The sequence below is a fragment of the Ambystoma mexicanum genome, chromosome 3q (genome assembly GCF_040938575.1).
Source record: "Ambystoma mexicanum isolate Mex_15411 chromosome 3q, UKY_AmexF1_1, whole genome shotgun sequence".
In the NCBI taxonomy this organism is placed as follows: domain Eukaryota; kingdom Metazoa; phylum Chordata; class Amphibia; order Caudata; family Ambystomatidae; genus Ambystoma; species Ambystoma mexicanum.
The window spans coordinates 1,020,670,106-1,020,814,284 of NC_090926.1; positions in this window are offsets into that span (position 1 = coordinate 1,020,670,106).

Here is a 144,179-nt window from a genome sequence, read left to right on the forward strand (position 1 = left end):
AGACAGGCCCGTGCAGCAAGCAGCAGGGGCGCTCCCAACGCCCTCACCCTAAGCTACAATCCGTCTACTTCCTCCAACCCAAACAGGATCAAGAAGGGCGTGTTGTCTCGGCGAACCCCCTCCAGTTCCTTTATCCAGCCCAGCACTTCGTCCCAGAACACGTTTACTCAAGGGCATCCCCACCACATATGCCAGTAGTCGGCACAGTGCCTCTCAAGGCCTGCCTCGAACCATGCCTGAAATCTTTCAGGGTTCGATATCGCGTCTCGTACTACAGATGCCCAAAAATGACACAGGTGGGAGGGGCATGTCATTACCCCCTGCATGTCTGCATCTGTCGAGATTTGGGGTAGACCCTTAGGGTGCCCTACAACAACCTCAGCCTCCTGGCAATAGGACACTACCTTTGGTATAAGTCTGAACTACACAGGTTGGTAGTGTGGTAGAGCAGCTAGGCTTATCTCAAGAGGGGTCAATGTGAGCTGTAGAGTGGTTACACAAAGATTCACAGTGCCAAGTATTCAAACAAACACTTAAACTCAAGGTTTCTTGATAAATATTTACCGGTCATTGGAATAAGCCTTTTTTAGAGGGGGGCAATATAATAGCAACACAAATACCTTCAAAATGCACGCTCTTAGGTTCTAAATCAGCAAACACCCATTGGGGATGACACACAGATACTTCCTACACCCTCAGGTGACTTCAATAGTTTAGGACACTGTGGAAATTGATATATTACTGTTAGCATTTAGAATAGCACTGAGACGTGTTAAAGAAAAGGTTGCTAAAACAAACAAGAGATCACAAATATTTGTAAGCAGGCAAATACTTTTCAACCCTCCCCAAAGCCAGATGAGAGAAGAGTCTTTCAGTGAAAAAAGGCCAGGCCAAAGTCAATGGGCAAAAGTCTATGTAGCTGAAGAACTTCTTGCAGGTAAGTAAGAAAAGTCTTTGCACAATGTTTTAGAAGTCTTTGGTGAAAAAGATGAATCAATGTAGGGCCACAAGCTGTTAAGCTTGTGATTAGTAGAAGCAAATCTACAACAAGAGGTAAGTTCTCTGAGACTTTACAGTACCTTTAGTTAGAAGAAAATGCAGCAGATGATTTCTGTTCCTGTGCAGCTCTGCAGAACCTGGTGTTCCTGGGCCTCAGTCGTGGGGACAAGAGGGAAGACTTCTGGGAACTCATGCACTGCAATGGGACGGTCAACAACAGTAACCGGCAATCTTTAAAGAAGGGGCAATTCAGTGTTTCAGCTCCTCGCGTCTACCACAAATAGCACCACTGTTGTTCTTAGCTGTCGAGATGGGCTTTCCTTGCATCTGGGTCCAGCACTCTGTTGAGGTGGCTCAGGCTCGGTCAGTCCTGCTTCCTGGGAGGCCGGAGGATCTTCTTGGAGCTCTTGGCCAGCTTAAAAGCAACACACACAAACTGGTGTCCCTCTCCCTGGATCTTCGGTTTTAGCAGCAACTGCAGCGGAAGTGCAACCAGCTTCGAGAGAGTGTCCAGGAGGCTTACTTTGGAGTTGATTGGTCCCACCAACTCAAAGGGAGAAGTCCTTGCAGGGGCTTCTCTGTCTATACGAATTTGGAGTTTCAGCACAGTAGCAGGGCTTCACCGGGCAAACCAACGGTCCAGGAGTTGCAGCAGGCGTCCTATTCAAGTTCTTCTTTGGATTCCTTTGCCCAGTGGTCGATTCTACCTTCCAAGCCAAAAAGCCTTGCCTTTTGTGCAGTTTTCTCCCATTCATTCCAGCCTGGCTGTCAATCACTCAGCAGGGTGGCTGTCCTTGACGGACAGCCAGCTGGCCAATCACCTAGGAGTGCATTCTTGTCTCCTAGGAGACTAAGCACAGGGAGCTTCGGGCACCTCCCTCACTTCCTGCCCCCACCAGACACCCTGGAGCCAGAGGCGGGCTTCACTCGTGAATCCCGCCAAAGACAAAATTAACAAAGGGACCAAACCTGGTTTGGCGTGCAGAGTAAATCTCAAGAAGGACCTTTCCACTGAGTAATGGTGAAAAAAGAAGACCGGGGCCATTTTGACAAAAATGGCACCCAAGGGTGCTTTACTGCAGCTGCGGTAAAGACACACCACGGTAGTAAAAAGTAAACCACTGCCACCAGCCATTCCTCGAGTAAAGGGTAACATAACATTTTACATGAGAAGCTAGACAAAGAGGATACTTTGTAAGCCCTCCAGCACCCTATTGTAAGATAGTGTGGTCTGGGTCTAGAAATGTACAATGGTAAGTAAAGTCAATTTCACTTTACTGCTCTTGGAAACAGTAGCTTATCCAAGAGAAAAGTCTTCCCTGTGCCACATGGGGCGATAATATAAGCACAAGCGAGGGTCCCTGCCCTCCTTGGGTATCACAGTTATCAGCGTGCAGGAGAAGGATTCCGGGGCTTCCCCTGTCTCCAAGATATCATTAAACAGTTCTACCATGAATGGGATGAGTGGGGTAATAAAAGCTTTGATAAAACCTGCCGAGAAACCGTCCTCCCCTGGAGCCTTCCCCGCAGGTACTCTCGCCACCGCCCTCTTGATTTCTTCGGCCGTTATTGGAGCCTCTATTGCCTCTGCCTCCTCTGGGGAGAGCCTGCACATCCGAATTCCCTCCAAGTACATTGTTATTTCCTCAGCTTCTGAACTGGCATCAGTTTTATAGAGCTTTTCATAAAAAGATGCAAACGCTTCTTGGATCCCTTTCTCCCCTTGGTCCTTTGTCATGTCAGCCCCTACTATGGCCTTTACCCACCGATGGGCTCGCTGTCCCCTCAGTCTGGCTGCCAGCAGTGCATCTGCCTTATCCCGTTTTTCGTAAAACCTTTGTTTCAAGAACTGTAATTTCCTAATTATTTGACCTTCCTCTAGGAGTCTTAGCTCTTCCTTTTTCCCCTTCGCTTCCATGACCCTTTCCTCCAACCCCTCTGTGTCCTCCCTGGCCCTCCTGTCTAGCTGAGAAATCTCAGCCCACTGCCTGTTTTCAATTAGTGTCCGCTCTCGTTTCTTCCGAGCCCCTTCACGGATCAGGATGCCACTCTGTGTTGCCTTCCTAGCTTCCCAAACCGCTCCCTCTCCTCTGGCTCTCTCACGTGTTATTTTTTTTTTTTTAAATCCACAATCTCTTTGGTCAATTCCACGAGGAACACCGGGTCTTACCACAGGGATTCGTTGCATCTCCATTTGGACCCCCTGGGTACCATCCCATGCCAACTCAGGTCCACTGATACAAGATCATGGTCTCACCATGTGATCGGGGAAATCTCAGTGCCCATTGCTTTGTCCCACAGACCACTTGAGATATATATCTAGTCAATTCTAGTGAACGTGCCGTGTGGAGCCCAGTAAAGGGTAAGCCCTCTTTCCTCTGGGTGCATGTGCTGCCATATGTCCCGTAGCCCATAGACCGCCAACATTTTCAGGACCTCACCGTAAGCCAGTCTCAGCGCAGCGTTTGTCCCTCCCTGGCCTGTCTGTCATGCTTCAAATCAGCCCACACATTAAAATCCCCTCCCCCAGTATTATATGACCTGAGGCTTCTAACATTATCTTAGGGAGAGTCTTCATCAGAAACTTCAGTTGACCTTGGTTCAGGCAGTAGATTGTGGCAAATGTGAATCCCACCTTTTTAATAAATAATCCCGGAGACCAGAAGGGCCCTACCCTCCTCGTCGCTCAAACCTTCGTGCCCTCCATTCTAAACCCTTTGCCAATGAGAATTCCCACCCCCGCTTTCCTTGGGGGCCCTGAACACCAGTATTCCTGGCCCAGCGTCCTGCCAGGGATCCTACGTTCCTCCCCTCTAGCGTATTTAGTCTCCTGGATGAACATAATGTCTATGCCAGCCTTAAAAAACTCCCTTGCCACCAAGGACCTTTTCGTGGGCGAGTTAATTACCTTTATATTCAGTGTCCCCACCCTTAGGAGGCTTCCCCTCGTGTCCTCTGAAACTACAGCCATCCTGCTATTCCCCTGCACCTGGCTTCACGTACTAATCCGGGGGGCCTTGGCACATAAATCCGTCTCAGGCCACCGAAAGCCTCAATTTTGGAAAGATCCGTATCATGCCCTCTGCCCTGATACACCCCCACCCCTTGTTACCCTTAAGGGTGCCCGACTCCTCCCGGTTGACATGACCAGTTTAAGGTCGGACCACCAGTTGGAACCAGATCCCCTCCGGTCCCGTGCTCAAAGAACCTCATTACCTTCAAGCCCCCTTCCCCTCATTTTGCGCCACCTCAACCTAACAGCTACTTTCAGGACAAAGCCTACCTCCACCAAAGACCAGTGCCCCTATCACGTAAACAGCATTAACAAGCCGCAGCAGTGGCCCGCTTAATCATACATCACCCCCGTACACTGTGATGAAAATCTCCCAGATCCTTTGTCCACACCTTTATCTGCTTCTCACTCTGAATCAAGTGTCCGCCATAGGCGAGGTATTCAACTTTCTATATTTCCTGGATCCCGGCATCCTTCTTCTCCTGTGTCCCTTGATCAGTCACTGCCCGCCGCCTTGAGCCATATCTCCACGATTCTTCGAAATGTCGGCTTCTCCAAGCATCTCTCCCGTAACCTTGCCTCATTACACCTCTTCCTGCTATTCCCAACGGGTCTCCTTTTGGGTGCCCCCCTCCGTAGTCAGTGGGAGCCGGTGGTCGGGGCTCTCTTCGCGTCTTTCCCCTTCAAAATGCCTTCAAGTCAGAGGATGTCACCTTTGTCCAGGAGGCGGGCACAAGCCCCGGAATCGGGGGCCCTCACCTCCCAGGACCGGCCTAGTACTTCTTCTCCCCCTTCAGAAGGGCGGGGGGGGGGGTCCCTCGACTCCAGCAAATGGGACACTGCTACTGCCGGGGGAAGTCTTCTTCTAGAGTTCTCCTCTGTCTACAGAATGTCCTCACACCGCAGGTGGGGTACAGATGCGGGTATGGGGGCCCTGGTATGTTCAGGGGTCACCCTTTCTCCTTTTTCTCTCTGGTTCCTTCTGTCCACCAACTCAGGGTCCGCCCTGTTGCTCAAGGCTGCATCCCTACTTCACAGTTGAGCCCCCAGCTCCAATCTGCCCAGGCTGTAGCCTGCCTCCAAATAATACCTCAGTGTAGGGAGCTCCTTTCTTGTGGGCCCCTGTGTGGGCTTTATGCCCCTTGGGCAATAATGGTTTGAGGTCACCCACCACTATCCGGGTGGATTTGGGCTCTGTGCTCTCACTGTCTTCCTCCTGGAGGGTGTCACCCACAAGTCTTGTTTGCGCTCCAGCCCAGCTCCTCCTCTCCTTATGGCTGCTTGCTCCTGACAGCGCAGGGGCCCGCAGTCTCCATCTGGTCGCCCCGTGGGTGTGGGATGTTGTCCTAACTTTCTGCCGCAGTTGCAGGTGGGGACGTCGCCTACCCCAGGCGGACCGGCTTCAACGTGTGCGTGGGCTCCCTAGCTGATGAGTGGGGGGCGGGGGACCTCCCTGCTTCACCAGAGATAGCGCTGGATGTACCGAGGGGACCGGGTGGGGGCAACAGACTTACCTACCCACCCACCGTCGGTCTGCCTCCTTTGTTTTCTAGGACGCCGATGTCCCGCCTGCGGTCTGCGTCCCTCTTCAGTGCGCCCAGCCAAGCGGGATCCTACACTTCGGTTTCGACGCGGAGCTCAGCGTCCGTTTCTTAGTCAATAAAGGGACGATTCTGCCCGTCTTTGCAGCTGCAGGTGCAGAAGGGATTACCACAACGATCTGTTCAGTCCGTGGGACGTGGCGAAAAAGTGGGGGCTCAAGCCACTTTGTGGGCCTACGACAAGGCTGTCGATATCAGCACACCCCTGGTGGCCTCCTACCTTCACTACTTTAAGTTCTTCTAAAGTGGATCACTTGAAACAGTTGTTTAGTGACAGAGGCCTGACAGTCTCTGGCACTAAAGCTGAACAAATTGTAAACATTCTTGATTTTGAGAAGAGTAAGGTTGTACCTCCCCTAACTAATGGTACTGGTGGTGAAGATGTTGAAGATGAGGAGGAAGAGGGTGAGTCCTCTGGACTTTTGTCTGTCACAACCTCAGAGGCTAAGGCAATTTCTGACCTGAAAAAGGAGCAGCTCAGTCTCAAGGAAAAAGAGCTTGAGTTCGACTTGGCTAGGTTAGACAAGAATTGAGAGGCAGAAGGACAGAGATCACCAGGTGGAGCTAGCCAAGCTTCAGGCTTCACAGTGTTCTTCCAGAGGATCTAGAGATGGTTATGTGTCCTCTTCACATCCAAAATTCTCAGAATAAGTGCTCAATGTGTATGAGGAAAAGAATGATATATTCGATTGGCTTGTCACTTTTGAGTTTGCATGTGAAGTACAAGGAGTGAGTGATGCTGATAGAAGTGCATAGTTGCTCAGTTGACTGCCCCATGCTGGTGGCAGTGCCATTATGGAAATGTCAAAGGCTGAGAGGGAACATTTTGCAAAACTTAAGCAAACTCTCATAGGTTTGGGAAGACTCCTGCCCAATACCCGAGGAGATTTAGAGTACAAGAAAAAAGAATGTATGACTTAAGTTACTTTTGTTACAGAATCTTTGAAAAACGTGTGTAGCTGGGTAGAGGGTTATCAGGTACCACCTTGAAGGACATGATTCAAGGAATTGGTCTCAGAATCAGGCTGCCTTAGCCAAGCCTAAGGGAAAGCCTAGGCCTAAGAGGAAACCCATGGCCAGAGGCTTCAGAAAAAGAGGCAGAGGGAAGGAGGATATTCACCCTGTTTTACCTACAAAATTTGTTGAGGTAGTCAGTAGTGCCCCTAACCGAAGCTTGGAAGAGGGACCCCCAAAAAAATCTTGGATCCTATAGGACTCCTGAACTACTTAGCATGCAGATATAGGAGATCCCTAGGGGAGAGAGAAGTATGGGCCAACAGTAAAGAAAACCATCATGGATAGGCCAATGGAGAAGGGCCTGCTTCCAATGGGAGGGTTTCCCTCCAGTGAAGCGAAGAATACAACAGGTAGGTGGGTTACTGGAAGGTAAGCCCACAGAGGCCGTCAAAGCAAATCTTGAGAGGTTGGTGGTTTATCAGGATGTGAGGCCCTTTCTTCTACAGTTGGTGTGTGACATTTCCCTGGTGGTACATCCTAATGTCAGGATACCACCAGATGGTCAAAAACACATTCTTGCTGGCCCATGATGGGGTCCCATAAGAAAATCAATGTAGAAGTCTCACTATCTATCACCAGGTTGACAGGTGTGAGACAGGTAGTCAGTTACTCCAGAATTCACTTTTAGGTGTGAACTCATTTTTTACCAGACGCAAGGCCTAATTTGATGAGCTCTTCGACTCTGGAGACTTCAGGCAATAGGTTACAATTGGTGACTGTTGATTACAATCGCATATGTCCTTGTACCATCCCACAGAGACTAACTGCCAAGTCAGTCATAGACAACTTATTGAATGACAGTCTCAGAGGGAGCTCCACTGCTGTGCTCAATAATGGTCAGACCCAATGGAAGGAGGGTGAAGTGTCACTTAGCTGTCATCCACAGGAAGATGGTCTGAGAGACAGAACTGTCAGTTCTCTCCTAAGTTTGATTGTAACCTTCAGTGAGCCCCAGAGAAGGAGTGGGCCCTTATCCTGTCAAACTTATTTCCTAAATCCCTGAACACATGTGAGTGGTCTGGGCCTTGCCATGTTTCACAGCTTGGCAAGGTAAACTATTCTGAAGGCTTTACTGGACCTGAAAGGTTACCATAGAGTTTCCTATGAACAGTGTGGAGGATTCTATCTTGAGAGATAGAATTAGAGCCCTGCTAATGGCTACAGGTAGGGGGCTGGACAATTCGGAGTGTCCTCCTGTCATGTGGCAGAGCAGCCCTTCTAATGGATTCAGTAAGGATGATCTAGAGTCTCTTCACCTGACCCCACATCAGCAAGGTGAGCTGGGGATTTTACTGAAGCAATCCCCCTCCCTGTTGTCACTGAAGCCCCTTATAGCAGGTTTGTGTAAACCAGGCTGTAAGTGGATTAGTTCCCCCTGTCCCTAGTCTTGGAGGGGAGAGTGTTAGGAAAGATTTCTCTTTACCACACCTTTCCTTCCATTTATATGGAGACCCAAACCTTTTGCTTTTACTTTTGTATCTGACCTGTTCTTTTATCAGTGCAGTGAAGCTTTAAGCTTCACTACATTGACTTTTTGCTCATCTATTATGGGGAAACTGACATGTCCTTCAGGCTGTCAGTACTAGGAAACATTGTTTACCTTAGTCGTGTTACTTTGCTACTACCTTTAGGAACTTGTTATCACTTTGGTAACTTTTTATCATTGTACAATGCATCTTACACAATGCAGTACAATGGGGTACACTTTTTGGTTTGCCCTAGTCTAACACTCAGATGATTTTTGGTTACTCTAGGTGTGCTAAATGGAATACCTGGTGGCAGCAGTTACTTTTTCCTACATTTTGTTTTAGCCTTACTGCGTTTGGCTACTAACTGTGGCTAGTGGTCAAACATGGCCATGCCACAAGGTTTTTCGCTTGTCCTTTGGCCATCTTGTCTTTTAGCCTTCTTCCCGACCTGTGAGGCCCGGAAAATCCTTACACGACTTCCAGTGCCCAGGAAGGCAGAGGCTTTTGGTGGGCTACTGGAGGGCTATGGGTGTCTGTTGCCAGGAAGTGGGTTGGGACTGTGTGATCCCAATCCACAAACTGGTGCCAGTGTGTCTAGTGGTATGTAGGAGTTTTGCGCCACCAGTGGTCCCGATTGGACCACTGCTGGGATGTGTGTGGGGCAGATCTCATTGGCTAGTGGGAGTTCAGCTCTTACCTGGCTTTTAGGATACAAAGAGGACCCAGGCTCCCACTCTAGAGAGATCCTGGAAGAAACCAAAAGGAGCCAAGACTCCTGTCCAGCTACAAAACTTGCCAGGAGACCGGAGACCAGTTGGAAGAAGGCCTGGCAACCAACTTCTGCAGCTGCCCTTGTTGGGTCCTGTCCTGTGGAAGATCTCCATCAGTCCTGCGAAGGAACAGCGACCCTTGGAGTGGAGGGAATATCCATTCTCGACATCAGCTCGGAGTCCTGCAAAGAAGAGCTTTCACGACCGCCCTGTGGCTGAACAGCTGTGCGTTTGGGCTACCGCACTGCAGATATTGCAGTTCCAAGTTGAGGCCTGGAACATATGGGATCTCCAGATTGCGCAACAAGACTTCTATGAAATTCCATGGTCCTAGCGTCATGGGGACCCAAGATAGGAGGCAAAGTCTGACCGCGGCAAGTGAATTCCTTTGCCTTGCCGTGCATCAGTGGCCTACGTCCGAAATTGCTTACCTGCGTCCAGACCTGTCCTGAGATGGGCCCTGCATCGAATCCTGCTGCATTTTTCAACGGGAAGCCCTTGCACCAGCATTAGACACCGACCGGAGAAATGCTTGAATCTGCAACCCCTAGGGATCAAGGGCCGAGGCTGACAGCGGGAAAAGCGAACTTTGTACATTCTTCAATCGACCTGACAAGTCCTGTGAAGAATGGGAGTACAGGGGGTGAGTTGTAGTGATACTTACCTGAACCCCTAACTCCCTTTTAACATTTTTTGGTAATGTTTATAAACTTTTGCATTACTTTAGCTTTGTCATTGCTTGTTCTCACAAGCATTCCGGAAATTGGGAACACGTTTGTCAGTTAAACTTGTCCCCTAACACTTGGACTCCAGAGACCCTACCTTCATTTTTTCCAGCTTCACAAAGTGTATGAAACTTTGCTGAACTTTTGGGGCCCATACATCATAGGGATGGACTTCTGAAGTTATGATTTAATCTCTGTGGACCAGTAGTGCCTCTACTAATCTGTACCTTTCTTTTCAGGGGTTTGATATGTATTTTGCCCTACTCCAGTGATTGTGTATATGTATCTATTATTAGTGTTGTGTGATAGTATCACCTGTTTGTAGTTATTTTTCACTGTAATATTTGGCCATAAGTAAAGAAGTATGTTTATGCATGTTTGTCTAAGTTTGCTCCTTGACTGTTTCACTGTGTGCTCATTCTGGACCCCTCACAAGCTCACCAGCGCTTGATACTTAGCCGAGACCACTCGCCTTGGTACCATGAACTGGTTTGGCTACAGCTCCCAGAGTTGTCCCTTTGAAGCCTGAATCGCGAAGCCATGAATGGTGTTTGAGCAAGGTGCCATCAGCTATGACCCTGCCAGAAGTCTCTGCAGAACCTAAAGTATTCTTTAAAATATTATGGGCTCCCTGTTTGCCTACGTTCGAAACTTTAAGTAATTGGGATCTAACTGGTTCAGGAATTGAATCGAGTTGTTTTTGTATTTGATCCCATTGTGTATTATAACTCGCAAGAAAAGTGGTATTGTTGGTGAGTTAAATAGGCCCCAGAAGTGTTAAGTTTTGCCTAGGGCATATAACTATTTTCACTCTTTGTTGGGTGGTGCCTCTGCATTACAGTGGCACACCCACACCCGTTCTTGTGGTAGTGACTACCAGCAAATCCGGATTCACATGATATGATATGATCATTTATTTATATAGCGCCTATACACAATGTGTTTCAAAGCGCTTCAAGGCAAGGGAGGGAACAAGGGAACAAAGGAAAATACAACCACATTCTTGTAGGCCATGAACAGTAAGGATGTGAAATTAACTATCGTACTCGGCTTGATGACATTTCAGATAGTGTAAGAGCTAAGACATAGATAAGGAAGGGAGGGGGAGAGTGGGAAGGAAATGGAAACAGACAGGCGACTACCGTACTAGGCCTGACGACATTTCTGGTAGAGCCGGAGAAAAACAAAAGGTGAGGAAGAGGAGTGCAGAAAGGGAGGGGAGGAACAAAACAAGCGACTATCATACAAGGCCTGACGACATTTCAGATAATGCCGGAGGGGTGGTGGGGAAAAAAAACAGTAATGGGAGGGTGGAGGAAACAGACGAGGTTGCTATCATATTAGGTCCAGGGATAATTCTGATAGAGTAAGTGCTTAGAAGAAAGTAAGGGGAGGAGATAGGACAAGGGAGAAAAGAGAGTAAGCAGTCAAAAAGACTGGAGAAGCAAGAGTGGAGAGCGAATACAATTGCAGAAGGCAGTAGTAACACATAATGTTGCAAGCCAGGATACAAGATAAAGATGGGAACAGCATGATTCAGGGTCACCATGAGTACAAGATGAAAAGGAAGTCCAGCATGAGAGTTGAGAAAGAGTGACGCACCGTGAATGAATGAAGTCCATAAAAGTCAAATCCAGCATTGGCCACAAGACGGTGATGGAAGGCACCAGGTGGGTGGGGCTTGCTAAGTGGTGAAAAAGAGAGGCAGGCAGGAAGGCACCAGGTGTGCGGGGCTTAGGCCAGGTGACCTAGATCCACTTGCACCTGCTCCCCATCTGCAAAGGAAAAGAAGCTGGAGGGCTCCTTAAGTAGGGAAACAGAGCGGCAAGCAGGAAGGCACCAGGTGGGCGTGGCTTGCTAAGTGGTGAAAAAGAGCGGGAAGCAGGAAGGCACCAGGTGGGCGTGGCTTGCTAAGTGGTGAAAAGGAGCGGGAAGCACGAAGGCATCAGGTGGGCGGGGCTTGCTAAGTGGTGAAAACGAGTGGCAAGCAGGAAGGTACCACGTGGGCAGGGCTTGCTAAGTGGTGAAAAAGAGTGGCAGGCAGGAAGGCACCAGGTGGGCGGGGCTTGCTAAGTGATGAAAAAGAGCGGGAAGCAGGAAGGCACCAGGTGGGCGGGGCTTGCTAAGTGGTGAAAGAGAGCGTCAGGCAGGAAGGCACCAGGTGGGTGGGGCTTAGGCAAGGTGACCTAGATCCACTTGCACCTGCTCCCCATCTGCAAAAGAAAAGAGGCTGGAGGGCCCCTTAGGTAGGGAAACAGAGCGGCAAGCAGGACGCCACCAGGTGGGCGGGGCTTGCTAAGTGGTGAAAAAGAGCGGCAAGCAGGAAGGCACCAGGTGGCGGGGCTTGCTAAGTGGTGGAAAAGAGCGGCAAGCAGGAAGGCACCAGGTGGGCAGGGCTTGCAAAGTGGTGAAAAAGAGTGGAAGGCAGGAAGGCACCAGGTGGGAGGGGCTAAGGCCAGGTGACCTAGATCCACTTGCACCTGCTCCCCATCTGCAAAGGAAAAGAAGCTGGAGGGCTCCTTAAGTAGGGAAACAGAGCGGCAAGCAAGAAGGCACCAGGTGGGCGTGGCTTGCTAAGCCCTTCATTCTCAATGCGAACATAATTCCTAGGTGACACTACATCTCCCATAATGCTCCTTTTCCATCTAACTACCCTAGGTTTCGCCTGCAGCACATTGTCCTACACAGGGAACCTACAATGCAAAGGACTGTCCCTTTAAGACTAAGCGCCTTTCAGAGGAAAGATCAGGCATGTCACAAAGATAAGTTAATTGAAGGTCAGGCAACCTTCCCTCTGATTCCACACCTGCAGCCTGTTAACCTGATGCAGGTGTATAATGAGGAGGTGGTAAGCAAGACACAGTACAGGTACAGGAAGGCTGCGTGGCTGAGACCAGCAGGGGATCCCCAAGTGCTGACACTCTGACAGGGAGGAAAAAGCGAGACAGAGGGGAGCCGTGGTGCTCAGAGCAGGACCAAGAACCCAGCGAAGCCCATGACTGACTGGTGGAGATGCAGGCGTGGTGTGGAGCAGGAGCTCCCTTCTAAGTCTGTAAGGCAGGGAAAGGATGGGGTAAAGTTTGGAGGCCTCTGCCCTCCCACCTCCAAGTTGCAAAGAGTGTTTGTTCTCCTGTAACGAGTCAGCAGTCTGGAAGTCTCTCAGGGGCAGGAGGAGCCCTTACCCGGCTGAGAAGCGGCACCGAGATCCGCAGAGCAGAACGGACATCTCCCGATACTGGCCGGTAAGCTGGAAAGCCGCCTGGAGTGTAACTGCAAGGGAGAGAAGCATTTTTGAATGAGACTTTGTATCTATATCAAGTAGTACGGCTCAATGGAGCACAGTGTTGAACTGAGAATCCAAGATATATATGAACAACGAAAGATTAAGAGCAATAGTTGAAGTGGTCACGTGCCAAGGGAGATATTGGCGTGGGTTAAAAAGTCTTCAAGTGTCTCTTTGGATTGTGTAAATGTAACCGCATGTGGCACCAAGAAATACCGAATTAATGCGGTCGAACGCAAATGAAGAAACTAACTAAATATATATTTGCTGAGCACATTGAAAATTGACTGAAAGTGAAAGCGGATGAAGTACCGTGAACCCCATGAAAAGCGTCATGGAACTTGCAGTCCAGTAAACCTCCCAAAGAGAAAAGAAGTGTGGGACTTGCAGTGCAACACTTGTGTAAGGTTGAAGAAAAGAAGCCTTGAGTGAACTGTAATATTTGAATCAGTGAAGGGCTAGGAGAAAATAAAAGTCTAATAAGAAAAATAACCTAACAAGGAATGGCAGTCAGAAGCCCTAGGCCCCGGGTGGTGTGACCTATCATGGGTGGGCCAGGCGGACCAGCAACAACACCCAGACCCAGGGGGAGCTTAAAGCTTGGGGAAGGGAGCCCCCCCAGCAAGTTTGTGTTTAACTGTGATGTGAGAGGTCTGAGCCCGGCAGAGGGGGACCTTTGTGAACTTTACATTGGAATACAATTTTGAAACTCAAGAAAGAGACTTTAACGTGGTGGGCCAGGCGGGCCTCAATCTACAGTTTAGAACTGCTAGGAGTGTCAGAAACCGAGCAAGAGTGTGTCATCCCTCCAACAAGGAAAGCCTTACTCTGTGAGGCTTTACGTGAAGAGGAGAGCTGGTCCAACTACCTTTATTCCTTTTTACACTGATTTTTAATTTGCATACATTTCTCCTTTTTACAATTTTTGTACAAGAGATAGGGCATGCATTAGGTTTTTTGTTAGCATAGGACATTTTGATTTAACGGACTCCACAAGGACTGTTTTGTTTATTATTTGATGGTCAAGAATACTCCCATCTTTGCATCTTTGTTATAGAGCAAAGTAGGATTTTCTCCAGCCCCAACAATTTCAATAAAGATGTTACAACTATATCTTTTGTGTCTGTGTCTGACTACTAGTACCATGTTTTTCTCACACTATTCCCCCTTTTCCCATTTCACCTCAAAACCCTCAACCCCCCTGGTTTTCATGGGCTATTTCCAAACCCATTCCATCTCCCCCTCCCCATTTCCAACTAATACTGGGATGAGTAAGAGCAACTGGGAGCAGTGAAAATGACACATAGAAACAACATGGGTAAAGTAAGGGAAACCTACTGAAGAAACTCCTCAAGTTGTCCCACTAATAGATTCAGGCAGGGTCAGACATTTAATGATGACCACTCACACCTGACTCCACATGACTATACGTTCAACTATAAAAGGTGTGGTTTTACAAAGAAGGAACGAGATGGGGGTGTTATCCGGACCAGAGAGGCCAAGGAGCAGAGAGCAGAAAGACCTGAAGCATGGATGAGAACGGCGTGGCGAGACGCTGGATCAGTGTTTGTGAGGGGCTGCAGTGTGGCTAGGGAGCTGTGTCTCCAGGGAGCCAGAGCGAGGCAGCCTGCATCCTGCTGGTGGCAGTCCGCGAAGAGCTTGTTCCCTTGGGAGGCCAATCCTGTCTCAAGGGTATCTGAGGGGCAGGTGGTGAGACCCTGACCACAACCCTGTGTATCCACAGGGACCGCTCGTCAATGCAATGCTAACCAGTGAGTTTCATGGCAGAGAGAGAGAGAAACTTGGGAGCAAGCGGTTGACTGGTGTGGAACGGGAGAAAGGCACAGTTTGAAAAGCAGCACGGAATGGAAAGCGAGAGAAAGTATAAGATGCTTAGAAAGGGCAAGATATATATGCAAGAAATAAAGAAAGCAGAAAGAAGGAAAAGGCACTAACGGCGCGGAAGGAAAGCAAAGTAAAGTGTGCGGAGGCACGATATAGAAATTGACAGAGTGCAAGTGTGCATGTTAAAGAGAGCAATAATTACGATAGACTTATTTATATTGCCCCCGCAGTGTGAAACAGGAAAATGTTACAAACAGCGCACAAGGTTATCCAAGGTTGCAGTGCGGAATAAGGAAGCCCGTTAAAAAGGAAGACAAACATCAACACATAGAGGATTGTTTTTCTAATGCTAATGGTCATTCAATAGACCAAGTACAGACAATGATTTAGGCTAAGAAGGCAATTACATAAGAATGTAAGGCTCTTAGCAGCATAGCCTTAAAACACATTAAGCGTGATAAGTATCACAGATTGTATGTGAGGTACAGAAGGAGCAGTAGCCCCTGAAGAAGTTTAATGGACACACGCCAACAGGAAAGGAATTAAACATGTTGTGCTGAATATAGGGGTAAATAGCCATACCCTTACAAGATAACACTTAGGTTATTAGATCAACTGAAGGTTCTTTCTAACAAACTATCTCGAAGCACTGTTTAACACAGTTTTTTTAGTATAATGTTGATATATGATGGATGAATGAATTGTGGATTCTGTTTTTTTATACGGTTTCTTGATATACCCGCACATAGTATTAATTTGTATACAATTTGATTGTAATAAGGAATGCATTAAAATATCCATATACGTTCCTTAGAAAAAGGCTATGGTATTTTTTGTCTGTAGCAGTCCACTCACATTTGAAGTGTTGGATAAAGAGTGAGGGCAAGCATAGGTTTAGACACAGACCTAATTTGTTTTGGACTTTCAAACATCGATGGCCCTTAGAAACATCAGTTAAGGGAACCATCCATTTAGAGTTAGGCATTACACCAACCCAAGAACCTTAGTAAATAAAGGTTTTGAAACTGTCATATTTGAGTCTGTGTCTCTCTTGATATGGTTTCATGTGATAAAGTCGCCATAATAAATCCTGCGGTAAAAAATGCTGAATTGTTGTCATTTTTTTTTACTTTTATCACGTATATATGCAGGGTGAGACCCCCGCAGCCCTCTCAACACTCCCCATAACATAAATATTAACCATTACCCACCCCCCACATACATATGTGAAAAAAGTGTGTTAAAAAAAAAAAGAAATCAGCATTTTATTACCCCAGGATAATCTCTGCGACTTTATTACTGGATACCCTTGATACCATGCCTGTCTCACAGCAGGTAGCTCCAGTATATTCTAGTACCTTCTGTGGGACAGATGGTGTGTCTGTGATGTTTCCCTGAGACTTTTCCGTGTGTTTATACTTACTAGAATGTGGCTTGTGAGATATCGACTTGTGTTTTTGTGGTCGCGAAATACCCATCGAAGGACTTGGTTGTCCATCAAGTGGCGCCTGTTTTGTTTTTTCGCCTTGCGCAAAACGTGGGTGCAGAAACACAGCGGGCTTGTGGCACGCAAGGTGTCTTCCACCCGCGTGCAGCCCTTTTGACGCGCCCGTCGAAGTATGACTCGGTGTTCAGTGCGCATGTTTATCTTTGTTGCCAAGAGTCTTCCCCATACCAGCGCAATGTGACTGCCTTTCAGGACTGGGAACTTACACGCAGGAGCCGGTAGGTTCCTTTGAAATGTCTTCAGCATCCGAAATGGAGCTGTCACTGCCTTGGCCTTCTTGATCTGATTAGAAGGCGCTGGTATCGTTTTCTGATTCGCCCATCATAGCATGAGCCGCCCAATATTTGGTGCGTCGTTTTTTATTGTTTTGGTCGTAACAACTTAACAACGCTCCTCTGGATGGTCTCTGGGAAGGAATACACTCTATGAGTTTCTTTCCACGGGTACTTTCTGTTGCAAGATGGACAGAATTTAAAAGGAGTTCTCTCCGTTTTGAAATGTAAAGAGAAAGGCAGCAAGACAAAAGCAGTGTATGAAGGATGTGAAAGGATGCATTCTCTTATAGATAATCAGTCCCCCCACCTTCCTTACTACAAGGCCGTATTGGAAGATTTGTTGAAATCAGCAGTCGAAAGATCCTCAAAAGGTGCTTCGACTGCGACCATTGAAAAGACGTTAAAAGTTATTAACTATCAAAGTAGCAGCGCTATGGACTCCGTGTATACACGACCTACCACAATGGCAGAAAAAAATAATCTGAGGGACCTCAACGCGTGAGGGATCACGGGTACAGTAGACGTCACACTAGGGATAATATTACAAACACGCTGAGTCGTCCCTTTCAAACTCCGGAAACATGTGCAAACCCCACACCTACCACGAGATGTTCGCCTATTCAAAGTGATTCTAAGCAGATCCACAAGCCTCAAATCTTGTTTACAGTGTTGGTGAGATAATATTTGACTAGAAGTTTTACTTGCTTAGTGTGTACTTTAAAGGCCTAAAACAATTGTTTACTGTTATACTTCCCTATCTAACTGGATTTATTGGTGTTGCTCCATGGGGACTCATTGAAGCCCTAGACCACTACACACCCTTCCCGAGACTGAACCTTGCCACCTTCATTGGGTTTGGCAAAACTCTCAGAGTCTCATCTGTTCACCATAATAGGGTGGCCTCCTAAAATCCTCCCCCAGGACCGATTTTGGAAATCCATCTTAACAATCACAGCCATCTATTTTACTGCAATCCAAATATACATCACATCAGTGCATTTTGCAAAATTAGCATACAGAGCCAATCCACTCCCTGTGGCTGAGCCTCCCAAATATTGCTTTGAGCTGATGAGTATGAACCTTTTGTTTCTGGACTATCTTTGGGCCTTCTGTTATTTACATTAAGAACCCCTCATAGGACCAGTGTTGGACCCTGGGCCCTGCACTGTTTTCCTTAGACATACTATGGGCCTCATTACAAGGTAGGTGGTAAGGGATTACCGGCACCGGTAAGGACACCGGTGCGGGTAATCCTTTACCACCCTATTCCGAGGTCACTTAGCGGGTCCCTTCCTTAACGCCTGGTTTTACCAGTTGTTAAGGACGGGACCCGTTAAGGGACTTCAGAGCTAATAACGGTACCGCAAATTGCGGTACAATTATTAGCTCCATCCCCATTCCCATTGAGCCCTATGGGGGCTCGAATGGGAATGGGGAACGGTTCCCGGAATGGGGACTGACTGGGTCCTCCAAGGTTGGAATGACCCGATAAGTCCCTATTTCGGGAACCCGGACCCGGACCCGGAATGCGGTAAGGGGGTAGCCATGGTGCTAAAAGCACCATGGCTACCTCCTACCTCGTAATGAGGCCCTATGTCTTCAGTTGCCCACACACTATGGGATGTCTCCTAACCCATCCTTGTTGAGAAAACCATCTGACCGTCATTTATGTGTTGTGTACATCTGCAATCGCCACCATTCACATAGTCTTAGAACCGAGAGCCATATTGTGTAACTGCATTAAGGAAATATTTTAACAGACCAGATGGCAGTAACTGCGAGGACGCATGGACTATTATTATGCTTGTACTAATATAATTATTTGCATTCATTGAAATAATTTTGATTTTGAAAGTACCCAATTATGTATTACTGTTAAAGTAATAAAAATCATTGATGCATATTTTGAAAAAGGAAATCACACCACAAAGTCAAGTGTCACATACTTTGCTGAGGCAATGAGATGAGCGCTCTGAGAACCATTTTCACAGTCTGTCTGAATAATGAGGACTTTGCTGCCAGCAGACTCTCCAATGAAGGTCCTACAAACAAAAAGAAAAAGACGTATGAATATTTTTGCCAGTGACAAGTATCAAACCCCTATGACAGTATCTTCCTTCTGCCTCTAAGAAACAGGAACTGATCAGTCTTTACATTTTCTCCACAAGGTTCTGGATGATTCAAAAAGTCATATGCGGGATGCAGTATCTGAAGCTCCCTCCTTTTCTACTCACCGTAATCCCATTGTTTTTCTCACAGACTGGGGGACTGGTGTAGAGTGTGGAGCATGCTGGGCTGCGCATGCACAGTTCTATTCCCAACTGTTCTGTTTTCTTAGATGTTACTTAATATGGTTATGGTCCTAACACTAGGGAATGGCCTTTTCACATAGCTGAGAGTGGCAGAGGGATAGATGCTTGACTTCTTCAGTACATAGGTAATATTCTACCCCCGCCAACTACACATAATAAAATACAGTAAGAGACAACTAAAAGGTCAATGTAAAGACCTATATTCCATACATGCAGCGCATTCCTGAAAAATAAGGGAGGGTAGCGAAGAGGCCATCAAAGGGTGAGAGAGAGACTGACCGTATTTCTTTAAGGAAGGAGTACTCCGTATCAAACTGCTGTAGAGAGAGAACAGCAATGCTTTGAACTCTGTCCTGCACTTCACTCTGCAAATTCTTAAAGTCCGCAGATGTCAGGAGACGAGAGAAAGTCGTTATCTTATAAAGAGGAAAAGTACATCTTTACTTCAGTGAACGATGGCATTTCATAAACAAATAGTTATTTTGTTGGTATAATACAAATCAAATACATTTTAATGTAAAATATAAATGCACTAGTTACCTCAGTGAATGTGACACAGCAATGCGATGACGTACCAATGTGCGAGTCAAGAAACTCTCCAAGGGAATTGTGCTTCTGCTTTTTAAAATATTCCTGGGCCAGTTGCTTGGCCACAAAGGAACCCAATTTTGAGCTACTCAGTCGAATTACAGAATCTGGCGTGGCACAATTCAGCAAGACCATCTTGGCTTCCTCCACTACTTTTGTCAGATCATCATTATACTGCAACCACGGTTTCATCTTTTCAGTCACCTGCAACACGACTGAAGCACAAGTATCTGAGTGATAACCTATGAAAACATCAGATGTACTGTACGTCTGCTGGCCCAAAAGCATTTGCTCTGTCTTAATATCTATGAAGTCTTTCACCCACTTCTTTAGATCCTCAGCAATCGCTCTTTGTTCCATGGTCAGGACTGTGTGGATATCAAGGTAGTGCTTCTCAAGTCTGTTGATAAGTGGAATTGGAAACTGTTTATACACAACATCTTTTTCTTCAATGACTATCAATCGAAAATAGGAATGTACTCTGCATTTCACACGATGGGTGCCCAAGCCCAAGTCAACGTATTTCTGACCAGCCAAGTAAACATAGTACTGGTTGAGGGCATCATAGAGGCTTTCATAGAGGTTTTGCAAGTTCAGCAAGATCACCATCTGTCCAGTTTCCATACAGATTTTCACACGATTGATGTTCCGACATATCTGGGTGTATTCTTGGTCTTTTGGAAAGCTAGACCCAAAGATTATCTCGGGTTGCTGTCTATCCTTAAAAAATGTTTGCTGGAGGATCTGGAGAGCTGCATAGTTCTTGGTCAAAACAAGTAAGTATCTGCACTCTCCATCATCACTGTATATGTTCTGCCTGACGAGATCAATAGTATTGACGTGATCAGGATAAGGTTCCCCCTTCAGGATATTTTTAAAAATTGACAAGGCATCAATGTCATCTTTTCCACTAAAATTGCGAAGAATAGCCTGTACTATCTCACATGTTGTGGGCTCTTTTTGAGAGGAATTAGTCGAAGCAAAAACCATTTTTATGAGGCTATAGTAATCCCGCAGCCCAAAGAACTCTTTTTTTTGTCTTTTTTGTGTTTTGCTGATCTGTTTGTATGCATCTGCAAACAACGAGAAGTAATTTTTTATCCGCTGGTGGACAAAATCATTTTTACAGCATATTCCTTTGGCACTTTCAATTAGTTCTCTTCTATCAGGGTCACCACGGCATACACAAATACCACGGTTCATCTTTGCAGGGTCCAAGGCCCAATTAGAGATTCCGATAAACCCAACTTTTTTATGTGGATGAGGGTCATCATCAATACACCCATCTTCCAAAAGTGGGTGCAGTGTTTTCAACGGCATTTTAGGGGAGTCTTCTGCCAGTCCAATTTCATCCAAGACAACTACCGAAACATACTCTTCCAGGTTCTTCCCTTTCTGGAAGCGGGCGCAATGATTGAAAGTGCCGATGATCCCTTCAGGAGTCGAGTGAGGGCTGCACTGAAAGGACACTAAATGAATCTGCTTGAGCTCCCGGTAGAGATCATCATGCGCTGCTTGGCCTTGCATGGCATCTGCCACTATGGTCTTGGCAAGGGATTTGGAGCTACCAGGCTTCCCTACCAGAAAGAGAGGGATTTTAAGCTCAATGCAGATGACCATCATAAATACATTCTCCTTCAAGGCGAGATTCCTTGCAATAGTCTCCCTTAATCGTGCACCACTGAGGAAGAGGTCCTGTACTAAAGTTATTTCTTGCAGGATGTTTTTTTCTTCTGCATAGGGCCCTGGAAGCAGTTTGCAGAGGACTTTTCGGTACTCATTCTTTCTTTCCAAAGATGCATGATAACAAACACCAACAGCAAGTACAAGAGACCATGATACCTTATCTGTATTGATGGCATGTTTAGGAATGTTATTGTTCTCAAGGTACCTTTGTAAGTTACTTATCAACAGCTCGTTGTGGTTGAAAAACCATTTGAAGACCTCCACACATCGCTCAACATCTCGCAGGCTGACAAAGCTGCATTCATCATTCTTTTGCCTCATGTAAGACTGGGACACAGAAAAGACATTGGTCAACAGAGTTACCTCACTTGCAGACAGTTTAAAGGAGGCAGCCAGCCTTTGCACAATCTGATGGACGTACATCCTTTCTGTATCATTGTTCAGTTGTCCGAAATCCCAAACTAGGGGAACCATGCTAGGAGGCAAACAGTGAACACGGTAAACCAATTGTCTCAAAGGAATGGATCCAAGCTTCTCTCTGGTCTCATCTGCTTTGACTCTGTATCCCAAGCCAGCAGACTCTAGACGTTTTATCATCTCTGGCGTGTGCTTCCTGTATGGGTTGCATGCTGCAATAATATGCAAACCAGTGTTGTCAGCCAAGGGCTTACCTTTGACTGTTCGGTCACAAAGAACTTCTTTAATGCAACTTACAGCTTCCGTTGTGTTGGCCTCATCAAAGAAGAGCACAGTGTCTAAACAATAGTCTATTTTATTTCTAACAGCAATTACTTCAGCCTCTTGTATTTTGGTATAAATCATATCAGCTGTCGTTCCTCCATGGACTTTCACAAGCTTCATGTTTTCTGTGGCAACACCACTTCTGTGCAACTCACACATGTATTTAATAAGTCTGGTTTTTCCACAACCAGTTTCTCCCATGATGATGACTGGAATTCCACACCGGAATCTCATCTGAATGGCAAGAATCTTGAGAACATTGTCAGTTGTCAACTCATAAGTGTCATCAGGATCCAGAGGCCAATGGATTCCAAGAACCATGCAAAGCTTCTCAATTTTCTCATGCCTTTTCAGAGAATCAAAGTCAACATTGAAGGGAACTCTCTGAAGCTGCAAGCCTTGATAGAGCTGAATGGTCATGACGTTGCTCTTGATAACCTTATTATTGACTGGGTTGATGGCATCAACACCTCCATTACTGTTGGGTTGCAGATGAAAGCCGATGAAAGTCATGGACTCGTGGTCAGCATTGAAGAAAATATATGGATGAGGCTCAGACTCCCACTTTTTACGCATCAGGAATGGAGCCAGGTCTTCTTCTGTAACTTCATCTAAATTAAAAGTTTGTCTGCTAGTGCTCTGATCCGAAATGCTTAAAGATGGTGTAGCAAAATCCTTGGCCATCAAGATCATGAAGTTGACTACAAAATTTTTGAATCCTCGCAATGTGTCTCCGACAAAATCGGGGTTGCAGAACAGTGAAGATTCACAGTCTTTCAACTGGAGATTCAAGAACCAGGCAAAGTTTCTCAGCTCCGACCAGGTAGGATCCAGTATCCCACAATACAGTAACATCAGCTGCAGACACTGAACAGTGGTTCCTCGCACTGAGCCAGCCATGTATTGATATTTATCCAGATTCTGTCCCCGATTAAACTGAATGAGGTACTGATACGGTCTCTGGAAGGCTTCACTACAAAATTCCTCATGGTCCATGCCAGGATCAGAGTCAATGTGGAGTTGGAGGTGCTCGGTCTCCATTTCCAGTACTTCCTTGGGGGCGCGACAAGTTACTTTTGTGATAATATCCAAGAACCTGTACTGCAGTCCATGGGAATCCTATAGGGAACAGCAAAATAAAGCAATGAGTACAGGTTTAAGACAAACAACAATGTTTTTCTCTGCATTTGTACACGTCATTGTATACTTTCATTAGCCACTCATTCCGATTATATCACTTAATTGTTTTTTTTTTTTAAACCTTTATTCGGCATAAGCCTCTTCAGTACAAAATTACAACATTATCTGATTTAAAACCACAATACAAGATATTAAAAGGAAATGAAACACTTCAATTGATAAGAATTAATATACTCTGGGATTAATTAAAAGGGTTCCATGATAAAAATGACAATTGATCAATACCAGTTCAAAAATAGAGCACTCAAAATATTAAGCTGGCTCAAATCCTCCTTGGCTTAATATATACATATTCTGTAAATTGTGTATTGGAGACTGGTCAAAACCATAGGTCATTACACGAGAGAACATAATATTTCTGTTTCATCTCTGTTAGGGGATTTTTGCATAACCCTCTGGCGAGGGCAATAGAATTATCTAACCTAATGTTAGCAGTGTCACCCAGAAGAAAATACCAGACTCTCAATGGCAGCTGTAGCTTAGCAGACCGGATTAACTTTAGGAGGGAAAAGGCCGGCAGGGAGGTACAATTAATCCTAATAGACACCACTACACAATACACCAGGCTGGTGTACTAAAAACAAATGTACTGTTTTTCGGCTTTATAATTTTCAATCAATAGCTCATACAATACAATATCTCATGATCTATGTCCCAGAGATCAAGGATAAGAAATGTGCTAGAAGGGGCACTATTCGAAATCTACAAAAGGCTAATTTGAGGAAACTCAAATTTCAAGACAGGAAAGGACAGAGGATACAACAATATCAAAACTGGGTTAAGAAGCATAAACATAACATCTCATATGACTCGTGTATATAGCTAAATTATTCTAAAGAGCATTTGCTCGAAAAAATGCACTTTCTATTGGAGATTAACAATCTGGGCAATCGTCCATGGTAAACCCAATTGCAGAGGATACTTGGGTTATATTTAGTTGGGAACAAACTTCAGATGACCATGAAATGGAAGGTAAACCAGAATGAAAAAGACAACCTCCTGCGGAACACATTTTCAAATTTTGGATATTGAAATAATGATAAGAACTCTAGAGCAGTAGGACCTGATGGCCTATCAAATTTCACCTTGAGAGTAAATCCCCATTGTGAGCCGAAATACTGTACTTTCTCCTAGAGAACCTAATAAATTCAAATATTATCCCCCTTTCCTGCCACACATCAACAGATTTATGAGAAAGTGGACAGGTACGATCCACAGAAGTATCGCACCATAGCACTAACAGATGTGCCTAGCAATCTATTGTCTGCCGGGTTTTAAAGGGCATGAACAAATGGGCCATTGAAGTAGGTAGATTGAAAAAGGAGAAAACTGGTTTCTGAAGAGGTATGGGATCAACCCTAAATGGGCTTGCCGTACTTGTTCGCAAAAAGCACAAGAAAATGCAACCTGCCAGGCTGTTAGGGAGAATTCTCAAAAATGTGCTAATTCCCTTCACCTTAGAGACCCCAGAAACTTTGCTGGATTTTGAGGACTTGATTTATTTACCTGGAGAGAGGTTGACCCTTTTTCCCACTCCCTCATGCATTTCGATATGTGTTTTACCATTGTGTTTGCTTTGGTTTGGTTATGGAGTCTAACCAACTCCATAGGCATCATCTTGTTCATTTGTGTCACACAGCACCTTCAGTGCAGTGACACAGGGAAGCCTTTCAGGCTTTCCCAAGGTTTAAATACCTTCTCTAGGATAAACTACTGTTTCCCAGAGTAAGTAATGTGAAATTGACTTTACTAGTCTTTTTAAATTCCTAGACCCAGCACACCCTTTCTTACAATAGAGTGCTGGAGGGGTTACCTAGTGTCCCCTGTATCTAGATACTCATGTAGCACCCAAATGCTACCCTTTCCTCTCAGAATGGCTGGTGGCAGTGGTTTTACAACGAACTACCATGATTTTTCACGACCGCAAACTATTTGTAGCTCCGATAACGTTAAATCGCGGGAGCCATGTTTTTCAAGATGGTGTCTGAGCCCCCTTTTTTAAAACAGGTCCCGGTCTTCTTTTTCCCCCATTTCCTTTTGGAAAGGTCCTTTTCGAGTTTTTCTCTGCGCGCCAAGCCAGGTTTGGTCTCTTTGTTCAATCGCCTTTGGCGGGCTTCAGGACTGAAACCAGCCTGTGGCGCCCGAGTGTCTGGGGTGGCCAGGTAGTGAGGGGGGTGCCCGAAACTCCCTGTGCTTAGTCTCCTAGGAGACCCAAATGCACTCTGTGGTGATAGGTTGGCTGACTGTCCGGCAAGGACAGCCACCCTGCTGGGTGAGTGACAGCTAGGCTGGAATGAATGGGAGAGAACTGAATAAAAGGCGAGTCTCTTGGCTTGGAAGGCAGAGTCGACCACTGGACGAAGGAACCGAAGAAGAGCTTGAAGAGGAAACCTGCTGCAACTCCTGGGCCGTTGGTTTGCCCGGTGAAGCCCTGCTGCAGTGTCTACTCGAAGAAGTTCTAATTGACAGAGAAGCCCCTGCAAGGAAGACTTCTCCCTTTAAGTTGGAGGGACAAATGAACTCGACAGTAAGCCACCTGGACACCTTATCTCTGAGCTGGTTAAATTTCCTCAGAGTTGCTGCAGGAAACCGTAGAACCAGGGAGAGGGACATCAGCTTGTGTGCGTTACTTACAGCCACCGGAATTGAAGTTTGCCAGTTGCATGCTTTTGACTGTTCAAGTGCAGTGCAGGAGTCCCCCGACGTCCTCTCTCTTGTCCCCACGACTGAGGCCCAGGAACAGCGAGATCTGCAGGAACTGCTAGGAACAGAAGTCATCAGCTGCCTCTTTTTCTTCATTGTAAGGTACTGTGAATTTAGACAGAGAACTTACCTCTCGCAGTGAAAGTGTGTGAAACTTTTGCAACTCGCAGGCCTAATCAGCTTGTGACCCAACATATGATTCTTCTTTTTACAAACTACTTATTATTATTATTATTATTATTATTATTACTTCTGAGAACTTGTGCAGAGACTTTACCGTTTACTTACCAGAACTGCTTTATCCTATCCAAGATTTTAGCCCATTGACTTTGGCCTAGCCTATGGAATTGAATTGACTTTTCTGGTGAACTCAAAATATTTGCACTGCCTAAGAGTAATTGTAATCTTCTTTTATTTTTTTTGTAAACTCTTTTTATTGATTTCACAAAATAACACGCAAACAATCCCCACCCCCTTTCCCCCCCCCCCCCTCGGCAACAAGCTAAATCCTTGGACCCTCCAACCCTCTTAGATGAGAAGAGAACCAAAACAACAGAACACAGTTATCGCAGATCCAGAAGCCTCAGTCGCTGCGGACACCACATCACCTTAAAATCGTCATTAAGAACTTGCAGTAGTTCCCCCCAGTCTGCTGCGAAGCTTTGGGCCTTATTGTCCATGGCATAGGTTGCCCATTCCAAAGCCACTATCTCCCACAGTTTTCGGAACCAGTCTTGTATTCTAGGAACTTCTGAGCCTTTCCATCTCTGGGCTATTAACTGCATAGCTGCCAGAGTCGTGATGACAATCGCTTTTTCTCTTCCTCTAGGTTCACCTGCCTCAGAAACCACCCGCTCCCCCAAGAGAATGTGCGCTGGGGTCCTCCCGGCCTTCAGCCCAAAGGCCAGCCTCTGTGCCTCCCTCACCTCCCCCCAGAACGGTTCTAGCCTGGGGCAGTCCCACCAAATGTGTTCCGCAGAGCCCACCATCCCGCATCCCCTCCAGCAGAATCTCGTCACAGTAGGAAAAAATCTGTTCAGCAGGATCGGGGTATAATGCCACCTAAACATAATCTTATACCACGTCTCCTGTAGTTGGGACGCTCTAGCCAGTTTGGGGATTTTCCTCCACAGTTTCCCCCAGTCCGTCCGGCTGATCCGGCGTCCTAGGGCCTCCTCCCACTCTCGCATGTATGCCCATTGGGCCCCCTCCTTCGAGCCTGCCAGAGTCTTATAGATGTTAGAGATAAGGCCTCTAACCCCGTCACTTGTAAGCAAGAGTTTTTCAAAGGGAGTCGGATCCCTTGTCGCAGCTTTCCTATTCCCTGGATGAAGAACCCAATGGCGGATCTGAGCATATCTCAACCTCTCCCTCTCTTGTACCGCAAAATGCTTCTTACAGTCGCTAAATGATAACACCTCTCCTCCAGAAAACATATCGCACAGTTTCCGACAGCCCCCTTCCTGCCAGCTCACAAAAGCGCCTTTCTCCACCCCGGGGGAAAAGTCCCCGTTACCGAATATGGGGGTGAAGGGAGACGGGAATGTGGTAATCCCCTCCGATTTTGCTAGCCTATCCCATGTGTCTGCCATAAGTTTGGTGATGGTGCTCTCGTAAAGATCGTCCGGCCTGTGCCGTTTCGGGAGCCACAATACTTCCGCCAAGTTTCGATGTGCTACAGCCCTATCCATTCTCACCCACAATTTGTCTTGCGTACCTTCCTCTCCCTTCAACCATTCCCTGATTATTCGCAGCTGAGCTGCCTCGTAATAACGTCTAAAATTCGGCACAGCCAGGCCTCCCTCGCTCTTCGGTGCCATCATAATTTGAACTCCCACCCTAGGTCTCTTGCCTTCCCAAATGAATTCCCTGGTTAGAGTTTCCAGCTCCTTGAAATAACTTGCCGGTACCGGCAACGGAACGGCTTGGAATAAGTACAGGAGCCTGGGGAGTGTAACCATTTTAACTGCAGCTATCCGCCCCAGCCACGAGACCCTCAATGCTCTCCACTTTAGAAAATCCCTCTTAACGGCCTTAAGAAGCGGAGGGAAATTAGCCCGAAACCATCCAGACAGGTTGGCAGTAATTCTCACCCCTAGGTAGCGTATCCCTCCCGGGCTCCACAGAAAGTCAGAAGCCGCCCGTAGATTCTCTCGTTCCGCTGGATCGAGCGTTAAGTTCAGGATCTCGGATTTGTTAGCATTAATCTTCAGACCCGAGGCTGACCCAAAAGCCTCCAAAAGGGCCACACAGGCCTGCAGTGAAGTTCGCGGGGCGGTAAGCATGAGCAACATGTCGTCAAAATAGGCTGCTACTCTGTGCTGTTCCCCTCCAAATGGAATCCCCTGGATTTCCCTTGCCTCCCGGATGGCTTGGAGGAGTGGCTCCAGATAGAGAGCAAATAATATTGGGGAGAGGGGACAGCCTTGTTTTGTCCCTCTCTGTAGAGAAATTTCCCTGGAGGCACTCCCGTTCACCATTACCCTAATGGAGGGTGTCTGATAATTAGCCTTGACCATCCTCAAAAAGTCCCCCCCCAAACCCCATTTTTCCCATTGTTCGAAAGAGGAAGGGCCACTCGACGCGGTCAAAAGCCTTCTCCGCGTCCAGAGCCACCAGGATCGCGGGGGTGCGTGTTTTATGAACTTTCTCGATTACATGAGCCACCCGACGAATGTTGTCCGCGGTTTGTCTGTCTTTGACATACCCGGCTTGATCTGGATGTAACAGGTCCGGGAGGATGGCGTCCAGCCTGTTGGCTAGGATCTTAGTAAAAATCTTAGCATCCAGATTGATCAGCGCTATAGGGCGATATGATGCTAGGTCTTCCGGATTTTTATTAGGCTTCAAGAGTAGGGTGACTTTGGCCTCCTCCATGGAAGGCGTAATTCGGCCCGTGAGGCGAAATGAGTTAAACAGCGAGGTGAGGATTGGGGTTAGTTGCACACTGAACAGTTTATAAAAAGCGGCCGTATAACCATCTGGGCCAGGGGCCTTACCCGGCGGAAGGGCTCCTATCACCCCCCGTACTTCATCCTCTTAAATTTTCCGATCGAGGGCTTCGCGTACCACACTACTTATTTTCCTCAGGTGGACCTTCCGGAGGAAGTCCTCCTGTTTCTCACCTGGAGGATACTGGGTGGCGTAGAGCGACTCATAGAACTTGGCAAAAGCTTCCTGGACCTCTCCTTGATCCGAGACCCGCTCTCCCGCTGGCAGCCTCAATGCCGTAATCGTATTCCTCGCCCTTTTGCCTCTCAGTAATCGTGCCAGCAGAGTGCCCGATTTATTGGCCTTTGCATAATATTGTTGGCGCACCGGCAGCATTGCCCCTTCTGCCTTCTTGGTGCGCAACAGTTCCAACTGCCCAACCACCTTCCTATATACCCGCATTGCTCTGCGAGAGGGAGTGTCCCCAGCCGCCTTCCTAGCCACTTCCACTTCAGCTTCTAACTGCGATTCCAACTTCTGCAGTTGTTTCACCCGATAGGCCGATATGGCTATTAGTTCCACCCTAAGGGTGGCCTTAAAGGCATCCCACCGCACATCTTCCCCAGTATCCTCCTTCTTGTTAGTGTCAAAAAAAAGCCTAATCTTCTCTTCAATATCCTCCCTGAGTACCGGGTCCCTTAAGATGTATGCAGGGAGTTTCCAGCCCCAAATCCCTTTCCTTTTCTGACCCACCTCCATCACTAAGGAAACTATTTTATGGTCCGCAATCCCTAACGGTCCCGTGCTGACTTCCCGAATTGCTCCAACTAATGCGGCAGAGACCCAAATGTAATCAATTCTGGATTGCGACCCATGGACACCCGACAAAAAAGTGTGGCCCTCCTCATCACCTCTAACCTCCCTCCAAGTGTCACGCAGCCCCAGCCTACCGACCCTTTCCTTCAAATCATTAGACATTACCGCTCCTCCGCCCTCCCTGCTACCACCTGTTCTATCCTTCCCCTTGTCCCAGGCGATGTTAAGATCCCCAAGAAGAACAAAATGGCCCCAAGAGAACTCCTCCAGCAGCTCCACTAGCCGCCGTAAGAAGGGATCCTGGCCCGAGTTGGGGGCGTACACCACCGCTATTGTCAGAGGGACCCCTTGACACTTCCCTTTAACCATAATATACCTCCCATCCTTATCTCTTAGAATTCCCTCGGGTTTAAAGTCTACTGTATTCCTAATTGCCAGGGCTACCCCCCTGGCTTTGCAGTGACTCGAGGCATGCAAAATCTGATCAAAACCCCGCAGTTTCACCCTGCCCTGATCTCTATGAAGTAGATGTGTCTCCTGGAGCCCCATAATATCCGGTTGCTCTTTTTGTGCGAAGTGCTCCAACTTTTTCCTTTTGAGGGGGGTGTTCAACCCCCGAACATTATGCGTTACCCACTTGAGTGAGCCCTTAGCTGAGAGAGTTCGCTTGCAACAGGGGAGGTCGTGTCCCCCTCATCGAGTATCATTTGCTTGTTGCCGCCCCCCCAACTCCCTCGAAAAACTACCCCACCCACCCCCCCTCCCCCTGAAGGATAAAACCTTCCCGCCCTCTCCTCCCCCCAAGCTCGGGCATCTCCGCCCTTCCGCTTCCAACATGGATGCGCCCCATGTGACCCATACGCTAAGACACCTTACTAAAGCCCACCACCCCTCTTATCACATATCAGATCAAGGTTGCATAGCAGAAGCACCGCCTGAATCACCAGGAGTCCCCTCCGTCGACCACGCTCCCCCCCTAGGGCCTCTCCTCCTCCTTCCCCGGACCGTCGTCCAGTTCCAGGGTCGCGTTCCAGTGCGACCGCTCGCGCCCGGAGATCCCACACCCGGAGGAAGATCATCCAACTCGATGCGAAGCAAAGCAGCCCCCTCCTGGGGGGATGTAATTCGTCTCTGGGACCCCTCCCAATCAAAAAGCAGGCCAAAGGGGAATGTCCACCTGTAGCGAATCGATCTCTCATTAAGGACCTTTATCACAGGGCCCATCAGACGCCTCTTTGCGAGGGTGCTGCTTGCCAAGTCCTGGAAGAGAGCAATCTTCTGACCCTCGAACATTATTGGCTCTCGTAACCTTGCCTCCCTGAGAACCGCTTCCTTCTGGGCATATCGGGCAAAAGCAGCTAAGACATCCCTTGGTTTCGCCGTCTGGCCAGTGATTAGTCGCCCGGTTCTATGCACTCGATCCAGTTCCACCGTTTCCGGGCCACCCTCGCCCAATATATCGGCGAAAATTCCCTGAATCACCACCTTCAAAGATTTATCTGACACCGATTCAGGCAGCATTTTGACCCGAATGTTGACCCTGCGAGACCTGTTTTCCAGGTCCTCTACTTGAAGTTCAAGATTCCTGGTGGGGACATCCAACCTTTCTATGGCTTCGCTGTTTGCCGCGTTCTCTCTGTCCGCCTCTTGGAGGCCTTTCTCCAAGATGTCAGTCCTCTCCCCTAATTGACGCATCTCCTGCTTTAACTCTCCCACAGCTTCGCTCAGGTCTGTGCGTAGCAGTTGAAATTGCTCCTGAAAAGTTTTTGACAGGTTTGCCTGTAGGGAGTATAGTTCTCCGAGAAACTCCTTCTTGGGCATATTTGCCAAGTCCTCTGTCTGCCCCTGAGCGATGTCTTCGCTTGCCGCTCCTCCCGGGAGTCCCGACCCCTCCTTCAAGTTTTGTGCCGACCACATGGTGCGTAAAGTAGTGGTGCTTTCTCCTGAGGGCTGTGCTTGCCTTCCCCTTCTGCCCTTGGGCCTTGTGGTCATGCCTAGAAGCCTCCTGGTGGGCAGCTCAGATCTTCGCCCGGCCCTCTCCCAGGCCCTCAACCAAGGTCCCACGCCGGCTCCGGGGCCCCTCACGCACCCACACTTCAGCCCCCAGTTGCAGGGGGTCCGCTTTCCCAATCTTCACTGAGGCGCCACTCCACCTCTACTGTTGGAGGGGTGAGTCATTCCCTCCCGCGCCGGCCAATGGTGGTTTACAGGCCCTTCTCCCAGGGCGGACGCCCCCAGGTCCTTCCTCCACCCCCAGAGTTACCGGAGGGTAGTTCCCCCGTACTTCCGTGGATCTAGCTGGGCCCTCTCTTCCTCTCGCCCGGCACTGCAGGGCTCGCCACTACTGGACACCTCCCCGGATTTCACCCGGCGGCCCGTTGCGGCCTCTGCGCTGCGGGCACTCCCCTCAGCCGGCGCCGGCTCGGAGTGCCCCCCCTCTCCGCCTCCGCCCCTGGGCTCACCTTCTTCGGGGCTCCGCCGGCTGCCGGGAGCGATCTCCCTCGGGTGTCCTCCCGCTCCGCGTTCTTCTTCACACTGGGGGCGCCGGGGCGGGGGCCTGGGGGAAGCAGTGCCGCGGGGTGCGGATCCGTCAGTGGCCCCCACCAGAGGGGGGTGCGCCCGAGGGCTGGCCCGCGGAGACGCGCTGTGGCCTGCTGGGGGGCTCTTTTCGCTCCCCACCCCGGCGCCCCCAGTGTGAAGAAGAACGCGGAGCGGGAGGACACCCGAGGGAGATCGCTCCCGGCAGCCGGCGGAGCCCCGAAGAAGGTGAGCCCAGGGGCGGAGGCGGAGAGGGGGGGCACTCCGAGCCGGCGCCGGCTGAGGGGAGTGCCCGCAGCGCAGAGGCCGCAACGGGCCGCCGGGTGAAATCCGGGGAGGTGTCCAGTAGTGGCGAGCCCTGCAGTGCCGGGCGAGAGGAAGAGAGGGCCCAGCTAGATCCACGGAAGTACGGGGGAACTACCCTCGGGTAACTCTGGGGGTGGAGGAAGGACCTGGGGGCGTCCGCCCTGGGAGAAGGGCCTGTAAACCACCATTGGCCGGCGCGGGAGGGAATGACTCACCCCTCCAACAGTAGAGGTGGAGTGGCGCCTCAGTGAAGATTGGGAAAGCGGACCCCCTGCAACTGGGGGCTGAAGTGTGGGTGCGTGAGGGGCCCCGGAGCCGGCGTGGGACCTTGGTTGAGGGCCTGGGAGAGGGCCGGGCGAAGATCTGAGCTGCCCACCAGGAGGCTTCTAGGCATGACCACAAGGCCCAAGGGCAGAAGGGGAAGGCAATTGCTACTACGCTAGGCCTTTGCAAAGGACATGTGTTCGCTCCGATACAATTTAACCGTTACTTATCAGACCTGGGTGAAGCAATGGAAGGCACTAACTTGTTGCTGATTACATTTGACACCTCAAGAATCTCATGGTTATCATATGCTCATGATATTATCATCCTGTATCCTATACCAATAGGCCTGCAACGGAAGCTTGTTACTTTCCAAACATATGCAAAAGATAATAATTTGATAATGAATGCGACAAAAATTAAAAACCCTAATTTTCACGAATAATAACCAACCCTTACATTATCATGGTCACTAGAGGGAATTAGATTGGAGCATGCCCCAACTCTTCTATATTTGGGGATCCACATATAGGGAAACCGATAATGTGAAGTGGTTTTGGGGAGACACCTTATGCACAAGGATAAAGTCTAAATTATGATCAAGAATACTGTTAGGGAGACGTATCATTTTTATGCTTTTTCCTTAATCCTGAAGGAGTGATGCCTATTTCCACTCATTCATTCTTATGGGCTCTGTCTTTTGGAATTCTGTTCTTTGCATCTTACCTGTACCATGAAGTATATTTTCTCCATAACTATTTAAGGCATCTGTATTTTTCTATTTGCAGTGTTAGGCAGAATTCTCAAAAATGTGCTAAATTCCCTCCACCTTAGAGACCCCCAGCAACTTTGCTGGATTTTGAAGACTTGATTTTTTTAACCCGGAGAAAGTGTGACCCTTTTTCCCACTCTCTCTCATGTATTTTACTGTGAAATGTTACCTCTGTGTTTCTTTTGGTTATGGAGTCTGACAAAATCCATTGGGTCACACAGCACCTTCAGTGCAGTGACACAGGAAAGTCTTTCAGAGTTCCCCAAGGTTTAAATACCTTTCTCTGGGATCAACTACCTTTTCCCGGAGCAGTAAAGTGAAATTGACTTTACTTACCATTGTAAATTGCTAGACCCGGGACACACTATCTTACAATAGAGTGCTAGAGGGGTTACTTAGTATCCCCTGTATCTAGATGCTCATGTAATATTTTTATGTTACCCTTTCCTCATTTGAATGGCTGGTGGGAGTGGTTTCGTTTTGAACTACCATGGTTTCCACTTACAGCGACTGTTCGCGGACCGCAGGAGGCATTGTTTTCAAAATGGCGCAGAGCCATCTTTGACCAAATGGTCCCCGGTTTTTTCTTTTGCCATGTCTTTGTGGAAAGGTCCTTCTAGAGATTTTTTCTGCGCACTTAACCAGGTTTGGTCTCTCTGTTCATTTCGCCTTTGATGGGGTTTCTGAGTGAAACCCGCCTCTGGCTCCAGAATGTCTAGGGTAGGCAGGAAGTGAGGGAGGTGCCAGAAACTCCTTGTGCTTAGTCTCCTAGGAGACCCAAATGCACTCTGTGGTTATTGTCTGGCTGACTGTCCGGCAAGGACAGCCACCCTGCTGGGTGAGTGACAACTAGGCTGGAATGAATGGGAGAGAACTAAGTAAAAGGCGAGTCTTTTTGCTTGGAAGGCAGAGTCGACCACTGGACGAAGGAACCGAAGAAGAGCTTGAAGAGGACACCTGCTGCAACTCCTGGACCGTTGGTTTGCATGGTGAAGCCCTGCTGCAGAGCCGAAACGCCAAGTTTGCATCGACAGAGAAGCCCCTGCAAGGACGACTTCTCCCTTTGAGTTGGTGGGACCAATGAACTCCAAAGTAAGCCACCTGGACATCCATCTCGGAGCTGGTTGAATTTCCTCAGAGTTGCTGCAAGAAACTGTATAGCCAGGGAGAGGGACACCAGATTGTGTGTGTTACTTTTAAGCTGACCTAAAGCTTTTGGAAGATCCTCCGGACTCCCACGAAGCAGGACTGACCAAGCCTGAGCCCCCTCAGCAGAGTGCGGGACCCCAGAAGTAAGAAAAGTCCATCTTGACAGCCAGGAATCACGCTGTTGCTATTTGCGGTAGTACTGAGTAGCTGAAACGCGAAACAGCCACTGAAAGTGAAGTTTGGCGGTTGCCAGTTTTGACAGTCCTAGTGCATTGCAGGAGTCCCCTGACGTCCTTACTCTTGTCCCCACGACTGTGGCCCAGGAACAGTGAGATCTGCAGAGCTGCACAGGATCAGAAGTCATCAGCTGCATATTTTCTTCTTTACCAAGGTACTGTAAAACAAGTCTAAGAGAACTTACCTCTTACTGTAGAAGTGCTTGTAACTTCCACAACTCACAAGGGTATGCAGTAATAAAATCGCAGCAAAAATGTTGCCTGTGCAATAAATTGCGGCAAAAATGCGGTGGTTTGACCCGGTAAAGGTGCACCCTATTATACCATTTAAGGGGAGCGGTGATTGCGGGGGTGTCCCCAACTCCCCTTAAATGGTATAAGGGGTCTGGGGGTCACGGGGGTGTTTTCTCCCGCATCCTTTACATGGATTGCAGCGGAAAACCACTGCCTTTTTGCAGCGATTTTGTGTGTGTACTGCCATTTTTGCCGCGATTGTAACACATAGAACCCTCACAAGTCTAATCAGCTTGTGGCCCTACATTTGATTCTTCTTTTCATCAAAGACTCCTACGAACTTGTGCAAAGACTTTTCCATTTACTTACCAGAAGTGGTTTATCCTATGCAAGACTTTAGCCTATTGACTTTGGCTTAGCCTATTGAATTGAATGACTCTACTAGTGAACTCTAAAAGTATCTGCACTGCTTATGAATATTTGTGATCTCTTGTGTTCTAATAACCTTTGCCTTTTACCAACTTTTAAAGAGTATTCTGAATGCCAACAGTAAGATATTAATGTCCCCAGCTCCCTTGTTACTGAAGTCACCTGTGGGTGTAGGTTGTGTCGGTGGGCCATCCCAAAAGGGTCTTGTCTGATTCAGAAAATCAGAGTGTACAGTATTGAAGTGTATTTGTGTGTTACTATTCTACTGCTCCCTTCTGAAGAAGGCTTTATAACTGTCTAATAAATTAATAATTGTTTATGCAAGAAACCTTGAGTGTAAGAGCTTACTTGAATACCTGTAACTGTGAATCTTTGTGCAACTCCACTACATCTCACATTTCCCCTCTTGAGATAAGCCTGGCTGCTCAACACGCAACCAAAACTGTGTAGTACAAGCTTATACCAAAGGTTGGTTTGCCTATACCTGTAGTCATAGTTGTTTGTAGTGTTTCCAAAGGGTACTGCATAGAAACTTTGCCTAACACTGGTGGCAGACAGTGAGGAAAAATGGTAGAGCTGTTACACTGAGAGTTTGCTTTACTTTTGTTCAACTTAAAACCTTCACAAGGCTAAGCTCCACTAGAAAAGCAATTAGACCATGCCAGATATGGATAACTTCAGGCAGGAAGCCCTGATCATTTTGACAGTAGAGCAACTGAAAGAAATTATAGGTTACTCACCGTAGTGATTAACGTACTCTTAGTCCATAGTCCCCTTTCCTCCATACTGTATGGGCGTCCCTTCCAAGGGACGGGAGACTGAACCTTTATCACCAGAAAATACCTTCTTCCCCTTTAAATTTAGAGGCGCGCGGGGGTGCGGCCCAGGGAACATGCGCTGCCCTGACTCCGCCCTCCGGTGCCACACCTCAGTCCCCATAGATGCTTCAACAATAGATTTAACATTGCCTAATGACACCAGTATTATTAGGGGGGAGGTTGGTGGGACGTATGGAGGAAAGGAAACTATGGACTAAGAGTACGTTAGTCACTACGGTGAGTAATTTACAATTACTCTTACGTCCCATCCCCTTTCCTCCATACTCAGACCCTCCTTAAGCAAATAGGTTCCTGAGAACCGCCTGCCCGAAAGCCGCATCAGATCTAGAGCCGGCATCCAAACAGTAATGCTTGCAGAAGCCGAGGGAGAGGCCTGTCACTTTCTGGGATTCAAAGATCACACACACGGTCTGGAAGTTAAATATAACTTTAATAAGTGGATCAAACACTCTCAATGAACTTTCTCAGGAAAAAGGATACTGGTAGCTGCAGTCTCTTTTGGAAGGACACAGCCTTCTCCAGCTTCAGATAAGCCTTCCTGTGATGATTCTCATGCTATTAAACAGTCTTGCTCAAAGTCATAAAAACACTTTCCTTCCTGTCCAAACATCGACTGACACAGTGATGTGAAACACAATGTCAGTTTCTTTGACCGTTCCACTAGGTCATTTTGAGGCATAAAACAGGTAGTGATTCCTCTTCTCTGAGGTCCTTATAAGGAAGTCCTCGTTTTATTTTAGATCATCAGTTCATAAAGTTATCATAGGCCTCAACTGTTTACTCCTCCATGTGAGACTCTTACTCAATGCAGTACTCGAACTTCCTATTAAGACTTTCTACTGCTGTCAAAAGAAAACGTTCGTTCAAAAGGAGTCTTTCCTTTCTCGCTCAGTTTCCCTTCAAAACCTCTCACCTCTCTCCCTCTTTATCTCCTTAAACCTGCACTCTCATCGTCTCGTCAGGATTTCTTCCCGCTTTCTTGCCCTTCCAAACTGCGGCACCTCGACACTTATCTTCGTCGTCGAACAAACAGCTGTTGGGGCTCGTCAGCGTACTCTCTCCTCATAGGCCGTTTATTCAGCCCCTCCCGCAGCTCCGTAACTTAGCTCCTTCTCTTTCTTCAATTCGGGATTTCGGCGTTTCTCGCCTTCGACGAGACTCCCAACGTGGGAGACTCGTCCTGCTATCCCTCCTACCTTGTGGCGCCGACCTCCGCTCTCGTTCCAAATCCAACCGCCAGGTCGAGTCATCAGCGCTCGTCCGGCTCCATTCTTCTTCACTGAATTTCAGCACAACTTTTCTATCTTCACACAACGATAAACTCAACTAGCGCAACGGCGCTTCATAACAATGAAATTAACGTGTTTTCTGTCTTCTTAACCTTTAATACGCCCATTCATAGCGGTTAGCTTCGTCATCCGGCAGCTGGGCGGTCTCCTGGCAACCAACATACAGAGCAAGTTAGAAAACAGGACCTTGAAGCAGGTGACAACCACAATTAGCCTGGTCTCCCTGGCAACGACCAGATTCTCCCTCCTTCCTACATCATCCCTTCTTATTCCCAACCTGCCAATCATCACATACCTCCCTTCCTAGGCCCTTACGCTCGGGAAGGGCATAAGTACGTGACAAAAAATGTGCCTGAGACATCAATTTGCCTGGTTGGTGAATTTTTTGGAAGGAGAAGGGCTGGAGGGAAAGGAACCACCTCAATATCCGTGGGTTGGTGTCTTTATTGCATGCCATCCATACCAAGGGAGCATGATCAGTCTTAAGAGTAAAATGTCTCCCTAGTAAGTAATATTTTAATGACTCAATAGCCCACTTGACCGCTAGACACTCCTTTTCAATTGTGGCATAATTCTGTTCATGCGGCAACAATTTTCTACTTATAAACATTATGGGTCTCTCATTCTCCCCTTGATTTTGAAACAGAACTGCTCCTAAACCTGTTCCATATGCATCTGTCTGAAGGAAGAAAGGAGCTTCATATTCAGGACAGTGTAGGACAGCTTTTTCAGTCAGGGCGTCCTTCAAAGAACTGAAAGCCTTCTCTGTTTTCTCATTTAGCCATTCTTTCTTTGATGGTGTCGATTTCTTTAGTAGTTCCGTTAAGGGAGTGGCCAATGTTGAGAAATGGGGAATACATCTACAATAGTAGCCTATAAACCCTAAAAAGGCTAAGACTTGTCTAGCGGTTCTGGGAAACTGTAATTTTTTTATTGCTGCCAATTTCTCTTCTTGCGGCCGGATCTCCCCCTGGCCTACAAAATATCCAAGGTACTTAGTATGTGAATATGCCAGAAAGGTTTTTTTCGGATTAACGTGTAAACCAGCTTGCTGTAATGTAATAAAAACAGCCTCTAAGTGATTTAAATGATCTTCCCATGAGTGACTGTGTACAATAATATCATCCAAATACGCTCCCATATACTTCTCATGCCCTTTGTTTGGATGATTCATCAGTCTTTGGAAGGTTGCTGGGGCTCCATGTAGATCGAAAGGGAGGACAGTAAATTGGTACAGACCCATGGGGGTGGCAAAGGCTGTCTTTTCCTTGTCTTCGGGTCTTAGGGGAATTTGCCAATATCCTTTCGTTAAGTCTAATAAATAAAATAATAATAATAATAATTTCGCATTTATATGGCGCTACGAACCCTCAGGTATCTGAGCGCTGCTTATTATTACCCACGGTGTGTGGTGCTCATTTATCGACCTCGGAAGGATGAAAGGCTGAGTTTGGCCCTGCCGGGATTCGAACCTGCGTTGGCAGGCTCTGCACTGATGTCAAAGCGAGCACTCTACTCGCTGTGCCACTTTACCGGCTATCGTTGTTAAGAATTTCGCCTTCCCAAGATTGTTTAGTAAATCCTCTATCCTTGGCATAGGATATGCGTCAAATTTGGAGATTTCATTCAATCTCCTGAAGTCCATACAGAAACGCGTGGTTCCATCGGGCTTTGGAACTAGGACTACTGGTGAACACCAGTCACTGTGCGATGGCTCTATCACTCCTAGATCAAGCATTTTTTTAACCTCCTGATTTATTACTTGAATCCTAGATTCTGGAATTCTGTAGGGGCGCAGCCTCACATTAACCCCTGGAGTAGTTGTTATACGGTGTACAGTTAGGTCGGTCTTTCCTGGAATGGAGGAAAACATCTTCTCAAACTTTCCTATTAGTTGATCCAGCTCCATACGTTGTGACGGTGAGATGCCAGGATTTATATTCAGGACTTTCGTTCCACCCAATTCTTTTGATTGTGGGAATAGCTCAGCTTGTATTTCCTAATTGTCAATCATAGCCATCGTCTCAGGGGGTTTCACCCACTCCTTCAAAAGATTCACATGATACGTCTGTAAAGGAAACTTTTTCTCAGGTTGTCTTACAGAATATGTAACTGGGCCCAACACTTTCTCTATCAAATATGGGCCTCTCCAGGATGCTAACATTTTTTTCTCTGACGATGGTAACATTACTAGCACCTGGTCTCCCACCTTGAAACTTCTCATACGGCTCTTTTGGTTATAATATTGTTCCTGACTAATCTGAGCTTTACGTAGATTCTCCGTAGCAATAGCCTGTAATTTGTCCACCCTTTCTTTCAGCTGACAGGCATATTCTGTGAGAGAAATTTCCTCCGACGGTTGCTCCTCCCAGCTTTCCTTTAGTACATCTAGCAATGTGCGTACCGGCCTTCCAAACAGGAGTTCAAAGGGAGAGAATCCCGTTGACGATTGTAGAGTATTACGTAAGGTCAGTAATATCCAAGGTAGCATCCTGTCCCAGTTCCGTTCATTCGTAGAAGTGGTCTTCCTTAGCATTTGTTTGATGGTCTGGTTATATCGCTCAACCAGTCCATCCGTCTGGGGATGGTACACTGCCGTCTTCAAATGGTTGATTTTTAAGGTTTCATATACTTGTTTCATGATGTTAGACATAAAGTTAGACCTACGGTCCGTCACCACCTCCTTAGGGATGCCAACCCGACTCATAAAAGGTATCAAGGCATCACAGATTTGTTGTGAATTAGTAGTTCTCAACGGGAATGCTTCAGGATAGCGAGTCACATAATCCACTACAACAAGTATATACTTATGCCCTCTGCTGGAGGGATCCAATGGACCCACAATGTCCATCCCAATTCGGTGAAACGTCTCAAGCACTAATGGCATAGGTTGTAAGGGTGCCTTAGTTATGTTTGCCCTGTTCTTCCTCTGGCATTCTTCACACGCCTTACAAAACCTAGTCACTTCAGCATAAACTCCAGGCCAATAAAATCTGGCTAAAACTTTCTTTGTTGTCTTCTCTGTTCCTAGGTGTCCTTCTCCTAGCTGTAAGTGAGCTACCTCTAAAACTGCTTTATAGAATTTACTGGGTACCAGTAACTGCCGGATCAGAGTTTCTCCAGAGCCTTTCGTTATTCTATAGTACAAACCCCTCTCTTGAATAAAATTAGTTCCATCGTGTTTTGTTTTTTCTTTAGCAGCAACTCTAGCATTTTTCAGGAGAGGATCTAGTTCCTGTGCCATTCGAAAACTGTCACCCCCCTCATCAATTTTCCAGTCTACAGCTATCGGGAGCACGTGTCTTTCTCCCCATTTTTGTTTTATTCTCCTCTTGTCTGCTCTGCTATTCGTTTCTTTGGTATTTGGGCTTTTTATCTCTTCGCTATTAAAAGGGGCACTTTCCAACCAGCTCTCCTCGACCTTCTTCACAATTTTTGAAAGATTGGAGACATCTGACCCTACTAACAACGGTTCAGGCAGAACGGGCATGACTGCTGCCCTTATCCCGAATTGTTCCCCAGCTACTTTTATCTTAACTTCTTTCGTAGGGTAATTTTTTATGTCCCCATGTACACATCTAATGGGTATATCTTTGTTATGGTCGACCCTTCCACCTACCAGATCGGATGTTACAGCGGTTTGAAGACTCCCGGAATCAATCATGGCCCTGGTTGGTTTGCCATCGACTTCGTCCTCACAGGTGTACAGGTAAGGAGACTTCACCACTTGATCACAGTCAGTAACACTGGCCTCCCTTGACACGTCAAACGTTCCCACATCCATGGGTTCTGGTTTGCTCTTCTTAGGGCATAGCCTCGCCAGGTGGCCACATTCACCACACTCGAAACACTGTGGGCCTCTTGATGGTATTGAGGGTTGTCTAGTCGTGGGTGGACCTTCACTACTAGGTCTAGCTCTGTCATTCTCCCATTCGGGCTTCCTGAGCATGGAGTTCAGCCATCTCTGGTTACTCATGGGTCTACCTGAAGAGGTCGATGGGTTTGTACTACCCCTTGAAACGGTTGTATATGTTAACAGGCGTCCTTGCCCTGCCTTCTGATAGGCGGAAGCTATATTAACTGCTTCTGTCAACGTGGGTTGGTGATGTTGCCTAACTCAGCGTTGTACTGGCAAGGGAAGAGACTCCAGAAATTGTTCAAGTATAATTTTCTCTGCCATCTCCTGGGTAGTTGTCGTAACTGTTTGGAGCCACTTATCACCCGTTTCCTTCACCCGATAGTACAGCTGTCGTGGGGTTTCCTCGGGAAGTAATTTGACTTCTCTAAACTTTAACCTGTATGCTTCTTCGTCATGTCCCAACCTTTCAAGGACTACCCTCTTCATATCTGCATAACCAGTCTCTCCTGTGGGATTAGCAGCTTGGTAGGCGCTCTGCATTTCACCCGTCATCAAGGGGGCGATGTAATGGCACCACCTCTCTGGGCCTCACTGAGCATTCCTAGCTACTCGCTCGAAATTGACAAAAAAAATGAGCAGGGTCTTCACCCGGAGCGTACTTCTGCAAGACTGAAGTTGGAACTTGTGGGTGATTCCTTACGGTGGTAGCTTCCAAGAGTTGGGCCTGCTGTACTTGAAGAGCCGCCTGTTGAAAGGCCTTCCTATCGGCCTGAGCCTGGTGGCTTTGCATTTGTAAGGCTTTCTGTAATAGGTGTTGGCCTTCACTTCGCGTCTTAATTAAGTCTTCCATGGCGTTCTCTTCTAATTCCACCGCCGCCACCAACTGTCACTTTCTAGGATTAAAAGATCACACACACGGTCTGGAAGTTAAATATAACTTTAATAAGTGGATCAAACACTCTCAATGAACTTTCTCAGGAAAAAGGATACTGGTAGCTGCAGTCTCTTTTGGAAGGACACGGCCTTCTCCAGCTTCAGATAAGCCTTCCTGTGATGATTCTCATGCTATTGAACAGTCTTGCTCAAAGTCATAAAAACACTTTCCTTCCTGTTCAAACATCGACTTGACACAGTGATGTGAAACACAATGTCCGTTTCCTTGACCGTTCCACTAGGTCCTTTTGAGGCATAAAACAGGTAGTGATTCCTCTTCTCTGAGGTCCTTATAAGGAAGTCCTTGTTTTATTTTAGATCATCAGTTCATAAAGTTATCATAGGCCTCAACTGTTTACTCCTCCACGTGAGACTCTCACTCAATGCATTACTCGAACTTCCTATTAAGACTTTCTACTGCTGTCAAAAGAAAACGTTCGTTCAAAAGGAGTCTTTCCTTTCTCGCTCAGTCTCCCTTCAAAACGTCTCACGTCTCTCCCTCTTTATCTCCTTAAATCTGCACTCTCATCGTCTCGTCGGGATTTCTTCCCGCTTTCTTGCCCTTCCGAACTGCGGCACCTCGACACTTATCTTCGTCGTCGAACGAACAGCTGTTGGGGCTCGTCAGCGTACTCTCTCCAGCGGGCTGCAGCCTCCTTCCTCTTCCGCGTTGTACGCAGCTGACGAACAGCTGTTGGGGCTCGTCAGCGTACTCTCTCCTCATAGGCCGTTCATTCAGCCCCTCACACAGCTCTGTAATTTAGCTCCTTCTCTTTCTTGAATTCGGGATGTCGGCGTCTGTAACGCTCACCTGATTCCCACGGAGGCGCGGCTTCGGGTGCTGATGCTTCCTTAAGGTGAGGCGCCGGATTCCCAAGATGAACAGGATGGGCCCCTCAACTCTAGCTTCTCAGGCTCGCAGGAATATCCTCCTGTGCGTGAAAAGGGAGTGTTACCCACTGATGGAATGGTGCTCAAGCCTCCCACTCCCTTCCAACCCTCCACGATACCACTTCCACGATTCCCCTGTGAAGCCTCACCTTGGAATCTGGAAGGAAGAGCTCTCCATCCTGCTTCTGATGCAGGGGCGCGTTGAAACCCAGTTACTTCACTGGATTGAGGATTGGTGTTCAGGTAAGCTTGACTGTTCAGGTAAGACGTAGTACAAGTTCTGTTCAAAAGTTCAAGCCTTAATAATGTTCGTAGTCTTATTGCAGCAAGCGTTAATTCTTATGTCTTTTTCCCCCTAGGGGCCGGGGTTCGGTATGCCGGAGATATGGCGCCGACCCGAAGTGAAACGTGCAGCTTCAGTACATGACAGGTAAGTTCGAGATGAGCGCTCGGGTAATGTCTTTGTATACGCTCATTTAATGTCTTAGCCTTTTTTCCCCTTAGGGGCCGGGGTCCGGCAGCGGCAGGACCCGAAATGAAGTGGAAAACCCAACGGGTAAGTTTTCTGGAAATAGCGCTTTCCTTATTCCTTTTCTCCCTCTCACCTCTGTTCTTATCTTTTTTCTCCTAGGCGCCGGAACGTGGCGAAATCCGGATGATCGCCGCTGAAGCTGGAGGCGCCTGGAAAAGGTGAGTAAAATGCAGCGCTGCAGCGATCGTAGTGAAATGCCTTTTAAAATGATGTCTTCCTTTCAGGATCGTAGGTGAAAGGATTCCGGGATGCAGATTTAGCAGGTAAGGTCTTTTCTTCCCCAATTCTCCTCCTTCCTCCCTTTGCAGATGATCCAGGGTGTTGACAGGCGTGGAAGAAGTCAGGATGCAGGAGCAGACACGGTGAGCGTCCAGCTGCTAGGTGCAGAACAATGCGAAGCACGTGTGGCTGTTTGGGTGGGGTTTAAATAGCTTTGGAAGAAGTTCCTGGTATGTACCCTTCCACCAATCTGGTATGTATCCTTCCCCGACCACATCCGGGTGGAAAGTAGTCCCACAGGTAAAGTAGTCCCATCCAGGCCTCAAGAGGGCCTGGATGAAGCAGCAAGGTCTGCATCAGGTAAGTGTGCACCCAAGCACTTACACATAAATCCTCCTTTATGAGCCTGGCGCCTAAGGCGCCAGGTCTGGGGTCCACTATGAGCCTGGCGCCTAAGGCGCCAGGACTGAGTCCAAAGGGCCCCGACTTGGGCCCGCTGAGACTTCCCAGGAGTGAATGATGTCTGCCTCTGGGGTTGCTGGGCCTGGCCTGGCTCCTTAGAGGTAGGCATCATGACAGTACCCCCCCTCAAGGCCCCTCCCAAGGTCTTTTCCTCCGGGGGTTTTGGTTTGTGTGGGAATCTCCGATGGAATCTTTGTATTAATCGTGGTGCGTGAACAAAGTTACTGGGTTCCCAAGATCTTTCCTGAGGTCCATATCCTTTCCAGTCAACAAGATAGAAGAGTTTCGACCTCAATATTTTGGAATCTAAAATGTCCTTCACTTCGAATTCTAATTCTCCATCAATTTGGATAGGATCTGGAGGTTCAGACAGTCTGGTTCCGGGTTGTACCGGTTTCAGAAGAGATGCGTGAAAAACGGGATGAATCCGCATATTGGATGGTAAATCGAGTTTAAAGGCCACCGGGTTGATAATAGCCTTGATGGGATAAGGTCCAATGAATCTGGGACTAAAAGTTCGCGGGCCCCTGAGGGGTAAATGTTTAGTTGCCAGCCATACCTGATCTCCTACTTGGTAAGGAGGAGTTTTACTTCGATGCACATCAGCGTTTTCTTTATACCTTTTCTTGGCTTGCTGTAAATGCGTTGTAGCCTCTATGAAGGCGCGGGTGATTGTGGAATGTAAGTGATTTACCGCGGGCATTTCCAGGGTCAGAGGTGGATCTAGGTCAGAGGTCCGAGGATGGTGACCATATAAGATATAAAAAGGAGTCTGTCCGGTTCCAGAATGCACTGAATTATTGTATGCATATTCTGCAATCCAAAGGATGTCTTTCCAATTTAACTCGGATTGGTGTAACATGCACCGAAGATATTGCTCGAGAGTCTGATTGGTTCTCTCGGTTTGTCCGTCGGTCTGGGGGTGGTGGCTGGTGGATAAACGCACATCTATTTGTGCCAGTTGGCAACATTTCTTCCAAAAATGGGAGATGAATTGACTTCCACGATCTGAGACTAATATAGAAGGGAAACCATGTATGCGCACTATATTCTCCATAAATTCCTTGGCCAAGGTGGAAGCTGATGGCAATCCTTTTAGAGGGATGAAATGGGCCATCTTGGAGAACAGATCCACTATTACGAGGATAGTGTTGTAACCACCACAAGGAGGCAGGTCAGTTATAAAGTCCATTGACAAGGTGTGCCAAGGTGCTGGTGGAATGTCCAAGGGTTGAAGTAAACCGGTAGGCCTTTTCTTTTGACTCTTATTTTGGGCGCAAATTCCGCAAGATAACACAAAAGACTTTATGTCTTTTCTCCAAGAGGGCCACCAGAAGTGGCGTTTGATCTTTTCTTCTGTTTTCGCGATACCAGGGTGTCCTTCCATTAATGATTCGTGATGACGGGTGATGACAAGTTCCTGCAATTCTTTACTTGGCAGAAACAACCGCTCCTGGAAGTAGGGTAAATCATCCTTGACGGTGAAGTGAGGACCCTTTTGACTCCATTCCAGTAAGGCTGAAGAGTCTAAAAGTTGTTTTACTTGAGTTTGGATGTCCTCCAAAGTTTGCAATGAAATTAAGCCCAAAAGTCTTTGTTCAGGTATGATTGGCACAGGTTCTATACTTGAATTGGGCTCCTCCATGCCAATCCGGGATAAGGCGTCTGCTTTACCATTCTTGCAGCCAGGGCGATAGGTAATTATAAAATCAAATTCCGCAAAGAATAAGGCCCATCGGAGTTGTCGTGAAGATTGAGCTTTGGCTGTCTTTAAATATTGCAAATTTCTGTGGTCCGTAATGACGGTGATGGTGTGTCTAGCTCCAAGGAGGTAGTGACGCCAAGCCTTGAAGGCAGATTTAATAGCCAATAGTTCTTTGTCGGTAATTGCGTAGTTGATCTCAGGTGGCGAGAATTTTCTGGACCAAAAGGCTACTGGGTGTAGTTGGTTAGTGTCTGGGTCTCTTTGTGACAGGACAGCTCCCATGGCCGAACTGGATGCATCGGTTTCCACGATGTAAGGGAGATCTGGGTGTGGGTGCTTCAAAACAGGTGCAGAGGTGAATTTGGTTTTCAGGTCCTGAAAGGCTTGTTCGGCCTCAAGAGTCCATTGGAAGCGTTTATTTTTCTTTAGGAGAGCTGTGATGGGTTGAACAGTTTGAGAAAACTCGGGATGAACCTTCGATAGAAATTGGCATAGCCAAGCATGCTTTGTACTCCCTTCACAGAGCTAGGGGACGGCCATTTGAGAATGGCGTCCACTTTCCACGAGTCCATTCGGATTCCTTGAGGTGTCAGGATGAATCCGAGAAACTCCACTTCGGTGGTATGAAAAACACACTTTTCGAGCTTGGCAAATAGTCTGTGCTGGCGCAATTTCCCAAGAACTGCCCTGACATGTTTTCTGTGATCGGATTCTGAGGAAGAGTACACCAGGATGTCACCAATATAAACGACGACACAAACATCGATAAGTTCCCGTAAAACATCATTCATGAAGTACTGAAAGGCGGCAGGTGCGTTGCACAAACCAAAGGGCATTACTTGGTATTCGAAAAGCCTGAATTTGGTGCGGAATGCAGTCTTCCACTCGTCGCCCTCTTTTACACGCACCAGGTGGTAAGCTCCTCGGAGATCTAGCTTGGTGTACACACGAGCATCTTTTACTTGGTCGATGAGCTCAGGTATCAAGGGCAGAGGGTAACGATTCTTAATCGTTATCTGATTTAGGGCGCGATAGTCAATACAGGTCCTAAGGTCTCCTTCCTTCTTAGGTACGAAGAACAAAGCTGAAGAGACTGGAGACTTTGACGGGCGAATGAAGCCATTAGCCAGATATTGATCCAGATACTGACGCAAATGCAGGTTCTCCGGTTCAGTAAGAGCGTAAATCCTACTGCAAGGTAGTGAAGCATTGGGTACCAAGTCGATTTGGCAATCGTAAGAACGATGGGGAGGTAAGGTGTTAGCCTGCTCTTTCTGAAAAACGTCTTGGAATTCTTGGTATTCAGATGGTAGCTGTACAGGGGTGGAGGTTGCAGAGGCCAGACCCCTAGCTGGATTTCTTGGATAACAAGTTGGTTCACAATCAGGAAAAGTGATCTTCTTAGCTCGCCAGTCTATTCTCGGATTATGTGTTTCTAACCAAGGGATTCCAAGAAGTACTTGAAATTGTGGGGCCTTGATCACGTCAAACACGATTGCTTCCCGATGCCCATCCTGACCCACCAGTGTGATTTCAACAGTGGAATGCGTTACCGGCCCAGAGGCTATTTCGGTTCCGTCAACTGTCGTAATCACATCTTGGGTTACTTTCGGGCGGAGAGGAAGCTTAATCCTGGAAGCCAATTCTCGGTCTATGTAATTTCCAATAGCTCCACTGTCGATGTATGCTTTTATAGCATGCAACTGCTGAGGCTGTTTTGGGTTCACAAGCACCATTGGCATGACAAAATGCGAGGTCAAAGAGTTTGTTTTCAAGCTCGGCAAGCGGACCCCTACGCTTGTCGGGCTTGGTCGTTTCCCGAACCAGGTGTCAATAACTCGTTATCAGTGGCTCCAACCACCTTCTTGGGTGGTTTAACCGGACAACTTCGAAGAAAGTGACCGGAAGTCCCGCAATACAAACAAAGTTGCATTTGTCGCCTTCTCTCTCGCTCCTTCTGCTTTAAAGGTCCTTTAACACTAACCAATCTGCATAGGTTCGGAAATGTCAGTACTCTTGGAGTTAACGGGGGTCTTGATGAGTACTCTGGTTTCGTACTTGAGCCGATCTGCTTTTCTATTTTGAAGTCTGTGATCAAGTTGAACCACTAAATCAATGTAGTCTGCGCAGGCCTGGGGTGGATCTACTATCTGAGCTATAACATCCTTAAGCTCTCCGCGCAGGCCTCGATGAAACAATGTGATCCTCTTATCTTCAGGCCATCCGATCTCCACAACCAGTCTATTAAAGGTGGCAATATAAGGCAAAAGATCCTGATTACCTTGTCGCAAGGATAACAGTTCGTTGTCAAGGGCCTGTCCCTGCGCGTGTCGAGCGAACAATCTTTCCATGCTGGTCTGGAAGCCCTGGAAATCCCGGAGAATGGGATCATCCTGATTTACCAATGGAATAGACCAATCGGCAGCACAGCCACTGAGGTAAGATAGTACAAAGGCTACTTTGGTCTGGTCGTTGGGGAAGGCCCCGGGCCTGCATAAAAAGTGTAAACGGCCTTGGTTCATAAAAACAGCATATTTCTTGGGATCCCCCGCAAAACGTTCTGGCGGGGCCAATGGCATGTGTCCTGCCTGGCCCTGCAATAACCTTTTGGCCAGATCATCAGTTCTCTCCTTGGATAGGATTAGTTCCCTTCTGAGAGCGTTAGTCTCCTGGCGGGCTGAGTGCACTTCTGCCCGTAATACCCCTAAAAGCTGGGCCAGCTGATCTGTCTCAGAAGTCTCCATTGCGCCCGGGTGGGAGATTATTGTATGGCTTCGCATTCTGTAACGCTCACCTGATTCCCACGGAGGCGCGGCTCCGGGTGCTGATGCTTCCTTAAGGTGAGGCGCCGGATTCCCAAGATGAACAGGATGGGCCCCTCAACTCTAGCTTCTCAGGCTCGCAGGAATATCCTCCTGTGCGTGAAAAGGGAGTGTTACCCACTGATGGAATGGTGCTCAAGCCTCCCACTCCCTTCCAACCCTCCACGATACCACTTCCACGATTCCCCTGTGAAGCCTCACCTTGGAATCTGGAAGGAAGAGCTCTCCATCCTGCTTCTGATGCAGGGGCGCATTGAAACCCAGTTTCTTCACTGGATTGAGGATTGGTGTTCAGGTAAGCTTGACTGTTCAGGTAAGACGTAGTACAAGTTCTGTTCAAAAGTTCAAGCCTTAATAATGTTCGTAGTCTTATTGCAGCAAGCGTTAATTCTTATGTCTTTTTCCCCCTAGGGGCCGGGGTTCGGTATGCCGGAGATATGGCGCCGACCCGAAGTGAAACGTGCAGCTTCAGTACATGACAGGTAAGTTCGAGATGAGCGCTCGGGTAATGTCTTTGTATACGCTCATTTAATGTCTTAGCCTTTTTTCCCCTTAGGGGCCGGGGTCCGGCAGCGGCAGGACCCGAAATGAAGTGGAAAACCCAACGGGTAAGTTTTCTGGAAATAGCGCTTTCCTTATTCCTTTTCTCCCTCTCACCTCTGTTCTTATCTTTTTTCTCCTAGGCGCCGGAACGTGGCGAAATCCGGATGATCGCCGCTGAAGCTGGAGGCGCCTGGAAAAGGTGAGTAAAATGCAGCGCTGCAGCGATCGTAGTGAAATGCCTTTTAAAATGATGTCTTCCTTTCAGGATCGTAGGTGAAAGGATTCCGGGATGCAGATTTAGCAGGTAAGGTCTTTTCTTCCCCAATTCTCCTCCTTCCTCCCTTTGCAGATGATCCAGGGTGTTGACAGGCGTGGAAGAAGTCAGGATGCAGGAGCAGACACGGTGAGCGTCCAGCTGCTAGGTGCAGAACAACGCGAAGCACGTGTGGCTGTTTGGGTGGGGTTTAAATAGCTTTGGAAGAAGTTCCTGGTATGTATCCTTCCACCAATCTGGTATGTATCCTTCCCCGACCACACCCGGGTGGAAAGTAGTCCCACAGGTAAAGTAGTCCCATCCAGGCCTCAAGAGGGCCTGGATGAAGCAGCAAGGTCTGCATCAGGTAAGTGTGCACCCAAGCACTTACACATAAATCCTCCTTTATGAGCCTGGCGCCTAAGGCGCCAGGACTGGGGTCCACTATGAGCCTGGCGCCTACGGCGCCAGGACTGAGTCCAAAGGGCCCCGACTTGGGCCCGCTGAGACTTCCCAGGAGTGAATGATGTCTGCCTCTGGGGTTGCTGGGCCCGGCCTGGCTCCTTAGAGGTAGGCATCATGACAGTGTCTCTCGCCTTCGACGAGACTCCCAACGTGGGAGACTCGTCCTGCTATCCCTCCTACCGTGTGGCGCCGACCTCCGCTCTCATTTCAAATCCAACCGCCAGGTCGAGTCGTCAGCGTTCGTCCGGCTCCATTCTTCTTCACTGAATTTCAGCACATCTTTTCTATCTTCACACAACGATAAACTCAACTAGCGCAACGGCGCTTCATAACAATGAAATTAACGTGTTTTCAGTGTTCTTAACCTTTAAAACGCCCATTCATAACGGTTAGCTTCGTCCTCCGGCAGCTGGCCGGTCTCCTGGTAACCAACATACAGAGCAATTTAGAAAACAGGACCTTGAAGCAGGTGACTCCCTGGCAACGACCAGATTCTCCCTCCTTCCTGCATCATCCCTTCTTATTCCCAACCTGCCAATCATCACAAGGCCCAAGTGGCGGCCCTGCTTAGGACTTGCCAAGGGACATGGCGCTGGAATGTGATGGCCGTTGCCTTGGCCCTGACTGCGTGGGCATGCATCTTGGCTGGAAGCGGCTTGTGCTGGCCCTCGTACGCTTCTTTGATGGCAGAGACGATCCAGCGGGATATGGAAGCCTTGGAGGCCTGATAGCCTGGTCTTGAGCGACAAACAGGGCGTCCGATTTGCGGAAGCCCTTGGTCCTGTCCAAGTAGAATTTGGGAGCACACCTGACATCCAGGCAGTGCAGCACTCTTTGTGCTTTGTCCTTAGGATTGGGAAAAAACATAGGAAGGACTATTTCCTCGTTAAGGTGGAAATCATACAGAACCTTGGACAGAAATGTGTCCGCATGACTAGCTTGTCCTTGTGAAAGGTGGTATATGGCTCGGAGGCAACCAGCGCGTGGATCTCGCTGACTCTATGAGCCGAGGTAAGGCCGACTAGTAAGGCCGTCTTGATGGTGACCATCCCGATGTTCACGGACACCATTGGCTCAAATGGTTTGTGTGCCAGTGCGCCCAAGGCTATGTTGAGGTCCCACACCGGGTGAGGTCTCTTGACGGGCGGGTAGAACCTAGCAAGACTCGTCAGATATTTTTTGAAGATAGGGTTGGAGGAGGGAAAAATGCCTTCCTCCGAGTTCTTGTAAGCCCCAATGGCTGCAAGGTGTGTGCGGCAGGTGTCCACCTGTACGCCTGAATGAGCGAGGTGTGCCGAAAAGGAGAGCATGCTGTCCAAAGTGCAAGCCAAGGGGTCAATTCCCTTGAAGTCTGCCCAGTGGCAGAATCTGGTCCATTTGCTTTTGTACTGGGCCCTGGTGGCTTTGCTCCTGGCGCATGGTATGATCTCCAGATTGACCTTTGAGAGGTTAAGGTGCCGAAGCGTTACCTGTTCAGGTACCACGCTGTGAGGGCTAACTTCCCTGGCGCAGGGTGGATGACTCAGTTCCCCCCGCTGCGCCAGAAGATGTGCTCGACCTGTAGCAAGGTGTGTCAGGGGCACCTCTGAGAGGCTCCGAAAACCATGGCCTGGCCGGCCACCATGGAGCCATCAGATTGATGAGGAGTCGGCAAGACTCCTTGATCTTGCAAATTACCCTGTGGATCAGAGCAGTGGGCGGAAAGGCGTAGGATTTCATGCCGGTCCACTGGAGGTGAAATGCATCGCCCAGAGAGCCGGGGCCCTGACCTTGCCAGGATGCGAACTGGGGACACTTCATGTTGTGCCAGGTGGCAAAGAGAACCACGTGGGGGTGATCCCACCTGTTGAAGATCTCCTGAATAACGAGGTTGTTTAGCTGCCACTCGTAATTGTCCGCTCCAATCCTGCTGAACCTGTCCACTTCCAGGTTGGATTCCCCCGGGAGGTGGACTGCCGAGAGGTAAAAGTCGTTTTCCAGGGCCCACTCCCACATGCTGATCACCAGTCTGCACAGAGGAGGGGATCTGGTGCCTGCCTGCTTGTTGACTTAGTACATGCTGGTCGAGTTGTCTGTCTGGATGAGGACAACCTTTCCCTTGAGAAGTGGTAGGAATGCTCTGAGCGCTAGCCAGATGGCGTTCAGCTCCGACCAATTGATGTGGTATTCCTGTTCCTGTCGAGTCCAGGTGCCGTGGACCGAGAGATTGTCCACGGTGGCTCCCCAGCCCTCGAGCGAGGAGTCAGCAACTTTGCTAGATTTTGAAGACTTGATTTTTTACCTTGAGAGAGTGTGAGCCTTTTTTCCCCACTCTCATGTATTTTGATGTGTGTTTTACTTTTGTGTTCTTTGGTTATGGAGTTTTAGGTATCTCCATAGGCATCCTCTTTTCATGTGTGTCACACAGCACCCTCAGTGCAGAGACACAAATAAGCCTTTTAGGCTCTCCCAGGGTTTAAATACCTTCTCTGGGATAAACTACTGTTTCCCAGAGAAAGTAAAGTTAAATTGACTTTGCTAGTCTTTTTAAATTCCAAGAAACAGCATACACTATCTTCCAATAGAGTGCTGGAGGGGTTATGTAGTATCCGCGGTGTCTAGATACTCATGTAGTAGTCAAATGCTACCCTTTCCTATCGAAATGGCTGGTGGCAGTGGTTTTACAATGAACTACCATGATTTTTCCCGACCGCGAAAAACTGGTATTTAAAAATCACGGGCGCCATGTTTTTCACAAGATAGCGTCTGAGCCCCCTCGGTAAAAACAGGACCGGTCGTCTTTTTCGCCGTTTCTTTTTGGAAACGTCCTTCTGGAGTTTGTCTCTGCGCGCCAAACCAGGTTTGGTCCCTTTGTTTCTACGCACTTGGCGGGCTTCAGGACTGAAGACTGCCTCAGGCGCCCGAGTGTCAGTGGTGGGAAGGAAGTGAGGGAGGTGCCCGAAACTCCCTGTGCTTAGTCTCCTAGGAGATCCAAATGCACGCTGGCGTGATTGGCTGGCTGACTGTCCGGCAAGGACAGCCACCCTGCTGGGTGAGTGGCAGCTAGGCTGGAATTAATGGGGGAAAACTGTTTAAAAGGCGAGTCTCTTTTCTTGGAAGGAAGAGTCGACCACTGGAACAAAAGAACCGAAGACGAGCTGGAAGAGGATGGCTGCTGCAACTCCTGGACCGTTGGTTTGCCCGGTGAAGCCTTGCTGCCGGTCAGAATCGCCAAGTTCATCTCGACAGAGAAGCCCTTCAAGGATGACTTCGACCTTTGAGTTGGTAGGACCGATCAGCTCGTAAGCCACCTGGACACCATTCTCAAAGATAGTTGTGTTTTCCTCAGAGTGCTGCAGGAAACCGAAGAACCAGGGAGAAGGACACCAGTTTGTGTGTTTTAAGACAGGTACCGGAATCGAGGATTTGCCAGTTTGCCAGCTTTGTGACCAGTCCCCGTGCAGTGCAGGAGTCCCCCAACGTCTACCCTCTTGTCCCCACGACTGAGGCTCAGGAACAGCGCGATCTGCAGGCACTGCCAGGAACAGAGGTCTTCAGATGCATCTTTTTCGTCAACATAAGGTACTGTGAAAACCTGACGAGAGAACTTACCTCTCACTGCGAAAGTATGTGAAACTTTGGCAACTTGCAGGCCTAGTCAGCTTGTGACCCGACATATGAACCTTTTTTCCATGAACTAATTCTGAGAACCGTGGCAAAGACTTTACCGATTGAATAGCAGAACCGTTTTTACCTATACAATACTCTAGTCCATTTACTTCGGCCTATCTTTTGCATTGAATCACCTCCTCTGGTGAACTCAAACTATTTGCACTGTTTTAGAGTAACTGTAATATTCGTTTTCATCAATTTATGCCTTTTTGCTCCTACTTCAAAGGCCCTGAATTCCATTTTGCGCCTCCTTCAAAGTAGTTAAATGTCACAGAACCGGTTGATGTCAAGTATTGTAGTATATTTTTGTGTGATATTGCTTGCCTCCTTTTAGTGAATGGTTTCTAAATGATTGTGTAATACATTAATAAGTGTTTTACTAAGAAACCTTGAGTAGAAGTGTCTATCTGAATACAGACCTCTGTATAACACCCTTACAGCTCACATTCCCTCTTGAGATAAGCCTGGCTGCTCAGTTCTCTACCAAAAACTGTGTGGTACAGACTTATACCAAAGGTTGGTTCTGCTTACACCTGTAGTCATAGTTGTGTGTAGTGGTCCCAGAGGGTACTGCATCCAAACTTTGCCTAACAGCGGCATTGTCTTGGGCCTTGATCGATGTTTGACCAAGTCCTTTAAGTCCTCCAGAGACATCCTTTCAAAGAGCTCCCTCCACCTGGCTAGCCTGTTCTTCAGTTACCGTGGAGTTAGTGCATCACAAGCGCTACAACCTTCCAAGCCAAGGCAGTGGAGGCAAATAGCGTGGGGATCGGATGTAGGGAAGAGCCCCTCGCAGGCTGGACACCTGCTAAAGCCTGATGAAGTCGACTTGCGCCAGGGAGGAGTGTGGTCTCGGAGGACCAAGTACCTGATTGAAAAAGAAAAGATAGAAGAAATATCCGGGGAAGAGCGGGAAGTCAAACCCAGGAGCGCTGGTGAAATCGGCCCGTTCCCGTCAACGCGGAAAAGGGGACTGGGGAGTGGTGCCGGTGGGCGGAGACCGGTGAGCGCATGCTCCCAGGGCGGTGCCCCGCGCGCCTCTAAATTTAAAGGGGAAGAAGGTTTTTTTCTGGCGAAAAAGGGTCCGTCTCTAGTGACGGACGCCCATACAGTATGGAGGAAAGGAGACAGGCCGTAAGAGTATGGATGGGTCTTTAATGACTACTGTACTGCTGGGGTAGATGTATCCCTAACCGATGAAATCAACAACACCATGGCCATGGTCATGGTCAACACCACGCAACGTAATAACACCACTGGTAATAATGCACGTATGACTCAACAACGTATGGGGAGTGTTACAAGTATGCTTTTGTTATCCTTATTTCCCAATGTTTTACGTAAAATGTTTAACAGATCTGTAAATTATGCCTTTTTTCCAGCTGTTTCACATTTAATGGGTCGAAACGCACAAAAAGATGCTTACATGTGATTATAACTGTTAGGAAAGATTTCTATTTACTACACCTTTCCTTCCATCTTTATGGACCCCCAAACTTTTTGCTCTTATTTTTGATATTGACCTGCTCTTTTTGCAGTACAGTGAAGCCTTAAGCTTCACTGTACTGTTTTGCTTATATGTTATGGGGAAACTAACATGTTCTTCGGGCTGTCAGTACTGGGAAACATTGTTTCCCTTAGTAGTGTCACAGTGTGGCTACTTGTGGTAACTTTGTATCATTGTACAATGCAGCCAACACTGCAGTACAATGGGGTACACTTTTTGTTTTACCCTAGACGAACACTATGAGGATTTTTGGTTACTCTAGGTGTGCTAAAAGGATAAGCTGGTGGCAGCAGTGACATTTTCCCATTTTTTGGGACTTTTCGTTTTAGCTTTATCGCATTTACCGCATTTGGCTACTAACTGTGGTTAGTGTCCAAACATGGCCGTGCCACATGGTTTTTCACTTGTCCTTTGGCCATCTTATTCTTTCGCCTTCTTCCTGGCCTATGAGGCCAGGAAAATCCTTATAAGGACTTCCAGGCCTTGGAAAACAGAAGCTTTTGGCGGGCTACTGGAGGGCTGTGTGTGTTTGATGGCACAATGTGGGCACGACTGTCTGCTCCCAATCCACAAACTGGTTTCAGTGTGTCTGAGTCATATGCTTGAGTGTTCCCGCCAGTGGTGTACCCCTTTAAGGGTGTGTGTGTGGGCTACTTCTGTCATTGGCTAGTTAGGGCAACTGCTCTTACCTGGCTTTTAGGATAGGAAGGGCCCCCTGCACCTACTCTTCAGAGATGCTGGAGAAACCTGAAGGAGCCAAGACTTCTATCCAGCTGTGAGACCAGAGAAGAAACCGGAGACCCGTCTGAAGGAGGCCTGGCTACCAACTTTTGCTACTGTCTTGCTGAAGATCTTTAGCAGTCCTGCGATGCAGCTGCAACCCTGGGAGTGGAAGGAACATCAATTCCAGATGCCTGCACGGTACCCTGCGAAAAAGAGCCGTCGGACATGTCCCTGGGTCAACCAGTAGCTAACCAGCTCTGAGTTTGGGCTACCACGCTGAAGACGCCGCCGTTCCACGTTGAGGCCTGGATCTTTGGGGATCCTCAGATTGCCCTACAAGACTCACCTCTGCGAAATGTCAGTGTCCTAGCAACAAGAGGGCCCTAGATAGGAGGGAAAGTCTGACCACAGCAGTTGAGTCCCTTTGCATTGCCGTGCTGTGGTGACCATCGTCCGAAACTACTTACCTGCATTGAGGCCAGTCCTGAGAGGGGTGCTGCATCGTTTTCTTCCAAGTTCTTCACTCGAGAGTCCTTGCACCAGCCAAAGACACCAACCGGAGACGACCTAGAACCTGCAACCCCTGCGAAGCAAGGGCTGCAGCGGACGGCAGGAAAGGCGAGTTCGGACCATCTTCGTCGACCTGCCAAGTCCTGGGAAGAATTGGAGTACAGGGGAGGGTGGGGGTGGGGGGAGGAGTTACAGCTGTTCTTACTTACCCCTAAACTCCCATTGTAAGTCTATGGGCTTATAATAAACTTTATTCTAACAATATTGGCTTTGCCGTTGCTTGCTCGCGCAAGACTTCTGAAAGTTGGGGATACTTCTCTTAGCTAGTTTAACTTGGGCTCTGACAATTAGAAACATTGACTGGACCCCAAAGACCCAACCTGCATTGTTTCCTGCCTTACAGAATCTGTGGAACTTTACCTGAACAATTGGGCTAAAGGCCCCAGACAACTTAGGGCTGGACTTTAAGTTAGAGATCATTCTCTGTGGACCTAAAGTGCATAATGGAATACATTACTCACCGTAATTGTATTTCTGGTTCTTGTATCTGCTTAGATTCACATGCTATGCATAGGCCGACCTCTAGTGGAAGCTGCTGTTACGCTCACCTGGTTCCCACAGGGGCGTAGATCGAACCCGGACAGCTGCGGCCTCCACCAGCGTGAAGCGTAGGGCAAAGATGACCGTCTGGACGGACCCCCTCAGTCTTGTAAGCTTGACTCATAGAAATATTCTCCTGTAGATGGAGAAAGGTATTTAGCCCCGTGGGTGTGAATGCAGACGCCCCCTCCCTGCTCCCGTTCCTCCCACTTGCCACCTCCGATATTCCCGGTCAGTGTCCTCACCTTATGTTTTTGATTGGTGAGCTCTCCATCCTGCGTGGCATGCAGGGGCGCGTAGATACCAGTTACTTCACTGGTTTTAGGTGTTTGGGGTTCTGGACGATTATTGAGTCCGGCGTTTGCCAAGTTTTTAAAGAGTTCAAAATGTCCAAAGTTCACTCTTGCACTCCCCTGTTGATTTGCGGCAGCAAATTCTGTCTGGAGGTTGCTGGCGGCGTTCAGGTAAGTGTCTGTATTACCCAAACTATCCTGTAAAGGTGCGTGAGATTAGCTCACTGTCTTTTCCTTTTTTCTTAGATGCGGCCTATTGAAGAATAAAGCCTCTGGTGATAATCAGGTAAGTCTTGTAATATAAGTGATGGTCTTTTTAGTCTCTTTAGGCTCACCTTGGTTTTTCTTGTCTTTTCCCCAGGTGTTGAAAATCACCGAAAAAGTGACGGAGGCAGCGCCGAGTCGGAGATGCTGTGGGCTGGTGAAAATGGAGCGGCTCTACAGCTGGGATGCGACGTGTGCCGGAAGAATGTCCCTTCAGGCTCGGAGTGATACAGGATCCGAAATCAGGTGAGGAATCAGATTAAAGTCTGTAATCTAACCTCTTCTTCTATTTTTCTTTCTCTCCTAGGGGCTCCGTGTTCGAGACGGGCGTGGCAGAAGGCTGGATGCAGGTTTGCAGACACGTGAGCGTTACGCTGCTAAATGCAGAATAACGCGAAGCGTGTATTGAAGATCGGGCATGGTTTAAGAAGTCCCTAGAATCACACCCGAGTGAAAAGTAGCCCTTGTGGAAAAATAGTCCCTCCAGGTCTCACGTTGGCCTGGATGCATGTGCAGCATGGTCTGCCTGAGGTAAGTGATGACTATGAGCTTGGCGCCTTAGGCGCCAGGACTGATTTCTACTATGAGCCTGGCGCCTAAGGCGCCAGGAATTAATCCAGATAGCCCCTAGCCGGGGCTTCTGAGGTTTAAGCAGATGTCCGGATGCCTGCTTCTGGGGCGGATGGGCTTGGTCCAGCTGCCCGGGGGTAGGCATCATGACAGCTGCGGAGTATTAGGACCTAAAGTGCATAATATAACCTTAACTTTCCTTTACAGGAGTTTGTGATATATATTATGCTCTCTGATAAGTAATGTATATATGCAATCTATTTTGCTAGTGTTGTGTGATAAGTCTACCTGCAAGTAGTCAATTTTCTATAGTGTGTTTGGCCAATAAATGATAATTGTATTTTTATACATCCTGTCTAAGTGTAATTTGTGATTCCCATTGTGTGAACTCATTGTGGACCCTTTACAAGCTCGCCACTGCTGAAGAATTTAGCCTAGAGTGCCAGTCACTGCTACTTGAACTGGTTTGGCTACAGCTCCCAAGAGTTGTCCTTGTCACAATATAGGTTGGCTTTCTATACATCTGTCCACCAGGCTAGAGTATAGAAAATCTGTCCTAAAAATAACTAATGAAATAATAACTAATGAAAAAATACCAAATACAAAATAACTAATTACAAAATAACTTAATTCATTTTTCATTGTTTTGGGGGGGTTCCCAAAGCCCCCTTTTTTTTAAATAATACTTTCCCCCACCCCAAAACCACTATTCCCTCTCACAACCCCATTGTTATTTTTTTCAAAAATTAGTTTGTTTGGTATTAGTTGTTTTTAATTCATTATTTTTAAATTAGTTGTTTTGTATTCAATGTAATCACTGCATACCAAAAAGACAGCTTAAAAGGCCCAAGTATGACTAGTATTAAGATACAGTAGGAGACGTGCAGCACCCAGAGTTAAGCAACAGCTGGTATGCAGACATGAGCTCAGTGGGTAAAAAAATAAATGAATGGAAGTTGTTAGGTGTGTCGATTGATTCCACATGTGCTGATGGCACCCACAGTGATGAATCCTGATAAACCGCTAGGTGCCCAAAATCCAAAAAGCGTGCAATGACTACAGAGGCCGCATCTGAAGTTGGAAGGAGTACAATTTGTGGCCAATAGATGGGAAGAGACTACCATGAGTTGCATGTTAGGAGGACTAATATGGTTCGGAGAGCAAGTGATAAAGTGAACACTGTATGTGGCGAGTACTGGAATGAGCAAGTGGCAAAACCTGTGTGGATAGAGACAATGGAAAAACCAGAGATGATGCAAAAGCAGGAAGAATGTGAATGTTTCTCTACAATGAAGGCAGTATTTTCGTGGGCATTAACAGTAGGTGCAAAAGAACATTGTCATCCTAGATCTCAAAAGGGGACTAAAGCTGTGATGGACAACTACTGGGTGTGCGGCCTGCAAGCTATTTTGCACCTCCCACCATCATGGAGGGGCATCTGCTTGTTGGCATCGCTGCAGTTGGCGCTCTTAGTGGTCTCTGAAGAACACTTTTTTTTTTTTTTTTATTTTTTAAAATATATTTTTATTTTATTTTAAGTGAAAACAGTATAAACAAACTTGTGACATTATATACAATAAACCAATAAACACTTAACAAAACACAACACTACACTCCCCCCCTCCCCCCCAAGAGCTCATCCACAGGGTAGTTCCGTATCGTCCTGGTGTGGCCGGGTGGCTTCCTCCTCCGAGGCAGTAGGTTCTCCTCGTACCCCAAACAGACCAGTGACTAATGACCTCCAGGCTACTAGGTTGCCCACATCTTCCTCCCCGCATTTACTGCATGCCTCTTGCCAGACCATGGTTTCGGCTTCCGCCCATTTTTGGAGATCCCTCCACCACATCTCTATCCTAGGTTTGTAGCATTGCTTCCAGTTCATGGCTATCCTCCTCTTAGCGAGTATATATGCTAGGTCTCTCAGTTTCCCCAGATGTCTGGTGTTCTTTGGTCTGGAGAACCCCCCTAGAAGGCAAGCCCAGGTCGTGTCAATGCTTATCGGGACCCCTTTGTTAGCCAACTTCTGTGACACTTCTCCCCAGAAGACCTCAATTACTGGGCAGGACCAGAACATATGCGTCATGTCCGCATTCTCCTCGTTACACTTCGGGCATGCCTGCCTGCCCGAGTTCGCAAACTTAGCTATTCTCTTGGGGGTCAAATACGCTCTGTGTGTGATATATAGTTGGATTTGCTGTAATCTAGCATTTCTGGACACTTTTTTATGATATCCCAGAGCCCGTTCCCACATCCCATCAGTCATCTGAACCCCCACTTCCATTTCCCATTCTAGTCTCAAGTCTGTCAAGTCCTTTCCCACCCGGGACATCACCACCTCGTACAATCTGGAGATCTCGTGTCCACCCTCCGATATGTCATATATTGTATCAATCAGGGCGTCCGGATCCTCCGCTAACACCGTCTCAGGCCAAGATTTTCGGATAGTCTGTACCAACCTGAGGTATGTAACATATTGGCCCCCATGTAACCCAGCTTCGTCTTCTAAGTCTGCAAAATCCTTGATGGCCCCATCTTGCCATATATCTCCTAACGTGGCCAACCCAACCGGTTCCCAGTACATTCTGATCAATTTTCTAAATTGACCATCCCCCGCAGTCAAGGCAACCAGTGGCACCTGCGGCGAACACGGATCCGGGCTTTCCAGTAGCCGGCATGCTCTACGCCACATTTTCCACCCAAGTAACAGCATACCAGGGCAAAGATTTAAGTCTTGTCTAGGGACCCAGATGATCTCCTTCAAATAAAACGGGGTGCAATCTGTCCCAACCAACCTGGACTCGGGAGATTCCTCATCAGAGAGCCACTGTGTAACATATTGCAATTGGCTCGCTACATAATAGGCCTCAAAATGTGGTAATTTAATCCCTCCTTTATCGTAGAAGTTTTGTAGCTTCCACATCGCCACTCGGTTGCGAGTGCCGTGCCATAGGAAGTCCCTGCACATACTGTCGAGTTTGGTAAAGAACTTCCTAGCTATTAAGTATGGTATGTTGTTGAAGAAATGCAGCAGTCTAGGCAAGACAACCATTTTAAGCAACGCCCCTCGCCCTATCATCGCTAGCGGCAGCTTTTCCCAAAATCGCATAGACGCACGGATTTTATCCACAGCAACCTCGGTGTTATGCAGATGTTCATTTCCCACAGTGTGATATATGTCTATTCCGAGGTATCGGAAGGACTCGACTGCCCAAGGCACGGGCAATACCGGTAAGCGTTCCGTGGGGACCCTCGAATAGTACCCTAGGGGGAACATGCTCGACTTGTCTGGATTAACCGCTATGCCGGACAATTCGGCATACTTCTGCATGACCTCCAAAACATACTGGAGGTTCTCTTCCGGATACTTTAGGTACAGCAGCAAGTCATCGGCATATAAGGATATCAAATGGCTCTTTCCTCCCACCTCGATGCCCACCAGGTCATATTGCTGTCTAAGGTATACCGCTAAGGGTTCCAAGGCCAGTATGTATAACATCGGGGACCAAGGACATCCCTGCCTAGTACCCCTACTTAGGTGCAACTTATCGGATATCACTGATCCCGTGCGCACCCTAGCCGTAGGCTGGCTATACAGTAGTCTTGCCCATCTGATATAGCCTGGCCCAAACCCATATTCCCTCAGGACCGCAAACAGCCATGGCCACCTCACCGAATCAAACGCCTTAACTGCGTCTAGGGAGATCACTGCCATTTCCTCATCTCTTCTGTTCCCTTCTTCTATCACTCGGTGGAGCCGCCTGTGATTATGAGTTATATTCCTGCCAGGGACATAACCTGTCTGATCCGAGTGTATCAGCCTACCGATGAGCTTGCGCAGCCTATCCGCCAAGACCGCTGTCAGGATCTTACTGTCTTGGTTTAACATCGACAGCGGTCTGTACGATCCACAGTGTTGTCTCGGCTTGTTAGGCTTGGGCAGTGGTATGATCAGCGCTTCTCTGAGCGTGTCTGGCAATCGGCCTCCCTCGAATGATTCATTGTACATCTCCAGCATAGGGGGGAGTATCTCTGCGCTATACGTTTTGTAGAACTCACTCGGGAGTCCATCAGTGCCCGGGGTCTTGCAAGTAGGCAGCCGTTTCACCACCTCTTCCAGTTCGTCTAGCGTAATGGGGCCATCTAACTCCTCCCTTTCCTCTGCACTAATCCTGGGCAGTTCTATATCTTCCAGTGTGTCTCTGATTTTATCCAGATTGTCTTCCCCTTTGTCCTCATACAGCGCTTTATAATATTCTAAGAAAGCAGCGTTAATCTCTTCCTGAGTGTGAGCCTCTTCTCCGTCTTCCCTTTCTATCATCATGACCGGGGCCCTGGGGGTTTCCCTCTTATAAAGCCATGCCAGTAGGCGACCAGTTTTGTCACCTCCTGCATGTTGCCTCTCCACGTATTTCCTGTAATTGAGATCACAAAGCCGCTCCCAAAGCTCTGAGCATCGTTGTTGTAATTCGAGTACTAGGTCTGTGTCCCCTCCCCCTCTGGTACATTCACGCTCCAATTCTTTCTCCACTTTCTCCAGCTCAGCTAAAACCCCCCCCTGAAGGCCCTTTGATTTAGAAATAGCGTCGCCCCTCACTACCACCTTGAAGGCCTCCCAAAGTGTACCAGCCGAATCTACACTGCCCGTGTTCTCCTCAAAATACCTTGTAATCGTCTCTCTAATATCTTCTCTGAAGACCGGGTCTCTGAGCGCCTCCGCCCGAAGGCGCCATGTTGGAATCCGCCCTCTGGGGCGGCCGTATTGCCAGGCCATCACCAAAGGCGAATGGTCCGACAGGACCCTCGCTCTGTATTCAACCTGTGTAGTTGTTATCGTCACTTCTGGCGTAGCAAAGAAGTAATCTAGTCTCGTGTGCAACTGTTGAGGGGCCGAATAATGAGAGTACTGCAAGGCCGTGGGGTGTTTCAATCTCCAGACATCTCCTAGTCCATAGTCGTCTAATAGTACCCGTAGAGCCCTGGCCGCTGGGGTGGGCTTGTCTACTTTCCTGTCGGACCTATCTATCTTGGGGTCAAGAACACAGTTAAAGTCCCCCCCCCAGATGATCGATTCCCCTGCGCACGGGCCCAGGCGTGTACATAGAGTCCTGAAGTATACAGCAGTATTCTGATTGGGGGCATATGTATTAATAATACTCAGTCCTCTGTTCTCAATCAGTACCCTCAGTATTGCCAGCCTACCCTCCGTGTCTACCTCCTCTCGTACAATTCTAAGTGGGACATGCGGGGCCACCCAGATCAGCACCCCTCTGGCATAGGCCGAGTACGGGGAGCCCACCACTGTACCCCCCCATTTTTTCTTTACAAGGTCTAATTTATGTTGTGCCAGGTGCGTTTCTTGTAGCAGGGCAATGTCGATCTTCTGTCGTTTAAGATACAACATGACTTTATTTCTTTTCAGGTAATTATTGAGGCCTCGGACGTTCCAGGTGGCAATCTTGAGGTCACCCATGGCAGCTATGTGTCTTCCCACCCCACTTACGGGAACCTCCAGCAGTTCTCATGACACAGAAAGCGTCCCACTGCAGCCACTCAGCGAATAAGCTCATTCCCAAACAAACCACACACACAACCAAACTCCAACCCCCTTTCCCCTCCCTCTCCCACCCTCCCCCCAACACCACACACCCCAACTGTTGCCCAGCTTCAACAAAAGAGCTCAGGCACCCCCACATCTGGTTCCGCAAACACCGATCCGTGCACGGAGCCCAGTAGGGTGAGGTCGCCCTAATGGCCACCTAACCTAAGCTATTGTGGGGGGAGAGTATCGCTCCATGGGGCTCCCGTTCAGTAATAATCTCAATGTTTGTGGCAAACAGTACAACCAACTGACCTTCCATGCCGAAGGTTCCGAGCCGACTATAATCAAGTCTTAGGGTCCATGAGTCGCGCCATCTTGCGACGCCATTTTACGTCTTCCGCAGCTCCTCCGAGTCCTTCTGGGGCCGGTCCGCCGATTCTTGAGGGCACCCTTGTGCGTCGAGCCACTCCATGGCGTCCTCTGGGGTCTCGAAAAATAAAGTTTTATGCGCCTGTATGACCTTAAGTTTTGCAGGGTAAAGCAACATATATTTGTAACCTGCCTCCCTCAGCCTCCGTTTCACAGTCCCAAAGTTCATGCGGCTCCGCTGCACAGCTAGGGTGTAGTCCGGATACGCCGTGATGTTTGCTGCTCCTCTCTTGATCGTGCCTCCTTTTCGAAAATGTTCTAATATTCTTTCCCGATCACGATAGTTAAGAATTTTGGCAATGATGGGTCTGGGCGGGTTTCCAGGAGGCGGCCTCCTCGTTAGGACTCTATGTGCTCTCTCCACTGCGAAGCCTTGGGATAAGGCCCCTCCGGATATCTCTTGCAGCAACATGGTCTCAACGAAGTCAGTAGGGTCACGGCCCTCCGTCCCCTCCGGTAGGCCCACAATGCGGATATTGTTGCGACGGGCCCGTCCTTCAGCCTCCTCCGCTCTACTTTCCAGGTTGCCCACCCTTTGGATTAGGGCGTGCAGTTTTGCCTTGTGGGTGGCACAGTCCGCCGTATTCGGGCCAACTTCTTTTTCTAGGGACTCTGTGCGCTCCGCCAGAACCCTAACGTCTTGTCTCAGTAGATTGACGTCTTCCTGGAGCTCCCCAACTTTGAGGTCCAATGCCATTTTTAATTCAGAGACAGCCTGTTCTAATTTCGACTCCCAGGCCGCTCTCAGGTCCGCAATCGCTGCTAGGATTTCTTGGTTAGAGCTCGAAGTCGTCGCGCCACCCACGGCCGGTGCATCCTTATTCTTGGTGGCGTCCGAGCCCGGGGACGTTTTGGTGAAGTCATCCAGCGTGGGCTGTTTCGCCTTAGGTCGCACTGCCTTACTGGACATGGTTCTGAGGACGTACAGGTGTACCGAATGATGAGTGGGCGCACTGCACGCTGACCTGGTTAGGTCTTCCCGCAACTCTTTTCAATCCCGTCTTAGGTCTATGCCGGCCATTTTGAGTCGCCCTTTGTTCTCGGCGTCTCTCGACTTTTCTTCTCCGATCTCAGCCGTCGTAGCCACTATGACCTCCAAAAGTTCACAGTACTTCGGTAGCACCTTCACACGCTGGCATGCATCTCGTCGGTATTCAATAAGCAGTCGTACTGTACTGATTTGCCCGGATCTGTTCAGGATCTCGGGAGCTCCGCTGGAACGCGTCCTCCTACATGGCTCTCGTAGCCACGCCGTCTCTGAAGAACACTTAATAGTGGGACCAGGTGTCTTGTCGGCATAAACAGTTACCCCAGTGGCAGACAGCACCACTGCAGGGCAACCTCAGAATCCCATTGTTCACATACTGTCATAGAAGGAGTAGAAACAAATGTTGCAGAGAAGGAACAAGTGACTTACCTGTAACTGTTGTTCTCCAGCATGGGTCTGGCATGGTTTCACATGCTCATGAATATTCCCAGTCGTCAGGCTGGGAATCCTTGGTAAAGAAAACATCAGTTTCAGTTTCTGTCATGACGCCTACCTCCAAGGAGCCAGGTCCGACCCAGCAACCCCAGAGGCAGGCATCATTTCCCCCAGGGGAGTGCCAGCGGGCCTAAGCTGGGGCCCTTTGGACGCAGTCCTGGCGCCTTAGGCGCCAGGCTCATGTTGGACCCCTGTCCTGGCGCCTTAGGCGCCAGGCTCATAAAGCTAGACATGTGTTCAAGTGTTTTAATGTGCACTTACCTGATGCAGACCATGCTGCTACATCCAGGCCCTCTTGAGGCCTGAATGGAACTACTTTACCTGTGGGACTACTTTCCACCCGGGTGTGGTCGGGTAAGGATACATACCTGATCGGTGGAAGGATACATACTAGGATCTTCTCCCAAAGCTATTTAGACCACGCCCGATCAGCAACTCACGCTTCGCGTTGTTCTGCTCCTCGCAGCTGGACGCTCACCGTGTCAACTCCTGCATCTGGACTTCAGCCACGCCTGTCAGCATCCTGGGTCACCTGCAAAGGGAGACAAGAGACCTTACCAGCTAAATACTGCACCACGGAGACATCACACCGACGATCCTGAAAAGGAAGACATCATTTTTAAAAGCATTTTGTTACGATCGCTGCAGCGCTGCATTTCACTCACCTTTCCTGGGCGCCTCCATCTTCAGCAGCGATCATCCGGATACACAGCCACTTCCCAGAGCCTAGAGAAAAAGACAAGAACAAAAGGTGAGAGAAGGAAGGGAATAAGACTTACCTGTTGGGTCATTCCCATTTCATTTCGGGTCTTGCCGCTTCCAGGCATTTTCCGGACCCCGGCCCCTATGGGGAAAAAAGACAAAGACATCGAATGAGCGTATGCAAAGACAGTTCCTGAGCGCTCATCCAGAACTTACCTGTCATTTACTGGAACTGGAACTGCACGTTTCACTTCGGGTCGGCGCCATATCTCCGGCATTCCAAACCCCGGCCCCTAAGGGGAAAAAAGACATAAGCATTAGCGCTTGCTGCAATAAGACAATGAACATTATTATTAAGCTTGAACTTTTGAACTTGCAACAGAACTTTTACAGCGCCTTACCTGAATAGTCAAGCTCATTTGAACTCCCATCAAACCTCAATCCAGTGAAGTAACTGGGTTTCAACGCGCCCCTGCATCAGAAGCAGGATGGAGAACTCATCCTTCCTGACCCTAAGGTGAGACTTCACGGGGAATCGAGGAAGGGTATCGTGGAGGGTTGGAAGAGAGTGGGAGGCTTGAGCATTACTCTGTCAGTAGGTAATAATCCCTTTTCACGCACAGGGGTATATTCCTGCGAGCCAGAGAAGCCAGAGTAGAGGGGCCTTCCTATCCATCTTCAGAGTCCTGCGCTTCACCATTGAAGAAGCATCAGCACTCGAAGCCAGATCTGCGCCTCCGTGGGAATCAGGTGAGCGTTACAGTTTCACTTCTGAACTGTCTTGTCCTAACAACAAATCACTGGTCTCTGGGTCATACTGCCCGCAGCCAATGACTGCCCTCTACCTAAGCCGCTCCTCTGGCAGCCATCTTCACATTTGGTAGCACATAAAGTGGCATTAGGAACAAGAGAAGAGCCGCAGAGGGGTAGGCGGGAGAGATCGCATGTGAATCCATGCCAGACCCATGCTGGAGAACAACAGTTACAGGTAAGTAACTTGTTCCTTCTCCAGCATGGGGTATGGCATGGATTCACATGCTCATGAATAAAGTAAGAATACATAGCAGTACACACATGCAAAACCACAGGAGGTGGCAAGGCTCAACATTAAGCATCTCAACATTAAGCATCTCTTACCTCCTCACCAGGCTCACCTTCAGGCGAACAGGTTGCGCAGCACTGCTTGGCTGACTCTGGACTCCTCCCTGGAATCCCTGTCGACGCAGTGGAATCTCGTGAAGGTGTGCATCGACCTCCACGTAGCAGCCCTGCAGATGTCAATTAGGGGCACACCAGACAGTTACGCCGTGGTAGCAGCGATCGCTCTGGTCGAATGGGCTCTCAGACGGCCAGGCAACGGTCGGTTTGCCAACCGGTGACAATGGGTGATGCAGCCGCAGAGCCACCTGGAAATGGAAGCCTTGGAGAGGGCCTTCCCATGGTTCACAGGGCCAAAGTTCACAAAAAGTTGCGACATCTTCCGGAAACTCTTTGTGCGGTCCACGTAGAACTTCAGCGCTCTAGCCACATCCAGCGAGTGCAAAGTTCTCTCAGGCGGCAACAAAGGCGTCGGGAAGAATACAGGTAACACCAAGGGCTCATTTAGATGAAAGTCTGACGGCACCTTGGGCATGAAGGACGGGTGCGTCCGTAGCACTACCCTCGTCTCGTAAAGTGGCTTACAAGAAAGGGCCTGGATCTCTCCCACTCGCCGTGCAGAGGTGATGGCCACAAGAAAAGCTCTTTTCCACAATAAGAATTTCAGTGGTGCCGAATGCATAGGCTCGAACGGAGGACCCATGAGCCTAGTCAGCACCAAATTGAGTTCCCATGCCGGGGCAGGAGCCTTCACCGGTGGGAATGAACGGACCAGTCCTTTGATGAACTCCTTAACCAGACAGTGTGACCATAATGACTACCGTCCCAGAGATCTGGTGCAGCGGGAGATAGCCGCCAGACGAACTTTGATGGAGGCATGTGTAAAGACTGGAGGGGGGTGTCTGTACTTCCGCTCTCTATATGGTAGAGGAGAGGCACAGAGGACCCCAGCCAAGATTCTCTATTATTGGTAACGTAGTAGAGCAATCAAGGCCTAGCTTCTCAGGAGGTGATGCAGGCTGGTTCTTAAGTACAGTGTAGTCCCCGAACCCCCACAAAGGAATGTCCGCACACTGTATTACTGAAAACACAGTCTTTATATAATTTATATTCAAAGGTATGTACACGATCACAATAACGCACTTTGTACTCGGAAATCAACAATGATAAATATATACAATTCTAAAGTGGTTCCACCAATGTTATCGAATCTCATTAAAGTGCATCAACTGTACGGTTAAAATGTCACACAGATCAATAACGTGAAAACCAGCAATAGAGATAGGAAGGAAAGCAAGATGGTTGAAACGGTAGGCAGAATACTGGCCCCTACCACTAGGTACAGTTCTGTGTGGAGATCCCCCCACCTGGGCAACCTGTAAAATAAAGATATATAGCACAAGCCCAGTCCATATATTGTTCACCAGTCTTATTTCCTCCTATTAATATTTTACCCCCCCAAATGTACCTGGTGGGGTAGAATTCTTGGAAGACGCGTCGGCGGATCCTTCTTGAGTGACTACCTTTAAAGAAGGAGCCACGGATCGTCGAGAGGCGTCGAAGATGGTGAACTTGGCGTCGACGGCGGCGATGAGGTGTTCAACGGTTCCGAGACCCCGATGTCGATCCAGACGGTGCTTGTCAGAGACGTCCTGCAAGGATGAGGTGTGCGGGGCACCTCGGCGATGGAATATTCAGGACCGCAAAGAGTTTAAGGAGAACTGTGGCCCAGCAAGGGCGTTGAGTCGTCAAAGTCTTTGTGGCCTTCAAGTGGCGGGAAACCCACCAGCGGATTCTCCTCGGCGCGTTGGTCGTCCTCGACTTTCTCCGGCGGTACAAAACGGTCGACGTTGCCGTCCTTGGATTCAAATGTTCTTAGGCAAAGGAGCGGGCGGTTACAGTCATCGGCAGCACGGCGTCAAGTGGTCCCCACCGCTGGGCAACACAACTTCGACGGGCCTCCAGCGGTTACACAAACCTGCGAACCCTGGTCGACGGCAATAGAGTTCGACAGCGGCGAAGTCTGAGTGCTTTGCTTCGTTCTCCTCAGCAGTCCCGTCTCGGGTCAGCAGCCTTTCGAGGGTCTGACTTCCAGGGAGCTTCGGCGAAGGTCCCTCGGAGCACGGGAAGAGGGCGTCTTAGCAGGTCCTCTCTCGGATCAGTCCTTGACGAGTCCGGCAGCTTTCAGATCAGGTTGAAGCAAATGCAACAGCAAGTCTTCTTCCAGCTGGGCGTCGAGGATCAGCAGTTCCAGTTACTCTTAAAATGTAGACACAGCTTCTGAACAATTTCCAGTGGTGAGAGGTCCCCAGATATACTATCTTGTCTCTCATCCACACTGCTGGGTCACTCTCAGCAGCCAATCATACAGCATTCAGTCAGCCAATCAGGCACACAGTGCATTCAGGCCATCCTCCTCCCTCTCAAACACTCACAACAAGGAATGTGGATTGGGACAAGTACCCAGCCATTCCACACTACACACTGCATTCAGGCCAGTTTCGGGCAGGGCTGTCTCAGTCTTTGTCTCTCATACCAGAAACCAGACAGCCACAACAAGAAGTGCATTTGGTCACACACCCCATTCACCCAGGTCCCACCCACAGGGCGTACCCACAACATACAGTCACTGGGAAGGCTCCAGTCAGTCTGGACTGGACTTCACAGCAACAGCATATATGGAACTTTCACCCAACAGCCAGTCAGGGGGAAGGGACAGAGTCAGGGCTTCCCAGGACTTTGGGAAAACAAGGAACAAGGTAATAGGTAATAGAAAGCAAGAGGCCACCGGGGCCATCTTGTTTTCCATAAAGGAATCAACTGATTCCAATGGCAGAGCCGGGGGAACCCAAAAATGGAGGATACTCAGCGCTCCTGTCAAATTCAGCATGGAGCTGCCACCAGCCCATACCCTGCTCTGCGGACCACCCACAGGTGCCCAAAAAGATACACTAGGGGCACAGGGTTGTACCCCCACCCATGGGTGCCATAAGGGTATCCCATGGGTCTGTTCACCAAACCAAAAGAGAGAGAGCTGCACCGCCAGGAGTCCCACATGAACTCCTGGCGGAAAACACGACAGAACACACGATAAAAAGGCAGTAAAGGACATGAATACGGAGGCCCTGTCCCTCTGATGCATTTCCAGCATCACAGCATGGACCAGTCCAGCCTTGGCCATCAACAGCAAATACGGCAGTACCTGCGGAGCCGATACTCGTAGAGGATCGATCTTCTGTGCACGGCACCAAACGGCGAACCTCTTCCATTTATGTCCATATCATTTTAGAGTAGACAATGCTCTGGCCTTGGCAAGAACCTCCTTGCCGTCCGCTGGGAGATCATAGCCCCCGAACTCTTGCGCTGCAGGAGCCAGGCCTTCAGGTTCAGCGATCCAGGGTCGTGGTGCAGAATTGCACCTCCTTCCCAGGCGAGAAGATCTGCGACCACTGGAAGCTTGACTGGATGAGACGCGGACATGCCGAGAAAGTCCAGGTACCATATCTGCCTCAGGTATGCCGGTGCAACGAGGATCATCTTGCACCGGGACCGTTTGAGTTGATTGATGAGTCGAAGAAGCAACGGCGGGAACGCATACAGAAACAGGCCGTCCCCGGGTAATGAGAATGTGTCCCCCATGCTCCCCGGCTGGGGAAAGCTGCAGGCGAACCTCCGGCACTTGGTGTTCGTCGCTGTCGCAAACAGATCGATCTGGGGATTGCCCGATCTACTGAACAGGCGATCCACTTGGTCCAGCCGAAGTTACCACTCGTGGCAAGAGCGCAGCTCCCTGCTGAGAGAATCGGCGACAGTGTTCTTCACTCCGGCCAGATGAAACGGGATGAGGAACATCCCCTGGGCTACAGCCCAGTGCCATAGGTCCTGCGCCTCTTTGGAGAGTGCCGGGGATCTGCTGCCCCCCTGCTTCCTGATGTAAAACATTGTGGTGGCATTGTCCGTGAAGACCCGCACCACCTTGCAGTTGAGGGATGGAAGGAAGAACTTGAGGGCCCAAAACACTGCCCCCAGCTCCAGAATGTTGATGTGCAGCGTCATCTCCTCCGGCAGCCACAGGCATCTTGCGTAAAGACTTCCGTTGTGACCACCCCAACCTTCCAGAGAAGCATCCGTCATGACCGTCTCCTGGTACGGTGGGGTCTGAAAATCTGCGCCTCCGGAAAGATGTGAGCGGACTCCCAACCACTGTATCGATCGACGGAAACTCTCGTCGAGCTTGATCTTGTCCTGGAAGCTTCCCGACACCTGTATCCAACAGTCGTCGAGGAACTCCTGTAACGGACGCATCCGCAGCCTGCATAGGCAGATGAGGTAGATGCATGACGACATCGTGCCGAGCAGAGATTTGATGGATCTCACCGTGGCGACCCTCAGTGCCAGCAGCCGTTGCACCTTGCCCAAGATGGCCGCTATCCTTTCCTCCGACGGAGACGCCAGGCATGACACTGTGTCGGGATCCCAGAAACAGCGCATCCTGCAATGGAGTCAAGCAGGACTTTGCATAGTTCACTAAGAACCCCAGATCCATCAGAAGTTGGATGGTCCTCGCCGTGTGGGTGACGGCAATGTCCTTTGAGCTTGCCCGGCTGAGATTGCCCGGATGAGCTGAAGACCCTTGGCGCTAACTTCAATCTTAAGGGAAGGGCCTTGAACTGGTAATGTTGCCCTTGACCCACGAAGCGCAGAAACTTGCGGTGTCCCTTGTGGATGGGGATGTGAAAGTAAGCATCCTCCAAGTATAGCAACGATAGGAAGTCCCCCTTTTGTAGCTGTACTAGCACGTGTTTAAGAGGCACCAGGCAGAACTTCTGGGACTTGATGCACTTGTTCAGACGACAGAGGTCTAGGATGGGTCTCCATCCGCCTGTCCACTTTTTGACGAGGAAGTAAAAAGCCTCTTTGGGACGAGCTCTATGGCGCCCTATTTTAGCATGGCCCAAACCTCCAGCAGCAGCTGAGAGATGTGGTTTTCCTACCGGGCCACTGGTGGTATCTGTGGACACTTGGTTGAAATTCCAGGGTGTGTCCGTGGGCGAGAGCATCCAGCACCCAACGGTCGGTGGAGATGGTTTTCCATTCGCTGACGAAGTTCGCCAGCCGGCATGCCACCGGGGTGCACGGGTGAGGGCACGCCGCCACGGCCGGTTCAATCCTGCTTTGCCATCGAAGCACCTCCTTGGGGACCTTGGCGACAACAACATCCTCCTCCAGATTTGGCACATCCCCTGTAGGTTTCCTGGGCCGAAGAGCGGGAGGGCTGACGATAGGACGAAGCTCTTCCACCAAATCCTTTGGAAGAACCTTGGGATTTTCCGCCGGGGGTTAGAAAGGACAGCCACCACTGTTGAAGCGTGCCCAAGGCATGAGCCGTCTCTGTGTCCGCCTTGATGGCCTGAAGAGACTCGTCCACGATCTTCCAGAACAAATTGTCTCCGTTGAAGGGCATGTCCAACACCTTCGACTGAACATCCTGGTGAGAATGAGTGGCCCACAGCCAGCCCCGCCGACGAAGGCAAACACTGTTGCCCATTTGGCAGAACCCTGTGTCGGTGATGTCCATGGCCGCCATAATGGCATGGACTGAAGCCACCTCGCCTTCCTGTAGGATCTCCACAGCTTCTGCCCTCTTTTTGTTGGGAAGGAAGTCCAGGAGGGGAGCGATCTTGAACCAAAGCTCCCGGTCGTACCGTGCCACAATTGCAAGAGTGTTGGCGGCCTTGATGGTAGTCGCAGCCAACGTGATAACACTTCGCCCCATGGCATCCAGCTTCTTCCCCCTCACTGTCCGGGGGAGAGGAGGCCGCCAAAGAGGAGGAGCCTGAAGACTTCTTCTAGGCTGCCGCAGAGACCACATAGTCCCGAGACGGTTTGGGACCGCAAGCATTTGGGCGCAGAGACCCGCACTCTGTATTTCTTCTCATAATGGTCCCTCTTCGCCGGGTCGATGAAGGGTTTTTCATGAGGGACATCCCCTCGTCCCAAATGTCATCCAAGAGCGGGACCAAAAGCACAGTCTTCCTTTTCACCTTGTGGCGCTGGTGTAGGAAACCCTCCTTCTCCTCAGGAACAAGCTGGAATAGCTCAGAGGCCTGGGAGATCATGGCGCGGAACAAGCCTCTCTCGGCAGGCGGTAAAGATCTGGGAGGCGGAGACGGGAGATTCCCCAATCCACCATCATCGTCCATGCCAGTGCCTGTCATCGCTATGCCGAGATCCGTATCATCCATCGGGAGTTGTGGGAGGGGGGGGGCGAAGGGAGGCGAAGGGTGGCAAGGAGGCAGAGGTTGAACTCTCCTTTTCTTAGATGGATGGTTCCCTTGATGGCGTCAGCGCTGCGGGTGGGCCCGCCGGCACAAGAGGCATCCTCGTCCGGATCTCCGAGCATAGGGTATGCAGAGCCGTGAGAATGTCCACTGAGCTATCTCCAGGTGGTTGGTGAGGTGGCTGTGGTGCCTAAGGAGGGGGTGGCTTAGGCTAGTCTTCCAAGACCTCGACCCCCTGCTGCTCCTCGTCGGTCTCCTCGTCGTCACCTTCATCATCGTCCTCGTCTGGATCTTTGCCGTGGGGCCTGCTCTCGACGCAACGCTCCTCCTGGAGGGTCTGAAGGGTGGAGAGCTCTTCCTCCGAGGAGATATCCGTACCCTGGAGAGCTACCGTGCCCCCAACTCCTTCACTGCGACCAAGGGAGACGGTTTCGGTGAATTGATAGGATCATCTTCTCCGGTGTCTTTTTCGATGGTCTGAAAATAGGACTCCCTCCTGGCAGGCAGGGATACCCTTGCCTTCGGGGCCGTGGCTTTCGGATCTGCCTCGTCGGCCTTTGCGAGGGACGCCACCACTCCTTCGATAGAAGGAGGGGCCTTCATCAGATGTACCTGGACCTTCATGGTCTTGGCCGAGCCCGAGGCCTTCACCTTAGGGGGAGGGTCTGAGCCCCGCTCCCCCTAGGCCTTCTCCGTAGGGCCTGTCTGGGTCTTCTCCAAGAGCTTGCCCAGATGGTCCGACTTCCTCTTCTTGGTAGATCTGGAGCGTTGGGTCGCGGTCGAAGGCGCTGAAGACGCTGTGCTAGCCCTGTCTGCCGAGGAGCCCATAGCAACGGCGCTCCCGGTAGCAGTGGACTTGCAGTGCTTAGCCTTATGTTAGGCCCTCGCAGGAGTGGCGCTCTCAAAGGTCTTAGAAGACCGCTCAAATTTCTTCGCCTGGGCAGGGGAGGCATGCTGCCGTGACTCACCCAGAGCAGGGGCCTTGGCCTGCAGCCACACGTTGAGATGTCTGCGCCGATCATTCAGCGTGCGGGGTACCCTCTCCCAACAAGAAGCACAGTCATCCTCCACATGGGTCGGGTCCGAGTGCATGCAGTAAAGGCACAGGGAATGTCTGTCGTCCGAAAAGACATTCCGTAGGTTGCAGCCGGGGCAAACCTTGAAAAGGGGCGCTGAGTTCTTCTTTTCATCCGCCATGTCCACGCGGCGTAGGCCTCGAAGAAGCTTCTGGAATCCCCCAAGAAGAAAACTCGATGAAATCTGCCATTGAGGGGCGCTGAAGAATCCGAAAAACTGGTCCCCGTTAATCGGAGGATGTATCGATGAAGCTTGAGACTCGATTGCCGAAAAAATATAGCAAAACTCTTTGAAAAAAAATCGCAAAATGCAGTAAAAGCTCGAGAGCTAAAGAACGAGGACTCCCAACACTTGAACGTGCGGTAAAAATCTGAAGATTGCTGCCAGAGGAGGGGCTTAGGTAGAGGGCACTCATTGGCTGGGGGCAGTAATACCCAGAGACCAGTGATTGGTTGTTAGGAGAAAGACAGTTCAGAAGTGAAACTGAAACTGATTTTTTCTTTACCGAGGATTCCCAGCCTAACCACGGGGAATATTCATGAGCATGTGAATCCATGCCAGACCTCATGTTGGAGAAGGAAGAGATCGAACTACCTTTCGCAAAACTCTGCAAAATTACTGTTGGAAAGGAAGCGAACCCATCCCACTCCCTAGGAACTTTAGGGTAAGGCGAGACCCATTGGAAGAACTATAATACACCGGAGGGGGGTTTTAAGGAGCCCCACACGATCATAAAATTGTATGCAATTTATACGTTTAAACATAGTGCACGCATGTAAGCAGACACCATTTTGCAGATATTAAGTAGCCATGGTAGAAGCGGAGAGCCTGTAATATTTAGTGTGCTAGACACAGGGCGCAAGCCTGAAGGGAACATCTGAGCAGGCCCATGCGCTGATGAGAGGTCCACGCTGCTAACTTCCCCAGAAACTCTTCTTTGTTCTAAAGTTGTTGCAAATTTGTTTGTTCTAAGAAAGAATGTGCCTTGCAAGGCCTCGAGACAGGACTGGGCGCCTTGGTGTACATGTTATCGCAAACAGGCTGCCGACCCGCACCCAGCCAACAACGAGTTATAGCCCCTACAACTGCCATAGTCCCAAGACCCCTGAATTCCGAGATACCAGTTGACCACAGAATATTGACCATAAACCAATCAACCATAAAAGATCTAAGAGCGTGGTCATCCGACCTTTATTTCATAATGACATGATTTGTAATGCAAGGTACAGGGAGGGAGAAATAAATAAATACATTGCAGTTCAAAAACTAGGGTGGAAGCCTTGGAAGTCGAGAGACGCGGTCAGGATGAGTGAAGTGTGTGTGTGTTAGTGTGACCTTGACACTCCCCTGTGCCAGTCTTTGAGTATGCCCGGTGCAATGTATAATGATAGAGTAGCACTATTTACAAATATAGCTAATTGCTTCTTTGGCCTTGGTTCCCAGAAGACGATGACCCCACGTGATGGAAGACGGATGGAGTAGGCTGGTGGAACCAATGGCCAGGCATCCCCTATGGAGCAAGCCTACTGTGTATACGGTTGCACCAACCAGCTATGCGGGTGTCCACTACATGTAATGACGTAATCCAGGACGCCGTGTCTCCTTTTAAGCTTCTGCATGTACCTTTTTCGTCAGAACGTTCCATGGCAGCAGAGTTCTTGTAATCCTTGCAAGTGTTGCTTGGGTCTTCTTCCCTAGTGGGTTGCATTTTTTCTGGTGTGAGCATTTAGGAGCCTGCCTTCATTGCTTAAAGACATACCGGATCCATAGGAGACTGTAGAGCAAAGAAGAAACCTTTTTCGCTTCCCTATTGCTACCAGGAGTGCAGGCTGTCGCAAATGCTAAGTGGCTACGAAAATTGTACTGGGAAGTGATACAGCTGGCCAATGACAGCGAACAAGGGCGCAACGCGATCAAGATAGAAATGTGCGCCATCTGCCCGATGGCGTTGCAGATTCGTTATGTGATAGATCTCCTCAGGGCCAATGAATGGGGGGGGTTGCAAAATAATTGGCGATTCTTGCTGCACCTATGTACCTCCTAATGACTCAGAGAATGTGTCCCTTAGCAACATCATGGGGGCCCTTCACAACCTCAGCGCGCACATGCCAACAGAGGCTGAGATCCAGGAGAATGATTGGTTCAACAACCCTTTTTCGTGGGCACTGTCCTGGATGGGAGCGATGATGAAGCTACTGGTTCCCGTGATTGAATTCATGTTGGTGATCTTCTGCTCCTGCTAGCTGGGGCTTCGATGCTGTGCCAAAACAGTGCCTAGCAAGCAGCGCAATGATGATGTTTTCAATTGGGGCACAGGTGAAACCTTGCAGTACAAACTGAAGATTCAAACAAGCCACATATGGTTGTCATAGATCAACACCTTCACCCCCCAGGTACCATCACAGTTCCCCCACCTGACCCCGAACATTACACTGTATATGTATGTATATATATGACATGTACCCCTGAGCAATATGCAAAGGCAGGAGAACGTTTGCGACGTGTGTAGGGCATGGGTACCAAAGGAAGGATCACCCCCATACTTAAAGGCAGAGAGATTGGAAAATGAAAGAAGAGCACAGACAGTAGGAGAGGTTTCCTGGGAATTCGTTAATGGAGAATGCGACAGAGGCATACAAGTGTGCAGTAGGAACTCTGGAGGGTGTAGGGGGACAATGACAGGGGTTATGGTATGGGGAGGTGGCACAGTTTATGCGTTGGCATCCACAAGAAGCCAAAACCCCAGTTTAGATAAATCTCAGCCATATTGAAATTGAGGCCTCACTTTGCACCTCAACTAGGGCTGCTGCCCGAGCCACGCTTGCATTGAAATATGCATATCCATGCACAACTAGCAAAAGATTGCAGAATGGGCACCTGTGAGAAAGACCAGAGGGCTACGATGAATCATAGAGCAGTCATTGTCTCATGTTGCGAGCACTCGTATCCCAGAAAGAATTTTTCCTGCAGTCCCATGAGGGGGTTGAGAGCTCCCTATGAACAGCGATCCCATAAGGAGGGCACGAGCCTACAACCCTCCACGTCCCATATCTAAGTGATGGCCCCCATCCCAAGACCCCTAACATTCCAAAGTACGGTCAATCCCAGACAACCAACCATAAAACTGTTAAAACCCCAAGTAATCAGGAAAGATCTGAAACCAGGGATTAGTTGTTTTCACCATAGGTCACATGATTTGTGTAGCGAGGTGCCGGGAGGGATAAAACCACATAGCTAAAATGAGGGTAGGGAGCCTTGGCAGGGTGCAAACATGACCGGAATCGAGCCCTAATTCGTCAGAAGCAATGACCTCAAACTATGCCATTAGCCCTGGTCTTCAGTAACAGGTGTACGTTAGGACAGAAGTAGAGATATTGTTTTTCTGCACATAATTGCTTATTTGACGCCGTCTTGTACCTTGTGATGTGTGAAGAAGAGCCCACATGGAAGAAGATGGACAAAAGAGGCTGGGACCAATGGCCTGGCATCCCCTACGGAGTAGGTATTTAAGTATAGGGTCTCGAACAACCAGTCATGTGGATTTATACATTATGTAATTGCGTCACTGATGACGATGTGTGCCATCATAATGTCTTGCTGGCGCATCTTCTATTTTTGTGGAAATAAAACTGTGTTCTCAGTGCCTTTTTCCATAGCGGGTTGTATTTTTTCTGGTGTGAGCGTTGAGGGTCTTCTCTACACCCAACCAAATACTGTACCAATATCATTTTAGCGGTACAAATTTGATTTTGCATAGTTGGAGGCTCACGTTAACTGGAAAGAAAAGTACAATTACCTAACAAGGGAAGTAGAAGAGTATGTGAATGATGATCTCTCCATTTTAAGTGAGACTGGGTCCAATGCAGAAAACCTATTACATAATCATGTCGAAAACAAGTTGCTCGATTAGGAATGGGAATCTAACAAGATGGCTACAGATGGTTACCAATCAAGACAAGATTATATACTGCCTGTACCATGAAAGAGATCGTTTGCCAGCCTACTTAAAAAAATTACAGTCGAGCACGCTATGTGCATTTCTTCTCCGATTTAATCTAAACCAGATACCAACATGAGAAGTAATGGGCCCTAGATTGGGCCAGTTGATTCAACAGAGGACTTGCAGATTTTGAAAGGTTCTGTATTTGGAGACTATTAAGCATCTATTAACTGTCAAGGCACTAAATTAACTGTGCTTCACTCATTTTAAAGACAGTATAAGCTATGGCACTACACTCTACCTAGAATCCCTTTGGAAGAGAATTTTGAAATCAGATCAACAATCGCCTTACAAAAAAGTTAATAGAACTGCAGCAACTACTGACAAGGGAGAACTGGAATCGCATAACCCATGATAATTAAACTTAATTACAGGAATTAATGTTATTAATATACTCCACGCCCTTCCTTTTTAGGTTCACATTTATTTTGTTGCAATAGCTGTTGAATTTCTGAATATTTTATTATCGATAATGTATGTAAATAGACACTTGATTGTGACATTTTATTATTTGATTTCAACAGTAAATGGCAAGAGTTTAATCCAAATCATAACGCCAACAATAACAAATAAATGCACTTTATTTTAGGTCACAGACAAAGTATTTATTAAGTACTCAGGTTACACAGAATACAAAGCAGGTTATAGTGTAAATAAAAAACAGTAAATGGGCAGTTAAAGCCGAACATACTTTACCCTAAAATGTAAGTTACATACCTTGTGGAAGACATGATACAGATAGATTTCCAGAGATGAGCTAGACCACCTTGATAATATTACACACAGCAATTAGCATAATTTTCAGGATCAAAGGGTGGCACATAGTACTTGGCACAGGTTTCCTACTGCATTCGAAATAAAGTATTACACCCGAATATAGATGCATATAACACAGTTATAGCACTTCTATGTAGTAAACAGGGGAACACAATGTCCAACACAGGTCGAAGGGGTTCCAAAGTCCAGGATATATATCAGTAAGGCCTCCCTCTAGCCCCAGAAGGGCATATTACATTACAAGGAGTGAAACAATAGTCATACATAGTGAGACTGTTAAGGAGAATTCTCAGAAATGTGCTAACTCCTCTCTACTTAGAGACCCCCAGCTCTTTTTCTGGACTCTAGGACTTTTTCATTTTTACCTGGAGAGAGAGAGAGAGAGACTCCTTTTCCCACTCTTTCATGTATTTTAATGTGATTTGAACTCTGTGTTTCTGTTGGTTGTTGGAGTCTGACAAATTCCATAGGCATCTTTTTACATTGTAGCACACAGCGCCTTCAGTATAGACCTACAGGGAAGTCGTACAGGTATTTGTATTTGTATTTATTTTATTTATAAAGCGCAGCCAGGCCCGGGGGTATACGGGCGCGTACGTTAGATCTGGTTACAGTTACAATTAAAAGCAGTCAACAAAGGGTTATTTTACAGTTACAGGTAGGTACATACTTAGTGTTGCAAATGCATACATACAAAATCTAAGATGTCATACATACATAGTCTAAGATAAATACATTAATTACAAAAGTGTGCAGTCAGCAGTCAATCATGGTAGGATCAGGAAGTTAGGCTGTCATAGAGTCCATGTTGTGAAGCCAACACTTCGTGTTGTGTTTGAATAGGTTAAATGAAGGTTCTGCTCGCAAAAGCGCAGTGATTGTGTTCCATAATTTAGAAGCTTGTACAGGGAAGCTAGCTCCACCCGAGTTATGAAGTTTGAATCTCGGTATGGACATAGTGTTAGCTTGTGCTGCTCTGAGTGGTCTTGAAGAGGTGTGAGGCGTAAGTTGGTTGGTAAGGTATGCTGGTGCCAGGATTCCCCAAAGGCTTAAAACACCTTTCTCTTGGATAACTACTGTTCCCAAGAGCAGTAAAGTGAAACTGACTTTAAGTACACTTTTACATTTCTAGACCCAGAGCACACTATCTCACAAAAGGGTGTTGTAGGGGTTACATAGTATCCTTTTTGTCTAGCTTCTCATGTAACATTTTTATGTTGCCCATTCCTCGATGACTGGCTGGTGGCAGTGGTTTACTTTTAACTACCATGGTGTGTCTTTACTGTGGGCTGCGTTCGCAGCTGCAGTTAAGCACCCTTGGGTGCCATTTTTGTCAAAATGGCCATGGTTGTCTTTTTTCCCAATTTCTTTGTGGAAAGGTCCTTCTTGAGATTTATTCTGCGCGCCAAACCAGGTTTGGTCACTTGGTTCGTTTTGTTTTTGGCGGGATTCACGAGTGAATCCCGACTCTGGCTCCAGGGTGTCTGGTGTGGGCATGAAGTGAGGGAGGTGCCCGAAACTCCCTGTGCTTAGTCTCCTAGGAGACATGAATGTACTCCTAGTTGATTGGCTGGTTGGATGTCCGCCAAGGACAGCCACCCTGCTGGGTGATTGACAGCCAGGCTGGAATGAATGGGAGAAACTTGCTTAAATGGCAAGCCTTTTTGGCTTGGAAGACAGAGTCGACCACTGGACGAAGGAATCCGAAGAGGAACTTGAAGAGGACGCCTGTTGCAACTCCTGGACCATTGCTTTGCCCGGTGAAGCCCTGCTGCTGTGCTGCAACTCCAAATTCGTATCGACAGAGAAGTCCCTGCAAGGACGACTTCTCCCTTTGAGTTGGTGGGACCAATGAACTCCAAAGTAAGCCACCTGGACATCGCTCTCGAAGCTGGTTGAAATTCCACAGAGTTGCTGCTGGAACCCCGACGCCAAAGAGAGGAACATCAGTTTGTTTGCGTTGCTTTTAAGCTGGCCAAGAGACTCCAGGAAGATCCTCCAGACTCCCAGGAAGCAGGACTGACCGAGCCTGAGCCACCTCAACAAAGTGCTGGACCCCAGATGCAAGGAAAGTCAGTCTCGACATCCAGAAACCTCAGTGGTGCTGTTGGCGGTAGACGCGAGGAGCTGGAACATGTTGGAAAATAGGCAGTTGCTGTCGGTAACCGTCCCATTTCTTCGTCTTCACTAAAGACTTTTAAAAACATTGTGCAAAGACTTTTCTACTTACCTGCAAGAAGTGCTTCAGCTACATAGACTTTTGCCTATTGACTTTGGCCTAGCCTGTTCCCACTGAAAGACTCTTCTCTATTCTGACACTGGGAGGGTTGAAAAGTATTTGCCTTCTTAAGAATACTTATGATCCCTTGTTTGTTCTCAGTAACCTTTTCTTTGCCGCATCTCAGTGCTATTCTAAATGCTAACAGTTATCAATGTAAACAGTGTCCTAACAAATGATGTCACCTGAGAGTGTAGGAAGTGTGTGTATATCCTACACAGTAATGTAATACATAGATGTAGTAAATCACAAATACATGGCAAATAATGGATAGCTTCTAAAAAATAAGGGCTTGGTGAAGAACTCAAGGGACCCTAGAAAAATGTCACAGTCCAGGTAGGCACCTTCCAGTTTCACATTTTGAGTTATAAATGCCCATCTGAAACAAAAGGACAAAGTCTGTAGACTGATCTGTAGTTATGATAAACCCTCAAGGTTTACCAATGGGGAAATGTGGTTGTTAGAGAAAATTCTCAGAAATGTTCTAATTCCGCTCTACCTTAGAGACCCCCAGCTCTTTTGCTGTACTCTAGGACTTTTTTATTTTTACCTGGAGAGAGTGAGACCCTTTTTCCCACTCTCTCATGTATTTTAATGTGATTGCAACTCTGTGTTTCTGTCGGTTTTCGGAGTCTGACAAACTCCACATGCATCTTTGTACATTGTGACAAACAGCACCTTCAGTCCATTGGCACAGGGAAGTCTTTGAGATTTCCCCAAAGTTTAAAAGCCTTCTCTTGGATAAACTACTGTTTCCAAGAGCAGTAAAGTGAAATTGGCTCTACTTAAAATTGTAACTTTCTAGACCCAGCAAACATGATCTTACAATAGGGTGCTGGAGGGGTTACTTAGTATCCCCTTTGTCTAGTTTCTCATGTAATAATTGTATGTTACCCTTTCCTCGATGAATAGCTGGTGGCAGTAGTTTACTTTTTACTACGGTGGTGTGTCTTAACCGCGGGCTGCGTTCACAGCTGCAGTAAAGCATCCTTGGGTGCCATTTGTGTCAAAATGGCCCTGGTCTTCTTTTTTTTCCATTTCTCTGTGGAAAGGTCCTTCTTGAGATTTACTCTGCGCGCCAAACCAAGTTTGGTCCCTTTGTTCGTTTTGTCTTTGGCAGGATTCACAAGTGAAGCCTGCCTCTGGTTCCAGAGTGTCTGGCAGGGGCAGGAAGTGAGGGGGCTGCTCCAAACTCCCTGTGCTTAATCCCCTTGGTTGCAGGAATGCACCCAAAGGGGAGCATTTGTATTGCCTTGTTCGAATTGCAATGCTGTGTGCCTACCTGGTTTGTGTTGAATTCCGCCTTTCCAAGATGGCTGTGTTTATTGCCTGCAATGGAGTGCTGGGTATGGTGCTGCTGGGGGTCTGGGATTGGCTGTAGCCCTGTTCATCTGGGCCAATGGGAAGGCCGGCAGGCTTGGCCGGCCCTCCTCACAAGGCCCGATCCTGGCCCCTTCTCCTCGCACTTTCCTTCATGATTTCCTTTCTTGGATGCAGATGCCTGAGCGGCTGCTTGCCCCCGCCCTCCCCGCCGCAGATTTCTAGTGCATACATAGCACAGACACCAGAAAGGTAAGCCCCACATTTCTGTGCTGCCACGAAGCGGCGTGCGACGGCGCATTTGAATGGAATTTTAATTTTGCTATGACTTTGCCTGCATAGTCACACTTACCATGCGGAAGTCCCTCACATTTGTGAGCATTTTTATTGCCCTGTTCCAATTGCAATGCTGTGTGCCTACTTAGTTTGTGTTGAATTCCGCCATTCCAAGATGGCCGTATTTATTGCCTGCACTGGAGTGCTGGGCATGGTGCTTCTGGGGGTCAGGGATTGGCTGTAGCCCTGCTCATCTGGGCCAATGGGAAGGCCGGCAGGCTTGGCTGGCCCTCCTCACAAGGCCCGATCCTAAGGCCCTGTCTACCCCTGTCCACCACGGTATCCCACCCGTCGGTCGCCTGTGTGTGCATGACCCCCCCCGTTACGGAGAATTCTCATTCAATGGCTAATTTCCTTTACCTATAGAGTCCCCCAGCAGATTTGCTGGATTTGCAGGGTTTGTTTCTTTTTACCTGCTAAGAGTGAGACTCTTTTTCCCACTCTTAGGCATTTTTGCTATGTGTGTCCTAGGCTATTTTTGTGTTTAATGCCTATGGGATTTTCTCTCCCCCATAGGAACCATCTTTATTCACATGTGTTACACAGCACCCTCAGTGCAGTGACACAGGGGTGTCGTAGCGACCCCCAAACATAGACTCCATACCCTGGGACTGACTACTGTCTCCCAGGGCATGTAAAGTCCCCATTGACTTTACTAGTCAATTTTTATGAACTTAACCAGTACAACCCATCTTACTATGGAAGTACTGGAAGGGGTTAATAGTTTTTCCCCTATGTTCATTTTCGAGGGGGTACCTTAAAGTACCTCTCTCTAAAGTTTCTGGCTGGTGGCAGTGGTTACTACCATAAATATTCGACCGCAAATATTTCTCTATGGGATTTTCCCATTGTTCGAGGTTACCACTTTTTCTGACAGCCTCTAACATACCGCCGGTGCATTTTAATGTTAACTCTTTCCTCTGGTAGGTTTTATTTGCCAGAACTTTAATATAACTTCTTTCTCGTGTCTTTCTCTACAATCCTAACCCAGGTCGGGGATCCTTTGTTCGTCCGTTTGGCGGGCTTCTGCCCAGAAGCCCTCCTTCCGGCGCCACTGAGTCTGGGGTGGGTCCATTGTGCGGGAAGGGAGTAGGACCCCTGGACAGGATTGCCTCAGCAACCCATGTCGCACTCTATCCTGATAGGCTGGAGGGTCTCCCGCCAAGATGACCACTCTACTGTGTGAGTGACAGCTAGGCTGTATGAATGGGGATCTTTTTGCATAAAAGCAGGGGCCTGAGGACTGGAAGCGCAAGACGTCGCCACTGGAACTAAGAAGCCGAAGAGGAGAGAAGCCAAAGACATCTGCAACGACTGAACCACCGGTGAAGCCCTGCTACAGCGTCTCACCACTTTTCTCCACAAGACGAGATAACATCTTCACCTGCAAGAGCCATCTTCCCTTGAGCTGGTGGGGCCAACCAGTTTGCCAATCGCCTTCCTGGACCTGCCTTGGTCGAATCGCCAGTACCCAGTACTCGGTGGACGGACAGCCAGGCACCAGTCCACCCGGACTGCAATTTAAAGGAGCGTACCTTTTACTCGTCGGGCAGACCCACGGCTGGTTTCATCCCTGGGTAGTGCAGTAACTCGAACCTTCCTCCACAACGAGAGCCTCTCTTCCTCTGCTGGATCCCCCAAACTGCAGGAACTACCAGGAACAACCACCACCGCAGGAGCCACTTCTTCGTATTAAGGTACATTGTTCTGCCAGGCCACCCTTTCTTCGCGGTAGCACTAAAGGTGTTTTACATCCTTTACCTACCTGTTGGGTTGGCCGCCCCCCTCTCTTAACATTGTCTTTCGCCTCTGCATCCACCTTTTCAATATCGTTAACCAAAGACTTGACTGCAGCTACAAGAACATTTTGCTCCTGGGCCCTTGCCCTGTACCACTGACTCTGGCACAGGCCTACTGACTGGCTACATTTGTTAAATCTGCCTTCTCGAGATTGATTCTCCAGTTGAACTGTGTGGTGCAACCCTTTCTTATAACTACTCTTTCCTTCCCACTGTCTAATCTTGTGAAATGCCATTTTGCTCAGTTTTAATTTAAACACTGCTTATACTTATGCACTGTCTTGCTCTAACTGGGTCACAAGCTAATGGGAAGTGTTACTAGGGTGAATAAGAAGCTATTTCTGAATAACTTGTGCTTTCCCTCCCTTGTGAGAAATTGTTAGAATATCCCTTGTGTGTAGTTTTCACCGTGCAGTTTTGCTTAGTTTTCACTCTGGTTCACTTGGTCTACAATTTATATAGGTAGTGTGTATATTTTTCCTTTGACTTTAACTTGCTTGATGACTGTGATAAATGTGTTTTATTAGAAGTGTATAAAATAAATATATATCTACTTTTTAATACAAAGCTTTGGTCAGTGTTTTCTTGTGCCATAGTACTGAAGACCTATTGTGTAAACCCTGAATACTGCTCATCTCCCTCTTGAGATAAGTCTGACTGCTCAGCCACAGCTATCAACTAAATCTTTGTGGTACAGACTGATACCAAAGGGGATTTATTGCTCTCACCTGTAGTCCTAATCTTGTGTAGTGCTCTCTAAGGGAACTGCACAGGATTCTGCCTAACACCCCCCCACCCCGCTGGTCACCTGTGTGTGCATGAACCCCCACCCCGTTGGTCGCCTGTGTGTGCATGAAGCCCCCCCTCCCCGCTGGTCACCTGTGTGGGCATGAACCCCGCCCTCCAAACCCCCCTGGTTGCACCTACCCTGTCCCATGCATTACCAGTTGTCGCCACCCGTTAATACGAGTTGGCGCTCATGTTTTATGCCACCATTTTGACCACATGCATTACCTTGTTGTTGCCACCCTTTAAGATGGGGTTAGCACTCATGTCTTATGCCACCAATTGTGACCTATGCATTACTTGTTGTCGCCACCCTTTAAGATGGGGTTGACGCTCTTGATTCATGCCACCAATTGTGACTATATGCATTACCTGTTGTTGCCACCCTTCAAGTTGAGGTTGGATTTCATGTTTTGCTACCGATTTGACCACATGCACTTATGTAACCAAGTAAGTATTCTTAATAGCTCCACGATGCCCGAGGGCAGTTGTGCGCTTTACAAATGCAAATAAATAAAAATAAATAAAAGAAACGGTGATTGGCTGGCTGTCCGGCAAGGACAGCCACCATGCTGTTTGAGTGAGTGGCAGCTATGCTGGAATGAATGGGAGAAACCTGCATAAAAGGCGAGGCTTTTTGGCTTGGAAGGCAGAGTCGACCACTGGACGAAGGAATCCGAAGAAGAACTTGGAAGAGATGCCTGCTGCAACTCCTGGACCGTTAAGCCCTGCTGCTGTGCTGAAGCACCGAATTCGCCTAGACTAGAGAAGCCCTGCAAGGACGACTTCTCCCCTTTAGTTGGTGGGACCAATCACCTCCAAAGTAAGCCACCTGGACATCCTCTCGAAGCTGGTTGCACTTCCAGCGCAGTTGCTGTTGGAACTGAAAAGTCTGGGAGAGGAACACCAGTTTGTGTGCGTTGCTTTTAAGCTGGCCGAGAGCTTGAGGAAGATCCTCCGGACTCCCAGGAAACAGGACTGAACGAGCCTGAACAGAGTGCTGGACCCCAGATGCAAAGAAAGCCCATCTCGACAGACAGGAATCGCGGTGGTGCTATTTGCGGTAGATGCAAGAAGCTGAACACTGAAGTGCCACTTGTTTGAAGATTGCCGGTTACTGTCGGTGACCGTCCCATTGCAGTACAAGAGTCCCCAGAAGTCCTTCCTCTTGTCCCCACGACTGAGGCCCAGGAACACCAGGATCTGCAGAGCTGCACAGGAACTGAAGTCATCTGCTGCATTTTTCTTCTAACTAAATGTACTGTAAATTCGAAGAGAACGTAACTCTTGTTGTAGAGTTGCTTGCATCCTCTACTACTCACAAGTCTAAACAGCTTGTGGCCCTACATTGATTCTTATTTTTCTTCAAAGACTTCTAAGAAATTGTGCAAAGACTTTTCTTACTTAACTGCAGGACGTGCTTCAGCTCACATAGACTTTTTCTCATTGACTTTGGCTTAGCCTGTTTCACTGAATGACTTCTCTCCTTTGATATTGTGTTGCACCTATCCTTCCAGGAAGGGGTTAACCTAGTCTGCATTGGGGAGTCCAAAAGTATTTCCCTACTTAGGAATATTTGTGATGTCTTGTTTGTTCTGATAACCTTTTTGTTGACACTGATCTCAGTACTAATCTAAATGCCATCAGTAATACATTAATGGCCACAGTGCACTAGCTATTTAAGTCACCTGAGGGTGTAGGAAGTGTCTGTGTGCCATCCCCAAAGGGTGTTTGCTGATTTAGAAACTAAGAGTGTGTATTTTGCAGGTATTTCTGTGTTGCTATTATATTGCTCCCTTCTGAAGGCTTATTCAAATGACTGATAAATTAATAATTGTTTTATCAAGAAACCTTGTGTGTGTTTGTTTGGATCTTTGTTTAAACTGCCTACAGCTCACATTGACCCCTCGTGAGATAAGCCTGATTGCTCAGCCACACTACCAACCTGTGTAGTTCAGACTTATACCAAAGGTTGGGTCCTATTGCCGGGAGGCTAAGGTTGTTGTAGTGCACCCAAAGGGTACAACCCCAAATCTTTACCTAACAGTGGTTAAGGTGGACTAGCAAACTGTAAACACCACAGACCCTAGAACCCCACTGAGGCAGAGTATTAATTGCAAACCCAAGGCACAGAGGTGAGGACTTTCAGTGTTGGTTCCGGTAACTGAAGGTATCTTTCTACCGGGTGAAATGAGGGATATGGTCACCCAAATACTTGCACCATCAGGCAACGATAACCCAGACAGCTCAAAAAAAGAACAATTCTCATTCATGTGAGTGAGAAACAACATTCAGAAGTGAAATCCGCAACCGAGAAGGCTCAAAGAGGACAGAGGAATCTATACACGGCAGACCAAGGTTGTTCAGCAGACAAACGTGGATGGTGCACTAACAAAAATGGTCGCTGCAGCAGGACCATATTAATGGCAGCCAGAGATGGCCATGACAAGCAGATGTGGTGAGGTGTTGGAGTCCCAAATTAATTCCAGGTGGAGGCAGCTTCCAAAACCAAGGCGGAAGACCTTAAATGGCAATAAACTATGGAAAAATGGCCAGGAAAATGGTCCCAGATTGGAATACTTGAATCAAGTAGATGAGGACCAGCAGCAGCAGAATGATCAAGAGAGTATCCCTATATTTGGTGATTTTAGGACCACTTTTTAGGGCTCCCTCTTTTTGCTTTTTTCCCCCCTTCACGTTTTGGGATCACCGATTTATAGTTATTGGTCAGAGAGACCTCTAGTGAAGTGCCCTTGCAACTTTTATTACTTTACTTAAGATACACGGTACTGGATTGCCAATAAGGCAACCTCATTTGCCCTATGGAGATTCTAGAACCCCACATTGGCTTTAGAGAGTAGGTTGATAGTAGTAGTACTTTAGTTTTGGCTTCACCAGGGGTGCAAGCCATTTTACCCATTAGGGTACCAATATATATATTTTATTTTAATCCATTTTCTAGGACTCTGTTTGTTCATGGCTATTCTGATCATGTGGGCTCATTTTGAGCCCACAATGTCTGTTTCCACATTGGTTTGAGCTGGTTGAGGCCATCCTCGTTTCCTGTGGTGGTGGTCTGGGACGGGTGGCAGTCATACAGACACACCAGTATGGTTGGTCACCTAAATCTTCGCACCCAGTTCAACTAGTGGTACATGTAACTGGCCTTTGGCAGGCAATTTTTCCAGAGGACTTAATGCCTTGCCTGGTCTTTGATTCCCTATATTTTTCCTGCTCCCTTATTGTAAAAAACAGTCTGCTGACCTGCTTAAGGAGTTTTTCCTGCAAATTCCTGCTGTGTTTGCTATTTAAAGCCTGCACCTAACCATATTGGCATGGTACATTGCCTTGTACATGTCACAGTTTAGTGTATTTGCTCCCAATGTCCAGCCTGGGCTTCTTGAATTCTGCTGATGCCTCCTCATGTCTGCTGGATCGACACTTCCCTGTTGGAACCGTTTTCTTGACTGTTTATTGTTACCAACTGCCATTTCCCAATAGGATGTTCCGTTTGGCTGTGGGTCACTGCTGATGCCTAGTGTTAAGATGTATTTCTAAAATGTAGCCTGGTGGACAGATTTTAGGAGGCCACCCTAGTTGTAGTAAACAGTGGAACTCAGAAGTTTAGCCAAATCCACTCAAGGTAAGCATGGAGAGGGATCAAGGCTTAGTCTCAGGAGAAAGTGAGTGGGTTAGGTGTCCACAATGAGTTCACACAGTGAAGCACAAAACAATTCAATTTAGACAGGCAAGTACAGAAATACTGTATTATAGGTCCAATAACAGACACTAGAAAAATGAAACAAGCAGGTGGGTAACATCAGACAATACTCAATTATCAAACATATGTACAGCCACATTTAGGTTTGTAGGAATGCATACAATAACTTAGACAACAGAAAGAAGGTAAGTAGTGATGCAGAAGAATCAAACAAGTTCACATGAATTATGCCCTAACTTTATAAGTCTGATTCCTATGATGTATGGGCCTTGTGCCAAAAAGTCACAAAGCTTCTTCTTAGGAGAGGGGCAGATGTAGGAAGAGTTCTTGTGATGGTGAAAATGTTCCAAATATTTTAGAAGATACTTTGACAATGTTACAGGTTAGTGTGATGAACCCGGTGGAGTCCCCCAGCAGCGACCTCCGCGCATGTGGCCAGGAGATGGCAGCCGCTACCTGATCCTGGGGGTGGCTATATGAGGGAGGATCACATGGGAGGAGACAGCCTCCGGGGAGATTTCATGGCTTCAGAGTGTGAGACATGGTATCCAACTTTTTTCCCTTGGAAATGGCCCTCCCCTATCCAATACCCTCATGCCCTATTTTCACACATCTACCCATTCTCCTCTAGAGAATAGGGGGAAATCCTTTGTCCAAAACTATAGACCAATTATCCACCTTTGGTCTACCTTTGAAACCTTTAAAAATACTTATTCAAGTTGTCAGAATCAATTTGCAAAAATGGACTCCATGTCCTGGACATCTCAAAACACTGGGACGAAGAAGATCAATCAAAGAATTCAGATTGAAGGAGGCCGTAAGTCCAGCAAGCACTCTAGTGGTAGTCGCGTGCACCTGAGCCAGGGAAGTTCAAAAGGCAAAGGCATAGGGAGAGAGTCTGCAATGTCTGCTGCTGTCGGGAGGCAGTTAAACCTCTTCGCGAGAAACAAGGAGGAGAAAGGCTGAAGCTGGCGTAGTGGAGCCAAAAGGCTCGCCGACGAAGCAAGAAGAAGCTGACCGAGACATGCTGCGGGAATGCCACAAGCCGGTAAGGAACGCGTGGGTGTTCGTAGGTGACCAACGGCAACACTTTACTTACCGGAGCCGAGAAGGAAGCAGACCAGACTTGTGGAAGAAACAAGCAGAGGCAGTCGCAACAAGGAAACTAGCAGAAATCTTTTACCGGCTGACTGCGGGAGAATCCAGGACGCCATTCAGAGTCAGTGAGTCCGCCCAAAGACAGCGGAGATCCCAGGGCACATCAGCCACCACGCCAAATGTAGATAATTATATGCAACATAACAGAGAGAGAGAGATAGAGAACGAAAGGACATATTATTCAAAGGGAAAAGAACCTCAAACAAAACCCTTGCAAATGTATGAATGGGTGCAATGCAAGCAAATAGAAAGCTAGAGTAAGAAAATATATCAGGAGGATACATTATCCAATGACGCTGATACACCATTCTGGAAAAGGCCAAAGGCCCATGATTTCAAGTGTGTACGAACATGAAGCCCTGGCAGGAGAGAATACCAGGCAATTACAAGAGCATGAGAACAAGAAGCCCTAGCAAGAGAGTTCTAGGAGCAGAGTGCAACCCTTTGCGAATAAGAAATGAAGAATGCACAAATGTAGGACTCCTCCAGACACTTCACCAGACTGGGGAAGGTGAGTTCCAGCAATGGCTACTGCACACAAGCGTCAGCAGGCGTTTCCAGTCGAGGTTGAAAACCTTCCAGAGCAGGATCCCTTGATGCTGGGAAGATGAACCTTGGCAAGAAAGCGACTTGTGACACAAGCTGACGACCACTGAAGTTACAGTGACAAACGCGCAATAGTGACTATTTTACCGAGGTAGCCACTGGAGCACTAATAACAGTAGGAAGCTCATTGATCTGTTGCTAACTAGCTGCTGGGTTACTGGCGTACCTTTTGTTTTATATTTATTTCTGTGTGCGCTGGTACATTCCCTTCCCCAAAACCTCCCGCTGTATCTAACTGCTTTTAGGGCCGCACTTAGGGCAACGTTTATTCATTTGCACGCTGCCAGAGAGCCGAGTCTTTTCTCCCAGTCTCTTGGCAGCGTGCTCACGTGACTTCCCGACATGCATTAATGGGTCGTATACCATCTGGCCTGCTGGCTTTGCCTTTTTTCCTATTGTGACTATAAGTACTGTTCCATCGGGCAATCTATCTTGCCTCTTGTTTAATGTCTGCTCTATGGCTGCCCATTCGCTCGCCTGCCATGACCTACTCTCTGACCACCCTCCTGATGTGGTTTGCATCTGTGAGACCTGGCTAAGCGAACACTCTGGCCCATAGTGGCCCAGGCTCTTCCTGCTGGATATAACGTCATCCGCATGGACCGGACATGTGTCTACCCACAGGTCGGTGTTGCTCTAGCCCATATATCAACTTTGTTATCATTTGAGCATTCGCTCAAAATCGAAGCTCTGGTGGTGCGACTTTTAATTAAGGCTTCCGTGTCCATTCATATACTGATTGTTTATAGGCCTCCCTGCTACGCCATCCTGGAACTTGCTGCGGAGCTCCAACTTAAATATCCAGGTTTGGTGATAGTGGGCGATTCTAACCTTGGGATCAATAAGGATAATGACCCTGGTACTGTCATTTTTTATCTGCCCTTATGGACTTGAATCTCCAGCAACTGGTTACCAAGTCAACTCATAAGGGGAACACCCTTATCCTGATTCTTTCATCCCCTAGACTGGTGACTGTTAGGGAAAATTCTCATAAATGGTTGATTTCCCTTACCTACTGAGTCCCTCAGCAGCTTTGTTAGATTTCTAGGATTTATTTTTTTCACCTGGTAAGAGTGTGAGCCTTTTTTCCCACTCTTACATGTGTTTTGCTATGTGTATTTCTACTTTTTGTGTTGTCTTGGGCACTGGAGCCTCATCTACTCCAGGGCACCACTTTCTTCATGTGTGTTACACAGCACCTTCAGTGTAGTGACACAGGGTTGTCTTTGAGACTTCCCACCGAATCCATTTTCTGGGGTTGACTACTGTCCCCCAGAAAAGATAAAGTTGCCATTAACTTTATAAGTCACTTTTACCACAGATCTAGTACACCCCATCTTACATGGAGTATTGGAAAGGGTTAATTCTTACCCCTTTTAATCTGGGTCTCTTGGAACATTGTTTCGCTACCTTTACACTAGGATTTGCCTGGTGGCAGTGGTATCTACCCTATTTTTTGTACCGTGGTTATCTTAAATAACCATGGTATTGTTTTAGGCTATTATATTAGCCTCAAACATAAACCCGCTTGACCATATATATTTTATTACGGTTCCAGCTGGGTTTATTCGCCATTTCTTTTTGTAAATGTCTTTCTCGTGTTTTACTTTGCGCACCAAGCCAGGTTTGGTCCCTTTGTTCATCGCCTTTTCGCGGCCTTCCACGCAGAAGCCCTCCTTTAGGTGCCTGAGAGTCTTGGTAGGCAGGATGTGAGGGAGGGGTTTTAGGACCCCTGCCATGGGTTCCCTTGGTAACCCAAGTCGCACTCCTGTCTGATTAGCTAAGGGGACTGGCCTTGCCAGGCCATCCACCCTGCTGTGTGATTGACAGCCAGGCTGTATGAATGGGGGAAAACTGTATAAAAAGAAGGTCTCTGGGACTGGAAGAGCAGAGTCGCCACTGGAACGAAATAACCAATGAACCAACTGGAAGAACCAACTGGAAAAAGAGGACCCCTACCACGACTGAACCACCCGGTGAAGTCCTGCTGCAGGTCCGAAACGTCAGAATTCGATGACAGAGAAGATCCTCCAGGAAACTTCTTCCCTTGAGCTTGTGGGACCAACCAGCTCGCCCAAACTGCAAGCCAGGACCGCTCCTCTGGTCGTATTCGCTGTACAGAGCTACAGTGGGCCGGATACCCAGGAAGGTTGGACCCTGCTTGGGTTTTAAGGAGCACACCTTTTATTTGTTGCTTTGCTCTGCTGCTGGTTTCTTCCCTGGGTAGTGCAGGACCCTCCAGTCTTCCTACTTCTGATCAGTCCGACAGTCGCTTCAGGAACCGTGAGCCTGCTGGAACTACCAGGAACTTCTGCCTCACCTACAGCTCCCTCTCCGTTTTAAGGTACTGTGCAAATCCGGTTGTGCGATTCCTTCAGCCGCAGTGAAAGTGTTTGAAATCTTTCTCCAATCCGAGGGCTTGTCCTTCTCTTCTCTTTGAACTAACTTTTCTACCAACCAACCTCGTCCGGAAACTGTGCCACGAACTTTACAGCGAACTACACTGAACTGTATTATCTTGAGCAAAAGACTTTTGAACCATTGACTTTGGCCCTAAGCCTTTTCTATCTGATTTTATCATTTTAGCCTCTCTTGTTCGATTGCCCCGAATGAACAAGTTACTTTCTTACCTGGTAACGTTCTTTCGATGGGATGGTCCGACAACGTATTCCATATCTATGACAGGTACTGTCCACAGCTGTGCTGCTTCGGAAACTTTTCGGCGTCTTCGTCCTGCGTCGATGAGCCGTCCCCGAGGACCTCCTCCGACGGCCGACATCACCCGATGTGATAAGTAGGACGCACGACGCCCGTAGCCTTAGTTGTAGTTTTTTCCCCCAGAAAGTGTGACACCAGTTTTCTGCCAGTCAGACACACATGGACTTGCGCAACGCAAGCTGCAATCGCATAAGAAATTCTGCAGCGGGGAAGGTAGGGAGGGAGCGATATGGAATACGTCGTCGGACCATCCCATCGAAAGAACGCTACCAGGTAAGAAAGCAACTTGTTCTTCGAGGGGATTGGGTCCTCCGACGTATTCCATATCTATGACAGACTCCCAAAGCAGTACCAAGCAAGGAGGTGGGAAAAGAATTTAGAACACAAATTTAGCATGCCCAATCAAATTGCGGAATAAAGGACTGCCTTGCCAAAGGCCAGATCCTGCCCTCGGATGGAATCGAGGAAGTAGTGACGTACAAAAGTATGTACTGAAGCCCAGGTGGCTGCATCACAGATGTGACGAATGGGAACACCCCTCTGCAGGGCAGTAGACGCAGCCACTCCCCTGGTAGAATGGGCCCGCAAGCCAGCCGGAGGGTCCTCACCCGTCAAGCGGTAACACTCGGAGATAGCTAAAATAATCCAACGAGACAAAGTCTGTTTCGTCACAGCTTGTCCCAAACGCTGTCCAGCGTAACGAATGAAAAGTTGATCTTCCACTCTGACCCGGGACATGCGCGAAATATAAAAGCTCAACGCTCTCCTAGGATCAAGCCTATGGAGCCTCTCCTCTTCCTTACCAGGATGTGGAGGAGGATAGAACGCCGGAAGAACAACCTTCTGGCTCAAATGAAATTCCGAAACCACCTTCGGAAGAAAGGAAGGACAAACTCTAAGGACAACCCTGTCCTTATGAAACACAGTGAAGGGTGGCTTAACTGAAAGTGCCTGTAACTTACTCACTCACTCTGCGAGCGGAAGTAACCGCAACCAAAAACACAGTTTTCAGATTTAACAGTCTCAAAGGGCAAGAATGCAAAGGCTCAAACGGAGCACCCATAAGAAACTTAAGAACAAGGTTCAAATCCCAACTGGGCACCAGAAAAGGTGACGGAGGGAACACATTAGTGAGCCATTTCAAAAACTGAGAAAAAAAGGAATCTTAAAATAGGAACATTCTTCAGACGTGCGCCTAAATATGGACAGCGCCGCCAGGTAACCTTTAATGGTCCCCACTTGCAAGCCCCTGTGGGCCAAGCAAAGCAAAAAAGACAGACCATGGGAATGTCAAACTCAAAAGGATCCACATTCTTAACTCTGCACCAGTCGCAGAACTTTCTCCAACGGCAACAGTACAGAGACTTTGTTGCCAGCCGCCTGGCCGAGAGCAACACCTCCATCATGTCTTCAGGGAGGTCCCAATCCTTATACCTCAACCTTTCAGAAGCAAGCGTGAAGGTTGAGGGATCTGACCTCTGGATGGAGAACCTGACCCCCCTCCCGTGAGAGCAGATCGTCTCGGTAGGGAAGACGATGTGGAGGACAGATGGACAAGTCGACAAGGTCCAGGTACCACGTCCTCCGGGCCCACGCCGGAGCAATGAGGATCATCCGGGAAACGAACCTCTGCAGTACTTGCGGGATGACAGGGACTGGAGGAAACGCGTACAGCAGTGGGAATGACCACTCCACCACTAACACGTCTCCTAAGGCTCCTTTTGGAGGAAATTCCCGCAAGCAGAACCTTTCGCACTTCCGGTTGACACTGGAAGCAAAGAGATCCACTTGAGGGGTCCCCCCCAAAGGGCGAAGATCTCCAGGAGAATCTCCTGAGCCAGCTCCCACTCGTGAGAGATCGTGCTCTGCCTGCTCAGAGCGTCCGCCGTCTCGTTGTCGTCTCCAGCCAGATGAACAGCCGAGATCGAAACTTCCTGCTGGATGGCCTAGAACTCGAGCTGCATCGCCTCCCTGCACAGAGGAAGTGACCCTGCCCCCTCCTTTTTGTTGAGGTAGTGCATGGCCACTGTGTTGTCCGTTAGAATCAGGACACACTTTCCTCGCATAGTCGGCAGAAAAGCCTTCAGGGCTAGCCTGACGGCCCTCAGCTCCAACAGATTGATATGGAGTCTGGACTCTGACCGAGACCAACGACCGCTGACTGTCAACTTGTTGGCATGTACTCCCCATCCCGTGAGGGATGCGTCCGTCACGATCGTCACCTCCGGCCAGGGCAGTCAAAACGGGGCCCCCTTCATCAGATTGCCTTCGACGACCCACCACAGAAGGTCCTGGGTGACCGAGGGCGGCACCTGAACAGGGTCCGACATCCTGCCGGAGGACTGAGACCACTGGAGGTTGAGTGCCCATTGCAAAGATCTCATCCGCAACCTGGCCTCTGGCACCAGAAGAATGCAGGATGCCATGAGGCTGAGCAGTCTCAAGAACTCGGACGCTGGGAGAGCCTGGGCAAGCTGACACTTGTGCACCATCTGATGAATGTGAAGAGCCCTCACATGGGGAGGAAAAAACAGCCCCAGGGATGTGTCGAGCACTGCTCCGATGTACTGGAGCCGCTGTGTTGGCGTCAAATGGGACTTCTTTAAATTGAGGGAGAAGCCCAGCTTGTGAAGGGAGTGGCAGGTGACGGACAGATGATCCAGGACTTGCTCGGGAGAGCTCCCCCTGATCAACTAATCGTCCAGGTAGGGGTAGACGTGAATCCCCCCTTTCCTGAGATGCGCTGTCATCACCACCACCATGAGCTTGGTGAAAACCCTTGGGACGGAGGTCAATCCGAACGGCAGGACACGAAACTGAAAGTGCGAGTCGCCAACCGCGAACCTCAGGTACTTCTTGTGCTTGAGATGGATCGGCACATGGAAGTAAGCGTCCTTGAGGTCGAGAGACACCAACCAGTCCTAAAGTTGAAGGGCCTGGAGGACTTGAGAGAGAGTAACCATCTTGAACTTGTCCTTCCTGAGGAGTTTGTTCAAACCGCGCAAGTCCATGATGGATCTCAATCCCCCGTCTTTCTTCAAAATCAAAAAATAAGGGGAATACCATCCCTTGTTCCTCTCCGCTACAGGCACCAGTTCTATGGCGCCTTTCTCCAGCAGGGCTTGAATTTCGTGCGCAAGGAGCGGATCCGGACTCTTCAAAGAGAGGTTCACAGGTGGATTGTCGTGAGGCCTCAGCTGAAAAGGAAGACAGTAGCCGTGGGTTATGATCTCCAGAACCCACACATCTGAAGTAATGGCACGCCACTCTACAAGATGCTGCGCCAGCCTTCCCCCAACCGGCGAACCATGGGACCTGGCCTTATGACTGAGTGGTAGCGGCTACGGCGTTGCCTGAGGGCAAAGAGGCAACTGCCCGAGCGGCCTTGGCACCTCGAGTATCCTGTTTTCCACCTGTGGCACTCTTACGGTGGCCTCTTTGACTGACAGCTCCTCTCGCTTTACTGAAGGACGAGTAATAGCAAAAGGAACCTCCCCTCCATTGTTGTCCCCTAGGACGAAAAGGCGGACGTTGTCGAACTGCAGCGCCCAACGACTTCGCTGCAGCTTTGGAGGTCTGCAACCTCTCAAGGCTCTCGTCAGCCTTGCTGCTAAAAAGATGTTCACCGTCAAAGGGCATGTTGAGAGCCGGGACTGCACATCAGGAACGAACCCAGACTTCCGAAACCACGCAAACCTGCGTATTACGGTGCTCGCCGCCATGGACCGGCTGACACAATCTGCCATGTCCAAACCCGACTGAACGGCCTCACACATGGCATCCTTGCCATCCTGAACCATAGCAAGGAAACCATCCCGTTCGTCCCCTTCAGGAATATGTTCAGCCGCTAATGCAACACAGTTCCACAGAGTGTGTGTGAAACGAGACAAGGCACATACGGAGTTGGCCGCCTGAAGCGCCATACCCCCTGAAGAAAACACTTTCTTCGCCCAGCCATCAAAACGTTTGTCGTCCCTATCCGGAGGGATGGTAGGATAAGATGCCTGCTTTGCCAGGGCCGTAGCCGCCTGCACCACCAAACTCTCCGGAGTGGGGTGCCTGGACAAGTAGCAGGGGTCGCTACTGACTGGACGGTATTTTCGCGACAAAGACTTGCCCAGTGCCGGGAGACTCTCCGGAGCAGTCCAAGCCGCCGCCACCCTTCTCTACAGAGCCATATGAAACGGCAGTACCGGGTCAGTGGGGGGACCAAGATCAAGGATGTCCGTGAGATCATCCTGAACAAATCCCCTGGGGGAGCCGACCATCCCAAGTACTCGGTGACCGGAGACATAAGGCGTCGGTACGAAGAATCGGCATGAGTGCCAGGCTCCAGCCTACAAAACTCCACCTCCGTAGAGGTGTCCAGTCCACTGGCATCATGCAGTGACTGTCTCAGGTCATCAAACTGGCTATGGCCCGAGAGAAGCTCATCTGGTACCGTAACCGGAACCAAGCCTTCATCAGAGCCTTCATCACCCTCTGAAATGTACTCCAGGCGGTGAGAGGAAGACACCTGGGGACCAAAGCTATGCCTGACCTTAGCCAGAGCCTTTCTAGGGGCTAGGCCCGTGCCACGGGGCCCCTCCGACACCACCGCCTCAAAAGGCGTTGAGGGCGCCGAACGAGTCGGCGCCGGCGTCGAGAGAATCAGCGTCGACGTCGAGTGAATTGGCGTCAACGTCAGCTGCAGCGCCGCCAGCATCGAAGGCGTCGACACAGGCCTCGAAACCAGAACTCCGAGCATGTCTCTCGACAACCTAGGGGCCGACAGCATCGACGACCCCCTCGGAGGCGGAGCCTCGAGAGAAATCGTCGACGACCTTGACGCCACAGGCGTCAACGTCTTCCTCGAAGACGGCACAGGATCACGCGGTCTCGAGCGCGTCGAGGACCGGGACCTGGAACGGGCATGGCGAGAACGGCTACCCTTGTCCGGGCGGGACCTTTCCCGCGAGCTGTGCCGACCACCCGAGCCCGAAGGCGTATGAGCGGTGTCTCTCGACCAGTGCCGACCGACCCCACTCGGAGGCGCGGACGGACCGGTGCCCTGCGATTCAAGAATCGTTAACATCTGCTTCCCGAAGGAAGCCCATTCCTCCAGTGTCGCTTACATGGTGGGATAAGCGACCCGCTGACGGGCAGAGTCCTCGGAAGAGGACGGGGAAGGCGACCGACGCCGGCGCTTCCGGGAATGCCTCGAAGAGGCGGAGGAGTGGCTCGACTTCCGGGCTTAGACACCCGACGTACCGACAACTTCTTCTTGCGCTACCGCAAGGACTTGTCCGTCAGTATCGTCTGTACAGACAGTCGTCTGTATCGTGGGCCTCCCCGAGGCACCAGAGGCAGGCGTCGTGCGAGTCCGTGACCGACATCTTGGACCCACAGTCCCCGCATTTCTTAAAGCCCGGACGCGGGGTTGAAGACGAAGTAGACATCGTCACGAACAGGTTTTCACAAAAACCGAACAGGTTCAACGAACCGAGAAGAATACAGCAAACTCCAAAGAGTCGAGGCGTACCGAGATTCACAAAGCGAACACGTTCGCGGAAAAAACGGAACTGAGGCTACGGGCATCGTGCGTCCTACTTATCACATCGGGTGTCGGAGGAGGTCCTCGGGGACGGCGCATCGACGTCATCGACACAGGACACAGACGCCGAAAATTTTCCAAAGCAGCTCAGCTGTGGACATTACCTGTCATAGATATGGAATACGTCGGAGGACCCAATCCCCTCGAAACTTACCTGTTGGTGTGGGTCATTTTCTGCTAACCTTGTTTTTCCCTCTCTTTTAAACTGCTGGAGTGCCATTTTGCTCCCACTTCATTTTGTGAGCTTAACTTGTCTGTAATTTAAGGGAAGTGGTGTGGTGTATTAGAAGTGTGATTTTTTTAACTTGCTTAGAAAGGTGAACTGTTATATAACTGAAGAGTGAAATAAATATATATTCTTTTACTTGAAAACCTTGAGTCAGTGTTTGCCTGAATCATAGTAATTGCTGTCCTTTGTGCAACTATTTGATACTGCTCACTTACTCTTGAGATAGGTCTGGCTGCTCAGCCACAGCTACCACTTTAACTGTGTAGTACAGGCTTGTACCAAAGGTGAATTTGTACTGTCACTTGTAGTCTTAATTGTGTGTGGTGTTCCCAAAGGGTGCTGCATATAATTCTGCATAACAGTGACTCTCTATCCTATGCAGAGCTGGAATGGTCACACCATTTTCTGATTCTGTTTACGGTCAAGATAGCTATGGAGAATGCTGTTCTTGCTAAACCCAGCATCTTAAAACAGGATTGCCGCTCGGTTACTACAAACGAAGTGGCAGAGATCACCATGGGCTGTATGGCATTTCAGCTTGTGGACTTATCCTCTCTCGCTCTGCTGTTTTCCTCCACAGCAGGCGGCCTTGCACCTCTGAAATGTTGTCAGCAGCGGGTCCGACACCCAGGTCCTTGGTGTAATGAGGATTTTAAAGTATTGAGGCTGAAGCAGAGGCAGGCTAAGCGGAGGTGGACTAAATCATACCTCCTGGATGACCGCGTACTGCTCCGTTCAAACACTCTTACATACTACAATGCCAATAGCATAGTTAAACGAAGTACTACTCAGGCAGGTTTGAAGCAGCGCTTAATCAACCGAATGAATGAGTTGAGGTCATTCAGGCCCTATCCTCTCCTCCAAGCAAGTAGGCTGGCATCTCCCCTTCTCAGAAGCTGTGCATCTCTTATCCACCCTTTTCAGTACAAAAATGATTTCTATTTGTGATCAAATGTCTCTGTCTGCTTTAAAGACCATCAGATTTGCTCCCACTCCACCAGAATCTGCTCCGGTCAGTTCCTGGTTGAACTTTCCTTCCTTTTCGCCTGAGGACATATTGTTGGCCACCGCCAAATTTAAATCTGAATCTCTGTTTGATCCAATCCTGTTGGCCCTTTGTGAAAACGCCATGCCTTCTGTTGATCTCTGGGTTGCCCAGGCAATTAGTCACTCTTGCAACTCTGGTATTATTCCCCCTGACCGTAACCACGCACTGTTGAGCCCCCTTCTAAAGAAACCCTTGCTAGACCCCTCGGTTCTGCCAAATTTCCATCCTATTTCTGTTGCCTTTCTTCACAAAACTGCTAGAGGCCCTGAACTCTCCACTTCTTAGCTCATTTTATGAATGTTCTCACTTCTTTGACCCCTTTCAATCTGGTTTCCGCCACGGCGGTATCTGTTGTAGACAACCTAGCTCGTCTCTGATCAACGTGGAGTGGGGGTCCTGATATGATTAGATCTGTCAGCCTCCTTTGACACCATCAACCAGTCCATCCTGCAAGAATGTTTGGCCAGGGCGGGGATTGCCAGGCAGGTGCTCCTTTGGTTTAAGTCTTTTCTGACGGAACGCGCCCAGTCTCTTTCTCCCCCCTTCCATTCTTCCTCTCTTCCTCTGTCTTGTGGAGTTCTTCAGGGATCTGCCCTATCCTCTACTCTATTCAATTTACACATCCAGCCATTTGTTGGGCTCATCCACTCTCATGGTCTCCGGTGCTACCTGTATGCTGATGACACACAGATAATCTATCAGCCGGACCTTTCCCAACCCGTTCCAGTCTCTCAGCTGCGGGGGTGCCTGGAGGCTGTGGGTTGTTGGATGGCCGAAAACTGGCTAAAGTTGAATGGGGACAAGACAGAGGTTCTGATGGTGGGCCCCCCTTCTGCTCTCTCCCTCTGGACTCCCGCTTTTTGGCCTCCTCCTCTCAGGCCATTCCAGTCACCTGTCTTCCGTGAGGGACCTGTGTGTCAGGCTCTCTTCCTCTCTTTTGCTTGAAGCACAAGTAGCTTCTGTCTGTCAATTTGGGCATTACAAGGTAAGGGTGCTGCATAAGGTACAATTTTTTCTTCCTTCCACATCCACGCCGCCTGCTTCTGCAGTAGCTTCTCTTGTGCTTAGCACAATCGAATACTGAAAGTCTCTTTACCAGGCTCAGTCGCTCTATTTAATACGCTGCCTTCAGCTCTTGCAAAATGCTGCTGCCAGACTAGTAATCCAGACCCCATTCTATACACACATCTCTCCTATTCTGAGACAACTGCACTTGCTCCCTGTCACCCAAAGAACAAGTTACTTACCCCTGGTAATGTTCTTTTGACTGATGTTCCTTCCATGTTTTCCTCATCTTTGATATTCAATATTCAGCTTCAGCTGCATCAGCTGCTTCAGGAAAATAATTTCGGCAGAGGGTGATGTAATCGAAGACATATTTAACATGCACAGCGCCTGCTGGCTTCAGTTCTGTTTTTTCTTTCAGTAGAACTACCCGCATAAACACGGGTTTGAGCGTACTAAGCTTTGAAGGAGCGAAATCTGTAAAAGCATGGGTAATTCTACTGTGCGGTAGGCTTTGAGGGCAATGAGGAATACATGGGAGGAACATCCAGTCGAAAGAAAGTTACCAGTGGTAAGTATCTTGCTCTTCGAATGGATTGTGTCCTCCCACGTATTCCTCATCTTTGATAGACTCCCAAAGCAGTGTTTGTTTTGGTGGAGGGAGTACGAATTTTATCAATGGTTTCCAAAGCTTCCATCCTGACTCAGGGAAGAATCAAGGCAGTAATGTTTCGGGAACGTGTGTATTGTAGACCACGTAGCTGCCTCACACATGTTTTTCATAGGAACACCTCTTTGCAGAGCCGAACCCGTAGCCATGCACCTGGTGGAATGGGCCTCAAGACTTCTGGAGGATCTTTGCCTGCCAGCCTGTAGCATTCTGAAATTGCTAGAATAATCCACCAGGATAAGGTCTGATTTGTCACAGCCTGATCCAGTTTGTGAACTGTATAGCCTATAAAAAGTTGATCATCTAGACGAAGATTGGACAGTCTAGAAATGTAGAAGCTTAGAGCTCTACCTGGATCTAATATGTGCAACCTCTCTTCCTTCTTACTAGGATGAGGTGGAGGGTAGAAAGTGGGTAATAACATTTTTTGTCCTACATGAAAATCTGAAATGATCTTAGGCAAAAAAAAAGGCTTAACCCTCAGGACGACCATGTCCATGTGGAAAATTGTTAAGGGTGGTTTAGATGATCGTGCCTGCAATTCACTCACTCTACGGGCTGAAGTTAGTGCTACCAACAAAATGGTCTTGAACGTTACTAACCTTAATGGACATGAGTGTAGAGGTTCAAATGATGCGCACACACAACATTTTAACACCAGATTAAGGTCCCAAACTGGAACCTGGAAAAGAGATGGGAAGGGGAACACATTGGTGAGTCCCTTCAGAAATTGTGTCACCGGTGGGATCTTAAAATATGAAAATTCTTGAGACGAGCGCTTAAAGATGGACAGCGCTGCCAAATAGCCATTCATTGTTCCAAACTGGAGCCCCATATTGGCGAAGTACAATAGAAAAAATAACACCTCTGGAGTTTTGCAAAGTAAAAGGTCTATATTCTTGTCCCTGCACCAGCTGCTGAATTTGTTCCAACAGCAGCAGTACAAGGACTTTGTTGCTGGCCTTCTCGCTGAAAGCAAAATCTCCATTACGTCATCCAGGAGGACCCAATCCTTGTATCTCAGCCTCTCAAAAACCATGCGTGATGGAGAGCCCGACCCTCCTCTTGCAAGAGAAGTTCCTCTCTTTGTAGAAAACGTATTGGAGGGCAGATGGACATGTCCCAAAGGTCCGGGTACCATGTTCTCCTGGCCCAATCCGGGGCAATTAGGATCATGAGTTTCCCAAACTTTCTCAACCTCCTGATCACGTGAGGAATGACGGGGACTGGTGGAAACGTGTACATGGGTGGCAACTCCCAGTCCACCACAAACCCGTCTCCTAGAGCTCCTCTTGGAGGAAATACCCTGGAGCAGTACAGCTTGCACTTCCGGCTGACACTGGTCATGAACAGATCCACTTGAGGGGCTCCCCAAAGGGTGAAGATCTCTTGAAGGACTTCCTGTGCTATTTTCTACTCATGGGAGACTGTGCCCTGCAAGCTCAGAGATTCTGCCACTGTGTTCTCCTCTGCGGCTAGGTGAACTGCCGCTAGGGAAATTCCTTCTTGAATTGCCCAGTGCCAGTGCTGCATTGCCTCTCTGCACAGTGATAGTGGCCCTACACCTCCTCTCTTGTTGAGATAGTACATAACAACTGTGTTGTCCGTCATTATATGGACATGCTTTCCCCATACAGATGGTACAAAGGCCTTCAGCGCAAGTCTGATTGCCCTCAGATCCAAATGGTTGATGTGTAGTTTGGACTCCGATAGAGAATGACCACTGCTGATTGTCAGATAGTTGGCATGAGCTCCACTCCCCGTGATTGAGGCATCCGTCACTAGTGTTATCTCTGGCCATGGTTCCCAAAAAGGTTCTACCTTCAGAATGTTGTCCTTGCAGGCCCACCACAGGAGATCCTGTGCGACCCTGCTTGGAACCTGAAGTAGGTCTGACATGTTGCCCAAGAACTGAGACCATTGTGTTCTGAGAGCCCATTGAAGGGATTTCACTCTCAGGCGAACCTCTGGCATCAGAAAAATGCTCAACCGAACAACCTCAAAAAGTCGTAGGTCAGGAGACGCTGGGCACTCTGAAATTTGGAGACCACCTGTAGAATGTCTTGAGCCCTCACCTCGGGTGGCAAACTCTTTCCCCAAGAATGTATCCAGTACAGCCTTGATGAACCGGAGCTTTTGAAATGGTATCATATGAGACTTCTTGTAATTGAGGGAGAAGCCTAGACTGTGAAGAGAGTGTCAGGTGACGTTGAGATGATTCAGGACTTGTTCGGGAGAACGCGTCCTGATCAGCCAATCATCCAAGTAGGGGCAGACGTGAATCCCCCCCTCTCCTGAGACTCGCTACTACCACTGCCATCAGTTTGGTGAAAACCCTTGGGCAGAGGTCATCCCGAATGGCAGAACTCAAAACTGATAATGAGAACAAATAACGGCAAACCTCAGGTTCTTTCTGTGCTTGAGATGGATTGGCACATGCAAATAAGCATCCTGAAGGTCAAATGATGCCATCCAATCCTAGAGTTGGAGGGCCTGAAGGTTCTGAGAAAGTGTGACCCTCTTGAACTTGTCCTTCCTGAGGAACTTCTTCAAGCATCTCAAGTCCAAGATGGGTCTCAGTCATCCATCCTTCTTGGGGATTAGGAAATATGGAGAATACCATCCTTTGTTCTTCTCTGCTATAGGTACCGGCTCTATAGCACCTTTCTCTAGCAGGGTCAACATTTCCTGCACAAGGAACGGATCTGGAACCTTCAAAGAATAGGTCTCCGGTGGATGGTTCTGAGGTCTCTGAAGGAACAAGTTACTTACCTGTAACTGTTGTTCTCCATCATGGGTCTGGCATGGATTCACATGCTCATGAATATTCCCAGTCGTCAGGCTGGGAACCATGGTAAAGAAAAAGTCAGTATCAGTTTCGTTTCTGATCTGTCTTTCTTAGTAGTAACAAATCACTGATCTCTGGGTCATACTGCCCTCAGCCAATGACTGCCCTCTCCCTAAGCCCCGCCTCTGGCAGCCATCCTCAGATTTGGTAGCACGCAAAGTGGCAGTATGACCAAGTGAAGAGCCGCAGAGGGGTAGGCGGGAGGGTTTGCATCTGAATCCATGCCAGACCCATGCTGGAGAACAACAGTTACAGGTAAGTAACTTGTTCCTTCTCCAGCATGGGGTCTGGCATGGATTCACATGCTCATGAATAAGAGAATACATAGCAGTATACACATGCACAACAACGGGAGGTGGCAAAGGCTCAACATTAAGCATTACATCCAAAACTCATTAAGCAATTCTTACCTCCTCACCAGGCTCACCTTAGGCGAACAGGTTGCGCAGCACTGCTTGGCCGACCCTGGACTCCTCCCTGGAGTCCCGATCGACGCAGTAGAATCTTGTGAAGGTGTGCGTCGACCTTCACGTAGCAGCCCTGCAGATGTCCAGCAGGGGCACACCAGACAGGAACGCCGTGGTAGCAGCGATCGCTCTGGTCGAATGGGCTCGCGGACGGCCGGGCAACGGTCGGTTTGCCAACCGGTGACAGTGCATGATGCAGCCGGAGAGCCATCTGGAAATGGAAGTCTTCGAGATAGCCTTCCCCTGATTCACAGACCCCAAGTTCACAAACAGTTGTGACGTCTTCCGAAAACTCTTCGTGCGGTCCAGGTAGAACTTCAGCGCTCTAGCTACATCCAGCGAGTGCAAAGTCCTCTCGGCCGGCGTCGAAGGCGACGTGAAGAAAACTGGCAACACCAAGGGCTCGTTGAGGTGAAAATCCGATGGCACCTTGGGCATGAAGGAGGGGTGCGTCCTCAGCACCACCCTTGTGTCATGAAAAGTCAAGTATGGAGGCTTGCAAGATAGGGCCTGGATCTCTCCCACTCGTCGTGCGCAGGTGATGGCCACGAGGAACGCTGTCTTCCATGACAGGAACCTCAAAGGCGCCGAATGCATAGGCTCGAATGGGGCCCCCATGAGCCTGGTCAGCACCACATTAAGCTCCTACGCCGCGGCAGCAGCCTTCACTGGCAGGAACGATCGGAATAGTCCCTTCATAAATTCCTTCACCAGGCAATGAGACCACAAGGACGCCCGTCCCGTAGCCCTGCTATATCGGGAGATGGCAGCCAGATGTATTTTGATGGAGGCGTGAGCTAGTCCAGCTTTGGCCAGCGACAGTAGGTACAGCAGTACTTGAGGGGCCGTAATCCGCAGAGGGTTAATCTTCTGTGCACGGCACCAGACAGGGAACCTCTTCCACTTATGACCGTAACACTTGAGAGTTGAGGACGCGCTGGCTTTTGCAAGAACCTCTCTGCAGTCAGCTGGGATATCGTACCCTCCAAACTCTAGTGCTGCAGGAGCCAGGCCTGCAAGTTCAGCGACTGTGGGTCGTGATGGAGCATGGTGGCTCCTTCTCTGGAGAGAAGAGCCGCGTCCGCCGGCAGCTTGAATGGTGGGGACGTTGACAAGTCCAGAAGGTCCGGGAACCAGATCTGCCTCGGCCACGCCAGTGCGACGAGGAATCATTCTGCACCTGGACTTCTTGAGCTGGTTGATGAGGCAGAGCAGCAACGGCAATGGAGGGAACGCTTATAGAAACAGGCCGTCCGTGGGGAACGAGAAAGCATCGCCCATGCTCCTCGGCTGCAGGAACCTGCTGGCGAACCTCTGGCACTTGGAGTTCGTCGCTGTCACGAAAAGGACGATCCGGGGTTTGCCCCATCGTCCGAAGAGCCGATCCACCTGGTCCTGACGTAGTTCCCACTCGTGGCACGAGCGCAGCTCCCTGCTGAGTGAGTTGGCAATGTTGTTTTTTATTCCTGCCAAGTGGAAGGGAACCAGAAACATCCCCTGGGCGACGGCCCAGTGCCACAGATCCTGGGCCTCCTTGGATAGGGCTGGGGATCTGGTGCCCCCCTGCTTCCGAATGTAGAACATCGTGGTGGTTTTGTCGGTGAAGATCCTCACCACTTTGCCCATGAGGGAAGGAAGGAACGACTTGAGCGCCCAGAACACTGCTCGGAGCTCCAGAATGTTAATGTGGAGAAACCTTTCCTCCGGAAGCCAAAGGCCTCTTGCGTGGGGATCTCCGGTGTGGGCCCCCCGACCCTCCAGAGAGGCGTCCGTCGTCACCGTCTCCTGAAACGCTGGGGTTTGAAAGTCCGTGCCTGTAGTGAGGGGAGAACGGGTACCCCACCATAGGATCGCCCGACGGAACTCCTCGTCGAGAGGGATCCTGTCTTCGAAGCAGCCCGTCGCCTGAAACCAGCGGGAGTCGAGGAACTCCTGTAGCGGACGCATCTGAAGTCTGCAAAGGGGTACAAGATAGATGCATGAGGACATCATCCCGAGGAGGGACTTGATGGACCTCACCCTGGCCACGTCCGTGGCTATCAGGCGCCGCACCTTGCCCAGAATGGTCTTCATCCTCTCCTCTGATGGGGAGGCCAATTGCCCCACTGTATCGAGATTCGCTTCCAGAAACAGTGCTACTTGCGACGGAACCAGGTGGGATTTGGGGTAGTTGATGGCGAACCCCAGTTCTGTGAGCAGCCGGACGGTCCTCGCTGTGTGTTCGACGGCGAGTTCTCTTGTCCTTGCCCGGATTAGCCAGTCGTCCAGGTAGGGGTAGACGTGGATCCCCTGCAGGCGCAGCCGCGCCGCCACTGGTGCCAGGCACTTGGTGAATACCCTGGGTGCCGATTTTAATCCGAACGGTAGTGCTCTGAATTGGTAGTGGCGTCCCTGAAGCACGAACCTGAGAAACTTTCTATGTCCTTTTAGAATGGGGATGTGGAAGTAAGCATCCTCCGGGTCCAAGGACGATAGGAAGTCGCCCTCCTCCAGCTGTCCCAGCACGTGCTGGAGGGTGACTATCCTGAATTTCTGCGCCTTGATGTATTTGTTTAACCGACACAGGTCCAGGATGGGGCGCCAACCACCTGTCTTCTTTCTGACGAGGAAGTACCTTGAGTACACTCCGGAGCCCCGAAGCCTCCTGGGGACGAGCTCGATGGCCCCTTTCTTGAGCATCGCCCTTACCTCCAACAGCAGTTGAGGGACGTGATTCTCCTTCCTGGCCACGGGAGGAATGCGATGGCACTTCTTTTGGAATTCCAGCGAGTGCCCGTTGGCCAGGGTGTCCAGCATCCAACGGTCGGTGGAGATGGACTCCCACACGCTGACGAACTTTGTCAGCCGGCCTCCCACCGGGGTGCTCCAGTGGGGGCCCGACGACATGGCCGGGTCAGTCTTGCTTGGAGTAGGCCTTGCCGCCTTGGCCTCCTTGGCGACGACGGCGGGATCCCCCTTGCTTGCCGCGACCTCTGTAGGCCTCCTGGGACGAGGAGGGGGCCGCCTGGCGGTATGTGGAAGAGCCACCGCTGGATCCCTTGGAGACACCCTGTCTGCCTCCGGAGCTCCGAAAGGGCCGTCGTTGTTGAAGTACCCCTAGGGCCCGGGCCGTCTCCGAGTCGGTCTTGATGGCCTGGAGTGACTCCTCCACTGCCTTGTTGCCGTCGAACGGCATATTCAATACTCTGGTCTGGACGTCCTGGCAAAAGTCTGTCGCCTTGAGCTATCCTCGTCGTCGGAGGCAAACTCTGTTGCCCAGCTGGCGAAATCGGGTATCGGCAATGTCTGTTGCCACCGTTATGGCGTGATCCAACGCCACCTCGCCTCCCTGCAGAATTTGTAGACCCTCCGCCCTCTTGTCGTCAAGTAGGAAGTCTAGCAGGGGAGCTATCTTGAACCAGAGCTCCCTGTCGTAGCGGGCCACGATCACTAAGGCATTGGCTGCCTTAATCGTCGTCGCTGCCGACGAGTCATCCCATGGAGTCCAACTTTTTGCCCTCGCTGTCCGGCGGGGAAGTGGAAGTTGAAGCCGCCGCACCCGCTGCTTTCTTCTTGGCCGCTGTCGAGACGACAGAGTCCAGCGTGGGCTGGGCCCAGAGGCACAAGGGGGCGGCATCGGGGACTCGGTACTTCTTCTCGTACCTGTCCCTCTTGGCGGGTGTCGTGGAAGGGTTCTTGAGGATAGCAAGCGCCTCGTCCCAGATGTCGTCGAGCAGAGGCACCGCGAGGACCGTCTTCCTCTTGGCCTCTCGTCGTTGGTAAAGAAACCCTTCCTTTTTTTGTTCTTCAGGGCAGAGCTGGAAGAGCTTGGATGCCCTGGTTATCATGGCATGAAAGGAGCCAATTTCGTCGGCTGGAGAAGCCCGAGGGGGGGGTTATGACGGGATGTCTAATGTGTCATCGCTGCCGTCGTCATCTGTCCCCGTCGCTGTATCCGTCACCGTATCCTCTCCAGGGTCCGGCGAGGAGGATGAGGGGTCCACCAGCCTCGCGGGCACGAAGGGCGGGGAGGGGTGGACTCTCCTCCGCTTGTTCGGAGGGTTTCCCGACGGGCCTGGTTCTGGGTCCTCCGTCTGGGTCCGTGGTAATCTCGTCCTTATCTCGGTGCATAAGGATTGGATCACCAACAAAATGGCCGCCGAGCTATCCTGGGGCTCGGATAATGGCTGTGATGGACCGGATGGCCGCTCCACTGGGCCCTCTTCGTCGCCATCGTCGTTATCTTCGATCACATCAGCGGGGACTGTCCCCTGGGATCGAACCTTCTCGAACCTCTCTTTGAGGCCTATGAACCTCTCGTTGAGGCCCTTCTTGGTTTCCACCAGATCCTCCTCAGAGGCTGACTCCGAGTCTGTAATGGCCACCGGCCCCCCCCTCTTTTTCCGCCGGGGACTTCACGGGGGTCTTAACGATGGGCTGGAAAGAGGATTTCCTCCGCGGTGGCAGGGATACTCTGGGCCCAGAGGCCGTTCCACTGGCGTAGTCTCAGCCGGCTTCGCCAGGGTCGCAGCGACCACTTCGATAGAGGCCACCTTAGTTGCGTTCTGGGCCTTCGCCTTGGGGAGAGGGTCAGCGCCTCGCTCCCCCTTCGAGATCGACCGGGGCTGCTCCAGCAGCTTACCCGGGTTCTCGGACTTCCTCTTCCCCGAACCAGAGCGCTGGCTCGTGGTTGAACGTGCCGGGGAAGTCACGCCCTGCCTGGCAGCCGAAGAGCCCGACCTTTCGGCGCTCCCAGTGCCCGTGGACTCGCAAAGCTTGGCCTTCTGTTGAGCCCCCGTCGCCGGGGCGCCCTCACAGGACTTAGAAGCCCGCTCAGACTTTTTCTTCGCCTTCTCACCTGCTGTGCCCTTCTCCAGCCAGGCGGTGAGGTGGGAACGACGATCTTGTTTGGTCCGTTCCGAAAGGTTCTTGCAGAACGCACAGTCTTTCTCCACGTGCGTCTTGTCCTCATGAAGGCAGTAGAGACATTGCGAATGCTCGTCCTCCTTGAAAAGTTTTGTAATCCGCATCCAGGGCAGCACTTGAACAGCTTGGATCCGGGCGTCGAGCTTCCCTTGTCCTGAGCCATGTCCGTTGAGGTAGGCCGCAGATCTTCCGGAATCCTCCAAGAAGCGTAAACTCGACGAAAACTTCACCCTTGAGGGGCGTACAAGAATTCCGAAACGGGTCCCCGTTTTCGGAAGTAGAAACGGTGGAGCTTGAGGCTCAATTAACCGAAAAAATGAGAAAATATCCTGAAAAAGCGTGAAAACGCAGCAAAAACTCGAGAGCTAAAGCACGAGGACTCCCAACACTTGAGCGTGCGGTAAAAATCTGAGGATGGCTGCCAGAGGCGGGGCTTAGGGAGAGGGCCATCATTGGCTGGGGGCAGTATGACCCAGAGATCAGTGATTGGTTACTACTAAGAAAGACAGCTCAGAAACAAAACTGATACTGATTTTTTCTTTACCGAGGATTCCCAGCCTGACGACGGGGAATATTCATGAGCATGTGAATCCATGCCAGACCCCATGCTGGAGAATGAAGGGAAGGCCGTAACCTTGGGCTATGGTTTCTAATGCCCAAGCATACGAAGTAATGTCTCGCGATTCTTTCAGATGACGATCCAGTCCACCTCCCACTGGGGTGTAGTGACTCAAGACCTCCGAGTGGTTTTGAGGTGGCTGAAGCAGTGGCTGTTGGTAAAGGTGCCCCTGCTTGAGCCGGCTTTGCACCTCTCCCTCCTCCACTACGAGGGAATCTTCTTTGGCCTCTTTGACTAGCCATTCTCATCGCTCTTCCAACTAAGGAGTAGTAGCGAAAAGATCTATCCCTCCAAGGCTGTCCACTGGGGCAAAAGGGCTGAGGCTGCCTAATAGCGGCACCTAAAGATTTGGCTGCTGCCTTCGAGGTCTGCAGCTTGTCAAGGCTTTCGTGATCCTTGCTGCCAAAAAGGCGAGACCCATCAAAAGGCAAGGAGTCTAGATTGCACATCTGTGCAAATCCAGACTTCTTCAACCACACATCTGCGAATTACGGAGCTTGCCGCCATGGCCCTGATGATGCCGTCAGCAGAGTCCAGACCCAACTGAAGAGACTTGCACATGGCTTCTTTGCCGCCTCTAACAATAGCTAAGAAATAGTCTCTTTCCTCCCTTTTGGGAATATGTTCAGCCGCCATAGAAATACTGTTCCATGGAGTGAATGAAAACTTTGCTAAAGCACACGTGATGTTGGCCGACTTAAGAGCCATGCTCCCAGCAGAAAATAATTTCCTTGCCCATGCATCTATTTTGTCATCCCTATCCGGTGGGATGGTTGGATAAGCTGCCTGTTTTGAGGTTGCTGTAGCTGCCTTTACCACCAGACTTTCTGGGGTGGGGTGTTTTGATATGTAGTTGGGGTCACTAGTGGATGGGCGGTATTTTCTTGTCAAGTTCTTGTTTGCTGCCAGACTTGACGTGACTTTTTTGAAGTGCAATGTGGAACGGTAAAATGGGATCCTTTTGCAGACCCTTATCAAGGATGTCTGTTAGATCCTCCTGCACGAAGGGGAGGGTAGGCCTAAACCATCCCAAGTAATCTACAACCTTAGGCTTCAACTGTCTATATGATGTATCAGTTCATCAGATTCAGGTTTACCAAATTCTAACTCTGGTGAAGTGTCGACTCCACTGGCTGTTTGTAAGTTTTCATAAAGATCTTTTAGTCTTGACTCCTCTGATATAAAGTTATCAAGGAAATTTGGTGTACCATACTGTAACCAATAGCGCATCGTTATCCGATGGCTCATTGTCCTCATGAATAGAGGTTAATGATTCAAAATAATCATTTCTAGGTAAAGGAGTAAGTTATATCTGGTAAGGGCATTGAATGTCTCAAAACTGTTGAACCCGACACTCGAGGAGTCGTTGATAATTTCAATGAAGTCGTTTTCGTCTCCGAGGGCACCAAAGGTTTGGATGGCATTGATGCTGTTGATGGCGCAGCTGGAGGCAATGGCGCGGCTGGCATCAATGGCACGGCTGGTATTGATGACGCTGCTGGCGTCCACCTCAACTTATTCTTCGACTTGCGGCTCAAAGCAGCCTTTGATGATTCCTCATCGTGTCGAGGCCTCGACAGCTCTCGTGTGGATCTGGAGTTGGTCCCGGGCTCAAGGGTGAGCAGGATTTGGCTCTAGCCCTTTCCTTACTGGCTTTAGAAGGCGCTGCAGGAGCATGGCTTGTCGAGGGTTTTTATTTTTCAAACTTTCCAACATTTCTAACCTGAATGCTTCCCATTCGGCAGGAGTGGAGGCCTTTGTGGGACAAGATATAGCTCTCTCAGGAGAGGAGTCAGACAAAGAAGTCGAAGTGGGAAACTTATGGTGGTGCTTCTTCGACGACGGGGAGTGGTCAGAGTCACTCCTCGACCTGGACCTTTTCAACTTCTTCCTTCGAGGACAATCACCTCTTGCATCGTCCGAAGAAGATTTCTTCGATGGGGATTACATGGGGTTTCTATCTACCGCCAATTTCCCCTTTCGCTCCTTCAGAGCTTTTCCGGTCATCGATTGGCATTTCGAGCAGGCCGAGGTCTTGTGTTCCACACCGTGACACCACAAGCATACTTGATGCGGATCGGTTATCGACATCTTGGAAACACAGTCCTGACACTTTTTAAACCCAGTCTTCAGTGAATTAGGTGTCGAAAATGAAGACATTTTTTGATTTTCGCAAACAAAGCTATTGAAGCGTGCCGTAGTTCTCAAAGCATAAGCTAATTCGGAAAAATGGAACGTGACCCAACGACCAATGCGCGTGGTATATATGCCTTTGATGACATAATCGAGACGCAGGCCCTCGAGGGACATCTAGTCGACTGCATCGACGCACAGCGTCTTCTGCCAAAAATAAATGTCTAAAGCAGCTGAAACTGGATATTGAAGAGCAAAGATGAGGAATACGTGGGCGGACACAATCCATTCGAAGAATTCAGTTTAAAGCAATGTGCATAGAGAATCAGGCTTTTTATGGCACTGCAGCAGAGTATCTGCAGCTAAAATTGCATCCTTATGTGCCCAACCACCCCTTGTGGTCTCAGGGTTCTACTACTATCCAAGTACCCCAGGGCCGGCTCACCCGTTTAGGTGGCCGCTCCTTCTATGTGGCTGCAGCTAAGCTGTGGCACTAACTTCTAGAGCCGATACGCGCTGTTCGGGACCACCTCTCCTTCCAGCGCCTTTTGAAGACCCTTTTATTCAGATAAACTTTCCCAGCCCATCTATCTTATGTAGTCACAGCGCCATGATGCCCCTGGGTGTATGACGCAATCTACAAATGCCATTAAGATAAGATTAAGATAAAAGCTGGTCAATCCACAGTTTGGTCCAGGGACACTTCCTAAGGCTCAGGATGGCTGACTCCTCGAGAATGCGTAGAGACTGGTTGGTCTCACCAACCCAAGGGTTGAAACACTGCTCAGGGTCTGCGCAGATCAGGTAGTCTGGCATGGCTACACCAGACCTAACACAGGAAGGGATGCCAGTCCTCTTCGGGAGTCATCTATGGATCTTCAGTCGGTTGCTCTTCTACACAGGACACTTGGCTCCAACGCCAATCCTAAATCCTGTCTGGGAGCAAGTCCAAGCCCACCAATGGTAAGGATTAGCACCATTCAAACAGCCAGCAGTGGTCCAATCAGGGACCACTGTGGGTTTCACTCATGCCAAACACCCAGATTCTCTGGCACCACGGATGTGGAGTGGGACCAGGCAGTCCCACCCACTTCTAGCCAAACACATAAGACGTCACTAGCGTGCAAAAGCAGCAGCTTTCCTGGCCAAATGCATGTCCTATATGTGATTTCCTGACCTGAGAATATGCTTTATTTTAATACTGATTTTACTGATTTCATATTATACATTTTCTTTTATCGATATATTTCACTTAGGATTTGTGACTGGTTAGGTCCAAGAATTGTTTTAAACTGGAAGATTTGTGGTCCTTTTTGTATGTACACTTTTATGGCCTATGTAAGGGTGCAGGAGGAGGAGACTGACACACAGCTGGCATAGTGATTGCTATATACCTATTAGTCAAGTAAATAAAAAATAAAACTAGAAAAAGGGGGCTTATTTTTTTTATTTTTTTTATTGTTTAATCAAAAATAAGATTTTACAATACAGAATATAAGTTCTTTCATCATCATCATCAGATCCTTTTCTCAGGGTAGGACTTTGCCAAGGCTTTTCTCGCTTTTTGTTATTGAAGTTGTTAAGTTCGAGCAAGCGTTAGTCTTTGCTTTCACTACATCCATTTCAACTGGTTGGTGACGGAACAGGTGATTTTCTACATACTGTTCTATTTATTGCTCACCATTTTCATTTAGTAGATTGATTTCGATGTATCGAATCATTTGTGCCATTGCAATTTGCCATGTGGTTTTTTCGCCTCCTATTAGTCGACACCACCATGTCTTTTCTTCTGCCAAGATGTCAAAACCTGCCATAGGTGATAGATATTGTAGCCTGATGACAGTTGTGGCTGAGCAGCTCATAATCAAATGCCTTAATGTTTCTTTTGGAGGATCAGGATTGTTTTCACAGAAGCGGCATCCGTTTGTTGCTGCTTGTCCTCAAATATGTAGGATCTCCTTCGTTTTGTATAAGTTCAGCCGTGCTCGCAGGATTGCGTTTCGTATGTGTCTGCTTGGGCATTGATTTACATATCTTTGTAACTCGTTCCTTTTTAACGTGTTACCAGGAAGATGCAGAGTGAGTTTCAATTTGGCAGCGTTTTCTATTGTCAAAGCCCAATCGTTGTCTTTTAATTTTTTTAATATTCTGCATGGATTGCTTATGAGCTCTTGGTCTTCAGATGCGATGTTCTTCAGAATCAATTGGTTTTTATCCTGCCACTCATTTAGCATTTTGCTTTTTCTGCTGTCCATTTCGCATTTTAATAACCTTAAGATTTCATTTTTGTGTGCCATTCGACATTTTCTATACAGCATGATGGAGTTGCAGAGGACTGTGCATTCTAGCGATAGTAGGCTCAATTCTCGCCTGATTGCTGACCCTGGTGTTGAAGACGGAAGATGTAGTACTGTGCGCCAGAACAGCGCTTCCAATTTGGACCACAATCCTGTTGGTAGGGTGGGCATTGCTTCTGCGCCGTACGTAATTGTCGGTACAACTTTCATTTTGTAAAAATTGATCGTTGGTACTAAGGAGAATTTTCCGAATTTGCCATCCACAACTTTGGCTTGGGCAGCTAGTTTTTTGGTCTTTGCATAAAGTTCAGCCTGCATGGCTGTTTCTCTTTGAGAGCTGTCCATAATCACTCCCAAGTATTTAAATTGTGCAACGCTCTCGAGATTGGTTTCTCCCAGATGCCATTTAAAGTTGTTTCTTTGTTTTTTTTTCTCGCTATTTTGAAGGATCATACCCTTTGTTTTGCTCGTGTTAATTTCCAAATAATTCTTTATGGCATATATTTGAAGAGCATCAAGTTTCCGCTGCAGACCTATTTCTGTCTGATCGAATATTGTTAAATCGTCAGCGTACAAAAGATGTCCGATCTGCATTTGCCCCAGCTTTGGCGGAAAGGCTCTGGTTGTGTCGTTTATGCAGTTGATGTCGCCGATGTATGTCAAGAAGAGTGCAGACGCTAACGGGCACCCTTGTTTTACACCTCGTTCGCTGTAGATTTCATCTGATAGTATTCCATCACGATTCAGACGAACTTTCATTGAGGTGTCACGATGTAAGGCTTGGATAGGTGCGAGTAGATCCTCGGGGCAATGCCAAGCTTTTAATTTATCCCATAGCGTCAGTCTTTCCACCCGGTCAAAAGCTTGAGTAAAGTCGATGTATACGACAAATAGATAGCACTTGCTTTGTAGTGATTTTGCTTTCAGCGTGCTGCATGCTAAGATGTTACAAGTTGTGCCTGCACTTTTCTTAAAACCTGCCTGGAAGGGGTCGTTGCACTTGGCTCCTGCTGCCCATTTTTGAAATTTGGTCATAAGGAGTGAGGCATACACCTTGCCCATTACATCCAATAAGGCAATCGGTCGAAAATTCTCGGGATTGGTCATGTTGCCTTTTTTGTAAATTGGGATGATTATGGCTTTAGTCCAAGAGTGTGGTATAGATTGAGTTTCAGTGCACCGCCGAAATATGGCACTCATTAGGCTTGGCCACTCTTTGGGATGGCTTTTTAACTCTGCGTTTGAAATGCCGTCTGGCCCTGGGGCTCTGGAGTTTTTTAATTTTTTGATGATGTTAAGGATGTCATCTTCTTGTTCTAAGTTGACCCAAGTTGCTCTATTTTCTTGTTGCTCTTTAGCTGGTGTACTGATGGATGATTGGAAAACTTTGGTGAAATGCTTTACCCAGGTTACCTGGTTAATGTTATTTAGGATCTGATTGTCCGATGTTTTATCTGCGTCCCTTATTAGAGACCAGAATTCTCGGCTGTTGTTAGTGACGAGAGCTTTAGTTATCTTCTCGGCATCCGCTTGATATAATTTGTGCCTATGAAATTTGACCCAGTCCTTGTACCTTTTTTTAATATCTTTGATGGCGTTTGGTATATCTGTATTCGGGGTCCTGCGTGCTGCTCTTATCGCTCTTCTATAGTTGCGCCTTGTCTCAACCAATTCCTTGTTAAAAACATGCTTGGTGATTTGCTCAGAAACTGATCCGTTTCCCCGCTTGTGATGCATGTACGGAGTCAGTAATGGTTGATAATCTATTCCATCGTTGTCATCTGAATGTCTATTTTTGGTATACTTGTTTGTTACTTCGCAGATATCTGAGGCCTTTCTTCTTAGCCTTAAGCCTTGCGCGTTAGTTGCAATTTGAGTGGTGTAGTGCATGTTTTTTTTACTTTTTAGAGACCAAGTTGTTTCAAGTAAGTTGTGGTCGCTCATGGATGTGCGACGTACCGTGAAAGATTCAGTAATTGGTAATAATGACTGCGATGCAAAGATATAGTCAATAGTTGCTGTCGCGGGTGGACGCTCCCACGTGGGTGGTCTGTCTGATGCTGGAAATGTATCATCTAGGTTATGAAGGCCATGTAGCTCGCAAAACTTTAGCCATTCTTTCCCTCTTTGTACTGATGCCTGTTGTGCTGCCGTTGTTTTCTTTGCCTCCTTGCAAGTGGCGTTTAGGTCGCCGCACATTATGACGTCTGCTGCAGGGTAGTCAATCATTGCTGTGACAAGCAAGTTTTCACACAGATCAGTGAATCTTTTTGTTGTGATTGCCGCTGGGTTCCAGTATGCGTTAGCTATGACAACATTTCTGGATTCTGAATTTAGCTTGGTCAGATCTTGCACAGGTATATCAAGACTGCTAGCAGAGATTGGTTTGTCAGTAAGGTTTTCTCAATTTGGGTTCTTATTCCATTGCGGCAGGCTATCATCAATCCTGAGGTTGGACGACCCTTGCTTCCTCTAATGGCCGGAACTAAGATACTTTGGTATCCTTCCAATACTGGTGTTTGTTGAAGTCACGTTTCCTGGAGACAAATGATGTCATATTCCCCTAGGTTTGGCCCACCTGCCATCGTCAGGTGGGAGTGGCCTCGGGTGTTCCAGGGGCAGAGGGTGAGTCGTGTTGGCCCTTCCTTTGGTGTGTCGCATGTCGATGGGCCTCCATTCATGGATGGCTATTGAGTACGATTGTTAGTGAGCGCTTTCGGCAACCAAGCCCATAGTCCTGTTTTGTTATTTCGAGTTGTGTCTTTCTTTGTTTGTGCGCTCTTCTGCACCTCTAATGTCTGCAAGACCGTTTTGTTAGTTGGTTTACGACTGTTGTCTGATCTTTGTTCTTTTCTGTCTCGACTTCTCTCCCTTGGATAATGGGATCTCTGATTGTGTTCCGTTTTGTTGGTTAGTTTATGACTGTTATCTGATCTTTGTTCTTTTCTGTCCCGACTTCTCTCTCTTGAATAATAGGATACCTGGTTGTGTTCTGAGTTTTGTTGCTCTCTCTTGTGTGTATCATTTTGAGCCTTGCTGGGTTGTGAATCTAGGTTAGCTGTTTTTTTGGAATTTGACTTTTTCTGATGCTCTGGTTCCACCCTTTGATGTATGGGAGCCCTGTGCATGGGGTTCCCATGTCTGTCTTTTGATGCACTTTACCGTATGCGGGATGGAACATCAGGACTTTTATGTTGCTGATGGACCAAGGCATCTTCAATATGGAATCCCTGTTTGTAAATGTCAAGTTTTTGTTTTAGGATTCTTGTGTGTACCGTGTTCGAATTTACATGAAGTAAGGTGGTTGCTCCTGACCTGTCATGCCATGGCTCCACGATTTTTATGTCTGCAGCGTGAGTTTCACGTAAGTTGCCAATTTCGCTAAATATGGTCATGACAGTTCTCCTGTTTAAGATGATATCATCAGTGTTAGAGCGTCTTTGTGTCATCCTTATTAGCCACCTGTACTTTGTATGTTTATTTGAATTACGGTACATGTCTTTAGGAGTTTGTTCCCTAGTCCTGTGGTTTAGCTGAGTGCGGCATCTTGGTCTGTTTTTTTCTTTTTCGTCTGTTCTAGTGTCTGCATCTCTCCCGTGACGCTTTTTCGTTGTGTTTCTGTCGTATGTCTTATTTTGATCGCCACAGGAGATCGAGCGTGAATCTTGATGTGGTGGTTCTGATTTCTTTTGTTTCTCACAAGATTCGTTGCTTTGCCTAAGTATCTCTTCTTTCCCTCTCCTGTGTCTCTTGTCCGTCTCGGGTCTATGATTATCAGTTTTGGATCTCTTGTGAGTAGTGTCTTTGTCTGGCGTTTTCGTCGTGTAATTTGCTTTCCTCGTGCACTTTTCTGCCTCATTGGTTTTAAAGTGATATGCCAGGCGATTACGCCTTTCTTCCAGGGTTTCAAATTCGCGCTCCTTTGGGTCTTTGTTATTTCCTCCCAGGGTTGAGGAAATGTCTTGATTTGTAGAATACCCTCTTGCCTTGTCTTTTATGATTTGCTCAGGTGTTATGTTTGAGCTTGAGTCGTCAGCAGGATAGACGCTGAGATCTAATAGTGCGTCTACTGAGTCCGAGTCAGTTGAACAGTTTCTTGCCGCTGAGTTACCTCTGGCGTTTTGTTTTTCATTTGTTTCATTCGGTCTTGAGGGGTTTACATTATCAATAGCAACCTTCTGGCTTTTTTTTTCAGGCGGAGGTATTTTTACCGGTGCTTGTCTTCTGTTTGAGCTATCACTGTTAAGGGTACTTTTTTGTGATGCCTTGGTGTTCTTTTTCGTGATGGAATTGCTGTATGCATTTACCAATGTACTTTCGAGACTCAGTTTGTCTTTGTAGTTGGTCGATTCAAAAATAGAATATGTTAGTTCATTTTTGTCCTTTTCAACCTGGTTACTTGCAGGTACCTTGTTTAGGACTAGCAGTATTTTGGGAGCCTGACATGTTGAGTTTGGGGGCGACTTCTCCCTGTGGTTGCATTTGTCAGTTTGATTTTGCACTATTGCCTGCATTGCCCGCATGTCGATGACGCGCTTTTCTTCTGTAAGATCGATGACTATGTTGGTTTGTGTTCCAATTTCATATGCAGTGTGTTCTTTCCTTGTTTGCGTTTGTGCATCGTGATACAATGGTGCGCCTTTATTTTTTGAATATGGAACTTGTGGATCCAACTTGTCTTTTGGACCTACAGCGTTTTCCTTTGCGGTTATGTAGGTCTCTAAATACAGCACTTTTGTGAGGATCATGGCTAGAACCACTTGCTGATCTTTCACCGTTTCGTGCATTGTTTCATAAAGTTTACAGAAGGGGTTCAAGGCGATGGTTATAACTGACATTATGCCTTGGAGATCTGTTTTCTTTGTGGCCGCATCTTGTGCTGCAGGTGATGGTTGCTGATTCATGCTTTCGTAGTGCATTAGCCCAGAAGCAGAATACCGTTTACTTGGTGTTTGCGTTGAGAGACTGACTTTTCCTATATTCGAGGGCAACGTGGTATTATTTGTCGATAGTCGAGTTGCGTTTGGTCCATGCAGATTAGATGTAGTTTCCTTTGCTGCCGACGTCCGCCTGTCTTTGGGGATCGTAGTTTTTTTCGCGGAAGCATTAGGATTCGCAAGTGAATGCTCTTGTTCTGCGTACCCGTCTGTGGATGTCGTGGGTTCGGCAGCTACTTTCTTGGGCTCCTGTACTTGGGCATCTGTTGGGGCATTGGGTTTTGCGATGCTGATGCCTGCTTCTGTTAAGTCATTATGGGTTATAGGGTGTTGTCGATCACCTTCATTAGGATTCCCACTGTTGTCGTCGCCAGGGGGATGAAGTAAGTTTGTTTTCTTTGGCACGCCGTCGATTTGTTCTAACGGGGTATTTGTTAGAATTGATTCTTTTATCAGAGGAACCCTGATAGGGTTGACCCTTGTGGGTATGATAGCACTGCTCGGTGTGGTGTTTTCGGCCAAAATCCGACCTTTTACCTTTTGATGCTCATCTTTATTTTGTTTTTCCATATTGCGCTGATCCTGGACATTACTCATGGGTTGAGTTCCACTTTGGGCTGGCAATTTCTGTGCTATTTCTCTATTGGTTGGCGCATCTGGCTTTTCCATGGTTCGCTGCTCCGCTGCTTCTGCAGATTGAGGGTCGAGCGTTGTTGACAAATCTGGGATGACTCTGCTTTTATGATCGAATTTTCTTTGTTTTGCCGGGGGTAACAAGTCAGTCTCTGCTGCGAGCATTTCTGCGTCAGAGATATCGTCGCACATGTTAGTTTTTGTTTGTGGCTGAATTTCAAAAAAGTCAGTCAACATTCGCAAAGAATGATTTTTCCGAAGTTTTGTATATGTTAAATTTGTGATCGTGCTACCTCTGATTGCTTGTTGTTTTCTAACTTGTGGTAGCTTCTTCTTAGTGCTTTTTGTGCATTTGTCTCTTGATCTCTTTTTACAATTTTGAGCAATTGATAGTATATTTACTGCACAGGTGCTTGTTTGTAATTCTGGCAGTGACCCTATCTGGTCTGGCGGGACTTGTGCATTGTCGGCATCACTGTGGGCGTGAACTTGGGCCCTCGTGTTGTGTGTTGGTGATGAAATAGGCTTGTCTTCTTTATTTCGTTGCGGCTTTGTGCGCTCAGGACTGGATTTGTTACACTCATCACTGATTGACGAGGACTCTGTGCTCCAATTCGACTGCGTGAGAGCATTGCTGCTCGTGCCCAGTGCAGCATTGGAGTCTATGTCGCGCTTCTTGGCGTATGCAGGGTCGCAGGTAAGGCTTTGTCTAGTCTCCCCTCTGGGAGACTGCGACTCGGCCAGTTTCGCTGCGCCGCGTGTTGCCACAGAAAGCACTTTAATTCGCATAATCTCAGCTGTGACCTGGCTCTCCTCCCCCCTGTTCGTTTCCTTAGCCACCCCTGAGCATGCTGAGTCAATGGGGATGGAGCTCAGTTTACAATTTTTTGGGGGGGTGGTAGAGGTGGTGATGCCGCCCCCCACTCTCTTCACTTGTGGACTGGGTACGCAAGGGGTATGGGGCCGTGGGAAGCACTTTGTAACGGGCCTTATGTCCTTGTTGATTGAGCACTCTTCCCCTTGCTTGGAGCATCGTAAGTGCATGTCTTCATCCATACACAGCGCAGGAAATGCGGTATAGAGAACAATTACTCACGCCGAGTCTGCTTACCACGTGCGTCTAAATCTGTAAAGTTTCTTTGTGGTCCACGGTTCCCAATGGCCCACAACTCCGTACGGACACTGCGATATTAAATGGTCAGTAGCTGCAGCTCCTCTGATGACAAGTATCTGTGTCTCTGCTGTAACGTTGTAATATGCTCTGATGTCGCAGGGTATGATGCGCTTTGTCTTCAGGCCAGGATCAAAGAGGTTACCCCTCCGCAGACTCCTGGTCACTGATCACGCCGTCAGCGCCGAACAGCCGTAGAACAACCGGCGCCCTTTGCACCTGTCGGGCTTCGGCGCCGCAAGGGTAGTGGCCTCAGTGTTTTAAAGCTGCAAAAAGTCACGTGCCAGGTCACGTGAGCAACCCAGCTCCGCCTCCTCTAGGAAGCGCGTGAGACAGCTGGTGAGAGCCCTTCAGTGGCTCGCAGTGCAAGCGTTCAAGTTTGGCAGTAGTCGTAATGAGGGCTTATTTAGTTTGAAGTTGCTCCAGCAGGCGACTCCTTCCAATCCCTTGTGTAAATAGGTTGTTGAAAAAACATTAGTTAGGATATTTTGTCATCCAAATAGTCGCAGGTCACTGGATTTGGACGGATACTAAGCCCATACCGTCCACACAATAACCGAAAACATAGAAAAACTCTAGGATTCAGCGCCAGTGTAGAAATAGGTTGTTTAATGGCACAATCTGTTTCACATTATTATGTGCATATGTCAACAAAAAAGCCCTCTAATAAAACTAACTTTCCCTACCTCAACTAAAACACCAAGGGCGTCGTCAGAATGTCCTTGTAACTCAAAAGTCCACTGTCCTGTGTCCCTTTCTCTGTCCCTCATGTTTATAACAAAACTAAAGGTTGCGACAATGTTCTTGGTCCAGGAGAATGACTCCAGGACTAGGAATCACAGTTCTGGTCGTGATTTGCCTTGCAAGTTCTTTACCAGGGGGGAAAGTCTCCCTTTTCCGCTAGTCCATGTACTTCACAAAAGAATTGCCAATCTTGTAACACTCTATTAGAAAAGTCTTGTGGTCTTTCCAGGGGAAATGACTCCCTTCCCCTGGTTGTATTGCTCCACCGGTGACACTTGTTTAGCCAGGGGGAATGACTCCCTTCCCGGGCTCCTTTACTTGAGCCTTTCCATCTGGTTTAATCTACCAGGGGGAATGACTCCCTTCACTTGGCCTCTCCACTTTAGAATTTCTTAGCAACACAGTTCACACACAACACAGTTCACACAAACATAGCGTTGTTGACCCAAGCTTCCTCCACCATGGCCCACTTGGTTCACTAGCCTGCCAAGTACTGCCTCGAGCAAGATGTTTCAACTTTCAATTCTTATTAGCTGCAGGTCCCAAACCCATGATTCCCAGCGTTGTTTAGTCAGCAGGCCTTAAGCACTAACCTGCAAAGCACTACCCCGTTCACGTGACTCCACAGTCCACCAATACCACCAGAGTGAATGGCTCCCTTCCCCTGGTCTCTTTCACTTTGGCTTTTCAGTTTAACACACTACTATTTTGTTCTGGCAGACCTGGTTTGCTCTCTTGCCAGGTACTGCCATGAAGATAACTTGTATGGTTTTTCTTTTGTGGGTGCAGGTCCCAGACCAGAGTTTCTCGCTCTCTGTCTTTGGTGTTCTTAATATTTGTTTCTACCCTAGGGGTTCCCACTTCACCCTTGCTCTGTGGGTCTAGATCCTCCACGACTCTGTTGCAGGTTTCTTGCCAGCATTCTTCAGTCGGTCAGATGGCTCTTCAGAGTTTTGTTTCAGGCTTCTTGCGTCTTCCATTGTTCTCCGGTGTGCCGCAGCAGCTCTGCAGCCTGTGCTCCCTCACAGGATGCACGTCTCGACTCGATCGCGCGGCCCAGCTTCTTCGCACACCTGGATGTCTGCTTCGCCAGCTTTCCAGTCAGTCCATCCACAGCAGAAGGGATAGGGATGCCTCTGCTTTTTTCGCCAGCTTGCTAGTCACCAGCCTCGTCAGTCTTTCGTGCCGAACGATTCTCACGCTTGCAGCTCATCATAGGGATGGCTTTACTTCTGGTTGTTCCAGGAGGACTCAATGACGAACTAAGTCCTTCTTCTCTTTTCATGTCAGACCTGTTCACACTTTGTCCATATCGAGTGGAACGTTCACCTTTGTTTCACGGGGCATTCCTCATTTCTCCACACCTGCTCGTCACCACCTCTTCATCTCAGTAGTGACTATACAAAGTTCCTAAGAGTAGTCCCTTTTCTTTCTTGTCCTGGTAGGGTTTACAGCCACGGCCCTACACATGTACATGGGTTGGTCAGGGAGGTACAGGGTGGGGGGGTTGCTAGGGGAGTTTGAGTTCAGTCTCCCTAGATGGTTGTCATTGTCCCCAGAGGGGGAGTCTCTCCCCATGAGATCCTCCCACTGTGTACCACCCCAAGGGTGACTATTGGGTAGAAGCCTCACCTCCCTGGCCTCATGGGAAGGGGCTTCCCCTCGGGGAGAAGTGACAACACCTAAGGAGTCGTCACACCTATCTATGAAGTAAAGTTTTATGACATACTACTCAAGCACATAATTGTTAATTTACTTGATAAAAAAAAACGTTGGCATTGCCTGAATCACACATTTAATCGAGATGTATTGCATGCCACGTGAAAATAATCAAATGGAAAAATGGGGATATGGTCCACTCCTGCGGTATTTGAAATTGGGAAGATAGTACTGCCTTGCACGGCGAGAAAGTATTTCGGAAAGGTTTTCCATGCAATGAGAGAGGGACTCAGAAATTAGTTACAAGCTACGAAGGGGTGACTGCTAGGGGGCGCGGCGCAAGATGGCCGCAAGCTAAAGGGGCTCCTGAAGCGTGGGGACGGCACCGCGAAAAGGATGCAGTAATACCGATAGAACACTCCAGCACGAACACAGGCATAGCAGCAGGATCCTACTGAACTTCGTCGCATGTAAATCGCAGTTGGTCTCTCCGAGATAAGGCAAGCCGCCTCCCTGCACCAGCCGCTAAAGCGCAAGCCCGCGAAAACCCGGACTATGCTCTCGGGGAAAGACCGAGACAAACGAAGCACCAGGTGGCTCCAGACTACCTCGGGTGGGGGACGGACCCCTCCACGAACAAAGGACCGGTCCCGCCGACCTCTGCGCCTCGGCAGCTTGAGCACCAGCGGTCGCCTGTTCGTGTGTGGCAGACCGGAGTGGCTGGGCGGAAGCACACCACAACCAGTGCGCGGCAGGGGATTGAGGGGCGCTGGGATGCACACATACTGAGAGCCACAGCCTCCCCTACAGATGGCGTGCCCGGAGACAGGGCACAGGGAAATCACGCTCAGACCAGCAGAGGGGCCCCGCCAGCAGCCGGCGACGCTTGAGTCTGGGAGCGGAGGGGAGCCCCCCTTCCCGTTCCTGCCACCAAACCAGCTCATCCCCAGCACCACAACGGGGTGGCAACGGAAGGACAGGAGGATCACCCTCTTTGACGCGAGGCCATCCTCGGTGCACCCCAGCTGGACCCAGCCAAGAGAAGCATACAACTGACACGGGAGAGGTGAAACACACCCCCACACTACCTTGAGAGAACCGGCAAACCCTGGGCGGAGGGGCCCAGACCCCCACCAAAATCTGGAGAAGTCGACAACCCCGCAGCCATCCTACTAACACAAAGGGTGCCAAACCACAACCGACGGCTCACATCCAGCTGGCTGGCCCCTCAGGCACAGCCCACAACATAAGGCGGGATGGTCTCTAAGACCCCCCCAAAGCACACTCAAAGACCTACAACCCTACTGCCTGCAACACCCCTCACCACGCATACTGGGACAGGCAAGGAGAAAAGCCGGGGACAACCCCCGAAGGGACCCCTCCCGGGCCCCGACAGGCGACACTGGCACCACCAAAAAATGGGCCCCTTCCAGCCTATGAACAAGGGCCCCCGCCCTGAGGCAAACACGCAAACTGGCGCAGACGGAAAGCCTCCAAGGGGTATAGTCCCAGGACTGTGGAATGCACTGCCTTCCCCAACTCAGGCAGACCAGGCACTGCAAATCGCCTGGCAGAGATGCGAATTATAGGGCAAAGGACGCAAGAAACTAACAACACAGTTTTAGACATCAAGCACGACCTACAAGAGGTCCAGACCCATCTGACTGCACAGCCCGAGCGCATTATTGACAACGAGCAGCGGATCAGCGTGCTGGAAGACAACTACACTACCACTGAAGCAGACCTCGACGTGGTCATAAGAGAGGTGCAGAGATTGGGCGAGAAAATAGACGACCACGAAAATCGCTCACGCCGAAATAACCTGCTGGTGGTGGGACTTCACGAAAACGCAGAAGGGGTGAACCTAGAGGAATACATGCAGGGCTTTCTTCACGACACCCTCAAGATAGAGAACCCCCAAGTCCTTACAATAGAGAGGGTGCACAGGGCACCCATCCCCAAACCTCAGCCTGATCAGAGACCCAGGATCGTGACTATGCGCCTGCTCAATTTCCAACATAAGATGCTGATCCTCAAAGCATACAGAGCAGCTGGCCCCATCAAAATTGGGCCTGCGGACATTCACATCTTCAACGGCTACTCGATGGAGGGCTCTAGGCGCCGCAAGAAATTTAACACGATCTTTGAGGCCCTGAAAGACTTGCGTCACCACTACCTAGTTTCCCCCTACCTGGTGTATCCAAGTCGACAAACATTGGCACAGGTTTAAGGACCCGGATGCAGTGTGGCGCTTTCTTCAACAGCAGGAGCTAGTCACAACAACCTCGGAACGGCCGCAATCAGAGCTCCACCGCCCCCATCCCTGCAGGCCCCCCAGCCCAATTAGACCACACGCATCTGGGAAATGGCACAAGAACAATAGACGCCCAAAAGGCGGGGGCCAAAACGATGAACGTATAACCCGGCAATGCTGAACCATGCAAACCCCACACGACCAAGATCAACGACCTCGGACCCTAACCATCCCCGGACTGGCTACGGAACTTTGGATCCTGCTGAAAGTCGCATACACTGCATGCCTAATAACGGTCCTAAGTAACAAAATGCTCCTCACTAATATAGCCGTCCCCAGCTAGTGGAGGTAGGCCATCGGTCCGGTTGGCCGGCTGGCCAAAACGATGGTCGTAACACCCAGCGTCGGGTGGAGCACGGGGTGAGGGTGGACACAGTAGGCACCGTACCCCCGCTCACCCTCAGCAGTGGCATTTATGCCAACTGTTGGGACTAGGCCGCAGGATGGGCCGACCCAACGTTTGAACTTCACGGTTTGATATAAAGTTTGCAAGACTCATGTTGGAGTCATTGTTAGATGCTCTCTACTTGGGCGCACCAGATGTACCACAAGAGCACTGCTCTCACACCCCACCATGTACCGAAACACGGCACACAGAAATATGGCACTCACTCACATAAACCATGGCACTAACCATCCACCTGCTGACGCTTAACATCCAAGGCCTGGGTCACCCCATAAAGCGCAGTAGGATGCTCAATAACCTGAAGGATCTCCAGGGGGACATCATTTTCCTCCAGGAAACACATGTGGGCTCTTCCAGATCAGCAAAATTAAAGAGGGAGTGGGTAGGCACCGCTATCCACTCCCCATGGCATGCCAAAAGAGGGGTTTCTATTTTAATTAACAAACGGATCCCTTTCCAGATCAGTCACACAATAGCCTATAAAGAGGGCAGATACATACTCGCCGAAGGCCATCTACTCCAACACATTGTCAACCTCTTAAACGTATACGCACCCACATCAGACTCCCCAAGCTTCTTCACGAGGATGTTTGCGTCCTGAGCACAATATATGGGGAATCTCACGTTCGTAGGGGGCGATCTTAACCTGGCCCTAGACCCCCCACATAGATCGCCAAGGAGACACCGCCGGTGGCACGAATCTACTCAAAAAGAGGGTAGCCTTATTGACACTGCTGCAGGATCTACGCCTGATCGACATATGCAGGGACATTCACGAACATAAGCAGGACTATACATTCTACTCACACCCGCACGACTCCTACTCTCGGCACAATTACTGGACGATTCCCGCAACCGCCTGATACCTAGTGCAGAAGTGCAAGTACCTCCCGACTACGGTCTCGGACCAGACCCCAGTTAGTCTAAAAATCTCCCTCCCAGACACACAACGCCAGCCCCTCTTACCCCCCCAGTGGCGGCTAAACTTGCACATGCTCCAATACCCCGACCTAGTAGACCAACTGTCATGCAATGAAGTATTGGGTGCTTGACAAACACCCTCCTTGGTTCCCTCCTCCGCCTCCTCACCTGTACTGGGTTCTTCTTAGGAACTGTCTGTGTCTATGGCTCTTCTTTCTCTCCAGAGGTCCAGTCCTTTTTTGTTGAGTTTAGGACGAGCTCCACCGGAGGCCACCTTGCCTGCTGGCAGACAGAAAGGCAGAGGGGGCCCTCAGGGAGTCTGCCCCCAAAACCAGGGAAAAGCGTGGCTGAAAAACCCCGGTGTGCTGGAATGTAGTCAGCACTACGGATGTAATGGCAGGAGGCTTTCCGTTGAACAAGATGAGAGGACTTCAATTCCCAGAAGACACTGCTGGAGGGCTAGCGTGGGTATCCGGAGCGGCTGCTTGGAGGGATACAGTAGCCGAGGAATGAGGAAGAGAGCTGCAGAATGCTGCGGTGGAAGGAGCATACAATGGCAGCTGTACGCACATAACAGGGAGAAAAACATGGAAAAGCACTTGAGCTGAGGAAGGAACAAGGGCTGCTCGAGCGGGGGGAAAAGAGGAGAGGAGGAAGCACCAGGAGGGATAAGGGCTCGGAGCCGAGCAGGCAATCACTGCGGGCGGACAAGAGGAAGCAAGCGGGGAATCACAAGCGGATCAAGAGAGGAGTACTAGCGTACGAACCTGGCGAGGAAAGCAAGGTTGCAACGCGTCGACTTCCGCGTGTGACGCCTATTTGTATGCGTCATGACGGTGACGCGCTTTGCGTGGGAGACTGGACCGCTGGTGGAGGAACGGGATCAGCCCTTCCATTGGCTCCATAGCTTCCACGGAGCGCGCGTCATGACACCAACTGACAAAGGAATCCGGGAGATTCTGGGAGGATAATTGTGTCCAAGGCTACCCTGCCCATAAGTGCTGGGACGCATATAAGGCCTACGTGAGGGGAAACTGCATATCGAGTTGGGCGCAAAAATGCAGAGCCTGGGGGATAGAAGCATCCTGTGTCACAGAGGAACTAGCCAGAATCGAGAATACCCACAAACAAACCAGAAATAACTCCCTGAAACCCACACTAAACAAACTCTGCACTAAAATCGCCCAACTCTCGGCGGACAGGGCCCAGAAATCATATTTCTGCTGGTCCCAGAGGTACTATATGGAGAATGATAGGCCCACTGAGATCCATGGCCCTAGCCCTGAAGCAAAGGCAGGCCGTGCAGGCAATAGTCTCCATACAAGACAAAGAGGGGAAGCAGCTGCAGGGGGAAGCCCTGATCAATACTAGATTCCGAGAGTTCTACCAGGAACTCTACACTGCCTTGGACACTCCCCCAGCCTGAGAAATAGACGCATTCCTGGACTCCATACAGATCCCCAAAATCCCTGAAGCCCAGAAAACAGCTCTGGGCGCCCGCATCTCAGCAGCAGTAATAACTAGCGCAATAGGAGCACTATCCGCAGGCAAGGCTGCCGGACCTGACGGGATCCCCATAGACTTTTACAAAAAGCTAAAAAAGGAATTGGCACCTCGGCTAGAGGAAGTTTTTACCGAGGCAACATCCCTAGGCCACCTGCCCCAATCGATGCTTGCCGCAAACATCATAGTCTTCCACAAGGGGGGGGGGGTTGCTGACTCTATGCTGCTTGTACAGGCCAATCTCTCTTATTAATGCGGATGCCAAGATCCTCACGAAATGTTTGGCAAAACGCATAGAAAACAACCTCCCGAATATCATCCATAAAGACCAGACATGGTTTATACAGCACAGACACGCGAATGACAATATAAGAAGACTGCTGCATAGCAGGGGAGAGGGACCCGGAGGACCTAATACTAGCAGTCGATGCCAAAAAGGCCTTCGACAAGGTATAATGGGAGTTCCTATTCAGAGGATTGCCGCGCTATGGCTTCCCCCCCACCTCATTCAGCTGATAAAGCTCCTATACACGCACCCCACTGCTGCCGTAGTAACCAATGGCGTCACCTTGCCAGCCTTTGAGCTACAGTCAGGCACATGCCAAGGATGCCCGTTGTCGCCGCTACTTTACGCCCTCTCCATAGAGCCAATTGCAATCAAGCTCCGAACAGATAGGGGCTGGGCGGCCATTGTCCAAGCGGCAGAGGAACATTGCGTATCCCTCTAGGCTGACGACATGCTACTATACACTAGCAACGGCCCCAAAGCCCTCCCTTACATTCGCACACTCCTCACGGAGATCGGCCCTATGGGAGGATACAAAATAAACTTCAGCAATTTTGAGGTCATGCCGCTAAGGACAGACATCCCCTGGGGTGTGGGGCGGGGTGTCACCCCGTTTATCCCACAAACACACCATATCAAATACTTGGGGATTCATATTAGTGCATCATTGACTGACCTCGTGGGCCTAAACTAGCCACAAAAAATAGCGGGCGTGTGCCAGGATCTGAAAAGATGGGACGTCTTGAATCTCTCCCTGACCGGGCGAATAAACACCTTAAAAATTAATTCTTTCCCTAAGCTCACCTTCATCGCAGCGATGATCCCGGCCAGCCCTACGACTGCCTCCTTAAAAGAGCTAGACAAAGCAATCTCCAAATTCATATGGAGATGAAGGAAGGCGAGAATCCGCCTCCCAGCTCTTCAAGCCACGAAGACGAACGGAGGACTAGCAGCCCCTTCCCTTAAGGCGTACCACCTAACGGCGCAAGTGTGCTGGGTGAAACGCTGGCTAGACGCGGCAGACGACTCCAGCTGGAGATCGGGATGATGAAACCTCTAAACCCAATCGAAATAATGGACTTACCTCCAAAGAAACTCCCGTCTGGCATTCGAAAACACCCCATACTCAGGCCCACGCTCACTCAATGGCACAGGCTCAGGACAGCACAAGGGATTCAAACGAAAAACACACCTCCCTGGTCCAGCATAAGGGCGGTACTATCCTATGGGCACACAGGCAAAATACACCCCAGGCAAGAACATGAATGGCCCATGTTAGGATAAGGGCCATTCAAGATGGTACAGCGATGCAGCCGTTCCAAGACGTGCACACGCTAAACTAGGCCTGGAGCCAGGGGATTGGCTCATTTACCATAGCATGTGCACTACATAAGGCGTCACACTGCACTACTAAATGGCCCCCTGAACCCCGCCCCCTGTGAGATCGAGATGGAGCGATATCTCAAATCCTTCCCACGCATCCTCACGTTCTACCATATGGCAATCCCAAATAACCTGGGATGAATGCGCACACCCGCACGCAACTGGTCTGAGGACCTTGGGGCTCCCATTGAAGTCGCAGACATACTAGAGTTTTTCAACGCCATACCCCTAGTCTCCACGAACATCAGGAATAACGAGATCCAATTTAAAATCATACAGCGACTGTACTACTCTCCCTCCACCCTGCAACGGATGGGGATCTCCCAATCAAACAACTGCTGGAAATAGTGCGGCGCTATGGGCACTATGGGGCATGTTCTATGGCATTGCCCAAAGATATCTCACTACTGGAGGGAGGTACATAAACAGATCAGTGAAATCAGGGGGTCCACACTCACGTTCACACCAGAGATAATGCTGCTGGGGGGATGGGGCGAAGCCTAGCATGCGGAGGGGCTCACGCGCAAAATGATAGGCCTTATACTGTTGACCACCAGGAAACTCCTTATTATCTATTGGAAAGGCAGAACCCCCCCCCCACTACCTCAGCGTGAAATATTCTCCTGGCGAAAACCTGCAGGATGGAAAGCGCGCCCATTGCGCGGCAACATCCCCAGAACCCGCTAAGAATAGCAAGAGCACAAAGATTCAGAGAGCTGACAGACGCATTCACACAGCGATATGGACAGCATGGAATCCATCGCACATAAAAAGCCTCAAGCATATCAAATATCCTAGTACGAATCAAGGCGACTGACGGCTAGGAAACATGGTACCAATAAACCGTAGAGCCTAACTATTGAGGTACTGAAAATGTAAGGCACTGGAAGAGCAATTCACAGTTAGGGGGGGAGCGGAGGGGAAAAGGGGATTGTTACAGATGTTGACATTAATGCAGCATATATCATGTCTGTTGGATCCGCTAGATGAATTCCGAAACTCCTAAAACACATGATTGCTTTATACCACCGCTACAGCAAAATGAAGTTGCGCCATGGTCTACCAATATGCAACAGTATGATGTATGTACCCTGTTTCAAAATGCCAAAAAAAAGATTTGGAAAAAAAAAGAAAAAAGCTATGAAGGGGTGTGGAACAACACCTCACAACCTAAAATCAATCCAGGATCACACAAACCATCTGCGGACCTGCTCAGGAGTCTGTGGAAGTAGGTGGGTAAGCTGCAAAGAGAAAGGATTTTCCTAAAAGCCAGCCAAACAGGGTGGAGCCTAGGAAATAGGGAAACCACTCTGTAAATATTGGGACCCTTAGCTGGAAACATGTCTTTTTTTTTCTTTTTATTTACGTGTTTTGGTTATTAGAAAAACCTTTTGCACAAACACCATTTAATTACATTTAAACATACATTTCTCATTATAAACATTACGTTTATGTACACTTAGTGATGTCTGGATGTGAGTTAACTGTTGAATCCGTTTCATCGCTATACTGTTTGCGAAATTATAGTCCACTCTGGTGGAGGCCCTACCATTAGACCACGTATCACAACCCTTATTACCTTCTGGGCTTATAGGGTTCAGGTAGTTAAGGCCCATCCCACCTAAAAACTCCAACCATTTTATACCATTTTCTCTTTGTATGTTTCCCTTTGTTGATTTGTTGTATGTTTTGGGCATATCAACCAAGTCGTAATCACTATCCTTGACGTCTATGAATATTTGAGAACCCTATGCCTTCAGATCCCCTACTAGAATGATTCCTGCCTTTTTGTGGTCACAACACCATTGCTCAATTCTGCATTCAACGTACTTCACTATTATTTTAGGATGCGAACCTCCAGCGGGGGCGGGGAGTTATAGACGTTCATGACTAATAATCTACCCATGGGCTCAAGACCGTTTAGGCATGCACTTAAAGCGTAATGGCAATAACCAGATTTTACATATTCTAGAATCTTATATCTAGACCTTAACCCAATACACAGCCCACCAGAGGGTCGACCTATGCCTTTGTTGCACGCAAATCGTTGTATAGTAGATTTCCTGTCTATAACAATGTTACTACATAGATTAGTCTCCTCTAGTGCAAATAGGTCACATTTTGTCAGAATGGCCCTTCCTTCAATGCTTGTGAATGACCTATATATACCCTCTAGTGTTCCATGATAACAAGGTCATGTGAGTATTTAATTCGACATAGTGCTGCAGACTCTCTGATGTCCATCTTTCCGTGTTCCTATTTTCTGCGCTAGGCTTCGCAGTACTAGGGTAAGCATGTAACACATTGAGCCTTTCACTTTGGAAGCCATAGTCTGTTCCTTCATTTACATTTAATTAGTTCTGCTTTGTAAGTTTATTTTTTTCACCAGCACATTTCTATACTCAATAATGGTGCGGCCGGGACGGCTATTAATTCTGGAATTATTGGGGACACAAATGTGACTATGGCCCAGTTGTCAGGACCATACACATCTGGTAATTCCACTGAAACAATGTCTGAGTTAGTGATCCCAGTCAAGCATGGTGGTAGATTCAGTACCCTTTGCTTATTTAGAAAGTGACTTTCACTCGTTGGATACAGTAATATAATTTTGATAGTTTTCCCCAGGTGTGCACTTTTGATGGTTTTCCAGACTTCATCTTGGTAAGGGGCCTCTTGGTTTTGATTGTTCTTTGTTAGCTGTATTTATTTTTTATTTAATTTATTTTATTGCATGTGTTACTCGCCCAGATCCTGGGGTATTACGGCGAGGTTACAGACAGCTCATAACATTTCTTGTACATTGTTACAGTAAGACAAATAGAGCAAACAGTAAGAAGATTTATAAAAACAGTACATTTGAAAATGTGTTGGGTGGATCAGTCTTGGGAGTATGAGGGTAGGAATACCTAGTCATGTTCAGTGCTTGATGTTTGGTCTCTGTCGTGTGTAGTCCTCTTTCCTGTTTAGATTCCGCAATTTCACCATTCCTCTTCTGATCGTTACTTGATGTCTGTTTTCTTGATGTCCGTTCGCTTTCTTCACCATCAGTTAGTCTTTCGGTACCTTCAGTAATGTTAGATTGTCCATTTATGATTACCCAGTCGCTTCTCCGCGACTCATGGTTCTTATCCCAGTTTATTGCGTTTCCCTCCTTAGCCACGTCTTCCTCCTCTTGTCTTATATGTAAGATTTCTGCCCTTTTTTTGGTGATTTTTAGGCTTAGTTTTTTTCAGCCATTGATCCAAGGGTCGTTGGTTATCAGAGGCAATGTTAGATCCTCTGTTTTTGTTACCTTGTTCAGTTACTTCCAATTCAAATTGTGATTTATCACTGATGCAAGTTATATCACTGGTGTTCAGTGTTGCCAGAGAACTCCTGTTTCTTTTTTCCGTTTTCTTAGGTCCCCCTTTCTGCGAATTGCTCTTTAACCATTTACCATTGTTTCGTCTTTTAAAAGATCTTTTTCGATTACCGTAGTTCTGTATATCTTCACTGTCATTCCTGGCTGTTATAAGACAGTCAATATGCATTGCGTTATTCACAGATATGCTGATTTCATTTGCCACCTGAACCAGTTCTGATTTATATGTGGGATCATATTCATCCATTTCTGCTCTTATGAGTGCGCCAGTACCGAGTTCGTAATTCGAGAGTATTATATCTACTATTTTTGCCAAAGTCATATTAAGGTCACTTTGTTCTTTCATTAGAGATGAGTATAACCCAAATACTGCTTCCAAAGTGGCAGATAATACGTCACGCCTAGCGTCCAAATTCGGTGAGTCATGTGACAAAGAGGATGAGCTTGTCAGGAAAGAGTTTTCCAAGGTGCAAAAGGAAGAGTCCTCTACTTCGGCTGCAATCTGTTTGAGGTCTGCAGATGCAGATACGTTTATTCCAGTCAGGTTCTCGCAGTGCTCCTGGGTAACACTCTTCCATTTGGGCAAGGATGATGGTATACCCATGGAGTCACACCTATAGTCGTAACACAAGTTTAGCAACGAATTATTGTCATGCGATCGGTGTCATTCTCGGTCTGTGTAACAATTTCATTACTTCTACTCTGGGTTCAGGCTCTCATTACAGCCATCTCATCTTGGTGCAAAGAACCCAGCGATATGTGTCTATTTACTTCCCTCCTTGTGTGCACTTTTTCCAGGGTCTTTAGCTCCACCTGGTCTATCATTTTTGTATTGGGCTATTGCAACAAGTAAAACGGGAGTCTGACGTTGGGTTATTGCGTTTCTTGCTTTTTTGCATAATGACACAATTCTGGCAGCATATTTATACTATACCTCTAAATGGTTACTTGCTCGCACTGAGCCAGTGATAACTTTATCAGGTGGTAGCTTTCTGTCTCTGTGGCAATTAATATTGTCACAAGTGATAAGCACGCACCTGCAGATACTGTGCTAAATATTCGCCGTCTGTACAAATGCAGACTAATACAATAGTAACGCAAATGACTCTTTCAGCTACTATTTCTCAGGATCCACTGGGAGTTATAGTGAAGAGCTTAAGTATGATATGGGGCCCCAAGGCACAGTGTTATCACTCTCCAGCATACCCCTATCCACTTACCCGTGGACAAGTACAGTCCTAGCAAACCCTCACATCAAGGGCTTATGCCAGCATGCCGTTTGCTGCAGGGTGCAGTTTGCTATGGGTCGCCACGCAATGGGGAAACAATACAGGGGTGCTGCTGCTGGTGAGTTGTATGTGCTGCAGCATGCAGGTTAGAATCTCGATGCTCCTCAGTTAGCCACCCCACAGGTGCACACTGCCTTGGTCGAGCCGTCACACAGGGATGACCAGGCGCTGCAGCCACTCGGGCCAGAATAGTCATAGCCCCCAGAGCTCGCACAAGGCCCACTCCAGCACCCAGCGCTGGTTCAGATTACAGGATACAGGCTTCAGAGTCGAATCTACAGAATTTCGAAGCTTCAGTGCTTCAGAGCTCCCGGTCCAGCAGGCTAGAGTAAAGGCCGACACTGTGTGGATGCGAGCGTCAAGTCGCAATGCTCTCTGCACTCCTCAATGTTCAGTGCTCAATACTCCAAGCTCGTACTGTGCGATTAGCTGGAACCTGGGGCAAGATGTCATTGGCATCTACATTAGGATGTTTCAATGCTCTCCATTTAACCCAGAGGATTCCAGAAGCCTAAGCCGCTTTCTGAGATGGATTTATCTGTGGTAAATCCACACAAAGCCAAGTGAGACTTGTAGAGGCCATCATGCAATACTAAGTGCCACATCGAATGCAAAATTCATGTACACTGGGCCTCATTATAAGTTTGCCAGTCCTACGGTACCGGTAAGCTTGCCGTTACGTTACCGTAGATTCCGGACTGGCAAACTATGAGTTCTGCAGGCGGGTGCCTTCCCTGGGGCAACTAGAGCTCAAATGAGAATGGGGAGCATTTTTTTCCGGCACCCGCGAAAGGGCAATTACAGGATCCAGCGGAGCCGTAATGACCCGGTAATTGCCCTTCGTGGGTGCCGGAAAAAAATTATACCGGCACCACTACCGCCAGGGTCATAATGACCCCCATTGTGTCAAATGGCTGTCTTGGATTAACAATGGCTGCAACTGTACAATTGGGAAAAAGGAAAGGTTACACTAAAATTAATTCTTAAATGGCATTGGGCCTCATTCCGAGGTGGGCGCAAAGGGATTACCGGCACCGGTAAGGAGACCGGTGCCGGTAATCCCTTTGCGCCCTATTCCGTGGTCCCTTTGCGGGTCCCGTCCTTAACGCCTGGTCTGACCAGGCATTAAGGACGGGACCCGCAAAGGGACTTCAGAGCTAACAACGGTACCACAAATTGCGGTACCGTTATTAGCTACTTGCCCATTCCCATTGAGACCTATGGGGGCTCAAATGGGAATGGGGATTGCCTATTTCAATGGGGATTTACCGGTCCCGCAAAGGTCGGACTACACCGGTAAGTCCCCATCGAACCAGGTCGGAGGCGGTACCGGTATGGGAGGTAGTCATGGCGCAAATAGCGCCATGACTACCTCCATACTAGGAATGAGGCCCATTGTTATCATCAAAAACCGAATTGTGCAATATAAGTTTCACTTAACCATTTCTATAGGCAAACTAACTACCTTAAAGACCAGCTCTAGCTCCCAGTTAATACTCTATGCCTGCTTAGCATTGCTTTCTTCCCTCTGTCAGCGGTCAGAAATGAGAGGCAGACATAAAGGAACAAGTTGCTTACCTGTAACTATTGTTCTCCAGCATATATGATATGATATGATAGGTTATTTATAAAGCGCTTAATAGCCAGAGGTTTCTAAGCGCAGACCCGGGGATCGAACCTGTGTTTCTCCGTGTCGTCTTGTTTCCAAGGTGAGCATGTTGCCCCTAAGCTATCCTCCCGAGACTCCTAAGCTAAGGATGGGTCTGGCATGGATTCACATGCTCATGAAAATTCCCGTCGCCAGGCTGGGAATCCTCGGTAAAAGAAAAACAGTTTCACTTTCACTTTTAAACTGTATTTCTCCTCGAAACCAATCACTGTCCTATGGGTCATACTGCCCACATCCAATGACAGTCCTCTCTCCAAGCTCTGGCAGCCATCTTCAGATTTGGTAAGCACGTTAAGTGGCAGTATGACCAAGAAAAGCCACAGAGGGGCCAGAGGGAGGGTTCACATGTGAATCCATGCCAGACCCATGCTGGAGAACAATAGTTACAGGTAAGTAACTTGTTCCTTCTCCAGCATGTGGTCTGGCATGGATTCACATGCTCATGAATAACGAATACATAGCAGCACAACATTAAACAACCACAGGAGGTGGCAAGGCTCAACAAAGCCTTTGGAACAGACTCACCTCAAGCGAACAGGTCGAGTAGCACTGATTGGCCGACTCTGGACTCCTCCCTGCAATCCCTGTTGACGCAGTAGAACTTCGTGAAGGTGTGCATGGACCGCCACGTAGGAGCACCTCAGATGTCCAGCAGGGGCACACCAGATAGGAACGCTGACGTTGCAGCGATCGCTCTGATGGAGTGGCCTTTCGGACGGCTGGGCAGCGGTCGGTTTGCCAACCGATGACAGTGCGTGATGCAGCCGGAGAGCCACATTGAGATGGAAGCCTTGGACAAGGCCTTCCCATGGTTCACAAGATTAAGGTTCATGAACAGTTGAGAAGTCTATCGAAAACTCTTTGTGTGTGCCACGTAGAACTTCAGGATATGCGCAACATCCAGCGAGTGCAAGGTCCTTTTAGCTGGTGACGAAGGCTTCAGGAAAAATACAGGTAACACCAAAGGCTCGTTGAGGTGGAATTCCGACGGAACCTTTGGCATGAAAGAGGGGTACGTCTGTAGCACCACCCTCGATTAGTGGAAAGTCCGATATGGCTGCTTGCAGGATGGGGCCTGGATCTCCCTCACTCTCCTGGCAGAGGTGATGGCCACAAGGAAAGCAGTTTTCCATGAGAGGAACTTGAGAGGGGACTGATGCATAGGCTCGAAGGGGCCCCCATAAGCCTCTTCAGCACCATGTTGAGTTCCCACAACGGGGCAGGCGCCTTCACTGGCAGGAAAGATCGAAACAGTCCTTTGAGGAACTCCTTGACGAGTTGATAATACCACAGTGAAGATCTTCCTGGAGACCTGGTGTAGCGGGAGATAGCCGCGAGATGCACTTTGATGGAGGTGGGCGCCAGTCCAGCCTTGGCCAAGGATAGCAAGTACGGAAGAATCTGTGGGGCAGTGACCGTCAGAGGGGAAATCTTCTGAGACCGGCACCATGTCGCAAAACACTTCCATTTGTGACCATAGCATTTAAAAGTCGACGACGCCCTGGCCTTGGCAAGGACTTCCCTACAGTCCGCCGGCAACTCGTATCCTCCAAATTCTAGGGCTGCAGGAGCCAAGCCCTCAGGTTCAGCGACCCCAGATCGTGGTGAAGGATTGCACCTCCTTCTCTGGTGAGAAGATACAGAACCACCGGCAGCTTGACTGGAGATGACGCTGACATGCTGAAAAGGTCTGGATACCAAATGTGGCTCGGCCTCGCCGGGGGAAGAGTATCATCCTGCATTGCCACCGTCTGAGTGCATTGATGACTCGTAGCAGGAGAGGCAACAGAGGAAATTCGAACAGAAACAGGCCGTTCCACGGGAAGGAGAACGCGTCCCGCAGGCTCCTCGGCTGGTGGAATCTGCTGGCAAAACTCTGGCATTTGGAGTTCGCCGCCGTCGCAAACAGATCTATCTGGGGCCTGCCCCACTTGATGAAGATGCGGTCCAACTGCGCCTGCCAAGGTTCCCACTCGTGGCAGGAGCGCAATTCCCTACTGAGGGTGTCTGCAGTGGTGTTCTTCACTCCCGCTAGGTGAAGAGGGACAAGGAACATCCCCTGTTCGACGGTCCAGTGCAACAAGCCCTGCACCTCTTTGGAGAGCTCTGGGGATCGAGTGCCCCCTGCTTTCTGATGTAGAACATTGTGGTGGTGTTGTCAGTGAAGACCCCCACCACCTTGCCCTTCAGAGATAAAGGAACGACTTGAGGGGCCTGAACACAGCCCGTAGCTCTGGGATATTTACATGGAGATACTTCTCCTCCGGCAGCCACAGGCCTCTGGCGTGCAGACGTCCGCTGTGGGCTCCCCAGTCCTTCAGGGAAGCGTTCGTGGTGACTGTTTACTGGTATGGGGGATTCTGAAACCCTGTTCATCGGGTCATGTTGGAGCGAATGCCCCAGCACCGTATCACCCGACAGAACTCCTCGTCGAGTGGTATCTTGTCCGCGAGGCTTCCGGACACCTGCATCCAGCGAGCATCCAGGAACTCCAGTACAGGTCACATCCGTAAAGAGCTGGATAAGGTAGATGCAAGACGACATCATGCCGAGCAGCGACATGATGGTTTGCACTGTGGCAGTCTTCATTGACAACAGGCATTGCACTGTCCCCTGAATGGCCTCTACTCTCTCCTCCAAGGGTGATGCTAGGCAGGAGACCGCACTGCTTTGAGTCTGGCTCCTAGGAACATCGGGTTCTGGGAGGGCATCAAGGAGGACTTCGGATAATTGATGGAGAATACTAGATCCGTCAGCAGCTGGACGGTCGTCTCCGTGTGTCCGACGGCTCACTCTCAGCCAGTCGTCGAGGTATATATCCCCCGTAGACACAGATGGGCCACCACCGGTGCCAGACACTTCATTAACACCCTGGGGGCCGATTTCAAGCGGAAAGGAAGGGCCTTGAACTGGTAGTGCCATCCCTGCACTACAAAGCGTAGAAACCTTTGGTGGTATTTGCAAATGGGGACGTGGAAGTAGGCGTCCTCCAGGTTCAGCCACGTCAAGAAGTCTCCTTCTTCCAGTTGGACGAGCACATGCTGCAACGTAACCATCCAGAATTTGTGGGACTTGAGGTATTTGTTCAGATGTCGCAGGTCCAGGATGGGTCTCCAGCCCCTGGTCTTCTTTTTGACCGAAAAGAATCTGAAATAGACTACGGAGCCCGGAGTCGTCGGGGAACCAGCTCCATCGCCCCTTTTCGTAGCATGGCTCGTACCTCCTACAAGAGCTGAGGGATGTGCTGCTTCTGCCGGGTCACCAGAGGGATCCGCGGACACCTGTGCTGAAACTTCAGGGTATGTCCTTGGACGAGAGCGCCCAGCACTCAACTGTCGGTGGTGATCTTTTCCCACTCGCTGACAAATTCCGTCAGCTGACCTACTGTAAAGACTGGAGGGGGGTGTACTGTACTCCTGCTCTCTATATGGCAGAGGAGAGGCACAGGACCCCAGCCAAGATTCTCTATTATTGGTAAAGTAGACGAGCAATCAATGCCTAGCTTCTCAGGAGGTGATGAGGGCTGGTTCCTAAGTACAGTGTAGTCCCCAAGCACCCACAAAGGAATATCCACACAGTCTTTATATAATTAAGGTTCAAAGTTATATACAATCACAATAACTCACTTTGTGCTCAGTTAATCTACAATGGCAAATATATAAAGTTCTAATTGGTACCACAATTATTATCAGATTTCATTAAAATGCATCAACTGTACTCTGGTTAAATGTCACACAAATCAATTAATAAAGATAACCAACAATAGATATAGGAGGAAAGTGGTTGGTTAGAACAATTGGCAGAAGGAACAAGTTACTTACCTGTAACTGTTGTTCTCCTGCATGGGTCTGGCATGGATTCACATGCTCATGAATATTACCCGTCGTCAGGCTGGGAATCCTCGGTACAGAAAAAAGAATCAGTATCAGTTTCGTTTCTGATCTGTCTTTCCTAGTAGTAACCAATCACTGATCTCTGGGTCATAATGCCCACAGCCAATGACTGCCCTCTCCCTAAGCCCCGCCTCCGGCAGCCATCCTCAGATTTGGTAGCACGTAAAGTGGCAGTATGACCAAGTGAAGAGCCGGAGAGGGGTAGGCGGGAGTTTTCGCATGTGAATCCATGCCAGACCCATGCTGGAGAACAACAGTTACAGGTAAGTAACTTGTTCCTTCTCCAGCATGGGGTCTGGCATGGATTCACATGCTCATGAATATAAGAATACATAGCAGTACACACATGCACAACCACGGGAGGTGGCAAAAGGCTCAACATTAAGCATTACATAAACTCAACATTAAGCAACTCTTACCTCCACACCAGGCCCACCTTCAGGGGAACAGGTTGCGCAGCACTGCTTGGCCGACCCAGGACTCCTCCCTGGAGTCCCAATCGACGCAGTAGAATCTCGTGAAGGTGTGCGTCGACCTCCACGTAGCCGCCCTGCAGATGTCCAGCAGGGGCACACCAGACAGGAACGCCGTGGTAGCAGCGATCGCTCTGGTCGAATGGGCTCTCGGACGGCCGGGCAACGGTCGGTTTGCCAACCGGTGACAGTGCATGATGCAGCCGGAGAGCCATCTGGAAATGGAAGCCTTCGAGAGAGCCTTCCCCTGGTTCACAATTACAAAATTCACAAACAGCTGTGATGTCTTCCTGAAACCCTTCGTGTGGTCCACGTAGAACTTCAGCGCTCTAGCCACATCTACCGAGTGCAAAGTCCTCTCAGCCGGCGACGAAGGCGACGGGAAGAACACTGGTAACACCAAGGGCTCGTTAAGGTGGAAGTCCGACGGCAACTTGGGCATAAAGGAGGGGTGCGTCCTCAGCACCACCCTCGTGTCATGGAAAGTCAAAATTGGTGCTTTACAGGATAGGGCCTGGATCTCTCCCACTCGACGTGCGGAGGTGATGGCCACCAGGAATGCCGTTTTTCACGACACAAACTTCAGTGGTGTGGAATGCATCGGTTCGAATGGGGGCCCCATGAGCCTGGTCAGCACCACGTTAAGTTCCCACGCCGCGGCAGGGGCCTTCACCGGCGGTAACGACCGGAACAGTCCTTTCATAAATTCTTTCACCAGTCGATGGGACCACAGGGACGTCCGTCCTGCGGTTCTGGTGTATCGGGAAATCGCTGCCAGATGAATCTTAATGGAGGTGTGAGCCAGTCCAGCCTTTGCCAGCGATAGCAGGTACGGCAGCACTTGAGGGGCCGTAATCCGTAGAGGGTTGATCTTCTGTGCTCGGCACCAGACAGAGAACCTCTTCCACTTGTGTCCATAGCACTTGAGAGTTGAGGACGCCCTGGCCTTTGCAAAAACTTCTCTGCAGTCGGCCGGCATATTGTACCCTCCAAACTTTAGCGCTGCAGGAGCCAGGCCTGCAAGTTCAGCGACATAGGGTCGTGGTGAAGGATGGCGCCTTCTTCTCTGGAGAGAAGATCCGCGTCTGCTGACAACTTGATGGACGGGGACGATGACAAGTCCAGAAGGTCCGGGAACCAGATCTGTCTCGGCCACGCCGGTGCGACGAGGATCATCCTCCACCGGGACCTCTTGAGCTGGTTGATGAGTCAGAGCAGCAACAGCAACAGAGGGAACGCATACAGGAATAGTCCGTCCCAGGGAAACGAGAAC